The 126,075-nt window shown below is 39.9% G+C and overlaps 2 long non-coding RNA genes across 3 annotated transcripts; one reads left to right on the top strand and one right to left on the bottom strand.

The window, feature by feature from the left end:
* Positions 6,102-63,424, bottom strand: LOC110406048. 2 transcript variants are annotated; one of them, XR_002443224.1, is made up of 6 exons: positions 63,292-63,424; positions 51,937-52,023; positions 20,746-20,927; positions 8,609-9,599; positions 7,404-7,489; positions 6,102-6,406 (listed from the first exon to the last, which is right to left on the bottom strand). It is a non-coding gene; the product is annotated as an uncharacterized LOC110406048 (long non-coding RNA). The 2 variants fall into 2 exon arrangements; XR_002443225.1 differs by lacking the exons at positions 6,102-6,406; positions 7,404-7,489; positions 8,609-9,599 and adding an exon at positions 11,062-12,916.
* LOC110406049 lies at positions 13,772-18,130 on the top strand. Its single transcript, XR_002443226.1, has 4 exons — positions 13,772-14,732; positions 14,901-14,981; positions 15,970-16,047; positions 17,111-18,130. It is a non-coding gene; the product is annotated as an uncharacterized LOC110406049 (long non-coding RNA).

The following is a 126,075-nucleotide window of genomic DNA, read 5'->3' as shown; positions in this document are numbered from 1 at the left end:
ACCATCTTACAGTTGCCTTAGCTTTAGCCCCACTAAGGCTCTTCTGCATGAGCTTTTCTAGGGAGAAGTGTGTTTGTTGGTATGCGTAACAGTGCATGTATACTTAAGTGTCTTGCAATTGCTGCCAAAAAAAAAAAAAAAAAAAAAAAGAAAAAAAAAGAAAATTCAGGATCTAGCACATTCATATTTGCTTGCAAATAAAATAAGCCCTGTGGAAACACTACCCAAGCAGAACAGAGATTTATTTTCAAGCATGTGAACAATTTAAGGTCATTTACTTAAAATTACATTCCAGAAACAATGGTGATGCTTGTGCATTACTCTCACTGTCTCTCTTTAATGCCACTCTGTATTTAATCCGTCTTACTGCTCAATAGAAATAGCTTACTCCTACATTTGAGTAACTGATTGGGTTAGAGCCTGCATCTCAAACACCATCCTGTCACTAGCAATGAATGCCATTTTTAGATCTTTCATTCCAAAGAAAGGTCAGTCACTATTTCAAACAATAGAAGGAAAAAATAGTCAGTGCAACGTTCACTTTCTCCAGTTTTTAAAGGGAAAAAAATCATCACTTTGCTAAGGAAAATTTTAATATTTTGTATAGATTTAACTCAATCAGGAAAAAGATTTTATTCTCAAGGTGTTTCTATACATTTCTGATAATGCCACAGTTGTGCTGTGGAAGGACATCAGATAAGACATACAGCTGGTTGAAATCTTCTGAATTCCTTATGATATTTTTCAGACAGAAAAAAATCTGTCTTCAGAAAATAATAATAAAGAAACAACGCCAGACTGTTAATTTAAGGCTACTAAATATAGTCAGCTTTGACTTTACAGGGATTCATCTAGTTCATGGGGAAATGTCCTCAAACATCTGTTATATTTAATTATAAAAGACAAGTCTCCTGTGAAAGTGGTCCCACAAGATCTGGACCACTATTTTTGGTTCCTTACCTCCAAGAAGCCAATGGAGACTAACCCTTCAACCTAGCCAGCTAGAGCATATGCCCAAAGTTGGGCTACATGAATACCACCCATTGGTTATGGGTGGAAATTCGCTGTGGGAATTCCCAGGCAGAGATACTTCAAGAGGTGATGATCACAAAAATACCAGCACCTACCTCCATTGAGAAGAGACAAGGTGCACTTGCATGGCTACTGATAACAAAATGTAAGTATGAATTACTGTCAGCTGATTTGCAGAGATTTTTGAGTGAAAGGATCATCATAGAATCATAGAATACTTGGAGGTGGAAGAAACCTTTAGAGGTCATCTAGTCCAACCCCTCTGCAGTGAAGAGGGACATCCACAGCTAGACCAGGTTGCTCAAAGCCTGGTCCAGCCTGACCTTGAGTGTCTCCAGGGACAGGGCTTCCACAATGTGTCTAGGCAACCTGTTCCAGTGCCTCACCACCCTCACTGTAAAAGACTTTTTCCTTATATCCAAAGACTTTTTTCTTATACCCAATAAGGATATAGGAATGAGGGGAGGATTGAGAGAAAAGGTTTTGCCATTATGGTTTGTGCTAAGAGCATCCAGATATGAGTCAGGTGAGTCAAAGAACAGCATATTATTTGTTATATAAACCGTTCTGTATGAGAAATAATAATAAAAGAAATACAGCTGTATTTTTGGTGGTTGCATACACTTTTTGTTACCCAGCGCCCAAAAAGAAACTTACAAACCTGAAGACAGAGGATGAAAAAATGCTATTTTGAGTAACTAACTTAGAAATCATATACCAGTCTTAGGCCCCCAAAAGTCAGAAAATAAAAGGTACAGGCTGATTGGCCTGAAGATATATACAAGCTGATTATCTGTTTGCTGGATGAAATCAAATAAACACGTTATGTTGTTATCATTTGCTTGGGTCTTGAAACACAGTGAATGTCCCTAGAACTCCTTTGATGCCAACTACTGTGAAGGAAACATCTCAGTCATATCTTTAGCCCAGGCAAGGTAAGTCAGCACCAAAACAATTCCTTTTGGCAAGCTGTATGCTGCTTCAAAATAAAGCCTGGATAAATCTTATGAACAAACCTTATTTTCTGTTTCTGTTGAACACAGCAGTTGAGGACATCTCTACAGGGAAACTCAGCTCTGAAGGACAGTGAACAACCTCCACTGAGAAAATAGCTTCCCTCATTGCTTCAGTGTTTCATCACTTGCTAATTAGATGCTTTCCCCTTTTCAGTTCTTAAACAGAGCTCAGCTAGTGCAGATGCAAGTTCCTCATGAGCACTGTTCAACTACATTACTCCTGAGAATGAAAACAGGATTGTTGCAGGGAAATTTTGTGCATTTGGGAAAACACTCAAGCTCTGGTTAAAATCCAGCTCTTCTTAAGTATTTCCCCCTCTTTCTCCTACAGCATATTCAGATCATCGTGTTTACCCTTTTCATTTTTCAAAATCCTTTTTTCTTCATTTTTTTAGATCTAAATAAACAGCTTCTCAACATAATAGCATATACTGAGATGTGATTCTTGCTTTATTTGAAATACTGGTATATTCAGCTGTCATTCTTACGACAATTTAGCAAATAAAAAGTACTAAACAAGAAAAAAAATAGAACTCAGGATCAATTTCTGCTTGAAATTGCCTTTTCTCTAGAGCTCAGGTCAGCAGGTCACACACAGGTGTGTAGGAATCACACTACACCCTCCATCCCAGAAAAACTCTGCCTACCAATGTTGACCAATTTGGGCAGTGACTACCATAAGCTACAGTCAAACAACTTCATACTGAGAAGCCTGATTACCATTTACTATATGATGCCTTTCTATCACTTCAGCAGTATCAAAAGGCTTTATTGTAAATGAGATAAAAAAAACCAACATCAAAACATCATAGTAAAAACATGAAAAAGAGCACAGTCACATCCTGACTGATAGCATGCTCCCACAGACTACTGCCATCAGTTGAGAGGATGTGCCAATATTTTTTATGAACTATCATTACAAAACATAACAAGCAGGCTGGAAGAAAACAGCAACCTAAAAGTGTTCAAGAAAGCTGTGGGAAAGGAAAAAAAAACAGAAGAGGAGAGCTGCTGAGCTGAATCGGTGTGTGGGCTCCAGCTGGAACAAAAGGATTCTTCAGTTCATGCCAAAAATACTCATCAGTGCCTCTGGTTTTTTAAACTTAACTTTCATAGGTGACTTTTCTTGTCTCTGAACCATCTTGTGGGAATCCACATGGGTTCAACTATAGGTGACCATCAACTTGGGAGACAAGTTTGTTCCCCAGTTAGCAGGGCAAGGTGGTGCTCTCTGAGTTTCTGTCCTCCAGAACCACCCTGGAGGTAGGCCTCTTTGCAGCTCAAATGGTTCAGCACTTTTTCTTTCTCCCTCCTCTACCTTCTCAGTGCTCAGAAGGTCGAGGCATGCCTCAAAGACAGCTCAGCAAGTTAGGCACCTACTGAAGTTCCCAGCTATATAGAGGTAGCTGGATGTGACCACAGTCTTGCTGTGATTTAGGTGACTCACTGCACAACATTAAATATCATTAAAATGGCTAAAGAAAAAGTAATCACGATAGAACAGAAGAATATTTTTCTTGTAACCCAATTAGGCTTTAGGACTCATTACCACAAGGAGCCACCAAGCCCAGAAATTTAACAATCTTCAGAAAGAATCAGGCATTTATGTCTCTAGAAAAGAAAAAAATGAAGTTATCCCATTGAAGAAATGCAAAAAATCTTTTTCAGATTTAAGGAAGCATTTAAGAATTAGAGCCTAGAAAGAGGTTAGCTGTGGAGGAGGTAAACACGAAATCTACCTACTCCAGTAACCACAGAAAGATCATCAACCAGATAGCTGAAGAAATGAGGTTATTCAAACCCTGACAGTCCTGTGCAAGTTTTTTTTTCATCCAGTAGAGAAGTAAGCAAGCAAGCAAATGAAGGCAAACGTGACCAAAGTGCAGGAAGCCTACATGTAAGTCTAATTATTTGTAAGGTAAGTTCTGACCGAAGGAGGATAATGCCCATAGTTTCTCTGGCTTTGGCTACTCATTTCAGATGGGAAGGAGCACCTGCTAATCTTCTTCTACTGCTTTATGGTAATGACCTGGACAATATTTTTGTGATTGTCAATGTAATGCACAACCAAATCCCTTTGTGCCTCAGTCAGCATCAAGTCACTGATGTAAATCAAACTCCCGTGCAGAACTAGCAGCCATCCATTGGCATTGCTCGCTGACTGTAAATGACAATAGGTTTCTTGTGAAACTCACTCTGTAGAAATGATCCTGCTCTTAAATATTATATAGGTGACTCCATGCCAAGTTTGTTCGTGCTTTTCTTAGCAGAGGTAAGCACACCTTGTTTATAATGCTTCAGCTAAGCTTGCGTTTTTTCAGCACTTCAAAGAGCATCACCAATAACAACCTTTTAGAACCTGGATATGTTTGAAATCTTGCTAATCCTAAAGCAAATAGATCTAAGGAACCAGCAAGCTGAACCTTGCAAAAAATACAGTATATATGCTTGCAAAAAGCAAGATGACCTTTTATTCTTCAGCTTAAAAATGAGTTTTTGTATCTGAGGAAAGTACTACTAATAAATCAACAATTTTAGCCTCAAAATATATTCACTTAAAAAAAATGAAACAAGATTATTAGTTAAGTAACACAGTTCCCTGGGAGCAGGAACAGTCTTTGTTATTAAAAAGGCATTTACATAAACAGTTTCCACATTTAGGGGCATTTAATTAACTCAGGAGTACCAAACATAAAAATTAATATATCCCATACAGAAAAATTGACAGAAAATGTGTCCTTTACTCCATGGTTTTACTGATAATTGGTTAGTAGCAAATTAGGTTAGAATTAGATGGGTTCAGTTGGAAGGGTCCCTTGGAGATCATCAAGTCCAACTGCCTGACCAAAAGAGTTACTCCATGAGATATTATTAATGCAATCACAGCTTAAAAGAAACCATCCCTAAAGGAAGATGCCAAAATGAATTCTTTGTGTAGTAACAAAGGAAGCCAGAAGACTCCCTTACAATGAGTCAAGTCTGCAATAAAGACAAGCCTGACATTTCATAAGCTTTCAAATAAGTATGCTGTAAATATTACAGATTCTATTTTTATTTCTAACACTTGTAAAGGCTCCAAAACCATTCATCATCACTAAATGAATGTATTAAATTTGGTATGACACAAAGTTGCAAATATAAATGGGGGAAGCATCAACCTGTAAATTATTTCATAATCCATCCACTGCTCCGGCAGTTACATACTTTTCCATCTTAATTAATAGGCAACATTTTGTAAAAGGCTTAAAGGAAATATTTATTTTTTCCCAATCAAAGCATAAAGTTAATCCATGTGTCACACTACTACACGGTAAACTGGTAATCCTTTCAGAAGAAAACACTGAAAGAGTCTAAAAAACAACAGGTTAGCTTTTCTCTCCCTCTCTCAAATGTTTTTTTTTAAGTCAGTCCCACTTCTAAAGTTAAAGGAGAGTAGCACATCTCTCAGCAGCCATCAGATTTGTACACATGCTGCCAGGCTCTCCTTTTATTCACTGCAGCACTTTCCAAACCTAATCAATTCACAAAGGCTGTAATGAAGTGATTACAGAAATAATAGACAGTGGTGTAAAAGAGGCCTGTGAGGGCCATAGGGAGAACGACTGCCCATCCTCCTCACCACAAGGAAACTCAGACTCCGCTCTGCCTGGGCTCATGGGGATTCACGAACCAGTCTGGGAAATGATGGGGACACAAGCTTACATTAGCGTGTGTATATCATCTTCTGTCAGGTTTTGAAACTGCAGCATCATGATTTATACACAAGGTTGTTTAGGTCATAATTAAGATTTCTAAAGTGTACTTGTAGTCATTTATTTTCCTCCTGCTGCTCGGTTCTGTTGAGCTGGACTCAAAGCATTAAAAACATGATTTTTATTTTCAAACAACAGGAAAAATCGCATCAAAGGAATTGTTTGATCCTCATTTATTCCTTAAAAATATGAGGAATTCTGCAGGGATAGGACAGGTCCCTACTGAGAGAAGTTAAATATGATACTTATTTGTTAAGTACTTCCTTGAAATAAAATATGATTTCTTTTCCCTCTTAATTTATACAAATTTAAAATGGCTAAGTTCCTAACTTGTTTTGTCTGCTGAAGCATTGAAAGTGATTAGAGCATAAATATATATGACATCCACGTTATTACCAAATACATTCATTAGCAGCAATGCTATCACAGTGAATACCAAATGGAATTAACAGTGACAGAGCAATAAATTAAAGCGTTCATACATTTCTTTCTCCCAGCTTACAAACTCAGGATTTATTCCTGACCTTTGGTGCAAAACTTGACAACTGCTGGTAAATCATACGTAATACTGTTAGTTTTCAGTGCCTCAACTCAGACCTTTTCACCCTGGAGATGTAACAGATAATTTTCTAAGAATTTATTTGTGGATTAACATTAATTATCATGCACACTTCATGAAGAATTAATGTCAGTAGAAAATAAGCTTATCTCCATTCAGGACACTTTCCAGTTTATTCTTGCCATCTCTGTGATGATGTGTTTACATAACTCACGATCACAGCACGGCTGAAGCTGGAGGCACCTCTGGGTCCCTGTGCCCCAGCTCTGTCCCAGCAGAACCACCCAGAGCAGGGCCCAGCCCCACAGGCAGGCAGCTCTGGGAGAGCTCCAAGGAGCAGACCCCACAGCCTCTGGGCAGCCTGTGCCAGGGCTCCAGCACCACACAGCACAGCAGTGCTGCCCGATGGGCAGAGAGAGCTCCTGTGCTCCAGGTTGTGCCCAGTGCCTCTGCTCCTGGCCTAGGCACCTTTGAAAGGAGCCTGGCTATGAGCCTTGCACCTCCCTTTGGGTATTTATGGACATGGATGAGATCCCCTGAGCCTTCTCCAGGCTCAGAGGGGATCTCTGAGAAAGGCCCACAAGGCAGAGGTGCTCTAATTCCTTCATCATCTTTATGGCCCTCCATTGGACTCTCTCAAGTGTGTCCAGGTCTAGGTCTCCTGTACAGGGGGACCCAGCAGTGGACACATGGCTCCTGGTGCCTCCTCACCAATGCTGACCAAAGGGGAAAGACCACCTCCTTCCATCTGCTGGCAATACTGTTAGTGTTCTTTGGAGCAACTTGGTGTCCATCAGGACCCTCAAGTACTTTTCTAGCAAGATTATTCCCATCTGAGTGCCCCTCCCAGCTTGTGCTGATGCTTGCAGTAGTTCCTTCCCAGGTACAGAACTTTGCAACTCTCTTTGCTATACTTCATGAGGTTTCTCACAAAGCCCATTTCTCCAGCCTGTCAACATCCCTCTGGATGGCGGCACAACCCTCAGGTCTGTCAGCCACCCCTCCCAGTTCTGTGTTATCTGAGACATCTGCTCAGAAACTCACCACTTTCACCTTTTTGGGGGGGAGCTGTAGCAAATGTCTCCTCTGGGCTCTGGGTCCACAAGCAGGCTTTTCTGAGTTGAAGACACCTGAAGGAGGGGTTTGGAGGTTAGGTAGGAACCTGTTTCCAGCATTTATACATTTTGTGCATTTTATCTGATAGAGGAAAAGAAACTGTGCGCACCAGTCAAGTTGCAGACTTGGTCCATTTCATTTTGTTAGCTGAACTTACTGTCTCGCCCTGAGTCAGTAAGGAATTATTTTTCTAAAAGACAGCAGTTCCCCACCTTTTTCAGATAGAAAATCCTCAAGTGCAGGTGCTAACCTCTATTTAACAGTTTTGGTACTCTTAAAATAGGCCTCCTTCACTTCATTAGCTGTCATATACCTTAGAAGTCCATATAGACCTTTGGGGTAAAAAGCAGAGCCTGAGCTGATTAAGGTTTCCAGTTTTTGGACACAAAAATACAAATGTTGGCTAATTATAACCATGAGATCATTAGTGAAATATATAGATGTGGGAGTCATTTCATGTCAGATATACACTAATGAGAAGAGAGATTTTAATCCATTTTTTTTCTTATATTTGGCCAATTTAACAGTTCCATAGCAAAAACAAGGATGTAAAACCATAACGATGCTGTGACATTTACTCCTGTATAAGAATCTGAACTGTCTGCAGAAAAATATCCAGCTAGGAATAAAAATCCTGACCCTGAATTATGCAAACATGCCTTGCACTCTTCCTTGCACATAAGCCTAACACTGCAATCATCTATGTGCAAAGTACTGTACATAAAAGCACCAGAAGGCAACAGCAACACCCTCAGCAGTAGCTGTAGGCTGCTTGTATGGAAGAGGGAGGATCCAGCTCACCCATCTCAGTCATTATGCAGTTAGACCTCTAGAAAGGGTGCTGTTTATGGATTTTTTTTCCCCATATTCTTGTCTTTGAATTTATTATAGTAAGGCTAATCATAAATCATTCTCTTTGTTTCCAAATGGCTGCAAAAAATCTAGCCTATGTCCATCCTAGTCATGGAAGGAGAAAACTGATGGTTGGCAGGGAACTTTATTCTCATTCACGTATTCTAGCATCACTAAAGACTCACACCTCAAGTGAGGTACTTCCTGGAAGGGGGGACATATGCAATGCAAAAAGAGATGAGAAGGGAATGCACAGTGAAAGTCAGAAGCTTAAACCTCACCTGCTGCAGAAGTGAGCTCTTCATCCTGACAAGTGATGAGCCCGATGACAGGGCTTCCAGTGCTGCCGTTGAGGCTCAAGCCGAGCAGCAACACAAGGTCACCCCAAAGCTCAACTCCTGTACAGAGCTCTGCCTCCAGCAGCCACAGGTAGAGAGGCAGGGATATGTGGCTGTGGGAGACATTTCTCCCCCTCTCTCCTTGCATGTTTTTGTTCTTGTGCTTTCCCACTGTGCTGAATAGAAATCAGATCTCAGTCGTGCCCAGGAAACTCATTCAAATGGTAAACCCCCAGCAGCAGTGTGCGTGGGCAGCATGTAGGCCGGCTGATTTGCCTGCCTCTCTGCCGTGCTGTTTGTCCCCTGCCTCCCTCGCCTGTTCAGGCATTTGGACTCTATTTAATAGCAGCACTAAAACATCGCTGTGCTGTGTGGGCCAATACTGGCTGAAGGAATAACAATGCCACGCATCAGCACAAGGAAAACAAGATCCTAGTGCGCTGCCTGGAAAAAGCAGGAGGCCCTGGGGGCCTCCAGATATTCTCCCCACACAATATAAGCTATAACAGAACCTGTCCATTAAACAAAAGGGTTCTGTTCAACATATGGAAACCATGAATTTTCCCATTAGTTAGCCAATTTTTATTTCTCTTTACATATATGGTTGTAACTGCTTATACCAGTCATGTCCACCCTGCAGCCTGCAGGCCACACACAGCCTGGCCCGGTCCACCCTGCGGCCTGCCCCTCCCTGGGGCATGGTCATGCCTCTTTACCAGACATTTATAAGCCCTCTCTTACCAGAGAGAAATATCCTTCGCTTCACAACCAGACCTTATTCATGTCATCGCTTTTTGGCAGTATGCACATCTGTGAACAATGGTTTACAAGGATGAAGTACAGGAAGAATAATTTCATCAAAAATGAAGGAAATGCTCCTGCACCCGAGCCCCTCAGACGGCATCCCCTACCGGGTATATAGGTGTTTTCCTTCCTGGTGAGGAAAGACAAAAGGGAACATGCAAACAGCCATGAGACATATAAAAAACGGTAAAGCAGGCACAACATATTTGCCACTCAGATTTTAAATACTTATCCACATTGCAAGTACTGCTGGCTACTGAGGGTTAATTTCATTCAGAATAGTGCTTCCACCTATTATCCCGCAGATTATGTTGGGTTCAGCTCAAATTTTAAGTATTGTTCTCATTCAAGTTTTCTTTTTTTCCTAGCTAGCTGGCTTAGCCTTAGGAATAAAACATGTTTTCAGTGACCCTGAACAACAACCCACCTGCGTTTTAATTGCTCCTCCATCAGGACTGTAGATACAGCTGGGAGGTGGTCTGCAGAAGTCTCCTGGAAATACTTAAAAGTTTTATTTGCCAAGGCCATCCCAAACTTACTAAGGTGGTTTTGCTCTAATGTTTTTCTTATCTCACTTGGCTTCAAATGAAATGTCAGCTCATGAACTACAATTACAGCCCTTTCCTTCAGATTTCATTCCCCACCTCCCCCAGTTTTGATCTAGAAAATTCCAGTACTCGATAGAAAATTTGTCACAGGAAGGCTTTCTGTGAGAGCTACAAATGCTTGCGCTGACTCTCTGGCACATGCCTGCAGCAGGGAACCGCTGCAGCCTCTTAGCAGCATTTCCAAGGCTCGCAGAGCAGCTGTGACAGTCTCTCCTGTATTTTGTGTTGCAGAATTGAGCCTGATGATGGCAGAGTCGCTTAGCTCCAGGCTGGCTTACTGTAAAGCCTCACTTAAAGAACTGGTTACAGACGAATTGATAACACTGATGCCATTTGAGCCCCCTCTCCTTTACATCACAGACTTTCTAATCCTCATCAGTATTAAACACACTGAAAAAGAGAGGGAGAAAAAAAAAAGGCAAGAGAAAATTAAAAAGTCCTTCACTTCAATGTCATTTCAGTCAACCAAGGTTACATCAGGGCTAGATGCTGGTTACAGCTCAGCTCAAGGGAGCAAAGGTCTCTGAGGGCTGATTGCAAACAGCTCAGGCTGCTCTAATCTCTGTGGGCTGCTAATAAAAGGCAAAACCACTTCTGGGGACACTTCCAGCACTGGAGCTGCAAAAGAGTGTTTTTTCCTCCATAGCCTTTCATTCTCAGAGCAGGGAGCTTTCTCCTGTCCCATGTCTCTCCGAGGGGGAGGTTTGTGGGATTTTTTTTCTTTTCAATGAAAGGATTGAAATAACATAAATCCATCTACTGAATAGAAATGTGGGTACAAAAAGATGATACCATATTTTTAAAAGGAGCACAAAGGTAAGGAACTGCTGGGGATCTTCCTGCTGATGGTAAGGGCCTTAAGAGCTGGGTCTTAAAAGCAGGGGCACAATAAGCATCAGTCAGTTATGGACATCCTGCTCACTATACTTCCATTTAGTTAAATCTCATTGCAATTTTGCCTTTTTCTCTAAAGGCTGATTTTTTTTTTTTGCATTGTTTTAATTTAATTTCCCTGTTAAATGACAGCCTTTTGCAGGGCCCAGATGAAGAGGGTCACAGCATTTCAAGTAATTGTTTCACAGATTTGCAACCACTTGAACAGAAGAGGCAGATGTAGCCACTGAGATAAATCTCACTGAAATGCCACTGCAGTCCTCAGTCTGCACAGGAGCCTGTTTAGCACTGTATAGGGAGTTTGGGAAGAGCTTTGTATGGGAACCTCTCCGGTGTTTTTTTTACTGCTAACAGTATTGCTTAGTGCTACAGAGAAAACAGGAGATTTACCACAAACAGTTCTTATCATGTCCATTTTCCAAATATCACAATTAAATTACCCAGCAGAAAAAAAATCCTGTAATGAAAGGTGATAATCAGAAATATTAAGAGGTTAAGGAAGGTCTTACAGAGCTCCTATTACAAACACGGACCTGAACTGTGATGCATGGCTCGGGGAAAAAAAAAGAAGGGGGGGAAAGAGAAAGGGAAAAGGGAAAGGAAAAAGAGGCATAAATGAGAAGAGAATGGAATGACATGAACTTCTGCTAGCCACAGTGCATGACAACTAAGGGATCCAAGTAGCACAAACCTCTTCTGACTCTAGAGGGAGTAGGTATGTTGGGGGGCTATTTTAATGTCAGTGAGAAAGATCCTGTAAGTTTTTAGGGTCTCCCTTCTCCAGAGAGGAGAAAGGGGCAGCAAGGTAAGTTGAAAATACTCTTGCAAGTATCTGGTCCTGCTGTGAAGGAGCACTGTCAGGACAATCCAGATGCAGATGGCTATGAGTGTGTCAGCTGGCAGCCAGCTCTCCAAGCAGATTTAGCCAGTTACTGGAATCCCTATTTGGATGCCGGATTTGCTGCCTCTGTCTTGTGTGCTGCATGGCCAAGGCACATCAGGTCACCCCTGTGCCGCAGGTAGCAGGGAAGGCAGAGAGGGAGGTGAGGCTTTGCCAGCCAGGCAGTCTGGCTGGCAGTTAGTCTGATTTTGGCAGCTCTGCAATGCTCTTTCTAGGTGAACTGAACACAGCTAAACGTCAAAGCAGCTTTAGGAGTGGAGCTTCCAATTCTGTTCTGATGGTGCCCTGCATCCAGTTTGAGGTGAACAGTTTTGTATCAGTATGTTCCATACAGAAATCCCAGAGGGTACATGAATTGGCACCTACATCAAAGACTTGCAGAAGACAGTGCTGATTTCAGGTGCTTCCAGGTTTTGATTGATGATGAAAGTGGATGAGGAAGGAGGAAGGACTCTGAGACAGATGCTTGAGCTGCAGAATAATACCTTTACTGGCATTGGACCTCTCTCTTCTTGCCAAGGTCAGTGGTATCAGTTACCTGTTTGTGTGCTGCAATGTGCAGTCCGTTCCAAGAGGTAAACTAATTAGTCTTGGGCCAGATACGTCTTCTGCAGCATTTCTATGGTCTTGATAAAAAGCTCGATGCCAAAAGCAGGAATTGGATAGAGAAAACCATGGTTTCTTCAGCTGGAATTAGGACTTGGGCCAGTTAGCATATCTTGGTCTGCACTGCACAGCACCCCTTAGGGATCTCTATCACGTGAAAATAACTATCTGTGATCCCAGGCTCACTTCTGTGAGAAGCTACTGTCATAGCAATCTATTGCCTGCTTGAGATGCAGCTGAATCTGAACCCATGCTCCCTTTGCTAGGCTGTGTACTTGGCTTTCCAGCCTTCACAGATGCTAAACAGCAAATGAGCAGATCTTAAATTCTAAACTGAATCACCTCACACACTTGGCTTCAGATTGTGCTCCCAATCACTTAATGTTTGTCTTCCAGGTTGGGATCTCTCCAAGTGTTTCTGACACTAGGTTGCAAACACTGCAAGTAAAGGAAAGAGTAAAGTGTAAAGGAAAGAGCGGAGGAAAGTAAATAATAATTTCCCCTTCTCTGTAGAGAAGGGGAAGGGGGTGCTTCTTTTTTTCCCTCTTTAAAAGGCATTTCATTTAAACTATATACAGTTGCAGTCATGAATGACTGGAACTCATTTTATAGTGTGTGTTTCCCAGTCAGAAATGAAATTGGCAGTGCAATCCCTCCACCCCCAAAATTACTTGGTTTAGTAGCCAGCTGAGTAAGCAAAAAAGCACGAGAGGAATAAAACAAAGATGCAGCTCAAACAGTAGTTGAATCCTCAAGCATTTCAATACACAGCTGATTCAGCAAAACATATAGACATTCAAATGAAGAATATGATGAAACTGAAAAACAGGCAGCTTAATCAATAAAGTGTTTGGCCTTTCCTGGTAAAGCAAAAGCAGCAGCTTAACAAGTAAAACAGAAAAATGAGCTGGGAAGAGAGTCATATGAGGAAAAATGTGAAATAAAAATGTGAGACCAAACAGTGTCTCCCAGTAAGTTAGAAATGCTCAAAGGTGGCCTTGCAAAAGTGGCCAATGCAAAATTTTTGCATATTAATTTGAAGGCAAAGCTGTTGTTTCCCAAGGAAAAGTCCCAGTGCTCCTGCTGTGATTTTGGAGCCTCAATTGGAGCCACATCCAGGAAATGTAACTCAGGGGTGCAGGCCACTCTCACATACTTCTTTTGATTAATACTTGCAGTATTTAAATAGAGGAGCTCAGAAGACAAAAGCATTTCTCTTTTCACTTGATCACATAGTTTATAGGAAGTGGGATATTATTTAATTCAAGATTGCAAGTTGGTTGTTTCCTCCTAGATACAGATCGGTTTATTAGAGTACACAGATTTATTATTCTCTGTGAACTATGCAAAAGTGAATTTGATTCACAGAAAGACTTTCACTTTACTGAATGTTTCAAAAAATGATGAGCAAATACAGAAAATTTTCAGGAGATTCACACAGATCTTCCACACTCCTTATCTGTGACAAAGACTTGGCGTCCCACTCGCTCACTATTTTTCCCCGTGTTAGCCTGGATACTGGAGACTTGGAGAGCAGAGCTTGCTTGGGAGATGCTACGTTTGTGAGTACCTATGTCCTCGAGGCTTAAAAATGGACAGAAGCTGCTTTTCCATCACCTGCCTGCCTGCAGTGAGATCTGTTCAGAGAAACCTCACAAGAACAAGCCTCAGCAAAGTAAACAAGAAGGGCTGGAATAACCACTGTCTGAAGGATATGCCAGCACACACTAAAATATTTGCTAATTGGAAATATATTGTCCCACTGTGCTGTGAGCTCCAGCTCTGACTCACAAAATATCAGCTGGCTTCAGACTGAATTTTGAGGTTGATAACCTCATCACATGTGTACCAAAAGTGCCCAGAAGAAAGAAGGCTGCAGTGACACTGAGCACCGATTTCTGCTTTCTGTTTCTGACCTGCTTTCAGCTGGGACAGAGTTGATTTTCTTCGTAGTGTTTGGTATGATGTTATGTTACGGAGTTTCGGCTTTAGGAGAAGAACAATGTTGAGAACACACCAATGCTTTAGATGTTGCTGAGCAGTGGCTGCACAAAGCCAAGAACATTTCAGTTTCTCATCCCGCCAGTGAGGGGTGCCAGGCACAAGGAGCTGGGAGGGGACAGAACCAGGGCAGCTTCCCTGATCTGGCCAAAGGGATATTCCATACCATATGACATCATAAAAAAAACTGGGGGGAGTTGGCCAGGGAAGTCAGTCACTGCTCAGGGTCTGTTTGGGCATCAGTTGGCAGGTGGTGAGCAATTGCTTTGTGCATCACTTGATTTGTAGATACTATCATATTATTACTATTATTATTGTTGTTGTCATTATCATTACTGTTATTTCTCTTTTCCTTTTCTGTCTTGGTAATTAGTTGTTTTTTAATCTCAATCTACAAGTTCTACTTTTTTTCCCCCTCCAGTCTTCTCCCCTCTCCCATTGGGAGGGTGGGCAGTGAGCAAACTGCATGGTGCTGAGCTGCTGCCAGATTAAACCACCACAGGTTTGTATTGCTTCTCCACTTCCACTTTATATTGAGGAAGTTACAATCTTACAAAGCTGACTGCAGTGCAGAGTTAGACCAGAAACCCTGAAGACAAGCTAGTATTTAGTTTTCATTGGCAAAGTTAGTGAAGAGTCTCCTTGAAGCCAATTAGACAAAGACCATGCACAAGATTTTGCCATTTGCTGCAAGTTTTCCAATCAGCACAACAGTGCCATGAATGAAGAGGCCAGTCCTTGCACAGCAGCTTTGGAAGCAATAGGCAGAAAAATTGTTTCTAGCAAAGGCAAAGCAAATCAGAGAATCACAGAATATCTCGAGCTGGAAAGGACCTATAGGGATCACTGAGTCCAACTGAGTTAGTAACTTGAACAGTCAGAGGAGCTGCTTCCATGAGAAAGAATGTTCACTCACAGGAGTTAAATTTTCAGGATTGGTTAAAAATCGTAGTGTGAAAATCAACAGAATAAGCACTGCCTCCCAATGCCTGATGGGCATTAGAACTGTGGTTCAGATGTAATAAAGTGTATAATTTCAAGTACGTGAATAATCCCTTTTTTAAGAGGATTTACATTTCACCTGCGTTTCAGTGCTTTGATGGGGCTGATGATATTATAGCAGGAAACAGATGAAATTAAATGCTATCATTTCACTGTATGAGTTTATTTGACTTTGACGTTTAAAAGGCAGCGCTTTTCTTTGTATTTATCTAGCTAACCTCTTATTTGTTCTGTGTTTCTCATCGAAGGTGAGTGCTTACTTTCAGCAGGACTGGTATGAGGTTTCAAAAGAGCTGAACGTCATTAACGTTTTACAGAACTGCATCTTGCCTCTATTCTGCATAAACCACATTGGAAAGCCAGCTAATATGCAATTTATGCATGAGAACATATCCCCATCCTTTCTGAATACAGGTCTATAAATCTTCCTGTTTCTGTAAACTTCAAACTGTTCATTAAATATATTGTCTATGTGCCTTTTTCAACAGACAGGAATTTGGCCAGTGTGTGTGAATTATGCATAAAATCCACAGCAAGATAGTTGCATAAAACTGCAGTATAACAAAGTAAGCATAAACATCGAGCAAACTGTTTAATTAGTCACTGAGTCAGTTTTTATACCTTTGTTGACTGACGTTTTTAGTATCACTGACTCTTTTTATAATGTCTACCCTTGTTATTTGTTATTTAACAAATATTTGATACCGTAATCCAATGTTTAAATACCCTCTGTTGTAATTCAGTGCAAACGGCCATGCTGAGATGACAGAAGTATTAAACTGGATACAGAGTTGTCACATTTTAAGACAGTAAAATACTCACCTGTGATGTGTAGCATATGGCAGAAATCTGAGAAACTCAGCAGCAGAGTTCAGAATGAATAGAAGCCGTATTCCCCCCAAAATATAATCTGACATGCACACACAGATAATTTTGAAATGTGTTTGACACTCTGTGATTTGAGTCAATAGATTATAAAATCAGAGGCATGCCGTACCACATTTTCAAATAATCTTACAGCATTGCTCTTAATGCTGAACTCAACAAACAAGCTGTTTTTTCTACATATTCTGTAGAGAGTTTGTTAAAATACTACTAGCTAATTATGCTTCAAATATTTAGATTTTCCTGTTTTTATCCAATTTTAATTTTTTCAGCGTCCCTCTCATACTTAAGCAGTGTTAAGAACGACAGCATTTTTAGACACGTTACAGAAGTAGTACAAAAGCAGTTGCTCTCTCTCAGCAAATAAGTCATCAGGAGCTGCATCATATTTCCCAGCCTATGACGTGTGTGCATCATAGTTATCTATTCTGGTGATCCCCTGGGGTTAGAAAGGCTCCATAAGGCGACAGGCCAACAATAAGCATCTTGAATATATCATCAGATTTTCTGTATTACTTAAATCTGTTTCATTCCTCATCTTGCATACAGGTCAGTGATGGGGTCTCAGTATATCACATATAAAAATCAGTGTCACTGTCTGTTTGGAAAATACCATTATTATCATCTAACCTGGCTGCTCCTCAAGAAGATGATGGGTTATTTTCAGCAGTTCATTCAGTCACTTTTAAGAAGACAGGATTTACAGTTTCATTATCTGACATTTCATTTAACATCAAATTTCAGGACTCATCATAGCAATACACGTTATCCAAGAGTTATATAGTTTTCTACACGGAGTCAAAGCAAAGAAGGATTTGGAAGAATTTACCAGAAAGCTGATTATATAGTTTCTTGCCAAGAAGAATCACAAGAGCAACCGGGGAGCAGATGCTCATTCCAGCTGAGACTCCCAGTGCTCTGCTAAGAGCTTCCTCCCTGCCTCCTCTGACTGTGCTGGCTCTGAGCAGACCCAGCAAACCCTGCTGGCCAACGACTGACCATGTGATGAAGGCAGCAGATCTGTTCTGGTGACTTTATTCTGTATTTTAGGTGCAGTCTAATCATGCAGTATTCCTCTTGCCTTGAGGTGAATGCTGCAAGATGGATATAGATACGCACAGTGCACTGCTCTCCACTCAAGGGAAGACATTTCACTGTTGTTTAATCCCATATTAATTGGACCCACTTCAATATCAATTAATTATTTACCTGGAGACTCTTCAACATGAGAAGGAAATATTCTGCCTTCCATTATGTACTTATTAGCAAATAGATCAGAAATGGGATCTCCCTGAGTAAGCCTTCCCAGAGACAACTGTGCACATCTCTGTTGGTGCAAGACTGAAAACATGACCGAAGTAAGAGTCCCCTGAACAGAAGTTCCCAAAGGGCCAACATCACAACCATCACCAGGGCATGACAGCAAGAAGCTAAACTATCACTTCAGCACGTGGTGGGCGGTACCCAGGCTTCAGTACTGGTGTGCTCTCTGATTCAGAAAGGAAGCAGTGGAGTCTGAAGAGATGAACCTGGTGGGAGGAAGGGCCGTGCTGGTGCCAGGATCTGCTGCCTCTCTCTCCTTTCTTTACAGAGAATTTTATTCACACACACATTAGAGACTTTACCGCTGCTCTGGGAGCATAATAGCATCTTAAAGTGGGTGGATATCACTGTTCCACCAATTTAAAATCATTTTTGATTGTCAGAGTGGTATAAAGGAGTAAATAAAGTGTGGTAGTAATTTGATCTCGTATCCGTAGGGGGCCTGATTCTCTTCTTATTTAGATCAGTTTTACTTTCCTGTAACTCCATTAGTTTCAGTATTTATTCTTGCATGAGTGACAGCAGAATTATGCCTAGCATAATCATACATGAAGTGAAAAAATCCAACTTGACTAATTTCTAAGTATTAGCCACAAATACTAGAAGCCAAAGGAGAATCTCAATGACAGTAGCCTAACAAGTTTGTCCTTACTCTTTATATCCTTCCACATCCAAGACAGACACGCCTCCAAGTTACAGAAGGAAGAATGAGCAGAAAGTCAAGGAAAAGCAGTTAAGACACCCTGGCTTCCACTCAAATTTAGGGTTTAAATAAAACTAGATTCAAAGAGACCACTCGGCCTTGTTCAAAAGGAGAGGGAATAAAGTCATCACTGTAGAACACTAGTAAGGCAAGGAGTTAGAAACAGTTGTTCAGCCTTTCAAGTGATGAAAGACTCACAAGCAATGCTTCACTCTTCTCTGGTTGATGTTCATGAAGAAAGCGCAGGAAGGGATGAAGTTTCAGAGAACCCTCTCCAAGCTCTGATACCATCCATGACATCAGATGTTGGAGACCGTGGCTAGGAATAAGAGGGAAGGCCACAGCCATATTTTGCTACTGTTCCTGGGAACAAGAGGGGACTGGGAATTGTGGTGTATCACCCAAGGCAGGCTTTTGATGTCTCTCCACAGAGCACAGCTTTGTAAACACCAGTTTCAGTCTAACCAGCAGAAGCAGCAATCTCCTATGTTCTACTTCTTGACTTTCCCTGTGACATGAAATTTTAGAAAGCAGATAAATCTGGAAAAAGATGACTGGTATCATACAGGGAACCTTGCATGACTGGATCATGTAATGCCCCCTATTTTTCTCACTTTACTTCTGAAACAGCTGTTCCATCACCTTGGTATGTCTGATGTAGTACATGTCTGAACCTGTCTGAATGCTGTCTGATGAGGTCCCCAGCAGTCCTTATGTTGAACAGTGATCAATGCTTTCACAAGCCCAACACGCTACACACCAGATAAAAGGGATGGAAGCATGGTCTGGTTTCAGTTTTGAGAATTTGATATGTGGGAGTAGTAAGTGTTACATTTTCAACGGTATCAAAAAGAAGCAGGGAAAAGAGGAAGACATGAATGGAGGAAAGAGGTAAGATGAGAAAACAAGATGGGAAAGAGCCTGTCCAAACAGGGAGCACAGACTGGAAACACTGCAAAGGTTTACATTACAGTAGTGCACACTGACGTCCTGCTAAGCAACAAATGTTTCTGTGATGACTGCAGAATCCCAATGACTAACCTCACAGGAACGACTGAATCCTTATTCCCTCTGCCTGTCTTAGCAATTCATTCCAGCTCCCATTTACATTCCTTGTAAGCGCAATCACTGGACATCCTTGAAGTGTTACAAATTACCTGGCACTTCTTAAATCAATCCATTAGGATATTAGCATTTTCCCTGCCAAGTCAGTAACAAGCACTGTGTAGCCATCTTGGTGAAATTTGCCTAATAACTGCCTTGTAGCACTTGCTAATACAGCTATTTCACAATTTGTCATCATCTTTTTATAACAAAAAACAACTATTTCTCTAAAATCAGGTTTTTAATTAAACATTAATTTTTCTGATAGCTAAGGCAGGGGAGTTGAATGCAGAATGCTCTCTCTCATTTTTCATCGCTTTCATTTTACAGTCACTTTTCCCATTTTAATCACAATCATCAGAATCTGTCAAGATTTGTAAAATCAAACATAATGAAAAATATTACTGAAAAACATGTTTGATTACAAAGTTGGAAGATCGCTGTAGCTGCTCTGTAGATTTTTAGGTCTACTTTTAAAAATCAGAATGTATACTGAAATTTAAATTTATACTTTTTTTTTTTCACAACCTAATTTCTCGCTTCCTCTCATACTCTCAATCTTTTTATATGCATATATATTGAGATACTTATATATAAAGAGATGCACGTGGTAGAGACTGTGGATCCATTTTAGAAAGATTTGAGAAGCACATCTGTATTTTATGAGTCCTTCAAACATCTCAACATTTCAGTTTTTGGTTTTCCTGTTCTTTCCTGCCAATACCTCATCTTTTGTTTCTGACAGCAGTAACAAAAATAGAGTAATTCTTTAAACACATCTAGCTATTTTTAATGTTTCATTAATATTTACCAACTCTAGTTGATAAATATTAATAAAAAATAATAAAAAATAGTTTCAGCCATCAGATTTCTCAAGATCACTCCATATCTCTCAGATAGCAGACATCCATTTCTCCAGTACACTGTTGGGTCGGTTACCAAAAGGGAAAAGCCTTTATGATGCCCATGAAAGATTCAGAATAGTTTATCAGTCTTTGAAACCAAATACATGCAAAATGCCACAATAAGCAGGAGAACAAAGGCTCATTTTTGTTTAGATAAGGGATTTCAATTTTTTGCTTTTAGACAACATTGCGTGAAGTAACTAGGTCAGAGCTATGCTAAAACCTCACTTCGTATATCTGCTATGTGCGCTACATAACGGCTCTGTTTAGTAGTTCAGATTTGACCTGAATTAAATATGAAGCTCAAAAAATATAGTAAAACAATATTAAGAGATCTGACTTACCATGAAGTCAAAGCTTCCACGCTACGTGCACGGCCATCTCCTCCTCACTGCTCAGCTCCACACAGCTCATGGCACTCCGTGCCCCGTGGTGATGGCAAAGTGGTGGCAAAGCCTTGCCACTGGAGATGGTGGGCTGTGGCAAGCACTCCTTGGTCGTGAACAGGAATGGTGTTTTGTCCTCTCTGGAATCATAGAGTAATAGAATCATAAACGTTGGAAAAGACCACTAAGATCATCCAGTTCCACCATCAACCCATCCACGCTATGCCCACTAAGAGTTTCAATGCTATAAAATGTAAATGCAAAACCACAAGGAAATGAAAACAGTAAGTTTCAGGATTAGCTTTATTTCTGTAAGACTCATATCTGTCATCCTCTCCTGCACTGTATTAACAACATTTATGCAGGAATCTCTACAGCATGGGCTGAGCAGCCTCGCAGAACCCATATAACGCAGAGCAATACAAACAGGGAAAAAAATTTCCTTTAGATGTTAATTTGGAAATATTTAACAGAAAATATGTAAATAGTTGATTTCATTAGTTACAATATATTCTATACTAGCATGTTACACCGTTTTCAGGTTCCAGATAGTGAAAGGGAAACTCTGCAAATAAGACTGAAGAGACACTTCGTAATTAATATCTCTGTGTAAGAGGATACACAGAGTGCCTTTCAACTATTAATCTGGATCTTCTCTATCACTTTTTTTTTTTTTTTTTTAATCTGCATTTTAAGGATATTTCCAGAGATACGTAAATCATGAGCCAGGTAGATACATGCTCTGACTGCTTCCATTAATGTATATCTGCTTTGCAAAAGCAATAGGCGTGAGAGAAGCTTTGCTGGCTCAACAGGAAGGGATGTGCATCAAGCTTCCTTTGGATACAAGACATATGCAAACATTTTTGCTTTAATCGAGACAGAGCACGCGCATGAAATTGGCACTGGAGTCCACCAGGCTCCTTGTATGCCACCTTTATTTATCTGTTTGGCCATACTACCCAAGAAGCTATGGCAATGGCCTTCAATTAGCTGTTTGAAAATCACGGAGAAGATCTGCACACAGGCACTGTGGACACAAATCTGCTTTATGTAAGAAGAAAATGGTGGTAGTGGCATTTTCACTTCTAATGCATCACCTCCAAAATGAGGAAGTAACACAAGTTGCTAATGTCCTTATAAATGATATATGGGTATGTGTTATATAATGCATAAGCATTTTAAAAGTACTTTTTTCCCCCATTTTGAGGGAGGCTGACAGTTTTGCTTGTAATTCAGACAAGTTTAAGCATTCAGAGTAGGAATCTGGAGCTGAGAGGAGGGAAAAATGTTCTTCATAGACTGTGTTAAGACATTTCTGAATTAATCAATCTCTACTGTGATTTTTCAGGATTGGTTTGCTGCTTTGTTGACTACAATTAGGCGCAAGTCTGCTCATTAATTTTCTGAGTCCTAATCTACCAGTCGCCCCAAAGGAGACTAATCCAATGTTTGGGAACTGAAATTCAGAATTTTCCCAGGCACTAAAACCCATGGAGCCAACATAGGCAATGGTTTGGTGGTACCACTTTCCCACCCTTCCCAAGAGCTTTCTCCAAGCTCACACTCCCTCTCTCTGGCCTGCAGGGGCACATTAACTCATGACCTTTTGTTGGTATCCTCAGATGCTCCATTATGGCTAAGGAGTTCACCTTTTTTTTTCTCCCTAATTTTCTAGGTGATTATCTTAAGTTAAATGCTAATTTCTTCACAGGTTGGACAAAGCTTCAAGTTTTTTGTTTTCTTTGCCAGTCCTGAAGAAGCATTTCAGTTCTTGAAAGCTTGTTCATTTTCTCCAAATGCTATTAGTTAGTTGTGCCAAAGATCTTGTCTCCTGAAATTGTGCCCTACTGTTTCTTATCTGACTATTCTGCCTGCATCCAGTGGGCTGTATCAGTGTTTGCCCACCATTTTCTCTTTCTTGCCTTAAGGTGGATCCCTGTTTGCTGACTTGATTAGACCAGCTGAACTGTTACTCTGAATCCTTCAGAGGGTTCTTCATTGTGTAATAAAAACTGGATTGAAACCGAGCATTCCAAATATGGCATCTGAAGCTCACAAGTAAATTAAAATTTAATTATGATGCATGACTACAATCAGATTATGATACCAGCATTCAGGCTTGCTCTTACAACATTTCATGGTTTCTTCTCTCCAATTAGTAGTTACTATTCAGAAGTCAAGTTAGATAGTTCATCAGGATAGTACTTGTTAAAGTATTTGCTCCTTCTCTAAATGAGCATCATCTTCATCAGATCAAACCCCAAGGGAGTTTCTTATTTAACCATTTACGGGTATCTCCTTTCAGTGGCAGGAACCAAAGAGCTGTAAGACTGATGCATTGTTAGACTTAAAAGACTCAAAAAAAAAAAAAAAACCAAACAAACAAATCAGACAAAACAAAACAAAACACTTTCCACTAGAGTTTAGTTTCCAGGAAACAGAGAAAACTCCAGGAAACAAGAACTTTGACATAAGCCAAGAGGTACCCTGTCATGATCAAACACAAGATAATTTACTAAATGCAGGAGTGCTGGGATGATCATAAAATCCTGCAGTTCTTTCTAGCTATAAATCTAATTCATTTTCTTATATAAGGTTTATCTGAGGCATCACCCTAGAAAAATATGTCATTTTCAAATTAGCCAGGTTCAGCACCAGAATTTAATATTCTCGTGTATATCAGTGTGATTCTCAACATGCAGGAGTGCTCCAGAAATTCCTAAATCAGTGCCTGAGTGACAAAAGTGATGAACTTTTATATAGGATTTTCAACAGGATATACCAAATGGCTTCATGAAGGAAACACGTTGTTATCTCCATTTAATACTGGGGAAAAAGGATGCCCAGGAAAGTGCAGTGACTTTTTAATGGTTACCTCCATCCCACTGGAGCTACTGATGTCCCTGTTCTGTGTCCTGTGCATTCCAGTCTCAGAAGACCATTCTTTAAATTTTCAGAAACATAAGAAGTGTTCCAGTGGTGGAAAAAGACACCAGAAAAGCACAGTGAAATTATGGAAGCACTGAATTATAAAGGCTGGAAAAGACTACTAAGATCACCCAGCCCAACCACCAACCCATTCCCACCGTGTCCACTAAACCGTGTCCCTCAGTGCCACATCTACCCTTTCCTTGAACGCCTCCAGGGACAGTGACTCCACCACCTCCCTGGGCAGCTTGTGTCCATACCTCATCACTCTGAGAAGAAATTTTTCCTGATATCCAACCTGAACCTCCCCTGGGGCAACTTAAGGCCACTGCCTCTCATCCTAAGCCCATTAATTCCTGTCCTAAAATGAAGATGCTTGAGGACAAACAGCAAGCAAGTGCTGAGGAAAGGTCAGGGCAGCCTTCTCATACTATTTTTGCCAAGAAGATCAGCTGTCTATTCTCTCAGTCCTTAAATCAGATGCTACTTGTTCCCAGCTCAAACATCTTCCAGGATATTCAATTCAAACAGAGCTGGCACACTGCTCCATTGTATGAGGCGCATTCACTTTCCAGCCCCTGTTCTTAAGCTTCCTTCTTTGAAAGTTAAATTTGTTACCAAGAGACACTCAGGTTTACAATTCTTTTTGCATAATCATTCTGCTCTAAGATGAGTGGCTAGCATCTTACACACTTCGAGGGTTTCTCTGCCTCATACTGTAAGTCAAACCGGGAAAGAAAGCAGATCTCTGTTGTACTTTCTGATACTCATCTGAAATTAAAAGCTAGCACCTTTTCTTCTGTAGAAGCTGGCAGCTCCCCACGTCTGTTTGCTCACATCCTGCCTCATGCTGGTGTAACTGGGATGAAGTGACCAGCATAATAGAGAAGAGTTCCCAAAGCAGGGAAGAATAGACTGTAATAAAGCAGAATGGGGCCTCCAGCTGGGAAGCTGTGCATGTGAAAGACAGGGAAAGAGAGATATACAACAAAATAGCAATTTATCCACAATAAATATACGTTAAAAACATCAATTAGAGCTTGTCATTGCAGAACTGCTGCATCAGGTATATTTCAGGCAACTAATGATTATTAAAAACCTGCTTATTGAGTTAAGTTACATTTCATTAAAATGTTCTCACCTATTGGGCTTTTAATTAGCACACAATAAATTACCCATTTAAATAGCAATTACTTTCTTTAGTCAAGTGCATTAGAAGCACTTATTTATGGACTCTTAATTATAGTAGAAGCAAGAAACTGAACAGAACTACAGCACGTGCATGAGTGTGTGCATCACTACTGCTAAAGTAGTTGCAATGACAGGAGGTCAGTCAGCAAAATTCAAAGCAAGACTGAAGCCCCTGGAATATCAATATCTCCAAGAGCTTTCTTGGTGGCATGCTGCATCATGGAGCTCTGCTGAGCCAAAATGTCACTCTTGCTTTCATATTGTCGTCATCCTCTCCCACAACCCTCTGCAATAAAGAACCTCCACTCTTCGGAAACTAAACTAAGCTCAGTAAACACCCTGTTTATACATACCCTATGTAACCCTATATTTATACCCTATGTAAATTGCAGATACAGGAGCAAGTGTGTGTAAAATGTCTCTTCCTTTAATCTAACACTCCCATGAGCTGTCAGTTCCCAATAGCTGGTAACAGACGTGGCTCCACACTCACATATGCCCGCAGGAAGCAGGGGTGAAAAAGCAGATGGTGTTAGCTATGTCCGGAGCTTTCTTTTACCCCTAGATAGGAAGATCTCCTCTTAGCTGTCTGCTCACAAAGTTGTAAAATTTGATCAAACTAAAACACCCCTCAGGAACAAATGCAAAGTACAAAAGGATACAATTGCTAAGTGACATATAAACCGTGAACAAACGGATTCAGATGTAAACAATTTGATAAAGAAGAGGATTTGGAGATCTATAAAAATAAACAGCCCCAGAACAGGCTGCAGACGTAATTAAATCAGCGAAATGAAATATCAAATGCTGGCAGCCCACAAACACTTTGATGATAATAATAGTAAAGACTCGGTGGATGAAAAGCAAGAGAGAAAATTGGTCTATTAAAAATAATGGTGAACAGAATGAGGATCGTGTAATGGGAAGAAGGGCATGTTACACAATAATTTCAAAATTCTGCCATTATGTGAAAGGGAGATGGAAATTCTAAGGCAGTCATTTCTCCTGCATCCGTTAACGGTAAAGCACCAGCCTTGGGAAATTCAGCACCTGCAGACATTAAGCCGGACTCAGCCAGCCTCTGAATTTGGCACATCTGCTTCATTCACTTTCTGAGAGGTACATGAATTTAAAACAACTGAGGAACTGGAACAATATATATAAATACGGAATATGGACCATGTACAACAACAGTTTATCTATGGAACAAGCAGATCTGCTTCCCCGCAGTTCACGGCCATTTTCCCAACGAGGAACAAGTATGAATTCAAGTATAAATTTTATTCCCATTATAGTTATACTGAGATTATGTATAAATGTCTATAACGTAGGTTAGGGATAGGGATGGTGTGCATTCCCTAGCAGGGCAAATTAATTCCTGCAAAAGATCAGAAAGTCCAAAATTATCAACACCATCTTAAATCTTTCCCCGTGAAGCACACAACTGAATGGAAATATCTGTATGTGGAAGATACAGAACTTTGGAAGTCAGCATTTGATTGACAGCACTGATAACAGAGTCAGGCTATCTTGCTTCACTAGCACACAATATGCATCCTTGGAACAGTCTGGCTGCCACTTCCTGATGTTTAGAATATTTCTCTTTCTATTCAAATGTTTTTAGCAGCTGCTTAACACACTGCCCCAGGAAGCAGCCTCAGCAGCAGACAGGAAAACCACAAGCAGGGCAGGACAGAAGGGCTTGTACCTCGGGGCTGCACCTGCTTTGCATGGCTCTGCACGCATATGCCACTCTTAAATCCAGCACAATAAAGAGCGTAAAATCAGGATGCACGAACACCTTCCTAAACTGATAAGGAATATACATCATTTAACCTGATACTTTGTTTTATTCACCTCGTCTGCCTTTTGGGAATTGCTTATTGTGTCTGATAACACAGAAGGTAAATACAGGCAAGATTCTAGTTCCTCTGCTAACATACTCAAAAGGCCACAAGATATCATCAGAAGCGAATCCTGTTGTTAGGAGCTGTGGATGGAGATGAATAACTCAGATTGCCATTGTTCAGCTGCAGGAGAAAGGCAAATGGCAAGCTCTGACTTATGCATCCCTGCTCATTTCTGCTCCTCTTGTTACTTCATCCTCCCACTCACTGCTATTGGTACGTAAATCATGGCTTCACGTCTGACATCTGCAAGGGAAATGTCAGCCAGCATGAACTGCTGTTGTTCCTCTGGACTCAGTGGGGACACACTGATTGGCACTCACTCAGGATCTCTTCCGTGCTAACTGCCTGTGCAGAACCTCATATAATGGGGCATGGAGCTTTGATCTTTGGTTAGGAGCACACCAAAATATTAAAAATCTGAGTGATGTTATGCATATGGTATGTTACCGTGGAATATTTGAAATCAGCAACAAGATGAAACATCTGCTTACCGAAGAATGAAGGAGCTGTGTGCAAAGCAGCTGCTTAATTATCCAACACTCTGTGCTGTAACAATTTACACACCGTGCTTATAAATCTGGAATCAGCTCAGGGAGACGGGTTTCTGTTTGGAGCTAAGGAATAAAACTACCACAGACATGTCTTGAATTGTCAGCTTTAACACACACACAAGTCTAGAGAACATCAACATTCTCTTCCTACCTTCCAAGTAAGACACTCATCCCAGGAGCTCAAACACACAGCATTTTTCCTCAAGCTTGCCTAACCAGAACAACATCACCTTTGGGTTGCAAACTTGCAGTGAACATATTTAGCATAACGTAATGAAGGCTATGGCATTAAATGACCATTCTCAAAGTCCATAAAAGTAATTGCACTAGGTCTGGCCATACGATTCCGAACTGATAATGAGAAGACTTGATGAAATCTATCTCCCGAACACCCTCATAAGTTTTTAATTAGTCTTTTGTTCATCGATAAATGATCCATGGAATTTCCAAGAAGAAACAAATACTAGAAATCACAATATTTTTCCTCATTTTTCAAAATACTTTCAATATATTTCAAATTTTCTGCTAAATTCCTGTCTATACAGCATTCTTTACGGAGTAAATGCAAAATGGGTTTCTCTCATGCTTTAAAATATGATGTAGTCAGTTAGAAAAGGTCAGAAACTAGCTGATGAAATAGTTTCATCATTCAGCAAATCCAAAATATCACGTATCAAAATAGAGGTCTGCAGCTCTATGGCAAACCAGCCAAAAGGATCATTCTGGCAGTACAGAAACACAGACAGACAGCTTGAGTCTAGTTCCAAGGGAATGTTCCTTGGCACCATGTAACTTATTAGTAATGAGACACAGCCTCTGACTCCCAGAACCATATGACAAGTCTGGCTTCCCAGGTTATCCATAAACACTTAGAGGTTGCCATTCATCCTGTACTTCACCCAAGGAAGCTGAGACTGGCCTGTGGGATAAACCACGTAGTAAGTGGAAATGCAGCTGCTTTTGGTTTTTGTGAAGTCATATTAGCTTCCTGAAATGAAGTCAGAGGTAGAAGGCTGTAAAGCAGTGGCCCATCAGAAAACCTACTGCATTTAACTCTCTTTGCAGACTTCTTGGTCTGTGTAAATTGAGACACGTTATATCCAGAAGTGGATTTACAAAGCTAACCCAGGCTGTAGACCCCGACTGCTACATCACAACGCTCACTAAGCTGAAGGTTCAAACTTCCAGAGTCAGGCCAGAGAAGAAGACAACCTTTCTCTCACAATACAATAACACCATGCCCCATACCAGTTTGAAGACCATACAGTACATGGCCAATCTTGGCTGGACTGTCCTACCACATCCACCATGTAGTCTGGAAGTGGTGCCTTCTAACTTCCACCTGTTCACACTGATGAAAGATGAACTGCGGAGGCAACATTTTCCAAGCACTGACACCATTGTAACAGTTGTGAAACAGTGGGTCACGTCTGCTTGTACAGATGTTCTTGTGCACAGCATGCAGACTCCTGTTCAGGCAAAAATACCCAGCTAATGGTGGTGACTACATTGAAGAACAGTGTTTTGTAACTGAGAACATGCTCCATCAGTGTTATTGTGCTCTTTGTACCCATTGTAGTTTCCACAGAAATAAAGAGGCATTACTTTCGGAGCAACCTATGTATGTAGTAGAAGTTTTGCAAAAGGATCATATTGCCTGTCCTGTCTGTTCCCTTGAGGAAATGTACTCATTAGTTTGATTTCCAGCTTTCATTTTTTTTTTTTTTTTACAGGCAACAAATGACAATTATTGTTTACTTTGAAGTGTGATCTTTAGCATGAATAATTCCCCCAAAAGAAACATCTGCTTCACAGATGAGTTGTGACAGCAGACAATATGCTTCTGTATTTTGCATTCATACTTGAGTGGCAAAAGCTGGAATGGGGACCAACTGCCTAGCACCGTGCTTGCTGTCCTAAGAGGCCAAGATTACTTCTCTAGAGTGTTTCTGACTTCTGAGAGCGTTTCGTAGCATTTTCTGATGTTTTCAAGTTTGGAAGGCCTCGATGCAACTTCTTTGTGCCTCACAGAATACATCTGTATAGCACAGCTACCAGACATTTCTTGGCATTTTGCATTTTGTCTCTGGCTCTATTACGCAGTTTATACCCAACACAAGAAGCAGGTTTCCTCCAGTGCTCTGAAGAGCCTGGCTGGCAGTCCATCAGCCCAGCTTGGTACAGCTACTGTCTCTATCTCAAAATGGATTTTTAGCCATGCTGGACCCTGGCCAAAACTCACCATCTAAACTCCAGCCTGAACTTCAAACTTTTAGGTCTTTTAGCATCCATGGCTGACATTTGATGGCATGGTAGATTAAGGCACTGTTTTCATATCTGAAGATCTGAACTCCCATTACTGCTCTTACTGGTACACATAATGCACGGAAAAATACAGGTTGAAAAAAAAACAAAAACCATCAGATGTGCTGACTCGTGAGCTCTTTATGAAAGAAGGAAGAAAAAAAATCTTTGATGTCCTCAGTGAATAGGTAAGGTAGTAGCTACACAAAATATTCAAGACACATACAAAGAAAAATCCCTCATGAAAAGGGATGTGGAAGACAAATTGCCTGGAGGCAGAATGATCTCCATCAATGGTGATCTTTGAATACGGACATGAGACGGATTGAGACAAACAACTGTCAGGACCAGAGCAGATATTCTGCTTGGAGGAGGAGGAAGACTGCATGACCTATTGAGAGCCTGAAATTTTACAGATTTATCTTTTCCAGCAGCACTGGATGGAGAAGTTCACATTGGAAATATTTTCCTGCAGGAAACTCCTCATCTTTTCTTGATTTTGCTTTATCATAAATCTGTTGTTGATCCTTGAAAGCCTTTGCTGTCTCATGATTGAATAGCCAAAGAAGAGTTGTGATCATCTATAGCACAGAAGTGAGATTTCATCCTCAGCCCCTCAGGCAACCCACCAGCCTCCCACAGCCTTGCAACCCTTCAGTCTCACTTTGTTCCCCGAAGGGGGCCAGGCAAGAAATCAGTTACCAATTTATATATATATAAATTCCTATATATATATATATAGGAAAAAAATGGGAGAGGGGAGAGCAAGGGGGAGAGAAAGAGAGAGCAGATGGCATCTATCATATGCTCTTTTCTTTCCATTCATGCTCTTCATCCACAAGAAAATGATAGTTTAGCTTAAATATTAATTTGAACAACCTGAGTGTGAGAGGAGTATTTTAGGCCACATTTATGCAAAAATATTGCACTTGTGGTTAGGACTTTACACTTCTTATAATGTTATTTTCCTTGAAATTTTCCAACACTTCAAATATAACTGTCAGTAGCTGTAGAACATCCCCAGGACCATGCAGTACAGGAAACAGTGAGCCCTACAGTCTGTATTGAGGATGTGAGATCTGGAAAGCCCTCAGCTCTCACCAGAATTTGAATGATAGTTTCTAACACAATCTGCTTCACTAGCAAATACTCAATATTTTTTCTCGTTGTTTTAATGGTCTCAATTTTTCCTCTCAGTTCTACTGTAACTGGGAAGTTGGTACATCTACAACCTATTACAGATAAAAAAACAGCTACGTTTGAAAGCAGAAAATAAAAGTGAGGACATGCAGTCTACACATGCACATTCTTATCCTTTATTAACAAGATAAAAGATGTGCAGTAGGAAGTATTCCCCATAATGGTGTGCAAATTTTTTTGGCTGCATTTCAATTATTTTTGTATAAGACACTAGGAAATTTGAGTAATGCAACACAAGGAATTGCAAAGCTATTTGAAATACACCTGAGCAATTAGAAAGCATCTGAACATACAGATAAGAAAGTGTTTTCTTTTTAATGCTCCTCATGATTCATAGAAGTCCATTGTCAATACAAAACTGCCATTAACCAGGTATTGCAATGCACTTGTGGCATCATTAGAAGGTGCCCCAGGGAGCTAGCTATTCTTTATTAAGGTATAAAAATGATCCCTCTCCACAAACAAGCAGCACACGAACACCACAAAAGATATTTGTAATCACAGCACTACTCATCTTTATGAGATTTGGATATTCCAGTGCCAAAATCTTGAATTGTCTGAATGTTTGATGTTAAGGACAGATACTGCAGGAACAGATTCTCATCTTACACAGCTGCTGTAACTCTAGTGACACTAAGGTGCTTAGTAACTGAATTATTTCCCTACACATTGAGATGAAGATCTCAGAAACTGGTGTGTAAGGTGACTAGCACTATTCCCACTAAAACTGAGTGAGTCTCCTATTTATTCTCTGAGAACTGGATCAGAAAAAATAGAAAGCATTAAAATCAACGTTCATTTCCATGGCAAATATCTCTGTTCATGTTCTCATCTCTAGAAATTCTAGTTGTGTGTTTCTTGTATTTTGTTAAGGTTATTTTGCATAGCTTATAATGAGTCATTTAGTGGAAGAAGAACACATTCAAAATAGAATTGAAATTGCACTGAAAATTTTCTGCATCTTTAACTATATACAGGAGTTTTGCACATAGATGAAGCAAGTCCATGTTGTTCACTGATGCTTTCCTGACAACAAGGATCTGGTTTGAGACTCAGAGAAAACACTGGAAATTTTTCTAACATCTTTTGCAAGACTCAGATCGGGCCCTGTAGGGACTTCACTATCCTCTGTGTCTTATCACATTTTGAGCACAAGAGAAAGAAGAGAAAAATCTGAGCTGATCAGAACATGTTTGTTTAAATATGTACATTTGTATCCATATGTCCTTTTTAAAAACCTTATGTTCTTCACTTTTATCTGTAACAGGAATTTAACTTCAATTTTTCTACTCACTTTGATAAAATCTAAGTTGGAAGACTGCAGAGAATTAAGTGTTCTACAGGAATGTTTGCAATTGTACAAGATCACAGAATCACAGAATGACTTGGGTTGGAAGGGAGCTTAAAGATCACCTCCTTCCAAGCCTCCTGCAGGGATGGGGCATCAACAGCGTCTCTGGGAACAGAGATACAGAAAAACTGTTTGTGCAAAGTAACAAAGAACGAGGTTTTGAGAAAATTATGCGTGCTGGAATGGCCTCTCAGAATCAAATGGCTTCAGAAATGGCTATGAAGAAAATCCACTGGGTCTTCAGGAAAAAAAACAAAAGTATTTACAATTCCAACAGAAAGTACAGGGACACATTGTGCCTTTAAGAAAAGTAGTAACTTAGAAATCTGCAGTGGGATCAGCAATCATGTCTTTGTCAGTGATAAATCTAGTAAGGATCAGACCAACTTCCAGGGTGAGCTGAACTCAGTGCACTACTGCCATGTCATTGTGATGAGCTACACGCCTGTACTTACACACACAGTTTTATCTCCCCACTGTGCAAATCTGACAGGGCTCTGTCACAGGATGTACATCGACTGTGATCAAAGATGTGCTCCCCAAAAGGACAGAAAAGCACGAGGGTCAAATAGATAAACTTGTGCAGACCAGAGCTGAACTTTATAAATGACAGCACGATGAGAAAAGTAGATCTGGAGTGATTCATTTTACATTTCTGTGTTTCAGTTTTCTGAAATTTCTGTAAAATTGAAGGTAATGATACTTATCTCTGCATTGCAGTTTTGGCGCTCCTAGATGGCAGCAGCCTTGAGAATGGCCAGATCAGCAAGCAAGGGTACCAAAAGTGAAGGTGGGTGCATCTATTGCCTTTGTAAAGGTAAAAGGAACTCTTGGTCATATCCCAGCCATGGAAATATCTCAACATTTTCAGTGAATGAGAGATAGATACAATAACAAATGGCACAGTGGTATTTTTATGCCTATGCTATATAACCATTTAGCCACTTCAGTTGCACAACAGTTTTGCACACATTTGGAGTTTCCTGCTCCATTCTCCAGAGTGAAGAACAGGAGCACTAGCTCTCAAGGATTTCACAGGCATTGCAATGGTGGCAGCAATGGATTGTAGACAATCATGAGCTGATTTTGAAACAGCTCTACCACCTACAACAGGCTGAAGTGGCATATGGAGCAAAGCAATTTAATACCAAATAGGTTTTATTTTGCCTCTCAAGCAACTTTGTTACACACTGAACTCCACATAACCATGGCTTCAAGCATCCAGCCTTGCTAGCTCATATAACACACTGCTGCAATGAAGAGATACGGAAGCTACAGACAAGGTCTAGCAAGGAGCATTTCATATGCAGACTTGAGGTTACTTTAACGGAGGTGACTGCAAGTTGTTCTTTTGGAAAAAATGACAAATCAGGAGAAAACAAATTAATCTGAACTGTCTGAATCGTTCTGACAAATTCTCAATGATAATTAAAAACATTTTAAGCAGAAACAACTCTTCTTTCCTCTCCTACTCCTTCAAGCTCTCTAAGGCTGTGTTTAAAAAATATTTAAGTAAAACTGACCAGTTGGTAAATGGGGCGTTCTCAAATTTATGAGGCTGAACCTCAGCTGAAACTGTCTAAGCTGTTGGATGCTGACTTTGAATTCATTCTCACAAACAAAGCTGCTCACAGCAGCAACACATTTGGAAATGCAGAGATGACTAAAGAAAAGGGTTATAAAAGATTTTACTAATGAATATGTGTCACAACTGCTTTGGCTCTTGTTCCCATAGCATATTTCCAGCAACATCAAGTGTAGATTCCTAAGGGCATAAGTTGGAAGTCATCCTGCCTCAAAGAGCTTGGACCTCTCTCTTAAGTAGGACAGAACTCTGCCGAGGCCTCACGGAAGTAGTGCCTGGAAATGACTGTGGGCAACAATTTCAAAGAACCTTTAGAGATTTACTTGTATAGTTATCATCTCTTAAGAGAGAGAAAGTTAATAGCTACAGTTGCTTTATTCACAAATCTCAGAATTTTAATACAGCATTCTAATAAGTGTTCAAGGCACTTTACTTCATCGTTTTCAGGTCTTGTCCCCTAGACAAAAAAAATCTATTTTTACCTTGTACCACTTCAATCAAGTTACAACCTGAAGTTAATACAACTCAGCCTGCTAACTGGCGGATGTAATAGTTAAGAGGTCACAGTAAATGCCAGCAGCACTTTCTGTAAAACAACTATACAACAAGCAAAGACAAGACCAGTCAGTAAATAAAGGTGACTTGAAATCAACTTCATGGGAAAGGAAAAGTGTTATAATGAAATTACAGCGCTTTGTAAGACTTAAAGTGATGTCCATCATAAAGGAGAAAATTAATTTACTGGAAATAAACTTGTGAATACAAGTGCCATTTTGTGAACGACCAAATTCCAACCTTTAGTAAAGCTGCAAACATTTTTTCTGAAAGCAACCCTTCATTGTGATTGTCACTGTTCTTATGCATTAAAATTGGAAGAATTAAAAAAGACCAAAAAGGACTGAAAGGGTAAAACAATTTGCAATTTTGAACTGTTTGATGTATTGAAGCTTTAAGATTTATTACCCCTTGCTCTGCAAATATACTTCAGTTTGTTAATGAAGAAGAAATCAGTCTTTCCAATTCATTCTGATACAAAGCGTCCACTAGGATTACTGTGCAAGTAAAATACATATGACTGATTATTTATATCCGTACAGGTTCTCTGTCCAGTGGGGTCTCCTTTTCTAAAACATCATACACTTGTTTTGATGCAATACCTGGGCATGAACTGTCCCGAAGCAGGTGAGAAATGAATCCATACGATCTATTTGCAGCTGTGTTTGTGTACAAAACTTTCATGCCTCCACTGACTCTTAGACAAGGCATGTAGTTCACCCATCCCAAAGGATAATACATGGCCCTGTCATTTAAGGATTAAGGTCTTTGCACAACCAGCTTGTTTGAGGCTTTAAACTGTACCATACATTCAAAATAAACTATGAGAAAGGACAATGAGATGAGCAACAAGAACAAGGACAGACAGCTATTTGACAGAAGTGCTAGTGAAGGCAGCGATTATTCGCTGAAGAAGTCCTTGGTGGAATGGGGTGAGGACAGAAGCTGTTCCTGAAAACAGAATAAGAGGAGGAGCATTTTGGTAACAAAAAGGAGAGGAATGGAAGAAAGCGCTACCAGCCAAGGGAATTTGCTAGTCTCATGTGGGAATAAGTGCCCCGCAGCCTGCAAGGAAAATCCCTCTAAAAAGGAAGCACAAGGTGCTCACATTTTTAGCATGAGAACGAGGCCTGTGAAACAGGGAGGCAAGGCAGGAAGCCAGGGGGGACTGGGAATATGCGTTTGGGAGGTCTGATCGGAGCAGCAGGGAAGAAAAACTGGCCTGGTGGAGATGAAGAAAACAGACAACTAGAAAACTAGAACTCACCACATTCTGTACCTAAAGTTCTGCCTAAGTGCTTTGTTGAATGGAGCATTCTGGAAGGATAATCTTCTCAGTGACCAGAAATGAACACTGAACTCCATTTTGTTTTACATACACCCACAATCTCAGAAGGATAAAGAAACCAACAATCATTTCTAACTGTTTTTATTCTCCTCTCTGACATTTCATTGAAGTTATGGCTATTGTGTCCAAGCCACAGAAAGTAAGAGGCCAACATACTGCCAGGGTATTAACGTGGAAGGGATTTTAGCAGACACAAATATGTCTTAGCTAGCAAAGAAAGACCTACTTTTGATCATGCCTATTCTGTGGGTAAGCCTAGGAGGGCAAGAATCAGGTGGGAAGGTGACATGTTCTCTCACTGCAGCTAAATCTTCTGAATCTTTTCTTTTTTTTCTGTAATATTTTTCAAACATTATTCTTTGTGTTTCTGTACGCTCAGACGTTGCACTGAGCACATCCCATCCTGTTCATGTTATAGCAAGAATGAAGAGAAAAAAATTACACATGAAAGAGATTGCTGTATAAAAAGTTAAAAGTGCTTCCCAGTCAATTAAATAGTATCTAATTAAAAGCAGTTTAAAAATTGGGAGATGTGGATTCATACACTTGCTCTGCCTCAGCCTTCCTGTAGACAAATAGATTTGGTAGCAGGTAAATAACTAAGGTCAGTGTGTTTTCCCGTGCTTGAGAGGTAAGTTACAGGTGGAATAGGACGAGAATCACAGGAGACTGCACAGCAACCAGCACAACCTGCCACCCATGCAGACTGGGGGGGTTGCTATTCCTGGGCCCGTGAGCCTCGGTCTTAGAGGTGGCATAGGAAATATTGCGTTTAGACACTCTTTCTCTTACAGCATCTAAAGATAAGCTTGTGAGTAACTGCTTTTAACAGGCAACAAAACATTTGCAGCAACAATGTGAATAAGACGCAGATCTCCTCTGTGATCAACATGCAAGTCAGCTGCTACCACAGTCTGCCAATATGAGTGGCTGAGGGCTCAACCTGTGAATACGCTGACTGTAGAGAAGTTGTCTTCATTGTGAGTCTTGAGCAGGTGACACTGCTTAGGAGTATAGGACCACTGTGATCCAACTGCAGTATTCTCTATTATTACAAAATGGTTATGTTCATTTACCCTCTAGCGATCTCACACCAACAACCTACTCTATGCCCAACCTCCAGTCTTAAAGCCATTCGATACTTCATTCTTATCATTTTGCATCCCACAGAGGGCATTTATAGATTAACTCAGTATTGTGTTTAGAGTACTTGATTTATAAAGACACCTACAAAATAAATGTCCTTGCAAATGGATATGTTTTTTTACATACACATCTATCAAAGAAATGAACTGTGATGCTTTAGAAAACACAGCAGTGAAACTCAAATCAAAAGAAATAATGGAGGATAGAATAAGAGATCCACTTACCAGGCAGCTCAGATGTGCAAAAGATTTTCTTTTGTAGAGCATAAATATAGACAAAATTGAGTTCTAGGCTGTCTTTCTACTCTGTAAGACCTTGCGATGTTAACACACACAGGGTAAATATACTATACAATATACATTATAGAAAACTACTTCTAGAAGTCTTTCAAGAGCTGCGACTCAATAAAGAGAGCTTATTTATGCACTTAATGGAAGATCTCATTGAATTGGGCAGGGTGATTCTAGGAGTGCCACTGTTTTCTACGAAGATGAAAAATAGAGAAATGCCAAAATGACTGCAGTTTTAGAAACATGACTACTAGAACATCACTGAGTTTCTCATGAATGACAGCACTATAGGACTGACATTTCATGTGTTTCTGCAATGTATGCTCTGTTTCTATTTAGAGCCTTCATAGAAGTTAGCGATGGAGGAAATGATCCAGAAACTATTCCCACTCCCCCATCATTCTTTCCAGGTTTTATATACCAGAGCATAGAATCAAGTGCTAGAAATGAGCTGAAGTGAATAAGATTGCATGGGCAGAATGTCAAAATGTTTTAATGATTCACTGGCTAACATTGCACATAGAAGGGAGTTCAAACTACAGCACTTAGCTCCACACTCAGATTTCCCCAAAGTTTGAGAAGTAGTTTCTGCCAACTCAGCTTACAATCTGACATTCACTTCCCTCTAACAGACTGCAATACAACGTTAATGAGTAGATGGCATAATTGCTGGAAGCCCCTTCCCTCTTGCTGCATGTTGCCTTAGTCTCCTAGCCCCCTTCTTAATTCACAAACACATATCGGTGATTTCTTTGTATACTGGGTGTAGAACCAGCCCCAAATGTAGCTTTTGCAATTTCTGAATGCATTGCCCTGTCCTGAGGTCATTCATCAATCCGACACATGGCGAAATGCTAGGAGAAGAGGAAAGGAGATTTCAGTGCCTAGAAGTATGAAGAGAACTCAGACCTCTGCTATTGTTTTTCACTGATATCCTCTATACTGGTAGGCAAAAGAGAAACAGGAGGAATCCAAAGCCGGGGCAGACCTACCCAGGCTATCCTTGGCCAATCATATTCTGGACTTGAAAAACCTGAGGCACACAGAGAGCAGCATGGTTAGTACCCAGCATGCTGGAATACATCTGTTCTTGTGCAGAGAATCCATAGTAACCGTTTCCCTCTCTCAGTAGGAAATGGGAGGGCTGAGCATTTTTGGAAGTCAAGCATCTGCTTTAAAGTATCTGATCTATATTGGGGGTGAGGGATGAGAACGGAGAGAAGCCATCCAAGATGAAAAGAGCCATTGCTCAGGTTTGCCTCACAAGTAACCCCCTGCAGCATAAACTCTGTGACCCAGTTTGCAAGGGCTGGCCTTTCTGAAAGCAATGGTGTCTGAAAGCAAAGTGCCTAATAATGACATCATCTTCATAAAAAAGAGATAAATGCTTACCCTGCATGAAGATCTCACTCTGTACACTGGGACATACACTGAGATGTACCATGTGTGCAAGGGCTTTACTGGGGCTCCCTTTTTAGTTAGGTGTTTTATAATAGACATCATCATTATTCAGTCTACAGGTCCCTGGGCAGTCATTTCCTGATGCTGTTCCAGGCTGGCTCATTTTCCAGATTTTTATCTTCCAAGACTGTTCTAAAGAAAACTTCAGATAGGAGGTTTCTATTAAAAGCAACTCTTTCCAGCTCAGTTTAAAGATCTATTATAATTTATTTTGCTAAGAAATTATGTTTTCAGTAATCAGGAAGTCTGCTGTGGCTTGATTTCAGAAGACACTTTTTAAAACAAAGTCCCTATGAAAGATAAGATTAAAACACAAAAATATTCAAATATTTATGTGTTTAAGTAATGAGCATGTTTTAAATTCTGCTCAGACGTTAGCTGAGCCAATAAAAGAGATTAAACAGAAACCAGACGGAGATTAAACCAGCAATGAAATCATCCATCAAGACTCATATCAAATAGACATTCATTCATTCTTCCATATTGATGGACTACATGTTAATTATTCACTCTAATCAATTCTTGGTGGATAAAAGCTATGCTTCCTACTACATCAGTAATACCTAACAAAAAGATGCACTACAGTTAAGCCTCAAGTTACGTATTGCTGCTTGGATAACTGTGCATTCAAGTGGCTACTAATACAAAAAAAACTCAGGCACGGTTATTTCTAAATGCTGAAAGACATGCACAAACAGAACTAAGTGTGAGGAAAAATGGAAAGAAATGTCCAGAGGCTCACAGAATTGCATTCAGCTTCCAGGGAAGTTCTCGCTAACATGGACTTGAGCACATGCAGGTCTGTTCCACCTCTCCACAAGTTCTATGTTCAGATTTCCCGGATTCTATATTCCACTTTGTTCTGAGAAAGAAAACAGAGACCTGAACCATTCTCTAAGCACATTAAGACACTGCTGCACGAGACTGTATATTCTAACATATAATTTGCAATATGTTATTAATAGACTTTTTTTTTAAATATTGTACAGCTCTGTCATACCTCCAAATACACCATCATTAGCTATTCGTAATACCAAAACAGTGGATAGGCAGGATTGATGAGCTGAGGCCAACTGTATGAGACTCAACAAGACCACGTGCTGGATGCTGCACTTTGGTCACTACAACCCCAGGCAGCGCTACAGCCTTGGGGCAGAGTGGCTGGAAAGCGACATGGAAGAAAAAGTTCTGACAATATTAGTCATCAGCAGGCTGAAAACGAGCCAGCAGTGTGCCCAGGCATCCAAGACAGCCAACGGCATCCTGGCTGGCATAAAATTAATGTGGCCAGCAGAAGCAGGAGGGTGATTGTTCCTGTCTACTCAGCACTGGGGAGGTCACACATTGAGTACTGTGTTCAGTTTTGGGCCCCTTGTTACAAGAAAGACACTGAGGCCCTGGAGCATGTCTAGAGAAGGGCAATAGGGCTGTGAAGGGTCTGGAACACACATCTTATGGGGAGTGGCTGATAACGGGATAGTAGACCAAATACTGGTTTTAAATGCGTATAACACATCTTGGCCCATCCTTTAATTTGTAAAGGAATAGAGTGGAGATATAATGGAGAACCAGGTTTCTTGTACTCTGCAGGAAGGATATATTTGAATGACATCCTGTTTGAGAGGGTTAGGCAGAAGCTCTCCAACACAGCAAGTGTCTTAAAGAGTAATCACATTGGAACATAGAAATATCATGCACTCCTTTATCCCAAATCCATATGTTTAGAGAGAGTTTTGATAATGACCAGGATCTGGCAGCTTAATTTAATTGCAAGTTGGGTACCTTGGAAAAAATAACAACCCCTGGCTGACTTGCAAGCTTGCAAAATTTATGTTCAAAATAGCTCTAAAAGCTTGTAAGTTCGGGTAGACATAATTAATGCAGGAACTTTAGCTGGAGCTTCACTGTCGTTGCATAGATAAGTTGATTGTTTGGGACGAGTGAGCAGGACTGAACGTTGGTTCTGCCACCTGCTTCACACAGAGGGGCTGCAGCCCCTTCAGCACGCATAGGCTGTTATGAAATCGGAATGTGCAGCTTGTGCTGATTACATCGACTAGGGTTCACTCGGTTCATGTTGAATCACAGTATATCTGTGGCTCTGGCATAAGACATATGCTACTGAATATTTACCCTAGTCTGACCCCAGGAATATTTAAAGACAACTAGGAAGGACCTATTTCCAGAGGAAGCTGTGGAAGGCCAAAGCAGAGATTGTTCTAAGAGTGATCAAACAAATTTGCTAGATCTCTAACTACTGCTTCTTGGAAAGCTGGAAAAATCTGCAGCCAAAGAGCTCTATCCTTTGAGCTTTTGATGATCTTTCGAGCTCAACTTCATAGCATGGTACAGAAGTACTTAGTGTACCACATACAATCAGATAACACTGGGGTAGAGCTTCAGGAAAATCATGATTTCCCTGAAAATCTCAGTGAACAGAACATACATACTACAGTCAGAAGAAAGGCTCACCTTACAAAAGCCTTATCTTTTTATACTCCTGCCATTTGCTTTTACCTATTCTTAGGGCAAATGCAGCAAAATGCTACTCAGATCACACAGAGCCAATACAGAAGACAATGTCGGGTTCAGCTCTCAGCAACAGAAGACTTTTTAAATTAATGTTCCAACTCAGAAGGAAAAAAGAAAGGATAGTAACAGTAGAAAAATATGTATTTAAAACAAAGAGAATTTGGGAAGTTATCAAGTAGAAGACAAACATCTGCACACATGCAAAACCTCTTTACTGGACTTAATGTTCTGGAGGCCCCCTTAACAGCGCTGAACAGCCAAAAGGAATTGTATCTCCTTCAGTCCCAAACTGGCCTATTGCCTGTAATCCCTGTTAAGCACACTTTCCTTTGAAGTTTAAATACACCAACAGAAGTATCTGCCTTGCCATTCCGAAAGCCATCAGGAATTCATACAGCCCAATACTGTATTTCAAGTCACAGCCAGCAAAGAGCACTACAAAGAAACCATCTCTGTTCTACACGGTAAGTGAACATAACATGGAAGGAAAAAAAAAGCAAAACAAACACAAACCAGCAACAGGAAAAAAAATAGATTTGAAAGAACATCACTCATACAGATATTGAGCTAAAGAGCAAAAAAAAAAAAAAAAAAAAAGGATTTGAACTCAGATTTGGCTGATTTAAGTGAAGACAACTCCAACCCACCATCTCATGTATATATCCAATTAGCGCACCAAGAAATGGCAGCTTTTTCAATAAAACCCAATCCTTACCAAAATCCCGAGGTAGTATGAGTTAGTGGCAATGACTGTCTCTGTTTCTTAGACAGAAACTGAATTAATTTGAACGAAAATTAATATGCTTTTTTTTGGTTATATGTTTCTGTTGACACTGCAGATGAGTTTTTTGAATAAACATACAGAGTTATTCATTTACAACCCCATTTTAGCCATTTTCTATTTATTCCCTCATGTCTCACACAGCCTCCTCCCTTGTTTCTTAGATTTTTGTTGTCTCTTACTTCTGTTGTTTATTCAGGAAACATCATATCCAATGTCCACAACAGTATGACGCATTTCATTAAGGTCTACAATAATATCGAAAATCTCCCTATATAAAAGCATTTTAAAACTCTTTCTTCCCAATCTGCATTGTTTTGGATTTGTCTACTATGTATTTCATGTAACATCAAAAAAGACAGTTCTCCTGCATAACCTGCACCTTCCGCATTTAAGTTCAGTCTAGCCTCATTAAGTTTGCCTATTTTTGCAGAGAGCAAGTTACCTATATTCAGTAAACAGCAGCAGGGTATCCTATTATCACTGTTCCCTATAAATTACTCATTTTCTAATTTGACCCACAAACACTTTTCATCCTTTTATGGCCTGTATCTTCTCTAAAGAACTGGTCGTGATCTTTTATATCATCATCAAGTTTTTCATTAGAACTGAATACCTAAGCTTATAAAAGCTAGGACCTATGCTAGCATGAAATGGTTTGATATTTAAAACATAAAACCAAAATGTAATTTCCTTCACCTTCTTTTTCTCTCAAGTGTCGCTTCATCCAGGATAATCTTTTACACATAATACGATCAAAATCCAAATCTAAAATAAATACAGGTACTTGAAAAAAATCAGTTGATCCATTCCATAAATATTATTGAGTTTGCAAAAGCACTCAAGATTTAAATTATCAGGAATTAAAAAAAAAATAAAAAATCGGAGTATGGAAATCTTTTTTCTACTCTTCACTGCTCCTCTGCTTCAAGTCTCTAACATTTCCACATGCCTTCCATGTGCTCCTGCACCTTCAGAGCAGGCTGCAGTTACAATTTCACACCAATCACCTGGATCTCACTTGACGGCCAATGTTTTCAGGCTTTCACACTATGTTAGCGCGTTGGGTATAAATCCATCTACCAGCGTAGGGTTTTCAGAGACTTTTTCCACCCCTCTGGAGACCTGCGTGGCATGGAGCTCACGGGAAACTGTCAGGTTTGTATTTCAGCAGCTTTCAGTAGGACTTATGGGTTTTGATAGACTAAAAAAGTGAAGTGTGGAATACAAAATGACACATTTTGGAGCTGCCTCCATTCTTGACTAAGGCCTTCCCAAACCAAAATCAGCTGCACCCAGACATTCCCTATAGCCATTTTTCCATTCTTCTCTCCAGTGAAAGATCTGTAATGTTTTCCCACAGTGATATAGACCAAATTTTTATATTTTCACTTGAAGAAAGACTACCCTGCTATCCAAACTGAATTTTCACTGAGGAAGTCAGTGGTCCAGGAAAATGCATGATCCATGGAACAATTCTTCAGCAGGTTGGATGGGGCCCTGGGCAGCCTGATCTACTGGGTGGCAACCCTGCCTATGGAAGGGGGTGGAACAGGCTTAGGGTGGGACCTTGAAGATCATCCATTCGATGATTCTACGATATGGATCTGTTGAAGCAGCTACTGTAGGACAGACAGCTTCAACAGGGAACTACCAGTAGTAGTAGATTCAGGCTACTCTGGATAAGAAATATGCTCATCAATCAGCCCTTAGCATCAGTCTGGTTAGGCAAACAGCCACAGATTATTCTGTCTTAAAGAAAATAAGAGGAAAAGCTCTGACTCCTCATAGTTCATACACCACTTTAGTCCCATCCAAGAGCAAGAGTCAAGTTCAGAAGGAACCACAAGACACTGTCTGCATTGCAAAAACCAGAGGTTATTTCCCCTTTCTATAGAAAAGAATCTCATACCTGAGCTGTCTTTTGCAATTACAGAAAGGGCAGCAATTGAAGAACCCTATCTTCATCACAGAAAAGGTGGAAAAGGATCGGTATGGAAGGTAACTCACCTTCCTTCCTCCACAAAGCACAAGTCCTGACCTTCTACAAAGAGCATGGTCAGCACAACTATCCTCAGAAGCAATGTGCTGTACGTAAGATCTGTTGAAGGTGACTCAGACCAACAGAAGTTCAATGCTAGGAAAAAAAAATGTGACTTTTGTTTTTCACTTCTTTTATCTGTCTGCCAGCAATTTGAAGAAGCAGTCCTGTGGAGTTCTAATGAAGCTAACACAGGAAGACTTGAGTTGATATTATTATGCTTCAGAAGCAGGAACATATGTAGTGTGGGATTAAAAGAATGCGAGGAAAGGAAACCAAACTGTACAAGATGGCAGAAAATTATCTATGCCATTTATTTACATAGGCGACCCTGAGTAGTACAGATGTACTCACAAGAGCTGATATTTGATTTCTTCCAGGCATTGTTATATTCCTTGTCTTGACAGTAGCATCCATGGGATGTGAGTACAAAGGAACTATTGAAAAGGGGCTACAGGATGTTCCTCCAAGGGAACTAAACTAACACTCTTCCACCACAGGGTCACATGAAAATGAAACAAGAGAATGACAATAAGAGAAATGTGAGAAAATGCCTATTCAAAGTAAACTGAAGACACAAATAAGCATATCTTGAGGAGTCATGGGTATTCACAAGGCAATAGCTTCATACAGCTAAATGTGCAGTGTACAGGTGGAAATGTTAACAGAAAATCAAGCAGACTTACTACCTAACAAAATCTTATTCCTGAGAATTTTTGTCTAATGTCATCTTTTTACTATATATCATGTGCACAACAACAGAAGACAAACTAGTAATATTGCAGTAGTGGTACAATACCAGCTTGCCAGTAAAATCCTGCAATGCGGACATGAGGATACCTGGCTGCAAAATGATCTCAAAGTTAGGAAAGACTCAGACTGTGAGCTTTGACAGTATTTAGTTCTTATCTCTTTGAGGCTTTCCAAAGCTCAATTTGCTGAGACAACAGGATAATATGTAGTATACTCTAAGAACCAAAGAATAAAATAAAACATCACTTTCTCAGAAGTGTGTGGGTGCTTCTGTTCTCAGTTAAAACACTCAATTTAAATACCCAATTATAACCCCTTCTTTGCTGCTGGGAACAAGGCAGCAGATACCAGTCCCCTGGAGATGAACATACAAAGAATGTAGAAGTGCTTTGGAAATGATGTCATTCCATGGAGATGTCTTCCTGCTGTGTTTCCCATTGTATCCTCTCCCAAATCGTAGGGGGTGAGAATTATTTTTTTCCTTTGCTTTCTCAACTTTCTGGCCCTTTGAATTGTTTTAAAACCTGCTGACTTTATTCTGGAGTTCTGCATCCTTCTTCTACTATCACCTGACAGCTTTTACTGGGGCAGCACAAAACTAGGAGGCATCAGGGCTCTCAAACACACCCTGTGATTTCCTAGAGGACATCACTGGGACCCTGAGCAGTGAGCAAGACCAGTGCAGGAGCCTGAAGAGTACAAGAACCTTTGCATAACTTCAGACCCGTTTGTTACTGCATTAACTTGGTAGACATTGTAAGCACGTGACTACAAGAACACTTTGCAGCAGGAAACATAACAACGCACCTTCCCTTCATGCCTTGTTGCTTAACATGTTACAGGAGCTAGTGCTCTTTGGAGGACAACATGTGCAAGGTCACATGGGAGCCTGTGTCAGTAGCATTATGCCATCTCCAGGAACCTCACTGTCTTGCTGTCTGGGATGGCATTTGTGCTGCACAAGGTGCTCAATAGTGTGAAGAGAATAAGAATGTTCTTCAGCAGCAAGTAAAATAACTTCATTAGCAAAATGTACAGTACAAGAAAAAGTGCTTCTGAGGCATTCAGATTTTATTTTGGGTGACCCTTGAATGCCACTCACTTCAAGAAAAGCATTCATAGCTCCCTTCTCTACAACATTTATTCTGATACTTATAGGGAATGGAGTCACTGAGACAAATAGAAGTACAGAATGTTTAACACTATGCATTGACTTTCCCAATTCCTCTTGATAGTATTAAATGTATAATCATAACAATTCATGTGTTACGCTAGAATGAGTGAGATAAGCTTAGAAAATTTTAAGAGTCATTTGTTTAGGGTTAATACAATCCAAACTAAAACTGATGGAATAGTAAATAGATCCTACAATCCAATAGCATTTTGTGTGGACACGTTTGTAGTAATGGTCTATTTCAGCTCACCTTCTGCCTGTCTTCAATGGGGGAGTTTCAGGGACAGGAACATGCACTGCAGTGTTCAACAGGACACTGCATGTGTTCTGAGCAGGAAATCTGAGGGATCCGCTGAATGTTAAATGGCTGAACTCTACGTGGGTCATGCTTCAGAAACACCTCACAAACAATAAACATGTTTGGCTTTCTAAGAACAAGTTTTCCAAACAGTTTTCCAGGGCTTTTTATTCCATACTCTTCTGTGCAGGCTGCCATACAAACACGATGCCAACAGAAATAGATCCTTTCAGCAATGATAAATTTATAACAGCATACAAGAGTTTTGACTGCTTGTGAAGTTCTCTCATTCTTCTATAGAGTTCCAATGGCAACAAAATTTATGTTTTGATAAGCTCAGAGGAGTTACTGAACACTCTGTTCCTTTTTGATCTTGTGTTCAACATTATGCTTTGTTTATCTCCTTGTTTACTAAGGGAGATATAGATAAGCTATAAAATAACCCTCAGTAAGTCTTACAGCTGTCAAGTAGCTGCATACATTTTAGACATGTCCTGAGGCATCAACCTAAAGGTCACTAAACCCCGCCAGAATCATATTTCAGGAAAATCATACATCATGGATTTTTCTTTTTCCCATTCAGACTTGGCCTGGAAAGTATTATGGCCTTGATTTCACAGCACATAGATGTTTAGTTCACACAGAGTTTTCTGTAACTCCTGATATTACTCTATTAATCAAGATAGTGAACATTTGGGTCTTTCATATTTACAGGGCATGAGCAAGCCAACTGCATGTAAATAGATCTACCTGACACTACCTTTCAACAAAACTCTGTGATGACCCTGAATGCCTGTACTATACTATGAAAAATGAAAATCACTAGGACTCTAGTTTAAAAATCTTTATGAAGTTTCTTACATAGATATTTTAGGCATTTAATCTGATCTACATATTGCGTTTTTCCCAACTTATTCCTTTAAACCATTAAATCTGCACAGTAAAGTGTCCCAATCACTTTGCTCAAGGAAATGCTAGCTAAGATTAGCATACAAAAAAGATATTAATATCATGCACAGTTAGTTTGAATTGTATTCTGTAACGATAAAAGCTATTTTGGTGCAAAGAGATTATGAGCTTGATAAGTTTTTAAGAGTTCAGTTGTAAGACAAAAGAATTCCATATATGTCCATGGCTGCTAATTCATGAGAGTATACCAAATGCAAAGACTCAGGTCTGCAATGACAGATATATCAGAGTAGGTTGCTGAAAAGAAAATGATCCGGCTGCTACGTCCCTGCTGAAGGGCTATGATTCTTTTCAAGCTTCTGGCAGTTTGAGCAGCTTCATACCCAGCTCTATCAAACAAAAATTTGGAAAACAAATTCTGAACCTGTCAGCAATGCCATGCTTCAATGAACATTCTTCTATGAACTATGCCATCTTATTTTTTTCAATGCTCAATCTTCTCCTTGTAAATAAATTGTTTTGTTTAAATAAGCAAAGTCTGCAAATAGAAAATGACTGGGCACTATGGCTACAATCAGAAACTACTGACTCTAATAGAGGCTGTATCATATACACACACACACGCACAATGTATCCCCCCTCCTCTGAAATTTCATAGAAACATTAAGGTTGGAAGAGATCTCTAAGATCATCCAGTCCAACCATCAACCCATCACAGCCATACCCACTAACCATGTTCTTCAGCACCGCATCTCCACGTTTTTTGAACACTTTCAGGTACAGTGATGCCATCACTTCCCTGGCCAGCCTGTTCCAATACTTCACCACTCTTTCTGATAAGTTTTTTGCAATATCCAATCTGATCCTCTCCTGGTGCAACTTGTGTCCATCACCTCTCATCCTATCACTGTTATGTGGGAGAAAATGCCAACCCCCACTTCACAACAACCTCCTTTCAAGGAGTTGTAGAGAGTGATAAGGTCTCCTCTGAGCCTCCTCTTCTCCAGACCAAACCATCCCAGTTCTTCAGCTGCTCCCCATAAGATCTGTGCTCCAGACCTGTCACAGCTCCTGCACTTCTCTGGGCATGCTCCGGGGCCTCAGTGTCTTTCTTGCAGTGAGGGGCTCCAAAACGAACACAGCACTTGAGGTGTGGCCTCACCAGTGCTGAGTACAGAGGGACAATCACCTCCTGCTCCTGCTGGCCACATTATTTCTGATACAAGCCAGGATGCTGTTGGCCTTCTTAGCCACCTGGGCACACTGCTGGCTCATGTTCAGCTGGCTGATGACTAATATATCCAGAACTTTTTCCTCCATACAGCTTTCCAGCCACTCTACCCAAGGCATGGGGTTGTAGTGACCAAAGTGCCGGACCTGGTGCTTGGTCTTGTTGAAGCTCATATTGCTGGCATCAGCTCATCAATCCAAACTGTCCAGATCGCTCTGTAGGGCCTACCTACCCTCAGGCAGATTTGATACTTTCTCCCAACTTGGTGTCATCTGCAAACTTACTGAGGGCAAACTCAGTCCTTTCATCCAGATCATCAGTAAAGATATCAAGAAGGACAAGTCCCCATACCAACCCCTGAGGGTCACCAATCATGACAGGTCACCAGCTGGATTTAACTCCATGCAGCACCACTCTGGGCCCAGCCTTCCAGCCAGGTTTTACCCAGCAAAGAGTGTACCCATCCAAGCCACAAGCTGCATCTTCTCCGAGAGAATACTGTGGGAGACAGTACCACAGGCTTTGCTGAAGTCTAGGTAGCCTACGTGCACAGCCTTTCCCTCATCCACCAGGCACATTGCTTGACTGTAGGAGAGCAGGTTGATTAAGCAGGACCTGCATTTCATGAGCCCATGCTGGCTGGGTCTGATCTCCTGCTTGTCTCAAACATGCTGTGTGATCTCACTCAAAATGATATACTTTTTTTTAAAAAAAAAAGGTTTTTTTTCCCTATTTAGAATATGATTTCTAATATAAACCTGAATACACAAACAGAACATCCTACAGTTATTTCAAATCTTCAAAGTTTCTTCAATGCAATACCCCAACAATTTGGCAAGCGCTTGTTTTCTCTGCTCAGCAGTCATTTACTCACAGGCGTCTAAAATATTTACTCTAATTGAAGTCTGTTGAACTGTTTTTGCCTTTATCCACATTATTCCATTCATTCCCAGCACCAGCTCAAACAGGTACAATTGTGACAACTCCTGAATTATATCACATTTGAGAGACAAGATCAGACCTAAAGAAACTTTAAAGAGGAAACTGCTTTGTCCTATTTGGGAAATACCTTCAAACAGAGCAACAGAAGGGCGTAAGAGTATGGGGAAGAAGACTAGCAGCTTCTTGATTGTTCGAGGGATTTTTTCCTTTATTTTGTATTAGTTGATTAGAATATGATTTGGAAGGGTTGCAACAGAAACTGGTAGTGCCAGTGACCAACACAGACTGCCCAGAGAAAAGCACAACAGAAAATATGATCATACAATCCCTATGTAACACACGGAGTCCAGCTGCCTGCAGCTAAGCCTCCTTGAACCAGAGCTGATGTCCTTAAAGGAATACAAATTAAGAGAGAACTGGTGAAATACGATTTTTTTTCCAATCAGTTTTGAAATGCATGTAACATTTTAGTATCAACAAAGCATAGGGCAAGAAGTGTAAACGTGGAAGGTTTAAGAGCAGATAAGTAAAGAGCTGAAGCCTCAGAAATACTGTTAAATGACCCCTAATGCTAAATTTAAATGTCCACATTCTCCCCAAACAGAAATGTTTTTAAAATTGCAGCAATTTAATGACTGAAGCAATAAACAAAAAAAAAATTAAATCCACCAGAATGCCAAGTTTCATGTGAAATGACAGCACAAATACCAAGATAACATCCTTTTAAAACTATTTTATTCTCATTACTTATGCTGTTCAGTCTGCTTGACCCAACCTACAAAAATCTACCCAAAATATCCATACACATTTACATGTAAAAAGTTAAGAGCTAGCACAAGAAAAATCAAAATGACTCGCAAGTGGTACAGCTAACTCTCCAACTGCAGCCAGTGTTTTTTAGATTTCTTTTTCTTCTGTCAAAGACAATAAGGTCAGTTCCAAACTTATCCCCTTCTGTGTAGAAGGGCAGCAGAGCTAATAAAGTTACATTTCCTATAGATTTTCCCCTCCTTCATGTCATTTTGCCAGTTCTGCACTACAGTTACCACAGTTCCTGCTACTTATGGTGTTTCTCTGTTGTTCTTACCCTTGCAACACTACGTTCATTTGTACAGCACATCCCTGAGCTACCAGGTGGGCAAATGCTGTATATCCTATTGATCATTCTGAGCAATATGGATATTCTGACCAGTCAGCCATGCTTGTAAAGATCTTTCTCCAAGAAGCTATAAACACAGAGAAAATAGAGTGGAAATAGAGGAAGAAAGGCACCTAGAAGAGAGGGAGGTAATGACGACAATCACCGGGTGCCTGCTGTTGGCAGCGGTGGGACTCATCCCTATTTTCTCAGCCAAAGGACTGAAGTCCACCACTTTTTCCCCCATATCCTCCATCAAGTTTCTCACTAAAATGAACACAAGCAGGAAAGTTCTCCAACCCAGCAAAGCCAACTTCAGATGTCAAAGCGTTCTCCTACCTTCTAGGAAGTTGCCTAAAACTGATCTCAAGGGTGAATGTAGGTGTCTGCCCATGCATGTAACCTGATGAATCACAGAGATTTCAATGTGCAGGACAGCAAACTGATTCTTGCATCTGCAGTACCCTCAAATCATGCCCGTTATGTTCCTGTAACATACTATACAGAATGTGAAAGCTCTGCTTAGTGCAAGGGGGACATCATGTTTCATAAACCTGCTCCAGACTGATTCACCAGTCATGCTGAATAGGAAGATGCCTAAGACAAACATCTGACATCTATCCACAGAGCAATTCCACCAGTTTCTCCATGTCCTTTGGAACTTCCTTAAGGTTTGTCCTTCATTTTTATTTGGCTGTAGAACATTGCTCACATCTATCTGCAAGTTACGTTGAGATCTCTGGGTGGAACACACTTTATAGGTGAGAACTATATTATGCAGACACACTTCTTTACCTGCCACCATTCATCTATAAAATGAAATGCATTTGTTGTTAACCAGCTCTCTTTAAATTAAAATTTTCCCATTAGCTTTCCTTTCTGACCAAGACTCATTGGTAGTGTTTATAACATAAGCATGATTTGAACGATTTGCTTTGTCTGAAGTTGTTTTAAAAATTGCAGCAGAAGAGATGAGAGTAATTGAAAGGTTGTACTGGGAGGAACAGAGACATGCAGGAAACATAACAGGCATTTGCTGCAACAGCAACAGAAAAAAAACAGACAAAAATAGCATACCTATTTCAAATTCTACTTTTCCTAACAAAGCAGTTACAACACCACTTGTAAAATACAAGCTCACATTAGTCCTTCTTACAACTCCTAATACTTTTTCTATGACAAGAACGTCAAAAACATAGTCCATGAGCCACACTGATCCTTCCAAGTACTCTAATCTGGCCTGCAAAGTCCACAGCACATTGTAATCCGGATCAGACCTGCCAGTCAGCTCCAGGGCTGCTTCCTCTCCCTCTCTCACAGCAGAGGAGCAGGACTGAAGGAAGGAGCCTGTGGTGACCCCAAGGGTGGCTTGCACAAGCAAGCTGGAAGCCGTCCCTTGCCCAAGTTACTACGTAAAGTACCAAGCAACAGAGACAAGGGAGACGGGAGGGAGCTATGCCCACTCTGGCAACAAAGGACAAAGAGTCCTCACATGGTTCTTTACCAGTAGTAAAGCTTGGCACTGACCTTGTCTCCATATTTGCACAACTTCATCTGGAGTAAAACAAACATGAACAGGGAGAGGACCAGGGTGCATCTGAAACTGGTGAGTACCTGGGGGGACAGCATAAAGAACATTGTGACATCAGCTCTGCACAGACTTCGCATGCTGTGTGTGTGGGTGGCTCTCCCAAAAGGCTTTCCAAGAGGGCCCTCCTACCCAACATCCCTGGTTCCCTGGGGAGGAGTAGGGGACAGCCTTCCTGCATTATATAGCAGCCAGGCCTCCCTCCCCACGCAGCTTTACTGTGGAACAGCTGACAATCAAACCATTTAAAAATATATAAAAACTAAAAAAGGTTCAATGCTTTAATAAAATTCCTCACTTGATAGGAATTTCACAGCCCCTGATTAAGTGCAATGCTGCACGAGCAAACATACTAGCAAAAGCTGTGCTAAGCAATAACATAATCGCTGTGGGAATAAGCACTTCCATCCTTGAAAGGGTGCCACTATACAATGTTAATTGCCACTGGTACTTCTCTAAATTAGCGGTCTATTAATAGATTGCTGCTGAAGATAGTCACACCGGAAAAGCTTTGAAAGAAACCCTTGTGCCTAGTGGCTATTTAAAGAGTCAGCATTCCCTCTTCAGACACCCTCATTTGTGATTTTTCACTTGGCCTCAACAGATTAAGACCACAGTGCTGATGCAAGAGCAGAGCTGCCCTTCTGCAGCACAGGAGGAACCTGCAGGTTCTCACCTCTTCTTTTGCAAGTGACCAATGCTTACCTAAATATAAACCCAAAGCACAAGTTTATTTTCAGCCAGATCAGTGAGCTTCCCTGCCCCACTTCAGAATAGTCTGATCACTAAAGCAGTGTGGATGAGGCTAAATCATACTCTAAGTCAGAAGCTGAAGTGGGACCAACTACCTATCCCTCCCCAAGGTAACAGTTTTGATGGAAGCAGAAATCAAAACCATCATTCTCACTGAAGGTCAAGGATCAACATGAAGGTCTCAAACACAGCAGAAAGTTTCAGGATCTAGCAATGCTATATTTCTACTTCCTAAGTACTTAAACAATGATTTTCAACCCTTCTCCTCACCACCACCATTTAGAGAATATAAAGCTGAGACTGAAAGAAAAACAGAAGTGAGTGAAGTCATCTGACTACATCAGTCCTTGATTTCATAAAATATGTCAGAGAGAGAATGGGTTATAACTAATAATAGGTCTTTTTTTTTTCATCCCATCTCTCTCCAAGAGGCCTCCAGAGACATCATTTGGATGTGGTTAAAAGAAATAAAATAGGTTGTCTCTCCATGGGCAAAGTAGGAAAAGTAGGTTTTTTTGTGTGGGTACTACAAAAAGAACAAAGGCAGAATATCTGCTGAATCACCAGAGCCTATCCACTACGCTTAAGCAGCTCTAATTCTCCTGAAATTGCAGTATCCAGCAATCAAGCAATACTGGGGTGCCGAGAGTAATTTTAGCTAACACTGCAGTGATCAAACAAAAGCAACAGCATTGCAAACTAGCTCTTCCGGATGACATCTATGGATTTCATTCAGCCTCCCTCAAATGAATTTGTTGGCATGCAATAGCAGCCACGACATGTATCTGCTGAAAGTCAGCATGGGGGTCTTTCTGCTGATGGAGTCAAATGATTAATTCCATGATAATCACCATATGGAGTCACGTTAGAAACATATCAATCAAGAGAAAGCACCTCAGTCTGCATTTTTAAGATAAGAAATGAATGCAAATAACTTGTGTGGTCAATAAAACAACTGATGGGAAAAGCAGAAAACAGAGGAAAGAGAGGACAAAGAGATCTGCCATTACTCAAGATTCCTGCATCTCTGCCCCAGTTTAATCATTAAGAACTCTCTTCTCAACTTTGCACACTTTCAGGGCTGTTACTATTACCAGTGTCAAACCACATCCATGCAGAAATGGAGATCTAAATGCTTGCTTTCTCAACACTGGAGTCAGGGCTGAGACCTGATGGGCAGACACACTGAAGCTTGACTTTAAATTCTTTGGATAACGGCAGCAAGAAGCTCTGCTTAGCCTTTAGAAGTACGTTGAGGACTTAAATATGGATCCATTCTTTCAACATTAAACATCTGAGCAGAATACCTAATTTAGGAGAACAGTCACTTTGCACACCCTCAACAGTAAATGCAGATAAGCAGACACCTCCAGAAAATTAGCAGATTGAGACTGAGTCATACTCTGGGGGTGTCTGTCTCTCTCCACTGACATAAAGGAATCCAAGGGTTTCAGTCCCAACTGGCACCTTGGTTACTACCTGCGCTACACCTGCAGTAAGGCAGTACAAGCGTAGGCTGTAACGCACAGCACAGAGGTGAGTTCGGCCAGCAGCAGGGAAGAGCTGAACTCTCTTCCTTTTATTTAACTGCTAGTGGTATCTGAGCTGCCTGCTCAGGCTGGCCTGGAAGCAACCGCAACCGGGGTCTTAATTAGGAGATGCATTCTCTAAGGACAACAACATAAAAAGCCATATTGTCATTATGTCCTTGTAACAGAGTTTCAAGAGGCATCAAAATATGCAGATTGCAAGACAAGGAAATCATTTTGTGAGAAATTCTTAATTATTTTTATTTGCTACCATCAGCAACTGCTCTGTATGGTTTCTTAGTATCTTAATTGCCTGTTTAATAGGATTGTGCAAAAAATATATATATGCCACATGGGAAATCTTAGCAGAGGTAAGGAAATCCAGCTTTATCTTCAGGTACCAATCACAGCCTGGAAGATGCTAGCTTTGACTGTTCCGCTGTGCTAATGCAAAAAAAAAAAAGTGGAATTTTTTTTTATTGGCAAAGAGGAGGTTTTCCACCAGAGCTGGCCAAAACCCAACCAGAACCACCCACCCACATTTGCAGTCAGAGAAGCTCACATCAGGATTTCTGGGAGGTTTGATAACAGGAAACCAGACAAACAAATACTGCAAGTTCACTTTTTTTTTCCTCCACCCTCTTCTTTTATAATACAAAAGATTAATATAGTGGGATCATTCCCAACATAATGATCATGCAGACATCACAAACAAGGGAAAATTTAGTCACTACAAGTTGCATTGGTGATATGCTTCTGATGTCAGTGGACTCCGAACATCTCAGGTGAATAGCACACCTTGCAAAATAACACCAAAAACAGGGAGATAAGCACCAAACAGCAAGGTAAGCATCCTATTCCTGCTGCACTCCCAGCTCTACAAGAACTCATTTCCATACTTTCATAGACCTTTGCTTCAAAAGAATAACAACCCCTCTAAGGAAAATAAAATTGGCTCTCCCTAACTATCTTTACTCAGTACCAAAGGCTATATTTTCTTTTGCAGAAGGCAAAAAATCAGATAATGTTGAATTTAGTGTCTCTCTCACACATTTCCCATATTCTCTCCCATTCATTGTTCAAAAGTGTCTGAGCGTATCCAGTAGCCTGCTTCTGCCAGGAACACATGTGCAATTTCATAACAATTTAAATAAAAATCATCTTATACTACAGAGCTGGCAGCTTGCTACAGAGGAAGAAAAGCCACTATTTACAGGAGCTTCTTGTTTAAATGAGCTGCCAGAAACAGCCATGGAAGTGGTACAAGTATAGATCACCTATAATTAATAATACATCACAAATAATTGGTGATGCAGAAAAAAAAGTAGCAGAAGTCCAGGGGGATCTGAAGTACTGCTAACAGAGCAATACACTTTGTGATTCAGCAAAAAGGAATTAATGACTTCAAGCCTGAAATAGAAATGTGGTCAACTTGCATTAGAAGAAGTTTGATCTTCCTTTCTGTATAATGGCAAATGCTCTACCAGTGCACAAGAACTTCTGTAATAAAACTTTGCTATGTGCTTCAGCAGAGAAACTAAAGTTTAAAACTTCCGTGAATATTACTGAAATTTTTATGCATTATTTTACAATTAGATTCCTAGCCAGCACCACATATCCATTCACAGAAGCAGTTTTATTTAACTCAAAAGAAGTTATATGAGATCACAGCTGTAAAGCCAATGGAAACCAGAGACAGTTATTTCTCCTGTATACTGGGACGTGGCCCCTTTTATTTTTACTTACTATGATCACGCAAATAAACAGAGTGGAACCTAGCTTGATATGAGTAAATTATTTCCCTCATGTTTCTGTGTACAATAGACCACCTGAAGCATTAGAATGACAACCTTGATTTTCTCATTCACAGTTTTTGAAAATTCATAACTCTCTTACTATATTAAACAAGATTTTCCATTTGACATTTCCAGAAGATGCATAATAGAAATTGTTTACTAAATGATGCTGCAAATCATTATGTCTTTCATTAAACTGTACTAAGGGGAAGAGGGAACCTTTCTCTATTATTGATTCTCATGGTCAGTCTAGCATGAAATTTCTGATGTAGTTTGTATGAGGATTAAAAAGTTGAGCATGAAAATGTATTATTGATCGTGCACTGCAAAGTACAGTATACTGCTCATCCAACTCATATATTATTGATTACAACACTCAACAGTTCTAACCTTTAGCTCAGCCTCTCCAAGGTAACTTCTACACGTGGATGCCAAGGTACTGTGCTCAGAGACTGCACTTTCCATGGAGTTTCAAAAATTAATGGAACAGCTATCAGAGTTGTTTAAAAATGCTTTGTTGGTAATCAAATCAGGGAATAGCTAGAGCAGCTCATGTGAATGTTATGTGGAGGATGCATCTGGGGGAGCACCCAACCCATATCAGCCAACTTCATAACTGGTTAGGCATACAGGTGTCAAACATGGATCTGCAATTACCAGTCAGAGACCTAAGAACAAAAGCAAAATTTGCCTGAGATTTTGCCTCCATTATGCCTGGAACAAGACTAGAATGAAAAGTGGATTTATCACTTGGGAAGCGTTACTAACAATCAGCTCCCTGATGGCCTGAGCATGTTGTTCTCCAGCGTTTTGTTAGAGCTGAAATTAGAAGTAAGACTTGCACAAATGAGGCGAGATCTGTGGTTTTCCCCAAGGGCTGGGTTCTAACACCTTGGATATTTTTCTTCTGAGCTATGATCAGCTTTTGCACACTGCATTTATCATCTCATTTAAAGAAATATTTAACGTATACATCTATACTATAATTAGTAGCAGGAGATAAACACTAGAGGTGGAGCTCTGAGAATCCTATCCTGAACTGCTCAGAACCTTTTAAGAAAGCAGATAAGAACGTAAGTTTTCTGTCCTATCTTCTGTAAAGAGAAAAACCATCTTCTACTTACAAAAATATTCAATGTAAATACACAATAACAAAAAGTTCTTCCCACAATGCTTTACACCTCACAAAAATCTTAGTGGGATACATGGCTCCACTGTCATAGAAAAAAAATCTAGCTGCATGGGCATAAAGACAGAAGTGACAAAAGAGTGTCACCAGGGCAATGGCCACTGAATGGGTTTCAGAGAATGATTAATTGGATGAAAAATAGAACACTGCAGAACTGATGAAGTCTCTTCGTTGAGTGTATCAATTCCCAAATGTCTGCAAATAACACAGGCTACCAGCTCGCTCACATTAAAACTACAGAGTATTTGTCATCACGTATTTCAGGAGTGATGACAGCACTTCAAAATAAACTGAAAACTGTTCTTTTTAATTAATGGGCCTATCATGAAAATCAAAAAACTAGAAATCCTTAAAATGCGTATTTAAAAATGACTTTTGTCTAGATTTGACATCATGAATTATATGTTGGTAGATTGATGCCCAGAAGAAAAGAAACAAAAACCATTTCTCAAGTATCAGGGCAGCACCACAAATCTTCTCACTACAGACTCATCGATGGAGCTTGACTTGCATGGCTTCTTCTGCCATTCAGGAAACGTTATTCGATTCAGGGCTAACTGGCAAATTATGCTGCAGATATGGGATAGATTAAAATTAGAAAACTCACTGAAGTTATTCTTCTGTATTGCTTGTCTACAGAACTATCACAATCATTCTCACATCAGTTAGTAGTTTCTACTACTAACAGTAGTAGTAGAGTACATGAGAGGGTGAGCGCTCAGGTACAAATGCTGGAACAGAGTGCCCAGAAATGTTGAAGATTATTCATATTTGGAGATACTCAAAACTCAAGTGGCCCCTACTCCAAGCAAATTCCTTTGTCTGGCCCCAGACAACCTCCCAAGATCCATTCAAGTCCTCCTCAAATATTTCCAGCCTCTTCTTTTACGCTGTTGTAGAAGACAGTAATCCCAGAGGGCACAGAGCAGCTGTGGTGCTGCAGCAAGCAGAACAGACAGGCTCTGAATCATAGAATCATGGAACACCCTGAGTTGGAATGGGCCCACAAAGATAATCAAGTGGCTCCACAATGGAGCACCCAAAAAAAATCAAGCCATAACTCAGACAGTGTTGCCCAAACACTCCTTGAATTCCAGCAGGCTTGGTACAGTGGTTACTTCCTTGGAGGGCCTGTTCCAGAGCCTGACCACCCTCTCGGTGAAGCATCTTTTCATAACCCACACCTGACCCTCCTCGATGCAGCTCCAAGCTGTTCCCTCTGGTCCTGTCACCAGAGAATAGCAAACTGCACCTGCTCCTCCACTCACAAGGGAGCTGTGGACACCATGAGACCTCCCCTCAGTCTCCTCTTCCATACACCCAACACACTAGATGACCTCAGCTGCTCCTCAAGTCTTATTCTTTAGACCCTCCACTGCTTTTGTAGCCCTCCTTTGGATGCTCTCTTATAGTATTATGTCCTTCTCATACTGCAGCACTCAAACCTGCACACAGTGCTCGAGGTTCACTCAACAGTATGAGCAAAACAATACTCTGAAAAATCATGAGCATTAAATATGATCTACTCTTGCACTTACTGGCAAATTCATTATTTGACTCCTCCAGCCTAATTAAGCAGCAGCTGCTGACCGATTGGCATGCACTGTCACTCTGTCCATGGTTACTGCTGACATGACATGAGCTGTATAAAGGGCTTTTTCAGGAAAGGATTGTGCAAGCTGAATAAAGGCAGTTGGCCTTTACTGTTAGAAAAATGCTGAGCATCATGTCTATTAGATTTGCAATGCACAGGAATTACTCCAGGTAAGAGCCAAAGCTTTATTGGTGCCACTGAAAATAATCATTGTCCTATCAAAAAAGGAAGGTAAGGCCAAGCAATAGGGTAATTAAGATTTATTTATATTAATCAAGATTCAGAGGGCAAACCACAGGTTTTACTAAAGTGCTGCTTATTAAAAGAATTTTCTAATCAAATAGTTCACTGTATTTACCCAATGTTGCAAAGGTGGCTGCTAGGTCATTCCAGCCTGGAAAAGAGGTGTTTTTAAATATGCTAACCAGTCTAGGCTGCCAAAAAAAGCTTGGTGCTTAATCTAACATCCTTGAAAACAAAGAACTACAATCCTGAACTCATCCACGGGGATAGCAAAGCCATCAGTTCCACTGGGCCAAGATTTTCACCTGGTTTTAAACTTTGGGGTAAGCAATACTTTACTTGGATGCAGAGTACTCAAAGAAGCGTCAAGAAAGAGAAAAGCTCCACAGTGTGGAGGCAGACCCAGCCTCCAATCAAGGAAAAAGAGAACCATGTTATAGTAGTCTTTTAGGCAAATTAAAGGGCGCAGACCTAGGGCTAATTTGTCAGCATCCTTAGAGTGTAAGAACCCAAATGGGAGCTTTGAATTTGAAAGAGGTCTTCATTTAGCTTATAGGCGAAAGGGAAAAGTCTTAATGACTTTAAATGGCGATTTTGATTGGCAACACCACTGAACAATCGACCAAAAGAAAATTCTCATGGTTATATTAATTTCTTCAGTGGAATTGATGGATTTTTTTCCATGTATGCCCAAATTAAACTTCACCCCAGAAGGGCAGACACGTACGCTTGGCATCTGCTTGGCGACATGTCCGCTTAAATATATGAGGTGATTCTGTGGGTGAGGGAATAGGAAAGAAGCCATTGCTGTCTATTCACTTCTGACAAAAGCGATGTGGAAAACAAAGGAAGAGACACCCTGTTCAGAAGTGGCCTAATAAGACTCCTTCTGCAGAAATAACTTGCAAAATACTGGAGACTGACTTCTGACTGCATATTCTGCAGCAGTCTGCTCAGAAACCCATGATAGTGTGGGCATCCAGAGCAAAAGGGAGGAAAGAAGGAAACAGTCAATATTTTAACATGGTAAATTAACTTGGAGCACTGGCTTAAAACAGACACAAATCTCAACCAACTCCAACTGCTTAAAAATTAGCATGTATATAGCTAAAACAAACTAATCACTGTCAGGGATTAATTGGGATGAATTGCCTTCAGCAAATACTTGTCTAACTCCTCTGAATAGAGAAGCACTCTATAATTGGTTTAAAATACAGGGATTTATTATCTTCAGAGTTATACTGGCAACAACTGGTTGGGGAAAGAAACCATCAGCCGCTGTCAGCATTGCCATCAGGAAAAGCATCAGCAGAACTGTGGACTGTTGAAAGCATTCTCAGTAGGAAAGTTTCTGATATTGTAGCAGCACAAGGCCACTGGTGGCAAGATTTCCTCAGAAGTATTAGCCAGTTTTATCTAGAGTGTAAATGAGTTATTGACTGACTGGTCAAGGTCATGCAGGATGGCTGTATGCAGCTGGAAGAGCTGCCTGACCACCACTCCACTGCCCCTGTTCTCCTTTTTAAAGAGCAGTTTAAGAAACAAAAACCACAAGATATGCAAATCTTAAAACTATCATCAAATTGGCAGTGGCATTTAAAATAAAAAAACCCACAGAATTTCTTGTCTTTTCCTGACTGCTCAGTCTTTTAATTATTCATTCCCAACATCAGAGAATACAGAGAGCTAAACATTCAGAAACTGAAAAGGTCGACGGGGAGAGCAGCCTGCCGGAAAATTGAAGAGGTTTCTTTCTCTCCTTCAGCTGAGATGCAGACACTGGGACCCCAGCCCCCAGGAAGGACATCTCGACTAGAGAGAACAGGAGTATGGACTGATCTCTGCCAGAACAGGCACTGCCAATGGTGAAAAACAGCTGAAGAGCAGGTAGAAGAGAATGAGTTGGCGCATGCCTTGAAGAGATATCCCAGGAATGGGATACCTGTGGCACCAGTGACCTCAGAAAACATTAGGGAAGCAAAGGTGAGGTATTCAAGTATAGTGGGCTTTAACTTTACTGTCCTTCCAAAAGTCAACGAAACAAAGCAGGAGAAAAATTAAGACAGCATTCCTAACAGCTCAACTGATAACTTTTCTTTTTGCCTTTTTTCTTCTCCTTTTTCTAAAAGGAACATTTCTTAACTTGGAAAAAAAATAGGAGCCCTTTGTTCCATGCTTAACACACTGCTACCCACTTTGCTGATGCATACCACCTCCTGCATGCTCTAGAGAGCCTGTTTCACAATGCAAACAAGCATTGCCTGTACTGACAATCCCAGCACTCACAAAAGCACAAGCGACGCATTAAAAATTGTCAGATTTTTAATACCATACATTAACGAATTTCAATTTTCCATTTGGATATGGATTTATTTCAGCTGTTAAGCTGCTGAGAAGGCATGCCTTCATCTTGATTGCCTTAAACAGGAGATGAAAGACTGGCCTGCCTTTTGATATTACGGCTGCCCAGACTGGGGAACCATAACACTCAAGAAAAGTCACACCAGAAAGCTGTGGTGGTTGCTCAGTCACTCCTAGCAGCTAAGAAGCTCAGCTGTTTCTAGGCCTAACTTAAAACCTTTCTGAGGCTGCAATGCACCTTTTGCCAAAGGACTTTCCCACCTACCTTGACATTAAGTTAATGAAAGTTACATGTAGTCTATCAATTACTTATTATACATTCCCTATTAATATTTCAAGGTTTGTGTGCATAAATAAACCATATTAATGCGAAATTTACAACTACTCCCCCACCCTGCCATCAACTTCTTCCTTTGACTCCAGTCCTACTTAGAGACTCTCGTGTATGGATCTTTGCTGAAAAAACTAACGTGATGTTTCAGCACACAGAACATCCTTCTCTTTACATCTGTTTTTATCAAATACACACACTGAGAAATCAGCCCTAGAGGCTTGGCTTGACAGACCTGCCTGTACAGAGCCTGAGATTTGGTGGGGAAAAATCCATTTCTTCCCCATTAAATGATGTCATGGTTGAAAGTGAAGATGCATAAAATTTGGATATATAGTTACTGGGATCAAGACTACTAAATTTAAGTTTAGAGTGAAGGGCATGTTTTAAATCTTTTTTTTTTCTTCCCACCCCCTATAGAACAATGGAAAACAAAAAGGGTTTTCTGTAAATCCTACCGCTGTGTCAGCACATCACCATTTCTTGGTCACCAGAACCCAAAACAAAGCCCAAGAGTCAATCTAATAATACTAGACATCACGATGGGATGCAGACACAAAACAGGGGCTGTAGGACACTGGCATCTCTATGGTAATTGTACATTTTTATCAGATACCCAGCATCTTTCATATCTACACAGCTCACCCTTATTTGATTCACAAAGACACAATTAAAGCATAATTTACCAGCAAAGAAAAGAGCCAAGTGAGTCACACAAATGAAGGCATTTATGTTACTACTTTCTCTCTGCACTAACCGTATATCTGCTTGTTTCTTTTTTTAGCTGTAAGTCTTTTTCTTCTCCTCCATGCTCACTTTTTTTCCTCCTAAACCACTTTTTTCTTCTTTTTTCTTTAATTTATTTTTACATTCTGTACCTGTAATTATCTGCAGTCATTGCCTTCACACAGAACAGTATCTAGTGTTCTCACTCAGCTCTAACTCAAGCTGGTAGGATTTGTTTGGCCTCAGTGTTTATTTCATAATTCTCACAAACATCACCTTTCACACCAGGACTTGTGCTTTGTCCCCAATAAACATACTAGGAATTACTTTTACCTCTCTTCTCTAGGCTTTACACACATTACACCCTGATCTGTTCCCACAGTCTTTTGAAGTGCAGCAATAACAGTAACCACTGGCTCAGAAAGAGATTTCAGACCTCTTTCTACCTTCATTTTGATAAGCCCTAGCCACCCCATTCCCTTTTTCAGCCCTTAGGAAGATCTTCTCTTGGGTTATCAGTTGCTGTTTCTTCCTGTTTTCTTCCTCCCAGCAACTTAATACCTGTAGTTCTTTCTGCTTCCCTTTAGCTTCTTCAGTTATCTTACCTGTGCAGTTTGAAATGAATTTCTTTCCCTTCTCATTTCCATCTATTTACATCCTTCACCTTATCTGAGAAGACCCTTCTTCCAGCAAATCTCTGCTATCAGCGAGCATCAGGAATAAGGCTGCTCCCAAAGGTAACCCCGTACTGCCAGGCACAATCCCACAGTACCTGAGTGGAGAAAACACAGCAAGACCACCAGCAGCCTGACACTCAACAGATGCAGCAAGGGAATGATCCAGACCTCCGACTGATCCAGGAAACGCAAACATCAACTGAGTAGACAGGATTGGAGGAAGGTACAGAATAGTAGAGCCCTGGCAAAGCCCTGAGCTCAACTGAGGCACCTGTGCTGTGGGCACGGATGCACAGGTGAGGCTGCTCACAACAGCTGAAGCCCATTAGTGCCCTCAGGGCCCTGACAGCCTCCTCCCATTTACCAAACAACCAAAGTTTCTTTGAAGTTGCTTCCAACAGTATTGTATACAATAAAGTACTATACCATTGCCCAGTAACAGTACAGATGGCAACAACACTTCAAGTTACACACCTGAGGTATAAATAATTTCTAAATTACTACCACTGACCACCAGCTGCAACATTCTCTACTGAAAACTTAATCAATAAAAGGGGGATGCACAAAGTTTGATTAAATTGAATCAGTAGAGGCAAACATCAAGAGTTTTATTAAACTCTGTGGGAAAAAAAGTGACATTTTTGAAAATATTATCTTTTCAGGAGGTTTGCCAAACAATTATTCATTTGACAACACATTTCAAAAGGTGCATTACAGAAATGACAGTACTTCATTATACCTCTCTTTGAATAGAATATAAGTAGTCCCCACAGGTGAACTATCTAAGTACATAAATTGCAAAGTACGTGGACTAACTTTGTGAGAGAAGGGCCTCTCCATGCTTGTTTTTTCTGTTTGTTTTTATTTTTTCTTGCATATGCTTTCATTTGAACATCTGATCCAGGAGAGATAGAGAAGCCGTTCTCTAGCTAGCTAGAACATGGTAGGTAAACTGTTTCTTACATCTCAAAGGGCTTGTTGCTGCCATATGTAGTCTCTATAGCTCTGGACAATTAGCATTGAAGTAACATTATCTAGTCTATCATTCTTTCTGAAAAAATTGTTAAATTATACCTATTTTTAGAACATAAAATTTAATATTAAAACTAACTTTTCAGAAATAATAATAGAGTCTGCTTCAAGAGGAAAACCATGCTTAACTACATCCTAAGCCTTCTTGCTGCTATTCATCTTTTTCGCTGCTGCCAGACTCGTACGCTAGCACCTAGAACAGAGCTGTCCCCATTTCTTCCCACTTGTTCCCTGGAGATACAATTAATTGTTCTTATTTCCTTCTCTGTAAATGAATTCAGTCCAGTCCTGCTCAATAACTCCATGTTCCTTATCTCTTAGTCTGTTCCCACTAACTGCAACCTTCTCTCCCATGATTTTCCCCAAAGTGAAGCTTGCACAAAGCTCCCCTTCCTCCCACTTACACCCCTGTGTTCCCACTCATTTTGCTTTCTTTCATTTGTGTGCTCTTCTCTACTACACTCCGGGAGAATGTAGGGGGAAATGTATTGCAGTATGTAAATAGAATGATTGTTACTCATGTTTTTCCCCATTAAACAGACTAAAAATTAAGACTAAAATCTTGTGGAGATGAAGCATACAGCTTTATCAGTAGAAATTATTTTTATCCCAAGAGGTTTGGTCCATCTATGCAGAAAAATGCAACATGTTTTCCATATTCAGGATAAGCCAGTGCTTAATAACACAACACAGGACTGAGTCTGAGATGAAGTTTTAATGGTTCTCTGCAGATTTTAGCAGCTCCCAGCCAGAATAATTGCATAAATGGAGTTATGAAAGCGAAATGTAGAGTTTATGACTTTGGAGGAGAAAGATTTTTTTTATTATTATTTTTTTATTTTTTAACTTGTAAACAGTCATCCTAAAGCCCTCAGCTTTCATTTCCTCCATTTTCTTTCCAGGTAATTTATATCCAGGTAGATCTATATTTTGCCTCTAAAATATTTTGTTGATTTTGTCTGAGGTCAGTGTGATGCAAAACTATAGCTCTTAAATATAAGCATTAAAAAATCAGTGTAGAAATGTGTTGGATGTAACTACACCAAGACAATTACTGTCAAATTATCGTTCCCTTCTTCAAGTACTTCAAGAACAGATCTACAAGAGACATAGGGTTTCAGTAGGATGCTTGTCTTATGGTGCTGAGTGTGCACTCATTCGCATGATTGACAGTTGGTTGCATAACTTTGAATTCTGTCTTTTCCCCTCGCTGTCACAGCTGCATCCAGCCTGAGACTGCAGCTTCTCCAAGGCACTGCATTAAGCAAGAGGGCATAAACAGAACTCAGCAGAAAAGTTCCTTCTAAACTATATCTCTGCTAAATTCCTATTTTGCTAAATCAAAAGGAAAGAAAGTGCCATCAACACATCAAAATGTTTCTTACAGTGTTGGCCCACTCAAGACTTAGATTATTTGACCATGAACATCAGCCTCAAGTGGGACACTAGAAATTTTAAAAACAGAAATGGGAAGAATCCATCTAAACAAAATTGGTCTGTCAGTTAAATACAGAATAGAGTTGACTAAGTGTCAATAATGTCTTTATGGCCTTCTGCTTAAGCTGACTGGTAAAAAACTGCCAAAGATACATGGATATCCAAATGTAAATTTTCAGACTTCATTAAATATGAATAAGACAGGAAATATCTGAAAAAAAAATCTTAAGCATTATCAGAATTAATTTACTGGGATTTTTCACTGGCGGAGCAGTAAAGAATTGGAATCAACTACCACGCAAAGCATGTCAGGAAGCGGTGTCGGTCCTGTGCAGCTCATAACCAGGACACCAGCTACAGACATTCCCATCAATAGCAGTGCTGCTGCAATCATCTCTCCCACCTCTAGCCCCTGCTTCCTGTCCCAGCCCACACAAGTACGATTTGATGCACCAGATCAGGCCTATTTTTATTTTGGATCTGCCCTCCAGCTCCATTCACCATGTGGCCACACAAATGGCTGTCCTGGCAGAGTGCAGCAGGCAGTTTGGGGGGACAGGGATGGGCCCGCGCTGGTGCCAGCACCACCACCACCGGGGCTGGCTGCCAGCACTCACTGGAGGCACAGAGCAAGGCTGTTCCCCTCTCATAGATCCATGAAAGATCCTGAGTTGGAAGGGGACCATGAGGATCATTAAGTCCAACTTGTGGCTCCAGGAGGGCAAGCTAGTTAAACCATACATCTAAGGGCATTGTCCAAATGCTCTGTGAGCTCTGGAAGCCTGGGGCCACCGCCCACCACCCTCTGGCAAAGAACCTTTTCCTAATACCCAGCCTTACCCAGCCTTAAGCCATTTCCTCACATCCTGTTGATCCCCAGGGAGGAGACCAGCCCCTCCCTCTCCACTCACTCTCATGAGGAAGCTGCAGACCCCTGCTGCACACTCGGAGGTGGGGCCACTGCCCACCACCCACACCAAGGCCATGCCCACCCTGCCTGGGGAGATGCTGTGTCCGTCTGCACCTCATCCCACGGGGAGGAGATGGATGGACATGGGCAGCGGGCTGGTACTCACCACTCATCCAGAAGAGAACCAGAAGGAATTTTAGACTTCAGTTAGGCATTCATCATTGTACTGAAATACAGAAAAATGGCTTTTACAGCATTGCTAATTGTACTGTGTAATTAAGTAGCATGAAGTGAATCGGTAATAACATGGATGGTTTATTCCATTGTTTTTGTTGTTCTTACTGACTCAGTCTTTTCAGTATTAAAAATAATATCACTGTATACTCTTGTCCTTATTAGTTTTTTGAGAGTTTTTTTGGTCTGTTTGCTTGTTCGTTTTTACAAATTACTAAATGCATCAGAACTACCAAAATCTAAAACAAAAATCCCCACAGTTGAGGCAATGCGGTACTCCAAAAATTCTCATTTTACAATTATGTGAACTAATAACATGAGAGGCAAGCATAGCAAAGTCCATCAGCCCTCTGAGCATATGGCACCTGTTTATAGCCAAAAAAATGAGGAGATGGCAGTTGAATAGAGGAAACGAACATAACAAGCATTAACCCTCAGGAGATTTAAAAGGAAAGCTTGTCGAGCAGTCTGCAAATAGCAACACCTAATGCAACACCAATGCTCTCCTTTTTAACACAATATATTTAAAATAGATACTTTGAATTCTTAGTTGCTTTTATTCTGTCATTAATTAAACGCATGGTTTGAATATAAATGCTTGCAAGCATTTGATCACAGCGCTCTGCATTAAGTGGCCCCTATTTACAATTACCAGCAGGCCAAGGGTGTTTCACTGGCTCAGCAAGATTTTATTTTTGTAGAGAAATGCCAGCATAAGCTGGAAACATTACAACTAAGAACCAAAGGGCCTGGCTCACCACTGTACTATTTCCAAAATATACCAAGATAATCATGTAAGTTAGATCCCAGCCTTAGCTGCACATTCACAACGTGTAAATTCCTGTATTCTGGCACTCCTACAGGGTAAAATTCAAAACACACAATTCTCCAGATGGAGGGGTCCTAAGGCAATGGCTCCACAGCTGAATATCAGACATAATAATAAAACAGACCAACATTATTCCCATGTTATCACCTTTCCAGAAGCCCATCATGCATTATTAACATGGAAGTAGAAAGCAGCTGTTGGTGAAAAACAATTTTTACTTTCTGTTTCCCTGGGGGAGACTCCCGGTGTAGAGAGCAACCTCAGGTACCCATGGCAGATGGCTTCAAGACATCTGAACAACTGATCCTGCCGCTCCCGTGAGAGCTGAGCTAACGCACAATGTACCGTGGTCTCTTCCCTGACGTTAGAAGAGGCATGGTAATTTTAGCATGCGTGTCTTCTCATGTGCAGGGAGCAGGGACATTTGACAAGCACAAGTGATTAATAGGTCTCAGAAACATCTCTATCTCACAGGAGAAGACAGACTCAATGCAACTGAAGTACCACATGGTATCTGCATCGTCTCACAACACTGTTCCTAAGCCTATTTTAACAAATGTTATAAAGCCAGCACGTAACTTGAAGGCAATATTGTGCATATTCCACTGCTTCTTCTCTAGAACTGAAACAAATACTGGAAATAAATAGAAAAAATTACAAAAACTTTGTTGGAAAGACAGCAGGAGCTGTATGAATATTTCATTGCTATTTAAACTCCTCCATAAGGAAGTAAAATTGAGGAGGAAAACTGCCTCAGCTACTGAATAACATAAGTTTGACCTGTGTGCATTCTTCATTTGAATACTGAAATTTAACATTTCATTGACAGTAACTTTTATAGAAAGAAAATGCAGCTGTAGACTAAATTTCACATTTCCACACGCACCATTTTTCTCTGTGCTATTGCAACTAATAAAGGAATGAAAACAAATTGTCCTATTTTCAGACAATAATCACCACTGAGTTTTAAACTTGAACCTCAGGTGAGACAGTTCAGAATGACCCTTATCAAATCAGACAACAGAGTTTGAATTTTGACTATTTCCACACACATACAAAAGTAAATTAAAAAAAAAAAAAACAACTGGAGCAATATTTTGTGAATAAATTTAATTAAAATTTTAATTTAAAAAATTTAAAAAAAATCATTGAAAGAGTGGCACGCTTGTGTCTATCCAGCCTGCAGAAAAAAGCACCAAAATCCATCAGATAAAAAAATTAATGCATATCTCAAATCTAAAAGTTTAAGAAGGTTTTTTCAGAATTCCCTTGAATAGAAGCTGTTAAATGCAAACAACTTCCCATGGAGTTCCCAGACAGATTCATCATTTAAACATACAGTTCCTTCACTAAATCTTCCTGTTGCTAGCAAAGTATGCACATCTTTCAAAATCCACATGGAGAAGTGATATACATTTGTATGTCTTTGAACCTTAGACGCTCTCCAAATGAGAAGATGTGTATTTAATTTATGTTCTTGCTTTCCAGTTAATTTCTTAAGGACCCAAAATAGCAGTGGCTTTGATTGACTTCTGCCTGCCAACTCTGTGAATCACTCTCATTCCCAGTGATAAAAATAGAAAAAACAAGAGATCAAAAAATATCTCAGGAATTTCCACCTAGTCACCAACACGCTGCCACACATAAGTGTGTAGGAAGAGTCCTTTTCAGAGGTGGCAGCTTAGCACTACTGACGCAGTACGTTCACTGTAATAATGAGTTTCTTTGCTCTAATGTCTGCTCAAAAAAATAACGTAGTTCAAAAAACGAATAAAATAAAATAAATAATGTGAACACGGCATACACAGCTCAGCAAGATGCTATCCATTCATTTTGGTTTCTCAGCTGTGTTATTGCCATGATCTCTGTCTCTTTCTTTTTTCTCTCTCCTTTTGAAGTAGGAGATCTCTTTTATCTTTAGCCTACTTAAAGCAAATAACAGCATGGAAATAATATTTTTCTTTGGGGGACTTTTTCTGAGTTTTTACCTTGGAGGCATCAAATAGTCCATACAAAACCTTCTTAGATTCCCGCCCTCAGGCCCTTCATACACAAAATCAGCAGCCCAGAGCTTTGCCTGCAATGGAACACAACTGAGGGCAGAAATCATAGGGCAAATTTTAAATGCTTTTAAAATTTCTCCTTTGTACCTCTGCTCTGTTCCCCAGATATAAAGGCCAGAGTCAAAAGCATCTTCTTACTCTTTCTCAAAAGTTTATACATGATACAAGAAGGATCTGGCAGAAAAGCAAATATTTTGATCCTCCTTATGAACTGGCAGCTGCCATTTACCACTGCTCATCTCCAAATGTTTTCAGAGATCAATCTGCAGGTTCTACTGGGCATTATACTGATCACATCTGCTTGTCCACCTCAGTGTGTTCCAGTCAGTTCCTGCGCTGCACATAGGATATGCCTGAATATAGCCTCAGCCTCAAATTTCCTCATCAGCTGAGCACAGAACCCAAAGAGGCCCAAGGCCGGACTCCAAACCAAAGGCCTCAGGATGAATCACAGACCTTGGGCAGCCCCTGGGATTCCAGTCAGAGTTTACTTTTCAGACTGAAAAAAGGCACAAGTCAAGGGAACGCTGGCTGATCAAAGCCAGAATCCTGATCATCTTCTGCTCTTAAGTCTTTTAAATAATAATATCTCTAAGTTAATTCTGTCCTGGATCCAAAGTCAATCGATAGTAAATGTGTTTTATATTTTCCAGTGGCTCTGACAGATTTGCATTTGGCTGGATGTACGCAAATTTGCTGAGGGTATATGATATTTTGCAGACCACTTAAAAATAGAAACAGTTCCAAGTAGATAGGGCTTAGTTCCGAATTATATGGACAAGAGGACAGCTGCTGCTACAGGAGTACGGGTGAGCTGTTTCAATAATGCACCTCCCTTGGTGGATTTGTACCACCCATAAACCTTGCAGCAAAGCAGGCAATGATAAAATAATGAACCATTAAGCAGAGAATTCTTTCAGTAGTGTTGAAGATGGACTGTTTCTGCTACTTACAATGACTGAAATAATTTCTGGTAACAACCCCAGGTTCCTCATTTCTAATTTTTTCACATCTGTAGTCATTTCCTCCCTCTGTCTTTAACTAAGCGTTATCTCTCAGAGCCTCCCAACAACCAAAACTCATTGGGGAGCAGTGGTAGTTTTTATTCACAGCAGTGCTATGCTTTTGCCTACCATGGCTCCACTATTTCGAAAGAAACATCAGGCTGTGAAGTTCACCGGACCATGAAAGAGAAGATAAGGAAGTTCCATTTACCTCCATACAGCCCTAATTTAGAGTTATATTGAAATATTTAACTATATTTAAAAGTCTACATTTTTGTCAGCCTTAACTTCACTCTTATGTGGCAATATGCATTGTAAACTATAAAATCCAAATGGAACAATATATTTTTCCTGGTTAATTTCCCAGAAATAGAAATGTTTACTTCTATATTTATTTTCAAGTTTAATGACTGCTGTAGCTTTACTAGCTGAAGTTTCAGTTTGAAAACAAATAGAGGAGAATGCATTATTCTCATGTGTGCTATTTCAGTGCAAAACTCAAACACAGGTTTCATAGGGTCTGTGGTACAGAAGCGCAGACAGTTCGTGCTCTCAGTTTCCTGCCAGTTTAGAGAGCATGGGAACACACAAAGCATAGAAAATCCTGCTTGTCCAGGGCTGCACAGAAAGCCAGCAGTAGACACAGGAGGAGGACCTTTCCACTTCTTTATTCCTTATGCTAGACAAGATTCCAGGACTTTTCATTTTTCTTTTTTTCTTTTTTTTTAAAAAAAATTCTGTCATACAGGCAAGAAAAGGTCAGTTGGCAGGGTTTGTGCATGATGTGTGAAAACAGGCAGATTAAACTTTGCTGTCCATAACCATCCTACTGTGGCCTTCAGCAGGATTCTGTGCTACCTCCTGCAGAAAACTCCGGTTCAGCAGATCTTGGAGGAGATTCCTGATCCCCACGTACTTAACTACCTTGTCACTTCCCAAAACTGTCAATGGCAGGCAACAAATATCAAAAATCAAAAAAACAAATATCAAATATCAAAAAGTGTGTTAGATCCAATAAAATGACTTACTCAGAAACCTTATTTTATCTTATAACCTATTTAACCTTATCTATAAAAAAAGCAAAAAATGAGAAATGACAGCAATCAGCATCACTGTCGAGCTTATTTGTGGTTCTAGTCCCCAGAAAAGCCCAGTCCAGACCCCACTGCAGAAAATACCAACAGATAAGTGTTCAGCAAATGCTACAACCATTGCAGTGAGGCACTGGCCACAATTCCTCAGGCTGCTGTCAACCAATGTACTCCCAACGGAATACCACTGTCTACTGAAGCATTTAATCTTTTATGGTCATGTTCCTACTAGTTGGAGACATTTAACTGACTGTTTAAATCTACCTAGCAACTCTCAGAAATAAGTATTACTCAGAATGAATAGGGACTGCAAAGGGGACTATGCTTTTGAGGTGTAGGATACAACTCCATATCCCTAAAGCCACCGTGAATTTAAACATATTTTAAATATATTCTCCATCAAGTAACAGCTGACTCCATGAGAGCCACAGGATCCACACTCATTCAGTTGCTGCAGACAATTCTCTCTAGAGATGGGCCACTCAGATGAGAAAAGTAATCAAGGAGCAAGCATAGCACAGAGAAACAAAAAATGTCCCTGCAAGTCTGCTGTAGCCAGAGCAATGTCTTGATTCTTTGAGAACTACTGTGGTGCCCACTTTTTGGTGGAACACATGAAGAACTTTAGTACAAGTCTGAAAACAACCATGTGGCTTGAGCATACTTTTGACACCCTACCATTAGAGAATCTAATGGTGGTCTGAAAAAATGAGTTAGCTCTCCACAAGAAAATCTGCTTAAATATTGATTTAAGTCTTATTTAAAATCTCTTATAATTCTTGCTACAAATAAAACTGAACACTAAAATCCACAATTCAAACAGTGACTCAGTGATAAGAAGTAACGAAGTAAAAATAATGGTCAACTCATCAACAGAAAACAGATAAGGTTTAGGGTGGTGAGGCCCTGGCACTGCTGCCCAGAGCTGTGGGTGCCCCATCCCTGGAGGTGCCCAAGGCCAGGCTGCATGGGGCCCTGGGCAGCCTGAGCTGGTGGGACAGCCAGCCCAGGGAAAGGGGCTTGGAACTAGGCAAACTTTAAGCTCCCTATCCAACCCAAAGCTACTCTATGATTCTATGACTCTATAATTCAGAAATGAAAATGGATATAACAAGGTAAAGAGCGTGGATGATTTTCAGCTATGTGAAGCTCTGCCAAGGAAAGAGCAATGTTTACCATTTAATATTTGTCTTACACTGGTGTCCTAGGTAGATTCACAGGAGTCTTAAGTCTCTTTGATTTAGAAAATTTAGTCATAGTGAGATGTGAGATTCCTGTCATAATGAAACCTTTTCCCTGGCCTTAATATCACAAATTGATAATACAACATTGGTTAGAACTCTCAGCTTCTCTTCACATACAACTGTGCCTTAACTTATGTAATACTGAATTTAATGAATTTGACAGTTATATCATTTGCTAATATTTTTACACTACAGCTACCACTGTATTCTGCCTTTGCTCATTACATTTAACATCTTTTATAAAACATTCACTACACACAAACAACGTCATTTCTCAGCACACACAGAATCTTACCTTACAGAGGAAGGCACATACAAATGTCAAGAACAAGCTCCTTCTTCATGTTAACTGTTTCAAGGGCATTTGTGTTCTTATACATTTTTTAAGGTGTTATATAAATCAATTACAGGCTTAGATGCAAAATGACATAAAAAGTTCTTGTCTCTAAATACCTACGTACACACATACACATGCATGACATATCATCATCTTTGCAATGACATCACAGGCATTTTCTGCTCATCCACTTGCTCATTACAACAAAGATATTAGGATATCATAATTCAGATAATATTACAGCAAAATGTAATTTATCACTCTATGAATAGGAGGCAGAATATGTAATGTTCTTGAATATGTTTTTCTTTGCAGCACAACGCATCAATGTGGAATAAAAGCCCATCTTCCAAACATCTCTCAGACACTATGGAAACTAAGAACATGTATCACGCAAATTTCTTCATGAAACCACTAAACAAATTGCATAAAATGTTTATCTGGGAGACATTCAGGCATCTGGTTTGTTAATAAAGAGAAACCTGGTCAAATATAGCTCTCAGAGATATAAAATCAACCTCAGTGGTTGAATTTCAGTGAAATCAGAATTCTCCCTATTTTCCTGAGAAAAATTTAAGAAAATAACACTGGAGAAAACAAAACTTCTTTCACTAGTCTTATTCATGTAAAGAACAAGCATAGGACTTATGAGACTGATGTTTAAAATTCATTGCAATTCAAAACTAAACTTTCATTTCTACCCACTTGAAACCATTCTTTCTCAGTGTAATCAACAAAATATAAATAAAGACTACCAAGTATTGCTTGAGAGTTGGATATGATTTAAATAAAATTAAAGTGCTGATCTGCTTCATTTTAGTGCATCTTGAAGGATTTGAATAAAGCTATATTGCCAATTAACATAGAGAGATGCACTTACAAAGTCTCTCTGTTCATTTCTGAAATCCTCAGTTACGAGATGGAGCAGCAATACCAGCATATATTACATGAACTAAAGTAATCACCCTATTCAAGCATGTCCCCACTCTCTCCCACATCACATACCACTGAGTGCAATGAAATGTGGGAGATGCAGCCAAAGGTGGGAGCCTGGTCTACAGAACCATACACTTGAACACTGGAAAGACCCCGTGAGAAAACAGCCACATCACTTTATGAGTGATTTCAGGGAAAAGGTATTGTGTATAAATATGTTTTTATATACATTTTTATGTATATGTCATTTTTGAGAAAAAGAGAATCCTGCTGTTTTGCTCAGATCCCATTTTCAATACTACAGAGAAAGGCGGCCGGTATTCCAGCTGAGAAGTTCCTGCCCAAGAAAATGCTGAAAGACAGATAGAGTGCACGCATGTCCTCTTTCTTTGAAGGAACATTGGGGAGTGTCGGCTAAAGGATGAAAGCTGTTCTTTTTAGTGAAATATTTTTGCATCCATCCTGCCTATTTGCCTAGGACATTTCAAAGGAGTGAATTACGTCTTTCTCACTGAACGTGATTCCATCTGACTGCCCGAACAATTACACCAAGGCTTTCAGGTAGTGGCAGTATCACTGCATACATGCAGCCCCATCCTGAGGGGCTTATAAAGAATCTCTGGTCCCTGTGGAGAACTGTGAGGTTCTTTCTCTGCAAACCTGTACCACAGCTGACCTCAGTTCAAAGGCTTGACTCCAACATTCCCCATCGCAGCTCACTAGTTATGCAAAACTTGTTTCCAAACAGAATAGATAGGGTAGGTATTCCATAGCATTTCAGCTGCCAGTACTCTTAGACTCCTTTGAAAATTCCAGTCCATTTTCTAGACATTTAAAAAATTGATTTCATACCATGGCTGCTTTAGAGACCAGTCTTTTTTTCTTTCTTTCAGGAAAAATATGACATAAGCTAAACTAGGAGAATCATCTTTGTGCAACCTATATCATTACAGTTTGCAGAGCGGGTGAGGCAGACCTTGCACCCCATAATTCTATACCCAAGTTTAACAGTCAGGAGGCAAGGAAAGTTGTACAGTCTACAATAAAAACTTCCTAAATGCTATCAGTGCAGAATGTGAAATCAGTAACGCTAAACTCATCTCTATCTACACAAATGAAATCCATGCTAAGTGATCGTGGTGCTTTTGTTTTGAAAAACACATTCAGTCTCCTCGATGTTTGTTGAGGCTTGTGGACCACAAAAATAGACAGTAATTTGAAGCATTTTATGGAAGTGGTGTTTTAGAATATTTAATACGAATGCACACAGCTGTATCCTTCTCAGGCTGCATACTGCAAATTATTAACCTTTTTTCCAGCAAATTTCCAGAACATGGAAACTGCCCTTGTGCTTTGTAGTCCTTGCCTATTTGTCCACAGTGCTGGTGTGATGTAAATCGGTAGCGCTTACTAAATCTATCCAGGATCTGAGCAACCTGGTTGAGCTGTAGGTGTCCATGTCCATTGCAGCAGTGTTAGACTAGGTGACCTTTACGGGTCCCTTCCAACTCAAACAATTCTATGATTCTACAATAAATAACATATTTTCTGTTACAACACTACCAGTATGTTTGCAGTGCAAGCTTTAAGTCAACTTTTATTAATTAAGCAAGGGACCAAATTTCCTGCCTAGTAACACTGCTCCCAAGTCTGATAAAAAAACCCACGATGACTTGAAAGATCAGAGAAAAAGCTAATAGCTAACCCTGCTGCATACAAATACAATTAAAAAGTTCCTTTGGAACAACTACTGAATAAGCTACTCGTTGCAGGAACTGCAAGACTCACTTTGCTGTTGCTGGGTTTTATGAATTGTTTTATTTTTGTCCAGGGCTAATTTTCAAATCTTAGCACGTCTGGTCATCGGGGATACACCTTAGTGAAAACAAAGTAGAATGGTTTTGGAATTGAGTGCCACGTGTTGGAGGCATACTGAGAATGGTAACACACCCAGGTGAATTTCAATAAACCTTCCTATGAGACAAGCTTTTTGCAAAACTGGCAGCGCTCGCAGCTGGGGTTCTTTCTTACGGATACTTAATCAACCAGACTGGCACAGGATGGTACCCTTGATATTCATTCAGTAAGTTACTATTTTAAGCAAGTTTACAAGTAAGCTGCATTAATTTAAGTACATTTAAGTAAATTCAAATAGTTTTTAAATAATTGGCTTCTAAGTACTAAATTCTTTTTCAATCACTTATTTCATGCATCATAAATCAATGTCATGTTCACCAAAATGTCTGATCAGGGTATTGCAGGGAATTTTTTGTACATGTATAAATCTAACCAAATGAAACATTTCCAGAGCTTTGAGTTTGCATGTTCTGATCACTATTTCCTACTTGAAATGCTGTACTGAATGTTGTAAAATTTTTTACGTACACACTAGATCCTTCATACCAAAGATTACTGCCATGTATGTAGAGCAAAAAATCTGAACCCACAGCTAGCTTTGCTACAGCAATTAATAAAAAAATTGGTTGTGTCGATGTTTTCGTTATTTGTTATTCATCTTATGGTAGCTCTTAATAGCTCTCCACCATTTTGGCAAAATGCAAAATATGTCCTTTCTGCCAGCCAGAGTTGGTTCTGTTGCTTTGTAACCTTTCTTTAATTTCACTCTCCTTGACATTTCAGTGCCCTTAACTGTAGTTGTCTCAGGAAAATATCCTCCCTGGAACATGGCCTGAAATTTCTATTTTACACCTTTTCATTAAAAAATGATGGCAGATGTAATGCAACATGGTATCCAACCATGACATATGCACCACAGCAGGAATTTGCATTCCAAAAATGTCCAGTCATATACTTTTCAGTAGAAAAATCCCAAGGCTAGAATGCATATTCTATTAAGCTACCTGATCAGCTCCTTCTTTTCCTAGGTAAAAAGCCATGTTTCCTTAGTCTGCAGAATCTCTTCATGAATGAAATTCAAAGCTAACTGACCTTCTTTGATTTGGGCACAGAAGGAAAAAGGAAATGCTTATAGCTCTATCTGGCCTGCTGTGCCCCTTCCGAAGCTCCAGTCCTACACACACACATCAGTGGCAAGGTGATAAATCCCAATCCATTGACAATAATATTGAAACTTGTTTTTCACAAGATCAAAAATGCAATGCGGAGGTTCTAAAGGATATAAAGTAATTTTGCTCGGATATTGTTCTTTTAAAGCACTTGTGCATCTCTCTTCCTCGCAATCTCACTCTCAGGAGACCATCCTACCACCCTGACACGACTTCATGTCCGTTCTACCTTAAGCTCCTCTTCTTCATGCTACTCTGTATCTCATTATTTTATCTTCTTCTGCAAGGGGATTTTTATGAGGAAGGGCTTGCGGCAGACAAAAAGCTCCATATTGCACAAAGCTACCTGATCCTACTTCTCACACAGATGTGACCACAACTTTGCTGTCAGTAGTCAGTCCTTTCAGGACTCCTGTATCTCACCTTCACTTGCTTTATGGCTTACTCTGAATTTAAGAGTTTGTCCTTTTGGTGAATGAAAATAATTAGGACATTTAAAATATCACTAATGAAATCACAGACATGTAGAAAAATAATACCACTTGATTAGATATTAGATTAACAACTCTTAATACAATTACATAAAGTTAGTCAATGAATGCTATTCTCAGTATCCCCAAAGCAATTAAAATTCAGTGCTCTGCAAGTTCCTTCTAATGAATTGGCAAGGTCTCTTTTGGAACTATGTGCACGGTATGAATACCAGAACATTATACAAGAGCCTACAGACATTATACAAGCCTCCTACTGCAGTAGGTTTGTGGGTCCTTGGAACAAATGAGCCACAAAGAGACCCACCCATTAGATGTCAAATGGAAATAAACAAGAGCAATATTCAGTGGCTTTGAAGTAACTCTGCAGAACTGGTATAATGTGAACAAGATCATTAGAGTATCCATGATACAAATGATCGGTCTGGCGGTATGGATGGAAGAGTTGCTAGAAGTGTCATTGTGACAGCTAAAATAAGCGTGGTTTTTCTGTGCATGCACTTTCTCAGAAGTCACAAGACTGCAACACATCATTTTTCAGTTCGTTATTGAAGGGAGACATAATAATTCATAAATGCGTTCATTTTATCTGTCCCTTCAGCAGCAGCTCTGTATGCACAGCAATTACTTTTCAATATTAAAGTGCTTACAGCAGAATTCATCAGTACACATCGGTCCTTTTTAAAGCAGGTCTGGAGTTAAAAAAGCACTTGAAATAACTAAAACATCATTAAAAAAAGATTTAATTAGTTCTAGAAATGTAATTTTTAACAACCTTATTCTTGCCAGGACACATTTCTTGAGTGTAGTCATTTGTTGCGACTGGATGATGTTGATTACATTCCATAATCCTGTTTGCATTCATTTGTTGTCTATTATAGGAAGTATTTGGAAATTACTTTTAAAAAGCGAAGAACATCTTATCTGTCAGTTCAGCTCACAGGAAGCTGCAAAGTTCTGAGGTGGTCTGTAACAAAGGGACACTTTTCAAATAGTCTAAAAACTACAGATCTTACAGCAGAGTATGCCTTACCTATACTCTAAAATCTGTTCCTTACTGTCTGGAGGCCAGTATGCCCAGGAAATTTGTTCCCTAACAAAATAATTTGAAAAACAGTGAAGGGCTTGAAAACCCAAGACACACCTTATTCTGTCAGCAGGATAGGAAAGCATCACAACATCTGAACCTCTGAAAGATGCTGGATATGTAACTAGCACTGTCCCTCTCCCAGTGCCACCACAGCCCCTTACTTTCTAAGAATAAATGTTATGAAAAAATATGTACATATCATTAAGAATGATGACCAAATTGAAAATCAAGTTGGAAGTTTCAAGATAGTTCATCCTCCTCCATAGTAACATACAGGGTGGTTTGGATTTTGATTGGTTGTTGGGTTTTGTTTATAATTTGAACAGCATAGTTACTGCTGTCTGAAGGCCTGCTATAGGTCTGAGTGTCTGCCTTATTAAAGACTGAAGTTTTGAAGACCACTTAAAAATTGTGTCTCAGTACCTAATATGGCTTCTAGGAAAGAGCCATTGGCTACTTCCTAGCAATAGATCTTACTAAAACATTTCAGTGATTAGTCTAACAGGAGAGAAACACAAGTGGTGATTTGTTGATGCCTGACCCCAGACAGCAAGCCACAGAAAATACTGAAGAACTTTCAGTTCTGCAAAGTAAGCTGCTAAAATAATCTGGAGATCACACATAATCATTTTGTGCTTTGTCAGGCTCATTTGAGTAATATTTTGGTAAAGACAGCATTTTCCAAAGGGACTGTTGTCCTAGTTTTAGAATTCACTGAAAAAAAAATTGCTTCTTTTTTGTCTAATGCCTACAGCCTAATTTAAATAGGGAGATACTTCAGCTCTCTCAGTTGAGAATAGAAAAAGCGGATGGAACAGTATTAGTCTACAGCAAAACTAGAAACTGATTTAGTTTTGAAACCACAGGAAAGCTGTCCATTGTGTAAACAGATACACCATTCCAACTGTCACTATACAAGAAATGATTTGCTGGCCCCTTGGAGCTTTGTCTCTAACAGCTTTGGGCTTGCAGACCCACGACTGCAGCTTCCCTTGTTCAGTTGTGCCATCCCCACCTAATCCCTTGAACGCTCAGCCCACACACTCTGTGTGATCCAGCAAGAGCACTGTGATTTTTTGAGCTTTAAAGCAACATGTTTTTCAGAACCATGTAGTCTCCCTCCGAAGTCAGAGTACAGGCAGAATTTCCCTAGGATCCAACACATCACACCAAAGAAGGCACTTTAAATAACAAAGATCTAAGATTGCTGTGCACACAGCCAGAATTCCTTCACAAGAGCAGCAGTATAAAAAGCAATATATTGTCGTTTGATAGGTCACAAATAATAAAACACAGCCTAGAGAGTATTTGCAATTATATTCAGTTCTGTCTAGCAGAGGTATAAATTAAAAAACATTTTGGAAGCTCCTTAAATGATAGCACATTTTTCTCCTCAGTTCAGGTGCAATCAATCTCTGCTATGAATCTTTACATTTTCTCTAACAACTCCTGGTTGACTCAACTTCAAAAACACATTCATTAAAGTTCGGAAAAGATTCCACCATTTTTCATCTCTACTTAAAACAAACTCTTTAGAGCAAGGATGCGTTCTACCAGCCTGTGATCAGTGTCTTGCATAACAGACCCAAATCTCTACCAAGATCATAAAAGTATTAAGAATACTGACACCATGCGAGTGGGGTAGCGTACAAGCCATGCAAGCAGCAATAATTTATATGACCTTCTCATCTGCTGGTACCGTTAGCTCAGTTCTTGCTTTTCTCTCTTCTCTGCAGGGAACTTCCAAAGTTATTCATCTCCTACAACAAAAAAAAATTGAGCTTCATTCAAGTGCACTGGGGGATTTGTGAAAGTTTCTCACAGATTATGTGTCGAAGTAGGCACTGTTATGTAGAGGGTACATTATTGATAAAAGTTAAATATTTTATCTTTCTTCACTGTCTCCAAACAAAACTGCCATTTACTTACCAAAAGGCTGAAAGTTCGGCCTTTTCAATATTCTAACAAGGAAACACGCTGCAAATTTCTCTCTGAAGACAACAAATACCATGTCCTCTCTGCAGCTGTGGCAGAGAAAAGTCACTGTGTTTACTCTCTTGCCAATCAGGGGTCTGCAAATGCAGAGGAGCTCCCAGCCGAGTAGGATGGAGCAGCCCTGGGGCATGCTGAGCACATGTCCACGGTGCACCCCCATGGGAGGAGGGACAGTTTCACATCTATGTTTCTATCACCATTATGGCCAAGTCCAACCCATCCTATTAGCAGCGTGCAGGTGTTTCTGAGTGTGTTTGTGCTTTAATTATTCAACACATCAGCTTCATCTTTTATGGATTATTCTGCATCAGTGCTGGTCCTTGCCTCATGCATTATGCATGTGCCTGAATCTGTTCTGGTGGAAGACATAAAAGACACAAAGCATGTCTCTCACCTGTATGCTTCAGATTAGAAAAGAGTGCTTCTAACCCTGAGCCTGAAATGAATCCCAGGTGTGTCCTCCTTTGTCCCATAATTGCACTTTATCATCTTTCAACAAACAAAAAGTTGATTTTTTTTCCTCTTTTCTCTTACTCAGGCTCTCCTAATTTGATGTTTTTGTTATGATCAGCTTATAACAAAAAAAAATTTCCATTACAAAATGAACTTTTTTCCAACTACCAGTTCAGGTGCACTGTCTCCTAAAAATCATAAACATCTTAAAATAAGTATCTCAGATTGAACCAAATTAAACAAGTCTGAATTCGCAAAACATAGCCACTGCATGATGCACACTGTTTTATTGTGACAGGCATCAGAAAAAGCAGATGTGTAATCTGTTTTTATCATGCTAATGCAGATCACTGTATGGAGTATATGACAAATTATTGATAAGTTTGAGTAGAAATCCAAATGAACATTATTTTTTTTTTAATTGCTAATTGGTTAATTGTGCCATGTACTCATTTAGGAAAGCTACATTCCTTTCTGCTCTTTTTCAAAGTAACTCAGCGGCAGACCTTTCTCCCCACTAGGCCCCAACTTTTCAAACTTTTCAAATGTGTTTCAGAGTTGTCCTGCTCAGGGAGGAAACGATGCTACAGCACAAGGGAAACTCAGGTCAGGTGGCAGAGAAACTGGCTCCGAGGGAGACAGGCTGGCATGATTCCCAGGGACACTCGACCTGTAACCATCTGTCTCCAGGGAAGGGGCTTAGCCCAACACATCCTACTGCAAACTGCTTGGAAGGGGCTGACTGGTTGGGTGCTGTTTTCTTTCATAAAAACACATGTCTCATCTGCAGCAGGAAACTGGACAGACAGAAATTCCACATGTGCTTTAACGATGTGGGATCCTTAAGAACATGCTGTCCCAGCCCTGTCAAGGAGGTACCGATGAGCAGAGGCTTTTTCTCTGCAGCACAGCGCTGCTCCATAACTGGTGGTTATCCCCAGCACCAGTGTATGCTGCCGTGTGCCACACATTTGCACATCAGCGACATGTGGTGTCCCTGCTCTGCTCACAGAAGAGCTGGCTCAGGGATTTTAGCACCACGCTCCCCTGCATGGGGTCTGAATCCACACAGCTCACCAAGATCTGAAAACTGGAAAACAGGAATTAGGGATTTAGACTTGTGAAAGCATTACTTTGAAAGCAACAGAAGCTGAAGCTCTTCTTCGGTTACTCTAACAGTGCTGCAGAAGAAAATGCTTCATCCTGCAGCTTCTAACAGCTCTTGCTGTCAGTGTTTCTGAGGGTCTGCAAACTATGGCTGGTGGCAATAAAATAACTCTGATTTCTCTCACTATGCCTACAAGGCAAACAGCCCATTCACAAAAATAAATATTCTCATCTATCTTAAGAAGATAATTATTCATAATTAAATGGCTATATTTTGATAAAGACTGGCTATTTTCAATGTAGAAGCCTTTTGGTTATCTCTTTTGGAGCTCACTGAAAGGGAAAAAGGTCTGGCCAGATTCCATTGCAAAACAATCCAACTTGGCAGCCATCAGATAGCTGAGGTAAAGCACAGCCAGTCAGCGCCTCTGGGAAGAAATACCCCCTGCATGCTCTTGCCCCCACCAGCATACTCTCAGGGGGGCATCTGTAGGGTCAGCGATGTTTTTAGCAGCTTGTCCTTGCTAGAAAGCATAATTTGTTTAGGGCTGCATCTGCTTGGAAACAGAATCCAGGCTGGTGTATGAGCAGCTCCCCATCTGCATGTCAGGTACTCTCAGGCCTCATCATGGCAGAAACAGAGTGCCTCTTTGAACGCCCACCAGTGCTGTCCTTGCTAAGGCAGCAAGCTAACTTTCAAGAAATATTGCCATGATAGTTCTTGTGAACACTAAGGTGGGAAAGAGTTCTTCAATCACGCAGAAATATTTTAAGAGAAAGATAGCAAAATTATGTAAATAGATTTAAATAGCAGCCTCCTGCATTCTTGGTAATTGTTTTGCCTCCTACACCCAAAGCACTGGGTTCTGAGAATGGAGAAGAGTCTGAAACTAACTACAGCCAAGTGACATCAGCCCTGGGTTCAAGAGAAAACTAATCAGTAATCTGCCTTTAAGACACTATAGGTATTCAACATGGAGAGAGTGATGATTCATTTGAGGTATTATTTTTCCCTGTTGTCATTGGCAGGACCATTAGTTGCCTCCATTGAGATACCTGACACGTTCTCTCCACTAGCTCATCTCCAGCTCTTCTAGATGGCAAAGTCTAGAATCCTACCAAATAAACTTCCCAGAATATATGAACTGGATATTTTCTCCCCAGATTTTCCAATTGCTGAGAAAGGTACTGCGTACCAGCAGATGACTGAGATTAATGATGACATCTTAAGGAAACTTTTGCTGTGTTTCATATTTTAGTTAAGCCTGAACAGTTCCCATAACACGCAGAAACAAAGTACAAGGGCAAATGAGACTTGGGAGAAACAAATGTTTTCCTATTGAGGAGTTCCTCTTACCCAGCGATTGATCATGGCCAGACTCAGCAGGAGTACATGTACACAAGCCTCTTATTCATTCAGCAACAGATTTATAAGTTGTTATTCAGCTCTTGCCAACCTGCTCAGAAGAAAGTCTTCAACAATAAGGAGGTAGTTAAGGAGCACAGCTATGACTCACCCATCACCTTAAAAGGGTCACATTGATTTGTTTTAGCAATGCTAACGTGCAGAAACAACTTGTGTTTGATTTCTTTCTTTCTTTTATACCACCATCCTCTTTCCTCAGTCTCTCATTAGAGAGCAAATTTTCGTTTGCATAACGTAACACTGGCATCAGCAGCATCTGTCATGACATTTTAATTAGCTGGCCAAATATTACCAATCCTTGTTTTAATCTAATTTAACCTACATTTTGAGGTTTGAACTGGATAGTCATTGCCATAAAAATGTTTCCATAGTGCAAAAGCCTGTTCCAAAGATGGCTGAAGTGAATGAAAAGACTGTCGTAGAGTTCAGTGAGTCTGAACTGGGTACTTTACTTCTTAGATATGAAGCACTGGGTACCTGCCTTTTTAGATAAGATGAACTGGCTCTCAATCCTACTGTATCTAACGAAGATAGGGCAAAGTGTAAATATTCTACATTAGATTTACAGAGCTTTTTTTATCTCTAAAATGCTTTGCAGGTATTAACCACGTAATCATTAAATATTGATATTTGCATGATTAATGCTTGTTGTTACATTATATAAGAAGAATGATACAAATGTTGGGGTAAGTAATCTGCCTTGGAAGCAAGCCAAGAACTTGCAGATAGTAACTCTGTCACTTGTGTTTCACATATGCCCCTATTATAAACCTGGCAGCTTTAGAAATAGCACTGTAGGTACGGTGATCCTGATGAAATACCCTGAACTTCATTTTAGCCTCATTCTGTATCAATAATATGGTTAAAATTAAAACAGTATGCCTAGAAAAAACATTTTCTGCACCATGCATTCTTTGAGGACTTGTGCAGCACTAAGTCTGATGGATCTCAGATCAGTATCCCTGCTGGGGGATTTTATGGCTCCATCTACATCATGTATGTAATGTGAAAACAACTGGTAAGGAGACATTTTTAATCTCTCTGAGTTTTTTTCTTGCATGTTCTCATTTGTGAGCGTGGACTTTTTTTGACCACTGCTGACAGAAGGGAGATTTTGCACATCAAAAATATTCTTGCCTCCTCACAGCTTAAAAAGATAATAGTTAGCTGCAACGAGTAAGGAAGGTATAAAAAGCAGATCCTCGAGTGGTGTAAATTAATGCAACTTTGACAGTAACACCAATTTACCATAGCTGAGGATAGCATCCCAGAGGGTCTCCTTGTTATTCATTTTTCTATTACATATCCTTGCTAGGTCAGAAAGTTCCTGTTTTTCATTAATAGTTCCTGCAAGAGTTACTTGGAGATAATGAATGAAACCCAAGAAGATTCTTTCTTATCTAGTTGACTTGCTTTATCCAGTTTCTTCCCCTACTGAGCAATACAGGCAGGCTTGTAAAAATGGACAATGAGAAGGCTGAGGCACTCAACTTTTTTGCCACAGTCTTCACTAGTAATTGCTCTTCACACAGCCCTTGAGCAGATGAGCCAGAACGTGGGGACTGGGGAAGCAATGTCTTTCGCACTGCAAGCAAAGATGAGGTTTGTGACCACCTGAGGAACCTGAACATCCCTAAGTCCATCAGTCTCTATGAGATGTATCTCAGAGTCCTGAGGAAACTGGCCAAGCTGTTCTCAATTATATTTGAAAAGTCCCTGGTGACTGGAAAAAAAAGGCAATGTCACATCTATTTTTTAAGTAGGTCAGAAAGGATAACCCACAGAACTACCAACCTGTCAGCCTCACCTCTGTGTTTAAAAACCGTTTGGATGTGGTGCTCGGGACATGATTTAGCAGTGGCTTGTTAGAGCAGTATGGCTAGGTTGCGGTTGGACTTGATGATCTTGAAGGTCCTTTCCAACCTGAGCAATTCTATGATTCTATGCTGGGAAAGGCCATGGAACAGATCCTCCTGGAAGCTATGCTGAGGAACATGGAAGAGAGAAGGGTGACACGATACAACTAGCATGACTTCACCGAGTGAAAATATTGTCTGACAAACCTAGTGGCCTTCTGTGCACTCTCAGCAAGTTTGTGGATGACACCAAGCTAAGTGCTGCAGTCAACACACTTGAGGGATGGGATGCCATCCAGAGAGATCTAGACAAGCTGAGCAGTGGGCCCAGGAGAACCTCATGAGGTTCAACAGATCCAAGTGCAAGGTGCTGTACCTGGGTACTGGCAACTCTGGCTATCAGTACAAGCTGGGAAACGAAAGGATAGGGCCAAAAAGGACTTGGGGGTACTGGTGGATGGTAAGCTGGATGTGAGCAAGCAGTGTGCCCTCAGAGCCCAGAAAGCCAACAGTATCCTGGGCTGCATCCAAACAATCGTGGCCAGCAGGTTGAGGGAGGTGATCCTGCCTCTCTGCTCTGCATTGGAGAGACCTATCCTGGAGTACTGTGTCCAGATGTGGAGTCCTCAGTACAGGAGAGACATGGACCTGCTGGAGCACATCCAGAGGAAGGCCACAGAAATGATCCAACGGATGAAACACCTCCCTGCACGGACAGGCTGAGAGAGCTGGGGCTGTTCAGCATGGAGAAGAGAAGGCTCCGGGGAGACCTGAGAGCAGCCTTTCAGTATCAAAAGGGGAGCTACAAAAAACAAGGGGACAGGCTCTTTAGCAGGGTCTGTTGTGACAGGATAAGGGGAAATGGTTTCAGACTTAAAAAGGGAAGATTTAGATTCGATATAAGAAAAGTTTTTTACTATAAGAGCAATGAAGCACTGTAACAGATTGCCCAGAGAGGCAGTGGATGCCCTGTCCCTGGAGACATTCAAGGTCATGCCACGCCAGGCTCTGAACACCTGACTGAGCTGTAGGTCTCCCTGTTCATTGCAGGGGAGCTGGACTAGGTAATCTTCAAAGGTCTCTCCCAACTAAAATGATTCTATGATTCTAATATTCTTCCTAAGACTCGGGGTATAAAGAGCCCAGCTAACTGCCACTCAAAGAGAAACAATATGATTTTTTTGAAGTTATTTTTTAGAACTCCTTGAAATGTTGTTAACTGTAAAATACAAGTGATTGTGCTGGTATTTTTAGTACTTGGCCAGAAAGAAAATCATTCCCTCTTCTTCTCAATGACTTTATAATAGATTCTGAAGCATGCAATAGCTAAAGAATGAAGAAAAATGAAGAAAAAATACAAATTAAAGCTTAATTAGATATTAGGTCATTGAACGTTTGTAACAGAAGTGATTGGACTTTTTGTTACGATGCGTCTGTAAGTAGCTTTAGCACAGCTTTCCCATCCTTAGAACCTTTTGCTTCACTGTTTCATTTGCTGTTCTCTGAGGTCAGAACATCTTTCCACTTCGGCTGTTCTCTGAGAGTGTTCCAGGTGTACTGCTTCACCTCCACCCACACCACATGCATTTGGTTTGGAGCACCTCAGGATGAGATGCTACAAATAACTGTCCTCCAACCTACCCGACACAATCAGATCTCCCAGAAGAGAGATGGTGGAAAGTTGCCTTACCTAATCCAGAGACTGATTCCCTCAGGAAGCCTGGAAATTTCTGGCTCAACACTGGAGCTGTGCAAATGGCTTAGTCGTAGCTCCCATGAGGCCCTGCTGCACAAGAAATACTTGTCATAAAGCAATAAGGATTGCTTTTACATAATTTAGAGCATTAACTCACTTGCTTCACTGTTTTTATATGTTGTTCTTAAATATAACCTCCAACTTCTGAACAATGGTAACAGACATGTTTTTATGATTACGATGAACCTTAAAATGTGGCACAGCTATTGGAGGGCTAGGCACAGCTAATAAAGTAGTCCAGGAGCAGGATGGCAGCCAAAATGGAGTAGTCCTGGGACACATTATTTTTTAAATACTCTCTGATGTATCTTTTTTCCCCTCTTGCTCTTGACTGTTGACTTGCCAGTTGGCAGTTAGCTTACGAGTACACTACAAGCTAAGTGTAGAGATAACAAAGTTTTGATGGGGGTAACAAAAGTCTCTGCTCTGTGTGGTGAAGAGGCATGCAGTAAACATGCCTGGCAAGTCTGTATGGAAAGTCAGTGCAGTAATTTCCTAGTTTTGTGCAACTGTGCACCGTTAAAATCTGGCGGAACTGTAAGAAGCCCTTCTGATAGTATCACAAAATTTGAGATATATGATGACTGAAAATTAATTCAAAGCACTGTGAAGTAGAAACTAGCGCTCAAGAAGATTTATCTCAAGACAGAAAATAAACTCTGGGTGTCGACACTGAAAAATTGCACAGGATGAACCCGGGACTAAATTGGAAGAGCAGCCCAGATGTGTGATATTTTTTAAGATACACAACAAATTCATAGTCATTCTCATTGACTGTTAAGTTAATGCAGGCTGTTAAATGCACTCTCTCCACTTACGTCTTTCTAGGGCAGCAGAAAACTTGCAATGTTTTTTAAAGAATATATTACTTTCAAGTAAGACACAGGTTTTTCAGTCTTCAGCATCACGCATGCAAGCCCTCCTCTGAACAAAGGCTATTATCTGTACCAGCTCTGCAGCGTGATTTGGTTTTGTGATGATGCCCAGTGGGAACTGGCCTATATTCTATTTACAAACACTCAGACCAGTTTTGCATTTGATAAGGAGATTTTTAAATGCAAACCAACATCCCAGCAGCGACAACCTAGTTATATACCTGGAGAGTTCTGAAGGACACAAAACAACACTTGTTATGTGCAGCCACCACCAGCGCCATCCTAAGAACTATTATTATCATCCATATTCAGAGTCACAGCTTCAATTTCACAACATAACATACGTCATTAGAGCTTGCTACAATCTTGGCACCACCAGATTGTGCTGATGTTATTTTTGTCCTGATAACTAGGGCCAAGGACAGCTGTGGCACGATCCTGATCATACTGATACTGGTGGCAGGACACCGATCAGCCAGAATGCGAGAGGGAAGTGGTTGTTACCCACAAGCAAACAGCAGAAAGAGGAAAAGAGCAGCAAATCCCATCTCATTGTATAATATATATATATATATTTTTTTTTTTTTTTTTGCAGGACTGGTTCAATCAGGTATGTGTATGACAGTGTAATACGAGCAAGTAGTTTGCCAAATCTTTGTGTCCAACTGTTCTTTTATTCCCGAAATAAGACAATTCCACAGAATCCCACAGACATCAGGGCTACCAAGCATATTTTTCCAACTCATCTCAGTTGTTTACAGTATGTAAATCATCCCTGGAGATCACGGAATTAAGAGGGCAATAGATGGCATTCACAATAATGCCAGTAACACTTTGAAGTTTAGTTGCACAAAGAATATTGTCTAAAATATGTCTCACATGAATGTCGACAAGCTCTGCTTAAAATCTCATTGTGAACTTCTAGAGGCTTGTTTTGATCTACAGTAATTAGCATTCATTCATTAAAATTCATTATTTGCAAATATGCATGTTAAAAAAGCAAGAAAGTTGTGCACATAAAGGGAAGTAAAATATTTTACTATGTAAGTGTATTTGTATTGGGTATCTACAGCTGACTTTACATTATAGCTGTATTTTGTTATCCTGTTTAAGCATAGTGTTAACAGAATTTTTGCACTGCAGCATATAATCAGACATCACAGCTGTGGGAATCTGTTCTATTGCTAGTTTCACCCTGTGGCTCTCCATGAAGAGTTGGGAGTGTAATGCCAGCATTCGTTCTACCCAGCTGCTCTGTTTGACAGAGATGATACTCTTGTGACATGCCAACATAATAAAGAGATTTTAGCAAGACAAACTTATTTATTTAATTCTCTTGTCTCCAGGTGAAACATCGCTTTGGGGCCAAAGTAAGGATTACTTTCATTCTGATAACTACTTTTAGGCTTCATTATGACAAAATTAATACTGGATTGTTTCTTTTACCTTTTGATATCTCAGGAACAACCCTCATCAGCAATTTTCCCAGGCAAATGTTCACTGAGGAAACATATTTTAATTCCCCTAAAAATTATTAAATACCATTCACGTTTCTATTATCTCCTGTGATTACATAAACTTAATTAATTTGAGTTTTATTTGTTTGCAACAGATCCGGTATTTTGTCTACCATCATTTTAAACTGCATTCCATGATTTATCATGGCTTTACAATTAATGGATTTTAACATGTTTGCTTTTTAATGTTTCTTCACAGCTTCTTTATATTGGGCCTTTATTTTACTGTTTACTGCCTAATGAAAATAAAAAGCAACATGAAATAATAGTGAGGTAAAACCATAATATTTAGCATTTCTCATAAACTGACTTGTGATGAACACCTCTGGATGTATGCGTAGTGAAATAGTAGTCATTTGGAAGAAGTGTGATGTTTAATCTTTAAATCTCAGTAAAATAAATTATGTTTATGTATGTCAAAGCAATTATCCCATCAAATGAAGGTGCTTTCACACAGCTCAAGTGCAAGAAACAGTAATAGGCTTTTCATATTTTTAATACAGTTGAAAATGTTTATTTTAGTAGCTACTCAATGGAAAGAAACAGTTCATGCTGCCATTTCCAACATCCTTAAAATATTATTTTAAAATCAACCTAAAGAATTGAAAAGCGGAGCACAATTCTCCGTTGATTACATTTTATAAGTTGTTATAAATGTTTTATAAAATGGAATTGCTTCCTATTAAATACTCCAGGGTTTAAAAGTTATTTCTATAGATCTATTTTTAATTTTCACACACACACACAAAAATAGCTCCATTAAAGGACGCAGCAAAGTCACCCAGTTGAAAGTTAGCACATGCCAGAATTAGAAAGGGCCAAAAATTTTTCCTTCCATCCATTTCCGTGCACAGTTTGTCTTCTGCAAGGAGCACTGCAAACACAGCGCAGAGTTAGAGACTGGATCAGAAATACTCAGGGAAGAATTTAGGTTCAGTAGACAACCATAAAATTGATAATGTCTATCTCTTGAGGGCATGATTATGAATCCATTGGCTCTCCATTTACAATACTTTGATCTTTTTAAAATAAGAAATTTGTAGTCAGATCCTACTATTGCAATTACATTTTCTCAACTATCTCTTTCAGTTCCGCTGTCCCCACTGCCACTGGAGGGTCTTGCAGGTGGCAGAGTGGTGGGGATACGTGCTGTGGCTGGGATCCTGTGGTGGGATGAGAGCCCAGCAGTTCCCCCTCCAGCTAGAACTGCTGCTCTCATTCTGCCATGTGTTTTGTATACACCAGGCAGTGTTACTGCTGTTGCTTTGGCAGAATTGAGTTTTAGCTATTCAGAGCACTTCATATTCACATATTAACTAGGCTAGATACTATAATTTTCTCAGGGAATACAAGAAATGAAAGAGAAACATCAACTTGTAATAACGTGTAGCCCAGTTAAATGGAATACACAAGAGAAAGAACTGTGGCTTTTCTTTAATTCCAAGGTCTGCCAGATAAATATCAAACACATTCTATAAAAGCCAATGGCATTAGACATGTTTTATAATAAATTCAGTCTTATCTGTTGGAAAGGGCTGCATAACCACTACCAGCAGGATGTTTTCTGCAGGTATTTACTTCATTCCCAAAGTTTATGAGTGAGAATGAGTTTTCTGGATCCCTCTACAACTGATATATTCTCTTGCAGCACAGAAAAAGTCCATTTTGTGAAAGTCAACCACACAAGAACTATCCCCAGCTGAATTCCCGCACATGTAAAGCATGCCAAGACCTGGCACCATCAAGGTGTGATTAACGTGTACCATGACTACCATGACTGCAACTAGATTAAAATCAACACAACAGAAAACTCAATTCAGCCACACATAGAGGTATCCTTAATAAAGTGCCTGACTGTAAACTCCACACCAGGGAAGAACACAGTGTGGCCTTGAGAAAAGAACAGACAGATCTTTAGTTTTATGAACAGAGGTATTTATAAAATTAAGATACAAAGAAAAATAACCTTCTCCCATTCTTTTCCCTCCTTCTTTCCTTTTTCTTGTTTTGTCTTTGCTATTCTAATTTACAATGTTCTGCAGAAGACAAAAGCCCGGAAGAACTCAGTACACTGGCATGACGCCTGGAAAGGTGACACACTGCACATATATTTTTCATGTTTTTTAAAATATCCATGCAATAAGGCTTTTTTTGCATGAATTCTTGTATGTATTTGGCAGAGCAACACCCCTCCCTTTATCCTGGATACACACAAGGACATCCTGCTTTCCTGCTGCAACTTCCCAGAAAGAGATTCTTTCAGAAAAGGATCTCTTGCTCAGAGCAGCTCTAAAATTGTCAGCAAGAGCTTGAAAAGTGGGAATGTGCTGCTTTATAATAGAATGGGACCTGATCTGAAGCAGGAAGCAAATACTTCAGGGTATGGTTCAAATCACAAGCAAAACCATCAAACAGTACAGTCTGTGGATATAGAGTTCCTTATCTGAAAGTTATTTTTTCCTTATTCCTAATCTGCCTTGATGTGCTAGCACAATAAAAGGCTTTTCTTGAATAACAGCTGCATCCAAGCTCTATCCCCCAGATAAAAGATTTTTAAGCAAGTGAAGTAAAGAACATCTGGACTTTAACATGAATCCAAAGCATGTCTGCGCAATTTTTTTTCAGGGCTCTGCATTTGTCCTGCCTGCATTCAAGTTATCTGAGCACCAGCCAGGCCTCATCCAGAGACAATTTGCTTTAGACAGCTTCACAAGCTCGTTCAAGTGCAGCAGTGGCACTTCACTGCATCCTCATGGACTCCACTTCAGAGCTGGCCAAGCTGCATTGAGCCTTTGCAAGAGGCTGCAGACAGGCTGATCCAGCATCACACAGATGATCGGTTGAGGACTTTCAACATAGGTAGGTGTGAAATTCTCATTTGCTCAATGCAGAAATTCAGAACTTACATTTTGCACCTGCCATTTTGATGTAGTGAGTACAGAAAGCAAGACAAAAATCAGGCACTGGACACTGGCATTTAGGAAATCATGAATCTCAATTTTCTATTCCTTGAAAGCCTGAAAACACATCCTCCTGGAAACAGTTTTCTGTGTTCAGTCCTACATATAGACTATATATAGACCTATGTATACATTCCTTGGTCTTCCATTTAAGAGCCAGGACTAATATTAAGGATACTGGCCTTTAATTCAATGGTGAGACTAAAAACCACCACTAAGGTCACAGAAGGAGAAAACAGAGGTGTAGTAGGTTTCATGACAACTTAGCTTGTGTATCCTCAGCTATTCAATGTGATTTTTTCTTCTACACATTGGAATTATTCTGCAAAATCATCCCAGAAGCCTGTGCTTCTGTTTGTTATGAATATCCAAATTCCTTTTCATTGATGAAAAATATTCCCACCATTGTCAGTCATTTTTGGATCAGACAATATAGAACTCAGCTGATATATTGGATGACAAGAGAAGTCAGCCAATAGCTTCCAGCAAAGCTGGATCATTCATTTATGAGCACTAAGAAAGTACTTACATTACAGGTTCTAGGAGAACAATATGCAAGGAGTGAATGTTTCCAAAGCTTGAGCAGCAGGGGTGAGTTCAGCACACACTGCTGAAACTCCAAATCGCACCAAACTCCTTCTGCCTTGATTCCCAAGTTGCATTCATCCCACTGGGCACTTCCTTCCAAAAGAGCCCAACTGGAACAGCAGGTGCCTGAAATGCCTTCGAGAGAAATTACCTTCAGACTCGCTTTCTGTTTCAGAGTTCTCTGTACAGACCTGTGAAAGAGATTGAGGGCTTTTTGTTAACACACACAATATTAAGCCAAAGGTAACATTTCTTTGCCATTGTGCTTTACTTCACATTTTCTTGCACTGAATTTCACCTGCAATTTTGTTTTCCAGTCACTCCATTTTATTTACTGTACCCTCCTGAGCCAGGTCTTGTACAGCAGGATCTATGTACTTGTTTGAACTGTCAGCATAACACTGGATAACTTAAGCCACAGGGAAAGGGGTGGGGGATAGCAGTTCTTCTTTCTGACAAGTTTTCCTAGATGTGCATGAGAATGATGGATAATATACAGGATAACCCACACCTGCTGTATCCAGTATCAAGGTCAAAGTGCTGAGCAGTGAGCACACAGCAGGAAACATTGCTTGGAGTTTTATTTATAGGGACATCAGAGTTATTTTATCAGTTGAGCATGCTATACTTACTTACTGTGCAGCACTTCCATTGCTTTATTTAATCTTCTGTATATTGATAGCTATTTCCATAGGCATTAAGTGTCAATATTAACTTTAAAAGCAATAGCGTATGAAGCCAGCAAAGTGAAATAATTAAAATATATTAGCTGCCATCAGTACAGTCCTGGATTTTAAACTACTGGAAACAAACATGATAGATTCTTTTCCCACCAAACCAACACCACTGGGTCACTAAACATGGATGTAGAAGTCATTCCTTTGTGTTATTTCTTCTTTCTTCTGCAGCACTGTAAAGGCCTAGGAAGCCTCATCCAGGTGGTACGTCATATCTTTAAAGTATCAAGTGCTAGAACCACTGAGGAAGCAGATACTCATTCCTTCATGTTCAGGTTTTCTTTTTCTTTTCCAGCACAGATCCTACTAATCACGTAACCACTGGTAATTTGTATTTGAATAGAATTACTTCAGAGATAAAGATAGAGCAGGGAAAATCCGAAGGAAAACCAGAAATTCTTAAATTCCTTGTGCTGACAGGATATTATTATTGCTGCTGTTATTTTTATTATTATTAGTGCGGGAACAGGGGAAAAAATATCCTTCCTCCATCAACCCTGGACTATATCTCAACTAGTTACCTACTAAAGTCTTAAAAGATCTAGGATAAGACATAGGGATACTGAGAGGCATATCACTCATAAAAATGTGACAAAAATGAGCATCTCCACAGCAAATCCCTCAGTTCCCCACACTTGCAACAGAACCTCCACCTTTGCAGATATGACACAGAATGATACATGGTAGATTAGGGTCACAAAGAGCATAGGCAGTGTCCAGAAATTGATCTCATGAGAATTATCAATTTCAGAGAGGTCACACATTCCCCCTTCTCAGGGAGATTTCTATTTCTTACCTGTGTCCTAGTATCTAAGGCCCCACTTGGACTGATGTAGCCAAACCTAGCGCCCTACTTTTTGCTGAACATGCCTCAGTAAAAAAAAAAAACAAAAACTAAGTGCATCCAAGTAAAATCAATTCAGTAGCTGTGGACTGCAAAAGCAGCAATGACTGATCTGCTAGTGTCCTGAAAAGGCTCTTTATAACTTTTGCTGACTTCACTGGAATCTGGCTGACTGAGAGAGTTGAAACTCTCTGTGAGTACAGTCCTACTTTTTCCTTATTATCTATATAAACATTGCTCTTCTAGGTGCATCACGCGGCTGATCTTACTTATGAGGCTGTGCACTCAGACATGCTCCTTCTTTCTAGCACCATCAACACATTGATCTGAGCAACTCAATTTCCTTATCTGGGAAAACACAGGGCATATCCAAGACAAGCCCACGGTATCAGTGGCGTTGTCTGAGAATTAAGTTGTTTATGACCAAACCATTTTTCCCGCCACATCCTGCAGCAAATGTACAACTAGTGGAGGTGAAGCAGAAGATGGCTGAGTGGGGAAGAATCAAAGCTTCTTATCCATAAGAGTAGAGGATATGGTACAGTTCACTTCAAATTTTTGAGTGATCTATCTTTATTCCCTAGAAATCTTACCAATTTCTGCAAGTCTTTTGTGGCTTGCACAATATATACCTAAGTACAAACAAATATAAAGAGCAGCCATATTTTGCAGTAACTACTTTGATGACCTTAGCATTTTTTATTTTTTAAAAGGAAGAACATACAGAGCTAAGAAAATAAGTGCACCTTGAAAAAACACCCCTTGCATAATAAAAGCTGTGATTTTAACTCATTCTGACAATCTAAATTCCTATTAGAGCATACACAGCCAAAAATGCCCACTCCAAACATTTAGTTTTTCCAAAGGTAAACAGAGCAGATCTCATTGTCCTCTCACAGCAATTTTCACAGACTAAACTCTCCTTTCTTAATTGAAGTCACTCCTGATTTATGTTGATGAGATCTAGGAGTTTGGTCCATTATTCTTTTAAGACAAATTTCCTGACCGGGTGACACACTGCTTTCCCTGTTCACATAAAGTACAGTCTATTAGTAACCCCGATGACTTCAGCATGATTGACTCATATTTCAAGTTTAAGATTAAAGTCCTGAAACTTCATTTTTGTAATTCCAAGAATAGCAACTGAATGCTGGGACAGAAATATATTACATATATAGATATGTGTAGAAGTAAGTTACATTCTGGAAGACAAATCCACAGCTCTCCAAGATGCTCTTCTGTGTTCCTTGATCTTCTAGGACTCATAAAGTTTACCATGGGCTGTGACAAAGAGTTTCTGCATTTCTGAGACTTGCTTTGAACACATACCTGGTTGATTATAAGACTGAATGGTCAAGAAAGAACCACCAAATAGACCTCCCATCAACTCTCCTGGCACTACAGAGGATGACCACAGAGAAACAGAATTCATTCATCCTTTTTTCTTTCATTTAAAAATACATATGGCACTTCACAAGAGCCTCCCTTTTAAAAAGCATACATCCCAATGCAAAGGAAAAGCTCTTTAAACCATGCTTTTGTTTTCAGTAGAAAAAACATTAGGAAAACAAGAAGCTGATTATGCCTCTGTCATCTACTGTTAGGCAGGCAGATCCTCTGTGGTACAAGACACCAGCTGCTCAGGATGTTTGGAACAAGAGCTTCCTGAGCAGCAGAGAGAAAGACAGACACGGCTGGGCTGTGGGGGGAATGCAGGGCCTGCAGTCACTGGCTCTGCTGCTAAGAGGAACAAATTTTCTATACATGATGCCAGGAATAAAAAAGTTGGAAAAAATGCAAAGCCCTAACATATTTATTTTTCTATTTAAGCAATTGCAAGAAGTACTGGTCTTCGTTCTAGATTATCTGTTGAGATTTCAACTGCTTTTAGTGTAAGATCCTCAAAAATGTGATCAGTACCTCCTGATACACAATGCTTGTCTGCAGCTCCTAGCCACAGGAGCTGCTACTTCTGTTGTTAGCACAGATTTTGCTCATTTTTCTGTGAGTCTAGAGCTCTAGAGTCAGCCAAGACAAACCAGAACCTTGCCCATTTGTTTGCGATCTGACTTGTTTGTCAATGATAAGAAGTTGTCACCATAGTAAAATAGTGATTTATTTAATGAAAGGCAGCATTTTTTTCTAATGTGTCACAATAGCTATGCCTACTTATGCTAGCATAGAGCTTGTAATGATTAAAACCCTTCTTTCGTACACTCAGGTTTCAGTAAAGTCACCCGGGGCAGAATTGTGGTCCAGGGAAAGGTGGTGGTATCCCCAGATTTGTAACTTGAAGGTTTCTGCTTTTTCTTACTCTTCCAAATTTTCAAAAGGAGAAAATACGAGAAAATAAAACCCACAAAACTGGGAGACTGGAATAGCAGAGAATTGACATGAATGACCTAAAAGTCCCTTAAAACTCTGGTTTCATATTCTTATGTAAAAAAATTTGAGCACAACCTGTTTTTTTCCTGGCTCATCTTCTGTCAGTAAATAAATCACGCCAGTCCCTACCAAAACTCCGGCTTCAGCAAAATTCCCTTTTCACATGATCAGTTTTCATTTTCATCACAGTTGAACGTAGATCCTACGCTGTTGTATCCTTCCTCTCAAAACCGATTCCAGTAGTCAGTTCTCTGCTTCCCTTAACTGAAGCTTGCAGCCTTTTGGAAGGGCTCTGCATAAAGCGGCAGACACATTGGAAAACTATTTCCAGTAATTCATGACTGACTCGGACCAGTTTTAAAGGGTATTTCTAGTTGTAGAACAAAAGGTTAGACTACTGGGCTTTCTGCTCTTGTGAGCTAAATGTGTTTTGGCTGTGAACCCCAAGCCGACATTTGTCCATGGCACAGATACACTACATATCTGTCAAGATGGGCACCAGATTGTATTTTGATAGCTACCGCATCAGTGGAATAGCTTCAGCCAAAAATATGGGTCTCTGGCAGCTAGCATCTCCTGTGTCCAGTTCACAAAATCATCAATTAGCATTTAACCAGACATCTCAAACTTAGATAACATTTCAAAAGCAAAAATACCAGATTTTAGATCATCATCAAATTATCATAGAAGCGGTTTTCTGGGTTGTAAAGAAGGAAAAGAGAGAGAGTTCCTAGCTGGAATGACCTGACAGAATTAGTCTTGTTTTATCTTAGAGGTTTATCCTGGGTTGGCTATTTCTGAGTGTTGAGTTTGACACAGGTAATCTTAGGGTGTTTCCTTAATCTAATGTGCTTAATTTAAGACACTACTTTAGGCAATGAATTCCAGAAGAACATGAAAATGTGCTATGATTACCATCAAATGTTCCAAAAACAAAATTAGACAGAACAAAATGTTTGGTTTTTCACTGAAGCTGATTCTTAAAACTTTTCACAGAGGACCAGCTTCACAAAAACTAGGAAGTTTTTAGTTAGAGTGCCTAGAGCAAACCAAAGTATAACATACGGAAGCCTAGAGCTGATGCTGTTTTCTGCATTAAAGCCCTATGGTGATGGTAGAACACAGAATCATCCCGTAATCTGTTCATATGGTAATGGCAGCCTCTTGCTCCTCATTACAACCATATACCATGTGGTTTACCACGATCCATTAATTACGAAAAGGATCAATTCTAGAACAAACCACAAAGCCAAACAAAACCTTTGGTTTACATTTGCATTTTGCCTTCATTCTGTCTCTATATCAGTGTACGCGGTTTCTTCTGAAGGAAGACTACCTTCCAGTTCCAAATTCCTTGATTATGGAAAGGATTACATTAAGGTACTCCCAGAAAAGGAAAAGATCTCTATCAGGACATAAAAATATCAATATCTGGATCTCAACAATTAGCTCTCATTTGGTTATATCCCATCAAAGGGAGCAGGAAGGCACCGGTGCCCTGAGAAGCTGGCATCTATGTGCTATCCCAGTACTATAGCGGTTTCCCAAGAGCTGAATATTTGAAATGCAAAGATTTTCCCCTGCAGATTATAGAAATGGACATATTCATTTCACACTGCACACCCTGCTTAGCAATATGGCAAATCCAAAACAAACAAACAAACAAAGTCAGCCAGTGCTGACTCATAAGATCCAACACGAACTGATAAAAACGGCCAACAAGCCAAAGCCAAAGCATAACCTCGTGTCAGCTTAGTGTTAGTAAAGCAGATCAAACTTTTTGATTCAGTATCTCTAATCCAAGCCAGCAAGCACAGATGTTGTCTAATACGTCAGTGAATCAGACTTTGCAGTTCCTCCTCCAGGAGGCTGACACATGGCACCCCAGGGAAGAGTCTAAAAGAAGTAACTGTAAACTTTAATACGCTTTCACATTAAAAGGCATCTGTGCTCCCTGGCTGGGCTTGTTTATTTATTTATTTATTACAGCATTCAGATGTTTGCAGAACTATGTGTTAAAGGAAATTCTTTTATTTTAATCTAACTGAATTAAAATAGCACAGCTGCACTTGACATTGGAAAAATTGGAGCAATTTCAACATTAAAGTTGCCATTTGTTTGTGTTGCTGAAGTCTGGTTTTCTGCTATTCGTTTATCTCAGCACTTACGCTTTTTTTTACATAACATTTTATTTGCCTTGTCTGGCTTTTGTTATTTTCTGTCATGGATGTATTATAGTTTAAAACTGAGAATTTCAATGGTTTTCAGCTCCCGGGCGTCAAAAATAATGGAGTAGTCCCAAATTAAGCACAGCACAGTTAGATCCATTTCTACTACTGCTACTACTGCAAAAAAAGTTATAGTATTTTTTAGCTGTAAATGATGGATAAGTAAGGCAGAATATGTTTTCAAGCATTTACAGGCAGCATTCAAAGCAGGAGTTACTTACTGAAGGCACTGCTGGGAGTACAGCTGTGGAAATGCAACATATCTCATACTGTCCAATTGATCATTGTAGCTCTCCAATAGAATTTGAGACAGATAATGAACATGGAGATCATAGTATTGCAGAGATTTCTTTTTTCTTCTCTTTTTCTTACTGGGCAACATCTCAGATACATTACTGTACACATCTCTGTAATCAGAACACTACTATAGAGAAATTCTTTGTCAACTGCTATGAAGTATCTTTGTGCCATCATTGATTTCAGTGGTACTTAAAACTCCACATTAAAAGAGTCAGAGTGGTTCTGTTTCTCTTGCAGTGTGCTGTAAAAATTAGAGTTCAAGAAAGGCATGAAGTGGCATCACTCCCTGAACTATCACTTCATGAAATGACAATTGCTCTGAACGATATTATAGCATTGACTATTTTTATAATCATTATTTTTATAGCACCAATGTTACTTTTGAAATATCTCATGTACTCTGTGAATTACAACTGAACACAATGCAATAAATTATTTTAATTTTTTAATTCTTTACTACCCTCCTCCATTGCATCTGAACATTCCAAGTGAAATCAGACATTAGGTTGATAAGCACTATACAAACATGGAAGAAACAAATAAACCATTTCCTAGAGGATAGAGTATGGAGAAACCAAAACTACTCAACAGTTCTGGCTAAATTTTGGAGCTAAATGTTAGTCTTTAAATCTTACCAGCTGCTTAATACTCTACGCAGTGCTTCCCAATCACAACAAAGTAGTACCTGCATGCTGCATACTTCAGTTTTAGAGAAGTATTCTTGACCTCTAAGATGCACCAAAGGGCAGAAAATTACATTTTTAAGCTTGTTTTCATTGTGAAAAGATCCCCCCAAAATCACAATTCCTTGTTCTATTTTACAATGATTCCCAAACAATTATAAATTTCTTTTTATTTCCTTTTATGGCAGATCCATGCCTTTGAATCAGTTTAGAAGCAGCAACATTTAAATTATGAGGCGGCAAAGTACAAAAAATTAGCATCTCTGAGTATGCAATAATGGGGCAAGGGAAGAGTACTTCCACCATCAGCAAGACTTGCATCAAAGCACCAAATGTGCCCATACTTCAGCTATACCTTCAAGTACATTTTACATTTCAGCACGTTACATCTCAATAATAGTTCATGTACTTGTGTGAAAGTAGAGGAGCTTTGATGCTGATGACAGTGACAAAAGTAAAATCTGCTTTTCCATGGGGTTCAACATTTTAAAAATATTTATGAGATAGTCACCAGTTGATGCTTAGCTGAAAAAGCATCAAAGATAAAACATACAAGGATATCTGCAAATAAGGAGCTAACACTCTGAGGAGATCAAGGATTCATCTAAGATCACACAAAGGAAATTTTGGCAGGAGAAAGAAGTGACTTCTGATCTGAATTCAATGCCAATGCCATTCTCACACCTTCGGCTCAGGTAGCCTTTTCCAAGACAAACAAAATGGGGACTGGAGAAAAAGAGGTTACATACTGCAAGAGCTAGCATTGTGGCCCCTAAATTTCCTCTATAGGACCATTAAGAGTACAGATTAGACACATTTCCACGATGACACTAATGCAACCAGCAGTATCGGGCATAACCTGAGATGTGCAAAATATCCCAAAAGTAAAAACATTGAGGAACATGACCTTCAGTTAATAGCTTGCATTTTTTTCCCATTTTTAATGGAAAAATACCATTACGGCTAAGGAACGTTACTTAATCTTTATTTTTTATTTTTAAACATTCAGTAGTAGAGAATTTTACAGATGAAACTCTGTAATGCCTGTCCTACAAATATCCAACACAAAAGAATAGGTAGTACCACTGTTTTATATTCCTGGTATCTCTTTTAGTTAGATGTGAATCTTGTAAATTATTCAGCACTTCTTCAGAAATACGTTTCTTTTAAAGAGAAAATAGCCATGAAATTAAGTGAGAACAGTAGGCATTGCAAATAATACAAGCTCAGTATGACCATGTACAAAACTATTGTTTTCTTGTGCACAATGTAGTGAGGGGTTCTTTGATATGGTAATAAAAACAGCAGCAAAAAAAAAGTGTGACAATAATCTGTATAATAATACCTTCTCCAGAAAATGTAAAATAAAAGATACTTTCCAACCATCTGATATGAGACAAATTTTCTAGAACATGTTCATCACCACGAAAATTAGAAGATTCTGTCCCCACAGTAAGCTCATCTCTTTCCAGTAGGACAAATAACTAACATCTGCCAAAACTCTTCTTCAGGGATCAAATGTGTGCAGAAGAGCAGTGTTTGGATTTATTTACATAGGTTTCTCTGAAAGTAATGCCTCCTATTTATTTCCATGGAAACTACAACAGATACAAAGAGCACAATAGCACCAGTTGATAGAGAAAATTCACAGCTACAAAACTCTGTTTTTCAACCACCATTAGCTACCCATTTTTGGCAGCAATGAATAAAAGCCTGTATGCCTCCCTTGTAAAAATCTGCCCCAGCAGAGGTGATCCATTGTTTCCCAGCTGCTATGACAGTATCATTTTGCTAGGAAAATGTTGCCCACGCAGTCCATCTTTCATTGCCCTGAACAGAGGGAAGTCAGAAGGCACCAAATCTGGAGTATACAGTGGGTGCGGTAGCACAGTCCAGCCAAGATTGGCAATGTGCTCCACAGTATTCAAACTGGTATGGAGCCTGGTGTTATTGTGTTGTGTGAGAAAGGCTGTATTCTACTCCATCCTGACTCCAGAAGTTCAATTCTTCAGCTTAGTCGGCACTGTGATGTAGTGGTCAGAGCTGATGGTTTTCACAAGTGCCAAGTGAGTTATTAAAAACCTCATGACGGCTTCAATTCCTATTTGCAGGTGCTTCAAGCTCAAAGCTCCTTTCCTGTTAACTGCAAGGGTTTTTCACCAGGCACATTATCCCACATTCACTTATTCACTGCTTTCCTAAACCAGACTACAATCCCTGGTTTAGAGATAGGTGCCTAATTCCCTAATGAAGCTGCACTACTTCTTGCTATGAAACACACTATGATGATGTTGTTTACATCACCACCAAACCCAGCAGAGGTCTCAGACCACTGAATTTCTGCAAATGTTGTCAATACTCAAATATAGATAGAGGAGAGAGCTGCTATGACACCACATGCTGTAGCGTGAGCTCTGTTAAACATTAGGGGATCGATACACAAAGCTCCACTTCTAGAGAAACCTATAAAGGAAACAGGGTTAGTTTTTCATTTGATGAAGGAGCCCTGTGGAACCAAAAGATCCATGCATTTCTTCCACAGAGAGGAAGTAAAAAATTAAACCTCAGACAAAATCTGGTGACTATGACTTGCTTCATCTCATAGTCTTTTTTTTTTTTTTTTTAACATATATAATGATTTTTGCTTTTCACTTATCCTGGAATTATTGCTTTCAAATTGTACTGCATATCTGAAATAGCAGTGTCCAATGTGAACTTCAAAGCTTATTCCCAAAGAACTTCAGTCTTAGTGACTACAGACTTCCTTGACAATAAAATGTCTCCTAGCCAACCTTAACATTTGGAAGTAGACCAAGCTGTGATCTACTTTAAGTTCAAATTAAAGTAATTATGGAATGGTTAGGAATGAAAAAGGTTGAAAAGAAAAAAAAAAATGGAAAAGACTGAAAAGAAACCAACATTTTCCAAATTATTAATTTTATTTTTTAAAAAAAAGGAAAAAAATTGTTTGGAGACTTATAAATTAAAATTGTTTGGCTCAGAATGAAGTGTTTCTGGCTGTGCATATGCCTTTTTGTTTTATGGGAAACATAAAGGATAGGACAAAAATTTACTTTTTTTTTAATATATCCATACTTTACTGGAAGATGCTATTTAAAAAGTAAACAAAAGCCTGAGTTCAAAAGGATGAGAGTAAAGATTTTCTTCCTGAAGGAAAACTTCAGCATTCTTGAAATGAAACATTTAGGTCATATTTGTGCAGGGAAAAGGGAGATTTATTTTGGTTTACTTTCATTCATCTGACCCTGGTCAAATGAAAAACCCTTCCCTCCAACTCCACCTCTAATTGCTAAAAAAAATTTCAGAAGTTTTATTCAACTCATTTTGGAACAAAATCATCTTCTCTGTGCCTTTATGAGTCTACAGAACAAGCCAACATGTGGTAATGTAGCTGAACAAATCAAAGAAATCTTCTTAGGAGACTGAATTTTCACTTAATAACTCTTCTCTCTACCCAGTGCATACTCAATAAGCAGTTGAGGTCAAATAATACAATGTCTGAGTTTAGCTTCTTTTGCCTCTGCCATAAGCTTCACTTCCCTTGCTCCCTTGGCAGTACATCTGCCTGCTGCTTTCATGAAGACATTACCATTTGGAAAGGACATAGGAAAGCCATTTGTCATCCCAGAGGGGGCTGTATCCAGTTTCTAGCACTGTTCTCCCACTGCTATTAGATCCTAGATAAAATGCAAGTTATCACCTGCCATGGATGGTTTTTCTTCACAGCCTGTGTCTTCCCAGAGCACTGCAAGAGGACCAGACTCCTTCCACAGGCCTTCAGTCCCAGGAGCTGTATGAGGACTTGACAGTGGGACGCTCAGAACTCCTTGTGGTTGGAGGCTTCTTCAGACTTGCAAAGCTGTAACTGTTTGTACCCTCCAATTCCTACAGCAGCTCCTTATATTCCATGCTTTTCTGTCAGTATTGCTCAGCTTGTTGCTCTATGGGAAGAGGTGAATGCAAACACTTTCTACTACTTTTCAAAGATTGCCTGCTGGGTGAAAGTAGATTCTTTTGTCTTCCTGTGACGTTTCAATAGCATGAGCTGAATTTGGAAAGCCTCTGAAAAATCAATTCATTCCACATAGCTGCCCAGAAGTTTGGACACTTTGAAGATTATGCCAAGCCACAGGCTCTAGCTTTTTCTCCCATCTTTGAGATTTTTTCCCTTGAAACTACTCTTTCCTTCAACCTCATCTGTTTTCTTTCATCAGGGCTCTGCAGCAAAGACAAACCTCCGTCTTCCTCCATTCCTGTTTCATTTTCATTTTCAGACGGAATACAGAAACTCTAATGTTTGCTCTTAACACATTTTCACGTGCTCTGCCTTGGAGAGATGAAATACTGATAACATCTCAAAGTAGGTAGGCTTCAATTTTTCAGCCACTCCTCACAAAAGCCTGACCAAAACAATTATCAGTAGCAAGAATGCAAGTCAAAGAGGTTGAATTAAATGTTTGCCTACTGGGAAGGACTGCTGCCAGCAGATACCTGTACTAACTAACACACATGGCCAGGAGAGCAGCATCATTACCCATATACTAATTCACAAGAGATTAGTCTTTTAGGTTGCATTTAACACCCTTGGAATGCCTTCTGTGCTGCCAACAGGAGATTTCTAAGAATCACAGAATTCTAGAATGGCTTAGGTTGAAAGGGACCTGGCTCTTCCACCTCCAGGAACAAGGCATCCACAGCCTCTCTGGACAACGTATTCCAGCACCTCACCACTCTCTCAGTAAAAAAAACCTTCCCCCTGACATCTATTCTACATCTCCCTTCCTTTCATTTAAAACCATTCCCTCTTGTCCGGCACCTTATCTGTGGATGGAGCCCACCAGAGCAGAGATTACTTGGGCGAAGAGCTGGGTTTTTTCTGCTCAGCAGAGTTCTCTCCTACAAGGATCCTCTCAGATGCTCACAGCACCAAAGGAAGTCTTGCTCACCATTCTGGGGGGCTAGGAAAGCGAATGTTATATATGGCAAAACATTGCCAACTTCTTTTACCTATGTAGATACCCACCGAAAGGCAAAGCTACCCAATGGCTATTGATAATTTCTTTAAAAACAATTGGAAATAAACCTGCATTATCATCTCCTTCAGTCCACAATGAAGAATGATTATCTTCTTACAATCCAAATGGTTGGAGGCCTAATTAAAATTATCAATTTTCCTTAGCTGACATTTAGTTTAGAGCCCTGAAGGAGCTGCTAAAGGAAATACTTTGTCACCCTGCCAGAAGGTCATGCTGCTCAGCATGTCCTAATATAAGTCTTTAATCAGGAGTGATGGCTGCTATGTCCTTTTAACAAGACAGTGTATTGGACTACCTCAGATCTGTGCCTTAGTCTTGCCACTGTGGAATGCCAAATGCGGCCACATACAGTGAAAACACTGAGGTGAAAACAAGAAGGGGAACAAGGAGAAATAGATTAAATATAACAGAGCTAATATCTGCCCAGGGCTTTTGCCTCACTTCAAAGGAGTGGCCACCCCACAGGATAGGATGGAATTTGCCATGATAAAGACCACTCCTATATGATTTAAAAAGAGGAATGATTAGGCATAATCCATGTTAAAAAGGTTTATATTCTATTTCACATACACATGGCTCAGCAGAATCTTCCTTTTGCACTCCTGACTACTACACGTCTATATTAGAACAGGTAGGGCTAATGACTGAAAAAGAATGAGGTTTTCTATAAATATCACCAAGATTTTGAGCTGTACCAAGAACATGAACTTCCCCAAAGTGTAAAGATTTCAAAAGCTTTCAATATTTTCTACTTAAAAGAAGCAAAAGAGAGGAAGAATAGGATCTGGAGATGATATTCAGGGCAGAGATCTGAATCTGTTTTCCTCAGAGCTCAATTTGAGCATCTTAGGCTGTAAGTAATGGCTGGTCTGAGTTCTTCCTCTTGTTAGCTGACAAGTTTCCATTTTGATGAATTTACCAAGGAGACGGTTCTGCTGAGAATACCTATACCATGTTTGCATCCATCTCCATGGTAATTCACATATTTCTAGTTTTCATGCTGGCTTTATTTTGGTGTATCTACAACTAGTATCCACCGCTACAGAAAAGATTCCACCTGATTCAGTTGTGATTCTCCCAATTTAACCATTTTTACTTCACAGACTGGAACTCTTCCCTAGCAGAAGACACTGAGAAGGTCTGACAGCTATCTCCCCTTTCAAGGGGACTGTTTTGAGGTTGTACTTGGATGTGCTTTCCTGCTGGAATCTTCTACCAAAACACTCTGACATCTCTAGAAACTGGAAAGTGCCAGTGAGTGGACCAAGAAGGCTGAATTATGAATCATGGAATGAGCAATAATAATACTCAGGACTGTCTAGCTTTACATCTGCTCCAAGAGCCCAGATAGAAGGTTCAGCACACTGCTTCCTATTCCACACTGAGCAAACAGCAGCTCATATTCTAAGCCAGTTTTGTATGTTCAGACAGGAAAGAGCTGTCGGAAATTAGGAAGGAAAATGCCACAGGTTTGGGCAGTTATCACAAGAAGAAAAGGAAGGGATGAGATCCAAGCACAAGTGATAGAAAGATCAAAAGGCAAACTATTGCCTTCAACAGACACCAATTAAATTCCATGTCAGCATCAGCTGATTCCACCACTACAAAGGTAGTAATCACCCTGTTTTTCCCTGTGTCCCTCCAGTAGCCAATGCTTGAAGAATGTTTCCTCTTTTCTGTGCTCCACTGTACAGGGACATACAAGCTAACCTTCAAAGCTGTACCAAATACAGTACATTTGCCCGTTACACACCCACATAACTCTCTCAAAGGATTTGCTTTCATCTGTCACACGAAACCCTCTCTTCTGCACAGCTTCCATCACCTCAACTTCCACTAAAGACTGAAAAAGTAGCTCCAGGAAATAGGCAAAGCAAATACACTGAGGCTAAAAAGCTTTCAAATGAAGTGAGGAAGTGCTAGAAAGTGTCCAGAGAAACTGAACACAACAAAGAACACTATGCTGTCCCTTTAGCTCTGAGTGTTGAGTTAGAAGTTCCCGGCACCCCTTTCAGGTAAATTACATACTCTACCCAAAATTGTATTTGGAAGTTTTAAAGTGGATATTAATCAACATGCCAGCTACCAATGTTGAATCACTGACTTCAAATCAGGAAAAGTGCTGTCGTCAGCACTTCCAAAGCATGTTTCCAAGAGCCTTAGACAGTGATTAAAAAAAGCTGGAATGATCTTAACTGTTGTTATATTTTTATTGTTGCAAACTAAACAGTAAGATTTTTCATGACATAGTAGGAAATTAAGATGATAAAATTCAAGAAATGATAAAAAACAGAGGAAAAGGTAACCATCAAAAGTTCCTGCAAAGATAAGTTACAAAGCCCTAAAATTCCACTAAGAAAACTCCTTGCAACTAATGTAAGAAAACCACGTATCCACATGTGAACTGTCAACTGAATAGACAAGAGGAGATCTTTTTCTCTGTGCTTCATACCAGGCTGGGCAAGGTTTTGACATGTCTGGCAAGAAGCTGCACTTTGCTTTCAGCAGCCTTCTCTCCCTCCCTCTAGATGCTCCTCTTCTAAGCAAGAAGCTCGGAGCGCTGCTGACTGATGGAGCGCGCATCACAGCAAGTCAACAGAAACTGCTTACTTTTCTTTGTTATCTTTCCTTCTACAAAGCATAGTGCAAGGATGCCAAATCGGGTTATAAAAATAAATGCATCACTTTTTAATGTGTGACTAAAGCATAAAGAAGTTTAATACCAGACACCAGCAAAATATACAGTAGGGGTTTAGTCATGCACCTTGATACACATGAATCAAGGAGGCTCTTTCTACAGGCTATTAAAACAAGCTGTGTGGTTATCAGTTGTCAAGCCTTAAAACACAGAATCAAGGCCCTCAAAAAGAACACAGAGATTATACGAACGGAGAGTAAAGAGAAGATGTGAGATATATGCGGCAGGATCAAACAGAAGTTGCACTGTGTTGGAAGGAGCCTGTGCTTCACAACATTTTATGAAACAGTACTCAAAGGAACACAAAAAGAAAGGTCTGGCTTTTCTCCAGGTCCTCCCCCTCTCCCCCCCACTTTCTAAAGAGCCAATGACACAATTCTTGTTAAGAGAAGCTTTCTAATTTTCCAGTATGCAGCTGAAGGTAAGGTGACAGATCTTGAGAGTTCTGATACACACTAGAGAAGTGGATATTTTCCACCATGGAAGACAGGTGATTGTTTTGAACTATCTTGATGACAACGGATTCACTAATATTCATCTAAATTTTTAACATGCTAAAAATTTCAAGATGAGTATGAATGCTGTTCAGTACCACACTGAAGGCATTCACTTGCCTTTTAATCTCTTTTTGATATGTTTTTGCTTCTACAACACAAAAATATAGAATTTGGGGGTACAATAGACTTGTATGTTCATAGCTGAACATGGCTGCAGCGTCATTTTTTTCTTACGGTTTTGGGAAGAGCGAACAAAGAATCTGTGAAGTGCTCACGGTGCTTCTCTTCACAGAGGTCCATGCATTGCCTAAACAGGTACCAGCAGAAAGGTGAATTACATTCCCTTCACCTTCCTTTTGTTGCAAAGGATCAGTTACAACTGTGCTTAACCATATATTTTCGTAAAGGATAGGGGTCTTTATATTTCATTCAGTCATTCTTTCAGATGACTTTGGAGTATATCTCTCACATATTAGTCAATAATTTGGGGAAAAAAAAAAACAAAAACAACACAAAGAAACTCCTGAATTCCAAAGTCATAGTTATTTCAACATTTTCTGAGGCATCAGAACATCTGCTCCCATCTGTTCGTATCAAGTCCAGGTTTCTGCAAATCTATACGAAATCTAGAGACGTCACTTGAATTTTTCCTGACTTCTGCATTCCAAAATTTTTTGGAATCAACACAGATTTTCCTCATTAGATTGTGCTCCAGGCCTTAACTTCATTCTCAACAATACTCAGCAGATTCCATTAAACATCAGAACATGGCCATTCTGTGAAATAAACAAATCTCCAAACTTTTATGATATTTATTCTGGCTAAGACCAACATTAGTGGTAGGACTACTTTGAGATAATGAGCAATAGCAATCTACAAACTGAAGCATTATTGTTTTTAACACTAAGAAGTGTACCTGGGGGAATACAAGCTGGTAGGTTAAATAACAAAATGGCATTCCCCTTCTCCAGATAACAGCGTGGTGATGACTAGATGCAGCATTTCTTATTTAAATTATATACAACTTGCATCTGTAAGGGATTTTGAAAGTAGGCCAGTCACAACATTGAAGTATTAGGCTCACTTTATTATACTGATAGCTGAACTGTCAGTAAACAGTACAGATGATTAAAGGCATACAGGTTACAGGAGCATCAGGGAGATACTGAGATTACATTCTAATTTCATTAAAACTTTGCAAACATCAGCTTTATCGATGGGACCAATTTTGTGCATTTCTTTTAGCACATGTCTGGACCAGATAAGGAGGCAAACACTATAATCAGAGCAAATCCACTGTAGATTTTGTGGGATGCGGACTGTATTGTCCCCAAACATTAGAGTTAAGAATACAAAAGCCGCAAATGAAACACAGAACAAAGTAACTTTCCATGAGTGTAGATGCATATAGCTGCAGGTTATGACTGCCACCTTTAAAGCCTATGGCCACAATTCAGCTGTGGCATCTCGGCCACTGGGCATGGGGACACAGATCTGTGCAGTTTCTGTCAGAGATCCATTGATATCCCTGCAATTTCACACAGGCTGTGACCCTCCTGTCCCTTCCTCCCCTGGGAGCAGGTCTCACATGAGGATTTTCACAAAACAGACAAAGCAGAAATGAGCAGTGCAAGGAAAACAGTGTTTCTGTCACTCATAATGTATGTCCTGAAACTACTTGGTCTTCCAAATGGCACAGAGAAACAGCAGTCCTCATTCACAGCCTGAAGAGAGATGCAGGTGTCAGAGCACCTACTCTAAGCTGTGGGGCAGAAAAGCACCTCTGTGCTTAGGCACCTGCATCTCTTCATGGCCATCAGCAATATACAGAGATCAGAAAATGCCTGGAAATGCAAGCAGTCATGATGAAATGATTTCATCGCTCGGTCCTTTTCAAAGACATGTGACTGTCTGGGCATTATAAACAGCAGCAACTTTTCATTTCTACATGCCTTCCAGTTGAAGGACCCAAGGCAGAAATGCAGCATTCAGGACAACAGCAAGGCATCAGGGCAAATACCTAATAGGTGCCTGAGATGGATGTTAATTTAGCAAGCTCACTATTTCTACTGAACACACAAGATCTATCAGAGAGAAGATAATAGTTCAAAGGAAGATCACACAGGGAAATGCTCATGTCCCACTGAGTTAATAAAAATTGAGTTAGTGATTCTGCAACCCTATTTATTCCATTCTACCTATTCCACATGCTGTGGCAAAACACTATGACAAAAAAAAAAAAAAAAAAGGCAATGATAAGAAATTTAAGTGACATGCTCAAAACTCCATAAAGCACCAACTACCAGAAGCCAATAAAGAACGCATAATACCTACTTCATATAGTCCCACGCACTGCTTATCCCCCTTATCCTACACTCCTCACTTCAAAGAAGCTTAAAATACCTCCTGACTGAAAATAATTTCCAGACTTTGCACAGAGATTATTTCACCCATCAGTAAAAGGCAGTCACTTCTGAAGTAGCACTTAACAGAGCATGGCAGCCTGGAACAAAAGGTGAAGAATAACTTATTTAAATGAAATGTAGGAGGAGATCTAGAATGGCAGAACTTTCCTTTCAAAATTAGCTCAGGATATTGGGTTAAAAAAAAATCTGCACGTTGTGAAAATTACAACAAGCTGTTGAAAGAACATCTCAGCTGTTTCACTAGTTGATCAGATCATCTTCCCCCACCATCCTGATATAGTTACCGCACATTAACTCCACTGCAGAAAGGCTTTAGCTGGAAAGCCACCAACTGCAGCTCAAAAGCGTTCCTTGGAGCTCCCTCATCCAACACTGAGCTGATCCAAATAGCCAAGGGAAATCAGGCAACAGGCAATGCAGAGAATAACAAGACTGTCCTTTTGCTGGAAGTTTTGCTACTGACAGATTAAATGCTCATCTAACAGATTTCCCCATCCAGCCATGATTTTGATGACCTGACGCAAAATCCCACAGTTTCTTTTTAAGAAGCTATCTATCACACTGAAATGTGCCCTGGATTCATTCTAACACGTCCCTCTCAGTGTAGGTGTGGGAGCACACTGTGGACAGCTGTCTGGCCTGGGAATCCTTCCATTAATAAACACACTTAGTGCACACGAGCCGTACTTCAGCAGCCTAGAGTCATTTCCATCTGTCTGGATGGCAGTTTTCCCTGCACCCTTATTAACAGATTTTTGCTAAGAGATGCAGCTACCAGGCTGTTGAAGGGCTTTGTTAGTATTTCCGTTGCATGCAGAATAAGACATTTCTGTTAACGGCAGCCTCTGCGCCAGCATCCCAGGGTTGGCATCACATCCTTGGAGACATTCTCACACCTGCTATCTAACGCTAAAAACACAATAACCCAGCAGAGAAGAGGAAGGTACAGAGTTCATGGCCACACAGGCTGCCAAGAAGACAGCTTGCATTGCCTCACATGGCCAGGAAAGCCGTGAAAGTTACAGCACCCAACTGCCTGAAGACCAGTGACAGGAAGGGACACAGTAGAAAAGGTTCTAATATGAAATTTAATCTCATAGCATCATAAAAAAAGTCACAAGTTTTGGACGTTAGAGATAATTGAATAGATCCGATCCCACACAGAAAGAAAAGCTGCAGCAAAAGGACAATCATACAATAATACACTACTCCCCAACTCCCCTAACAAAGTCTTGTTTTTTAAAAGGTAAAGCCAAAGAAGGGAATGTTTTTCCTTACAGTGGTAGTTTCTATGGTACCCAGAGGACTGTCCACGCTGTTATTTTAGGAATTCTCTGCAGGTTTTGTTACAGGAGGATTTTGTGAAGCCCTCTCAAGCAATGAGCAGTTGCAGGGTACAAAGCCTCCAACAGGAGCTGTTCAGCATCCCATGAGCTGCACCCCACAAACATCAGGCCTATGCAGAGGTGGCATGTTAATGATGTCAGCTTCCATGGCTTCACCCAGCATGCAGGGGAGCACTGGGATTTGTACCATGGAAGCAGGAGCTGCTGTAGGGGCAATTCTAGGGCAAAGTGAAAGACAGATGAAGTTATCACCCTGTATTAACAGGGACAGGTGTCTGTCTTAAAGACATTCACAGTCATCTAATGCTAGAAGTATGTTTCTATTAAAAACAACACCACAGAAAAACAATAACGGTCTACTCAGTCAATAGTTCTTTGCTTATCCTATATATTCTCAAAGATAATTATTCTAGGGAAAACAAAAGTGATTTATTGAATTTTTACCTTCCCAGCTAAGTTATGCTGACTGCTCTCACAATTAAAGTATATTTATTTATTTAGGATTTAAAATAATCTATTGCTTCAAAATAGCTATCAGAAATCCACATGATGTTTTTGCTTGAAGAGTAAAGAGGAGTAGATGGACAGAGGAAAGTCCCTTCTGTGGGATACAATTATCTTTCATAGCTAAAGAAACCCAATGATGCAAGAAATCACATATTACAAATGCTTAAATATTGTAACATTAAAAATCAACCTTTTAAAAAAACACAGTTGACGGGAGCATACCTGGGCAGCACATGGCTCACCCTGCACGTCCAACCTGCTGGGAACATGCAGGGTGGGTACCTTGGCGCTTTGAGCACTGCTCATGCCAGCAGCTACAGCCATAGCAGTTTTGGATCTGTCAAAAGAGGGGACGTGCTGGTCCTGGTGGAGTTATGGTCATGGATGCTTCACAAAAAATGGCTTATGTCTTCAGAATAATTTTTGCTGTAAAGGATTTCCCTTTCCTGCTGCCCTTGAGCCAGTGTAGAGCCATCCTGGAAAGCCCTGAGCACCATCAGAAATATCTAAGGCATCCTGAGACATTTCCACTGCAAGGTTTGTGGTGTTTTGTTTCTCAAGTCCTCTGCTGAGAGTCACCCTCTCTCTATCACCTCTAACTTCACACTCATTAACACCCCAGCGGCAGTGTTTTACAGTGTGACTTTAAAACTGGGCATGTGCTTTTAACATAGCCTGAGCTCATAATGGGAAGGAAGGGGGAGATTTATGTGAAATAATACAGGTAGTTGAATATTGCAAGGCTCTCAGATAAATGCCTGCGTTTTGATGCCATAACAAACACCATGAGCACATCTGAAAAGGTTTTTACATTTTACTGTAGTTAAATGAATGTGACAGGTATGTTAAATTTTTCTCCTGGTTTCCCTATTAACAATGAAAGGCAGGAAGAAATTATGGTCATTTGTATTCTTGGATATAATATAAATGAAAAATCAATATTTTATTCCTAATGGATTTATAAAATGCTCTTCAGATATCACGGCAAGTTTAATATATAATTCCAGTGCCAAACACTAACATGAAAGCAAAATCCAGAGCTAAGGCTCTAAAAATAACAATAACACAATGCTTAAGTGCTAGTACAGGCAACTTCAAATCCACCATTCCATTGCAAGTTGCATCAGTCTCTTAAGCAATACACTGTGACCTCCCCGAAGTCTACAAAGATTGGTGCTAAGAAGCTATGCCAAATGGAAGTTCACCTGACAGGTTTTTCAGATGTGCTATATTTGACCACATTCATCATATGTCTTTTCTGTAGCGAACTGATCATATGGCTGTTACATCACAGCCACTACATATATTCCTTCAGTCAAGTGTGTGTGTGTATATGTACACACATGCAGATGAGTCTGTATATATAGGAAGCTGGGGAGGGACTTTTTATAAGGGCACATAGCGACAGGATGAGGGGAAATAGTTTTAAACTGGAAGAGGATAGATTTAGACTAGATATCAGGAAGAAATTCTTTACTGTGAGGGCAGTGAGACACTGGTGCAGGTTGCCCAGCGAGGCTATGAATGCCCCCTCCCTGGAAGCAATCAGGGCCAGGTTGGATGGGGCTGTGAGCAACCTGGTCTAGAGGGAGGTGTCCCTGCCTACAGCAGGGGGGTTAGAACTAGGAGATCTTAAAGGTCCCTTCCAACTCAAAGCGTTCTATGGTTCTGTGTTACGGGTTGATAAGGGTTGCTACAGGCCAAAGGAAACAAGAAGAGTAAAGAAGATGGAAAACTTTCCATTTTGGATCAGGACAAAATAGGAATAGCGGTAGTGATGCAGTGGATGTGGGAGTGGGAAGTACTGTGAAGAGGTGATAGCGTACAAGATACTGGTGGGAAGAGAAGCACATATTGGTGCAGAGAAGGGAAGAAGAGCAAGTAGAGCTAGAAAGACTGCCGAGATTGTTCTGCAGAAGGGGTAGTTTTCATTGAAGTCTCTTCCAGGGTTGGAGCAGAATGTCTCCTCACGCTTTCACCTTCTTAATCTTTCTCTTAAGATCTACAGCTACTCCCAGAAGGTAGAAATTCAGTGTCCCACATGCTTATAAAATCAAATAATATTTGTTCTGCTTTGACAATCTGTACTTTGAAAGCTGCTTGCTGAACCAAAAGGCAGTCTCAGCATGCTTTGCAACTGTGTCAATGATAATCAGAAATCCTGCATTTCAAGAGCTGAAAGATTTGTCGTATTACACAATGCAGTTCAACTTTCTGAAAACATTATAGAACTTTACAGTTAAAAACACTGCAAATCAAATAACATGAGAAAACTTACTTACTGAATATTTACCTTATTTTTCTACAAAATCATACAGAAGATGGCATGTAGCCAGAGAAAGCATATTTCAAATTGTTTTATGTTATTCACTTCTTTTCTTGCAGTGGTGGTGGGGGGAAAATCTGTCTTCCTTTATTTAGCAGCAGACATGTACAGAAGTTTAAGATGATTCCTTCGCTTTTACTGGGGAGTTCGAGAGAGTTTTGAAAATGAAACTTCTGCATCTAGATAAGTTGAAATACATCCTCAGAAGTGGTTCAATACCGAAATTGTAAAAACCCATTTGAGAACTGATGAAGTGAAAATAATTGCAGTCACAACATTTAGAATGTGCAAATTGGCTTGTTAAAACCTCAGAGAAGTGCACAGCAATTCAGGGAATGCACATCTTTTTAGAGAGAGATGGAAAAATAAAACACAGCCTTACATTAAAAGTACCAGTAGAAAAGGCCAGAACTGTGGTTCTTGATGCTTGCAAAGTAAAAGAAAGGTGTAAAACAGACATTTGAGCTGCAAATTATTAATAAAGTCAGCTTGATTTTTCAAGTTCAAATTAAAAAACTAAGATTAACTAATGTTATGAAACATTACCTTCATTCACATGAAAACAATATCTGGCAGGGTAACTGCAGATAGAAAACAGCACCATGGTGAAGCAGATGTTACATATACCCATAGATATGTACAGATAATGGAATGTAATTGAATAATAAGGCATGCCTAGGTTTTTGCATATTTGTTTAGTGCATGAGAAAATGTATACGTTAAAGAAATATTCACTAATAGCAAGTGCAAATAGGTTTGTCTGTTTACTTGAAAGATTCACATATTTCTCCTTTAGACTAAAAAGATGCTACATAAACTGCAAGGAGATTGTGAGCATCTTTCAGAGCTTCACGGAAACCTTCAGAGGAACTCAGAGCAACCTGTGTTCAGGAGCATATTTTTCCTAACCCATCAAGACAGTTATTTCCTCATATCCAGAAGCATATAGACATATATGCTGTGTGTGGTTTTATTCTCTTTAAGGTAACAATAGGTGCATCTATTGAAACTGTCAGGTAGCATAGTGACAGTGGTAATGGTTTTAAACTAAAAAAAAAGGTAAGCTTAGATTATATATAAGGAAGAAATTCTTCACTATGACAGTGGTGAGGCACTGGCACAGGCTGCCCAGAGAAGCTGTGGATGCCCCATCAGAATTCAGGATTTACATATTCCTCTGCTTTAGGTGTTAACTGTTCCAAGTAAAGCTGATAATGTGTCTGTCTCAGTGTGATGACAAGAAGACAGATCACACCATTGGCAGCCTCAGGAAGAAAATACATCTTTGAATGGTGATTTTGCAATTTCATGACTTCCATGGATGGAATATAACAATATCACTTAAAGTTTTTTTTCTCACTATCTTGAAAAATAGCTATATTTAATTTCAGCTGTCAAAATATCATAAACCACAAACACAGCCAAATTGTTCTAACATCCTTCTTTCAACTGAAAAGAAAAAAATGAGAATCATAATTTTATAAAATCTTCATCTGCGTTAGAAATCAGCCCTTGATAATAGGTCTTTCCTGACCTTCTCTCTGTCTAGATAATTCTCTGACAGAGAATCTTTTTACTTAGTTTAGGGTGTCATAAAAAAGCTCAAATAGTAGGCATTAAACAGTGATTCGGGTGAGTAGATTTACTATATGATTTAAGTTGACATTGACCAGCATCCTCACATAATCCAACTTAAAACAGTTATGGTATCAGTACAAATAACATTAATATTATAATTTCAGAATCACAGAGAAAATAAATTTGAAGAAATCTTTAGAGGTCTACAGGCCCTGCAGAAGAAGATCTGACAGACTGGGATAGGGAAAATCCCATGTGTTAGAACACATCAAATTCTGTTCTGGTCAACTGGGAAAGGACAATCCACTGGGACCAAAAGCCCAACAAATTCAGACATCTCTAACATTGACAAAACCAGAAAAAAAAAGAAAAGTTAAGAAACGTTTCTACTACTGAAATTCATGTACAATCTGGGATCTTACTTTTTTATCTGGGATCTTAATTTTATAACAATCACAGTGGCTATGATTCAGGTGTAGTTAGTTCACTGTAGTATTCAAACTGGCTTCTCCAAAGGGAACACAGGTCTTCCTATCTCCTCTGTCATACGTCCCAGCCCCACCTAGATGTCTTGGCTATTCTACAAAATTTAAAATGCCACTGAACTTCTGTATTCATTCTTCTGCCTCACTAAATCTTGAATACACATAGCCTTTGGTTACCAACTTGCCTCTTGCTTGAACTAATGGGACAAACTCATCTAACATCCAGCTCTGGATATTTAGGGTTTACATTCACTTGAAAATATGAACTTCTGACCAAATATATACATTTCAAGGGCCGTCAGTGTTTTAGTCAATAGTAATTAGGCAACAAAATCTTAAGTACATCTTATGTGTAGGCTTCATGATCTAATATTTTACAGACATTTAGAGTATGGTATTGCATCCTTATCTCTTGCAGTCCACGTACTCGCTACCGATGATGCTGAAGTAGTAGGCACTGAAATGCCTTGAGTTCTTTTCTCCCTCATTTTTTAATATTTATTTATAAGTAACAAGCAAGTACTAGGTTCTTCTCTAAAAGGGCTTCTTAAAATAATATTTGTAAAATCACCTCTGGAGTTGATGAGGTTAGGAGGGAAATAAATTTGGCAACATGAAATAAAAATTTAAGTAGGTATTAGTAAAATTACTTCTATGTCTTACTGTCGTGGTTCAGACTGGTCTGGCCTGGTTTCTGTGACCTTAAATGCAGGCCTGCTTGAAGTAATACAGCACTGTGCTGTTTGTACATAACAAAAAAATCAAGCAGCAATGAGCTTGAGCCTGTCTCCACCAGCTGCACAGAGCCCTTAGCGCTTTCATTTGATTTTATTTCCACTGCATATTCTGGCCCTCAGCCCATTGCATATCCAATTCCTCCAATCCCTCAGCAGCCCTGTCACCCTTCTTACATCTTCTTGGGGCTTCACTCAAAGGCATGTGCAACCATCAGCCAGGGTTTCACAGTTACATGAACCAGATGGAACCTCTTGTTACATTCATGCCTGTGTCACGCATGATTCAACTCAGAGCCCAGTAATTAGACCATCTCCTGCTTCTGCCTGCATTTCTCACTGTTGGAGACACACAGGCATCTTATATAATATTTGGGCAACCTCCCTAGAGGGTGTCCCTGGAGGAAGACAGAGCATCCAGCACGTACACAGATAATGATAGCCTCTTAATGTTCAGCACAACAATGCAAATTTATACTAGCAAAGGAATTGGTGCAATGACTTAGATCATTTCTGCCTCAAACACAGAAGTGAATTAAATAACAAATTAAGTCTCTGAACTTCCTTAGCCTTTGGCCCCTTCCAGCCATCACTCACTTCTTTGCACGATCACTTACTGCAATGGTTTCTTAGCATGCATGAATATTATCTGAAGACTGAAAATAATCTTGAAAAACCTCACTTCAGAAAGTATTTCTCTTCTCCTGGTAAAATCGCTACTATATATAAGCAATGCTGTCTTTGAAAACCCACAGCGAACTAGGAAATGAGACATGATTCCTTAAATATAGCTTCTTATTTCTGAAGCGTACCTTTACCTAATATGTCCATAATGGCTAGAAAAGAATAGGATTGTGTAGGCACTTGAGTGGTGCTAGAAATGGGGAGGAGGAGGTGTTGCTTGCCTGGATTATTTCTAATAACAAAAAGGGTTTCATGAAGCCTTTAACCAACTAGAAATTGTATAATATGTATTAAATCTTTTTTTTTCTTTTTTTTCTTTTCAGATCATCATAATCCGTCCAATGACAGTGATGCTACTGCCAGCTTGCATTGGAGAGTTACAATGAAAGGTATGATTTCCTGGATATTTTTAAAAAGATTATTCCTCATGAAGGTGATTGTTACTTCCTTCCAGCACCATTTGTGTTAGTCTCTCCTTTAATTTGTAGATTCTCTTGTGTGTAGTGTTTAGTTCTGCTGGCCATGCCCCACAGTCTCAGAAGTCCATCTCACTGAACTTAAGGTATCAACAAAGGAATTTGCTAAAAACAGATTTACAAAAAACGTTTTCTATGAGCAAATGTGGTTTTTGGATTTTTTTCAAGTTTCCTGTTTGGAAATATTTTCATAATAGATCCCTAAAGGCAGTATTTTAATTTAGGTTAACTCTGTCTAAATCATGCTTTGCTGTTATGCTGTATTGCCTCATGATAAGTTTAGTTCTCTTAATACTTCACCACTGAGATTTACTATGCTTGTAAAATCATATCTTCCATACATACTCCAATCTAAGCAAATGCGAGATATTTGGCTTGAAACATCACACCACCAGCGTGTATCACTGTACGAGATTTCAAACTAGTTGACCTCAGTGTAGAAGGGCAATGCAAGCTACGTAATAAAGCTAGCATGAATTAGTTTCATGCTAATCAAAACTGAAAGGAAATATTTCAAATTTCTTGCATTAATTCTGTGTTTCTACTCTATGAAAATAAAGTAATGGATGTGCTACTTTCTCAGCTGCTGCTTAGGAAGCAAAGGTTGAACAGCTGGAATTGCTTGCAAGACAGAAATTCTTTCTTACCCACTGCAGCAGCTCTTGGTACACACAAGCACCAGTGTAAACTCCCTTATCTTTGGTCTGGTACTAATTGGCAGCTTCAGCCCTCTGCTTCTCAGGGATAACGTACCCTTGAAGGTAACCCTTGTCTGCTTCTCATCTTCTCCCAGTGAAGATACATTTTCCTAGGGAAGTTATCAACAACTTGATAATATATCCTGAGAACTTGCCAGGACAATGTCTTGCCCTGGATAAAACAATGAAACAGAAAACAAGTGTTTAATTACTAGTACTGAACTTAGAATGATCTCTGCTGGTTTCATTGTTCTATCTGCAGGTTTGGTGCTAGAAAGTTGGGAGACTAGAAGTGCTTATAATGGTCATTATTAGCTGAATAAGTATTTCAGGCTACAAATTAGAAGCAAAAATGTTTTCTAATGACTGCTTCTGTCTCAACAACAATGGGGTGTTTTTTTTGAACAGATGGGAAACAAACACATTAAGCATGGGAATTAAAGCATTAAGTCAAAAAATAGAGTTGTATTTTCCACCCTTTTGCACTGTTATTTGATCATTTTCTTGAGGATGGAGTTTCATTTACTCCCAAAAGCTTTAGAGACTGGCTGTTACCAAGACCTTACTGATAAGATGGGCACATTGTCCATCCCATGCCAGGCTTTGGTACATTGCCAATTGTTACCATCACAAATGTCCAATTCACCACCAACATCTACTACGGCTCACAGCAGACAGACTGCACAAATAAGTTCTCCAGACCACGGATATCATTTGCACACAGAGCACAAACAGCAGCTTTTGTTTCGGGCAGTCTGTGTCAGCTCATGTCCAGGAGTCAGGAATAAGGAGGGTGAAGGAGGAAGGTGATGATGCAGCGACCTACTCCGAGCACAAAACTTTGCTTAAAAATAGTTGCCAGTTCCAAAAAGTCAGGAATTTCACTTTGCACATGTATGTATCAGCTACATTTGGATTGTAAAAAGAGCAATTTTGATCTAAGGATCCTAGTTAATACTCTAATCCAGAAAGTTTATGATAAATAGATGAATAGTTACACGGGAACCCTGTTCAGCTTGCTTAATTCAGCATAAAGAGTCTAAGTGCAGCAAAGCAAAATGGCAAGCACATCTTAATACAAATATATAGACTCTTTCTGCTATTTCTAGTAATGCCACATTTACTATTCAATATTTTCCAGTAATGAGGCTAAATACTCACTTTCTGCATAGAAATGATATATCTGACAGGGGAAAACGTGCAGTATTGAGTTTCCATCAGCGGACATGAAAAGCAGAAGAACAGTATGGGAATTTGTTATTTCTCAAAGCAAACCATTACGATGCTGTGCTGTGCTGACCGTGCTTGTTAAATCACTTTGTGTCATTCATTCCAGCAATTAAATAGATAAAGAGTAGGAGGTGATGTGACCACAACCTACAAGAGAAAATCAACAGAGAGAAGGGGTGCTGCTGCTCATGAAGGATATTCTAGATGAGCAGTATAAAACAGGATTGCACTGTTGGAAGTCAAAACTGGGGAAAATTCCTGAGGAGGGAGACATACTGTCAGCTGCTTACTGATTGATATAGAAGATGGCCCATTTCTGGATGTTTTTCACTTGAGAGCAGGTATCTTTCTAGGAGAGACACTAATTTTGGCAGAATTACTAGGGTGGGACTCCACAGATTGTGCAGTGCAGAGAGTCTGGGGTGATCACAAGGGTTCCTTCTGTCATTCACATCCCTGACTCACCATGGCTTTATTGCCCTATCCCATTTGTGTAATAAACTGCCTGCACCTTGAAGACAGCTTGACTCATTGCATCCAAAGTCACCTGTCAGCTCCTGCCTGCATCCCCCTATTCGAAAGGGCATGGCAGAGATGAGTATTTCCCTAAAGCAAAGGCTCCCATCTCTTGCTCTATCCTTCCCTCTTGATCTTAAATCTTGTTGCCTTCAGCACAGTGATATTTACCTGAATTGCTATCACATTCTATTATTTATCTTTTTTTTCAGTTCTCTATTTTCAGAATCTTTTTTTTTTTCAGCTCTCCTCATCTGGCCCTTCACCAGAGGACAAATAGGAGACAGGATAAGCACCGCCTCACACCCACAGCTACAACAATTTCATGGAAAAGCGAGAGACTGCATTTTATGCTTTTTGTTTATCAGTTTTGCCTAAAAGTTGCAGGCATGCAAAGTCTGACTGCAGCCTGACTTCCAGAAGTGACTTCTGCAGATTGTGCTAAAGCTTTGCCTCTCCTGCCCAAGTCAAACATCTCAGGCTTCTGAAACAAAACACTAATTACATGATCACTTACAAATGTCTCATTAACATATATTGAAGCATATTTCAATGTATATGTAGTGTGTATTTTACATGTGTATGTAATGCATATAAAGAAAGAGCAGCTGTAGTCTCCTCTTTAGCTATACAGGCAAATTCATGTGCTGTTCCCTATCACCAATGAAATTCATAGCAATAAAGAAAGAAAAAGCCCTGTCTCATTACCATGGAGATAATGTGGTTAACACTATTAGAATTTCAGCCTCTATATACATCCCATGGCTTCTGGAGAAGGAAGAAAATGAACAGAAATTGAACAGCCCAACCACCATCAGCAACAAGTACCAAATGAAAAACTCTAGGCAGGCATTCTCTTTTTCCCAGTGAATGATACAACACTAAAGCTTGCTGCATTGTATTGCTCTATGATGTTTTACCACAGGCAATATACTTGGGCCAGCGGGTGAATTCTGCGCAGACAAGTCACCCCAGGCTCACAGACTAGTTTAAGGATTGCACAGGATTGACAAGTGTTTGAGCACGACTTTTTGCAGTGCCAGTCCCAGAGCCGGAGGCCAACTTCCACGTGAGCAGGAGAGCCCAGACTCCAGGATGCAGTCAGGTAGCACACACTGCACATCTCTGCTGTTTTTAGGGGGATTTTTTTCCCCCTCCATTAACAGTCAATGAGTGCGGTATCTCTAAGGAAACTGGGAACTGAATTTGCATTATAGACCCAGGAGAATGCCATGCAAAGGGTGAAAATATGGATCAATACACCTGAACTGAAATATAGCCTCATACAGTCCCTTCCAGTCAGAGCTAACCTACAATTCTATAATCAGTTATGAAATGCAAAAATCCACAGAAGGAAAAAGCTTCCTTCTTGATTTTAACTCACAGGTTCTCCTCCCGGGGATGGTTCAGGAATGGCACTGACTCCAGGACTGCCCCTGGGTTGCTTTCCACAGCTCCCACACAAAGGCAGTTCACTCATACATATTCCATAGCACAATGCTTCAGCCTCTCCATTCTGCTCTGACTCTCTTGTATATGAAAAGTAGGAGTACATCAATCACACATTGAGAAATTCCATCCCCATAAATAGGTGAATTTAAAACCATTCAGTAAAGCACCTTGATACTAGACGCTGCTCAACCTGCATGCTAAACTATCTAGCAGGGACAACATTTCTAAAAGCTGTTTTATTTCTATACGTTTCGTCCATTTCTTTATGTGTTTTTATTCATAAATTCTACTTGATGAAAGATGAGTAGCAAATATATTTTCCCATTTTATGTTATAAAAAATTTATTAATCTGGGTGTATAGGTAGCAATAACATAGGTATATAATAGAAGCTGTCTGATTTATTTATTAACATTTGCCAAGGCTTTAAGGATCCATTTTCAGAATGTGATTAAAGGAGGACTGTTTTCCTCATCATCTGCAATAAGATTGACTCCGTATTCCAGTTAAGTCCGATTTATTTATGATGTATCAATTTACAGAAAAAGAAGAGCACTACATGCAGTTAAACAAAAGTGCCCAGAAAGCAAAAACTGGTTGTGCTGAAAATGACAAAGTACTGGGCAGAAAATCACAAGAGAAATAGCATCAAGAAAAGGCAAAACACAGGCAAAGAGGGAAAAAAAAAATCAGCTAACTAAAACTGGGTACTGCAAAGTTTGCAGCAGTCACCTTGAAAATAAAACGTTTGAAGAGGCTCCACTGAACTATTCCTTAAGCTGAGAAGACCTTAACAAATAAATTCAAACTCAGATAGACTCCTGACATGGTGATTAAGAATTGCCATGACCTCAGTCCTCCTTGAGGGTACAAGATGATATCTGATTATTCCATTATCCTCGTTTTACAAGTAACTTCTGCAATCTGGATGAAAATACATACTCACATGTTTTTTCCCATAATTTAAGAAATTCATGAACTCTAAGTGGGGGCATATGATGTTCATTTCACTTAAATTCAAGTGCATTATTTTCAGAGCAGCCCTCATTTATCAGCTACGCAACGTTTTCTTCTGTAAAGTCTATGATGAGAGAAATTTGATGAGGGTAAGTCACACTTCTCTGATCAACTTAAGTTCTAAAGCTCACCTGTGAAAATTCAGTCTACTTTCCTCGCAAACTTTTGAGCTCAAAACCCCGCCATTGACAATTGCCATATTTTTGTGGCAAGATTTTTGCTAACTACTAAGAAAGCACTTGACCATATGGACTGTCTGTTCATAACCACTGCCAAAGGACCCTGGGTGTGATTCCAAGCAAGAGCATTTACTGTAACACAAAAACACGTCAGCAAAGTATAAGCGATGATACTGGAAAAGGATTGATCAAAACTATTTTGATAGATAACCTTCAGAATAATGCTGCCAAGCATTTATTATTATGATACATTAGCTTTTTTTCCCATTTTCAATACAGAGATATCAAAATTAAAGGCCAATTTTGGCAATACACTTAATTACTGACATCAAATTATGATGCAGAAGTTGAGAACCATTCAAAGGATATAGTCCATGGTTCACACCTATGAAAGATGATGCAAATCTTCCCACTGAGTCAAACAGATAATGAATACTCAAGCTGGAACAGTAAAGATAAAAGCTATAGATAGATAGACAGACATGAGCTGATCAGCATAATGCCTTAACCCCCTCTTGCAGGCCATCTCCCTGCCCCCTTAAGCATTTGCTTGCTTCACACAGTCACCTAAATTATTTGATCCTGGATATTTCTGGACAGCCATAAACCATACATGTGTATGCAGGGATTCCCAGAATACAGTAACTACTCTGCCTCTGCTACGCTAACCTCTCTCACCAATTACTCTGACCCTGTTTGTGCAAAAGGAGTGCAAGATCAAGGTACCATCTCACATAGTGCTTGCTGCTAATTCAGCAAAGCCACTTGTCTCTGTTTTTCTAGTACTCTCATCAACAGAAATGTCTAATTCTGATTCAATCAGCCAGCCTAGCTTAATACAACTCAACCCCCTCTTACTGGCATTGTCTCAGTAGGACTCTTCAATAAAGTAGCCATCATACAGTCAAATCCTATTTGAGCTGCTGTTCAGCCTGCAGCTGTGGGGAAGCCTTCCCAGACACAGCCACTGCTCTATGAGTTTTTCTCTTTTAAAAGCAGAGCATAGGACTTCCTCATTTCTGGATTTATGCTGCCACAGGCATTGCCAATCCTCCATGATCCATGATGCTTCCCACTGAAGATTTCCGTATCAGTCACGCATTCAAATTTGTATCTATCCATTTTCATGGCAGTTCACTGCTCAGCAGAGAAGTGATTTTTGTTTTTCATCTGATCGATGTTGCAGTGTTCATGATGAGAACATACCGTTCGAACCAATCATACAATGGAGAAGGATGCTTTCTTAGGTTGTTTCCTGAATTCAAAGGAATAGCAACATTTATCTGCAATAAAAATAAGCTACATCTGCAATGTCTTCCACTGAAGTCTATTCAAGGATGATAAGAGGACATGCAGCACCCTGTGGTAGTAAACCTACAAGGGTAGTAACCCTTTTCAAAACATTTCCCATCATCCCTTGCATAAAAAATCATAATCTGAAGACAGATGAAAGCAAACATCGGCACCAGCAGTCCTATATGTGAATAATTTAACTTGAAAAACACTTTCTAATTAAAAAAATATATATCAGTAGAGTTAG

This window comes from Numida meleagris, chromosome 13, assembly GCF_002078875.1.
Source record: "Numida meleagris isolate 19003 breed g44 Domestic line chromosome 13, NumMel1.0, whole genome shotgun sequence".
NCBI lineage: Eukaryota > Metazoa > Chordata > Aves > Galliformes > Numididae > Numida > Numida meleagris.
The sequence above is the reverse complement of the archived record's forward strand: the minus strand, read 5'-3'. Positions and strand labels throughout refer to the sequence as shown.